This window comes from Anopheles ziemanni, chromosome 3 (genome assembly GCF_943734765.1).
Source record: "Anopheles ziemanni chromosome 3, idAnoZiCoDA_A2_x.2, whole genome shotgun sequence".
Lineage (NCBI taxonomy): Eukaryota > Metazoa > Arthropoda > Insecta > Diptera > Culicidae > Anopheles > Anopheles ziemanni.
In genome coordinates, this window is record NC_080706.1 from 93829439 (window position 1) to 93949871 (window position 120433).

Sequence of the window (120433 nt, forward strand, 5' to 3'; positions counted from 1 at the left end):
AAAACCAAATTTTGACAGTTCGGTGGTTTTGCAAAGCCACCATTGGTGACCAGTGTGAAAAGGCCATTACAGTGTCAATTGGTGAACATGCGGTCAACTGACACATGTCAGTTGACCGGATACGCGATTTTCACAAGGTTTGTATAGATTTACAAGGTTCTTACAATACGTGACGGCCGGCACTCGATCCGGACGTTACAGGTGATAAATTTACGTGTTTCTTTTGTAGTTATGTAGAAACTTGACTTTATTTCTACTTTGCACACGGCACACGGAAGACTTCAGTTTCACAAGGCACACGGTATGTCCGACGTCTATGGCGGATCCACTCGAAGTGACGTTTATTTCTGACATTTCTGACAACTTCTTTTACAAGGTGAGTATAGACAAGGTATGCTTACATTCTAAACTACGCGTCTACAGTTACGGTAATATTTTGTCATTTTATAGCTAGAATATCAATTATAAATTCACTATAGATCAGGGGTTCGCAATGTCCGGCCCACCAACTGATTCCAAAATCTAAAAGTTTCAAAAAGTTTAATGATAAAGATTAAAATATTTTATTCTACCACTTTTTATGTAACTTGAGACCATCAAAATCTTCCTTCTTCATGCGAAGAAAGTTAATTATAGTTTAATTTGCTTGCTCTGCTACAGTATTGTCCAGCAAACGGTTGCCATCTTCTTGCCTCCGCACAATACGCCTGTTGCGTTGTTGCAAGTTTTGGGTACTCAACTCGATGACCCGCGATAGGGTAGTTAGCCACACTTCACTCATCAACAGATTATCCATCTTTTACTTTTTGTGTGAATTGAAATAAGATCTTGTTTGCTTTGAAGGAAGATTTTTGAGTTAACTGAAAAATCAAAAACAAAAACCTCGTTGCGCCGCAAAGTTTTTGAGTTTGAGGCTCGTGTAGCGTGGCTCACAGAATTGGTACCACAAAACGCGGCTACACGAACCGCAAAGATTTTGACGTAAACTTATACGATTTTTGAGTTCGCGGTTGGAGTTTGCGGTTCGTGTAGCGGCCCGGTAGCGGACTAAAGTTCTTACGTTTATAATACCTACTCAAGACTTCAATGACACAAAACAAACTTTGGTTGTGTACATTCTTCTCGTCTGAATGTTCAGTGGTTGATATGAAGGTGTTCTTCAAACTATAACAAAGTTTGTGTGTTTTATAATATTTAATATTAATATTTAACCCGGTTTTCGTCAGCCTCGGTTTTCGTCGTTTGACAAATCGTTCGAAGCTGGTTTATAGTAGCGTGCTTTGTTCTTTACTCATATGATTCAATGCATTTTGTATGGCAGAAGATCCGAACATGGACTTATAAACAAGTGGTACAGGTTTTCTGCTTCAGACTACTTTGCTCAATCAAAAATATCTTCCAAATGAAGCACTGGATGTATTATTGTAAACCTACACGGCATGGAAACCCAGGAAGTAAAACGGAGTTCAAAACGATTGATGGCCATTGATTTGATGGCAAAACACACAAACTTTATTATAGTTTCAAGAACACCTTCATATCAACCTCTAAAAATTCAGACGAGAATAATGATCACATCCAACGTTTGTTTTGTGTCATTTAAGTCTTGTGTAGCTATTATAAACGTAACAACTGTAGTCCGCTAGCCTCGGTTTTCGTCGCTGTCAAAGTCCCGTTTGGCCCCGCTAGGCTGCTCGAAATATCGTTCTCAAAACGTCCTCCGCGCGAACAAACGTCCTCCTTTTTTGTATGGGGATGAAACAAAAGGAGGACGTTTTTCGAGCAATCGCCCTGCTCGTCCTACTCACCATACAAAACTGCTTGATGTTTGTGTCACGGAGGACGTTTTTTGGGGCGATTTGCTCGAAATTGCCTAGCGGGGCGACGAACACCGGGGCCAGCCTGTACCAGAGTTCAATGACAAAAGTAGAACCTACCATGCCTTTCTTGATACGGTTATGGAATCAAAAACTTTCAAAGAAACATATTCAATTCCAGCCTCATTCATTCATACACGCAATCGAATGGAATACGAAACTCCCTCGATGTAGAGGGTTCGCTAATTGCGTTCGTAAGTTGCGCTAGTTTTAGTTGTTTTACTCTTGGGCATTTCGCCTATTTTACAGTACCAATGTGTTGTTTTATTGAAATGTAAGATTTAAAACCATTTGTTTGATCCTCCTTCTTTGTCAATAGTCAAATTTGAACGATTTTTCACGCAAAACGGAAAACGATAGCAACTTTCTGTTGAAAACCAAATAAAGAGAAGCATTAATTTTAAATTTAGAACAAATTTGGAAACTGTATCATTTAAATTTAATCTGCCGGTGTCAAACATTAAACCAACTACGTTTGATCATATGCAAGTTACACGGCAGACGACGGTGAACACGTGGCAGGGCAACGTGACCACGCCAGCCAGCGACCGCTGTCCACCGTGGGAATCGACGACGGAGCAGACCACGCGCAGCAGGCTGAGAACCGGACACCGCACGATGGAGCGAAGCCAGGATAAAAATCAAAAATTCATTTTTGGATTTCAGAAAAATGAAACATGTTTTCTTAAACTACAAGATGAAACTAAGAAATGACCCAAAAACTAGAGCCTCTGTTCTTCCAGGGGCTGAGAAACAGCCCGTCAAAGCCAAGATTTGTGAAAATATTGCGTGAAAAATTGAAAAAAATCCATCAACTTTGAAGGTCTGTAACTCCTATAATAATGGCCGGAATCGAATTTCAAGCACAGTTTTGGAAAGGTATATTATCATAGTTCATTGAAAGTAAAGTAAGCATCAAACCGTAAGCATCAATCACACTGCGTGTAGATTATAAATTCATCTTCTTTGTGTGATTCACTAAGTGTCGTATTATTGTGCTCGTGGGGCATTGACGGATCTAGTGGACATAGCATTTAGAATCAACCGCTTCATGGTTCGGGAGAAAATACTGCAACAGACAGTGATGTACTAGTGTTGTGTAGGCACCTTGGGCGCGCGCGTAACGCTTCCACTCAACCCTGTCCTTGTTGACTGGGTTTTCGATGTGGAGAGTCCTTGCCGTGCAGCGCTCGCGAAGATCGGCCCCGAGCGCTCTCGCTTCCCAACCTCGCACGGGCACGGACGTACGGCGGCGCTGGCCGCAATACACCGGATACATACACACGCGCGTTATAATTTTAACTTGTAACTTTGTACGTAATTAGTAATAAAGTTTTAATCATTTTATGTAAACCAACAAACCATAACAGTGGCGACGAGGAAAAAGAGACCAAAGATTTTTGTGTGTGAAAGTGAATAAGTGCGTGTGTAAAAATTCCGCCGAAGAGCAAAAGACGCCGTGAAGATTCAAGTCCGGCAGACTTGGACATGGAGGATGAGAATCGCCGTTTATCGCAGCCCGCCGAGGTTCCAGCATTTTTGCAAACGGCAAACGGCACGCCGCTTTGGCCAAACGCCCCAACGACGGAGCAGCCACCGAGTGTCCAAGCGACGCTAAGCCAGCATCCACCATCGCTCCCGCAGGCGTCGCTAAGCCAGCATCCGCCATCGCTCCCGCAGGCGTCACCAGGCTGCAATCCGCCATCGCTGTCGACCGCGTGCCCACATGGAGACCCTCCGATGATAGAAATCGTGAAAATTTTGCAACAGCAAATGCAGCAGCAGCAGCAGCTCATAACAAAATTAATGATGAGCCAACAGCATCCAGCCCCCTACTCGCAAATGCCACCACAGCCGCAGGAGCAGCACCAGCCGATGGCCTATAGTCCGGAACAAATAATCGACTCGTTGGCTGGGAATATCACCGAGTTTCGCTTCGAGGCCGACGCCGGGGTAACGTTTGAACAATGGTACTCACGATACGAAGACCTTTTCACCAAGGACGCTGCCAGGATCGACGATGCAGCAAAGGTCAGATTGCTCATGCGCAAGCTGGGGACAATAGAACACGATCGGTATGTAAGTTTTATCCTTCCCCGTTATCCCCGGGATTTTACGCTGGCGGCTACAGTAGAGAAGCTAAAATCAATTTTCGGGAGGGCAGAATCCCTTTTGAGCAAGCGCTACAAGTGTATGCAGCTTTTGAAATCTCACACAGAGGATTTTTTGGCGTACGCTTGCCGGGTCAACCGAGTGTGCGTGGACTTCAAACTCAATCAGATGAGCGAAGAACAACTTAAATGTCTAGTTTTTGTTTGCGGACTCAAGGAGGAAACGGACAAAGATTTCCGATTAAAGTTACTTACTCGCATAGAAGAGAGAGAAGATGTAACGCTTGAGCAACTATCCGCGGAGTGCAATCGTATTGCAAATTTAAAACTAGACAATGCATTGATCGTCGGGGAAGCAGGAGAACGTGTGCTCGCCTTACAAAATGACGGTCGGCATCATGAGCAGAAGATGCGCGGGAGAGGGCCACATCCCCGCTGGGGCAGACGCGATGATCGGTCAACAAACAATATTAAGCCACCAAGCGCATGTTGGCGCTGCGGTGGTCGGCATTGGGTGAAAGATTGTCCGCAGGCTACGCATAAATGCCAAAAATGCGGTAAGATCGGGCATTGTGAGGAACGCTGCCGCTCACAAAAGTACCGCGTACGTCGAAAGCAATACCGACCACAACTTTTGACTAAAACCGTTAGCGTGTGCAGCGTGCAAACCAATCGAAAATTTGTCGAGGTTATTATTAACGGAAGAAGCATACAGTTACAATTGGATACGGCATCGGATATTACCGTCATCGGCCATACTGCATGGGCAACTTTAGGAAAACCGCCATTGATAAGACCTACAGTGTGTGCAAAAACAGCATCAAACGAGCAACTCGAATTATTGGGCGAATTCAAAGCGGACGTCACAATATGCAACACTACGAAGCCAGCGATCATCCGCGTGGCCCAGGTCGGTCTACTTTTATTGGGAGCGGATTTAGTAGACTTGTTTGCACTTGGCTCCGTTCCTATGGATACATTTTGCGCTAAAATTTCGTCCAATACGCATACTTTGAAAAAGTCGCGACTTATCAGCAAGCACGCGAAGCCGGAGCCTGAGTACATGATTGCGAGTATAAAGCTCGAGGAAGCCATTAGTTCCGTAGTCGTACATTCATTAAACGCCTTCCCAATCAATTTTAGAGAAGTCACAACGGCTACGGGAAACGATACCCTGTTGCGTGAGGTTTATCGCTACATCACGAATGGCTGGCCAAATAATATCACATATGGCGCAGATTTGGCTCGATTCTACAACAGGAAGGAAGCACTTACAACCGTGGATGGCTGCATCCTTTTTGGGGAGAGGGTGGTGATCCCTACATCGCTACAGAAAAGATGCCTTACTCAACTACATCGAGGACATCCGGGCATCCAGAGGATGAAGGCAATCGCACGCAGCTTTGTATACTGGCCATCATTGGACGGGGACATTGCCGATCGCGTCGCTGCATGCGAGGCGTGCCAAGACGCAGCTAAATCTCCACCGGTAGAGACATCATCGCGTTGGCCCAAACCATCTGGACCTTGGGACAGGGTTCACATCGATTACGCGGGACCAGTCGATGGAGCATATTTCCTGGTCGTAATCGATGCATTCTCCAAGTGGCCCGAAATCATAAAAACTGGAAGCATCACAGCGTCGTCAACGATAAGTATTTTGCGAGGAATATTTTCAAGATTCGGACCACCGGTTACACTGGTCAGCGACAATGGCACGCAGTTTGTTAGCGGAGCTTTCAAGGAGTTCTGTAGCAGCAACGGTATAAAACATATCACAACCGCGCCATTCCACCCACAATCGAATGGCCAAGCCGAGCGGTTTGTGGATACTCTAAAGCGTGCCTTAAAGAAGATTCGAGTAGGAGCCACATCACTCGAAGAGGCTTTGGATCTATTCCTTCATACTTACAGATCCACACCGAATGCAGTCCTGGAACAGCGCACTCCAGCGGAGGTAATGTTGGGCCGGGAGATCAGGACCATTCATCATTTGCTGCGCCCTTCAGCATCATCAGAGTCTACGGCAGAGAACGGTTCTGTTAAATGGCATCCGGGCGATCCAGTTTATGCCAAGGTGTACCGGAGGAACTCTTGGAGTTGGATCGCTGGGAGAATCGTCCGCAGCATCGGACGTGTTATGTTCGAGGTCATCACCGAAAACCAGAGGAAGCTCCGTCGGCACGTGGATCAACTCCGTCGACGCACTACGGCTTCTTCGGATCATGCGGAGCAGGATTGGGATCAACTTCCACTTCACGTATTGCTGGACGCGTGGAACTTGCCCGGGATACGACAGACATCCCACCAACCTGGAGCATCGGAGCCCTCGGCTTCATCCCCACCGGAGGTCGAATCATCAGCATCGCTAGCAGCGCCACCGCAGCAAGAGACGCGACGTCCGCCTCCTGTCACAGCGAACGACAACTACCAGCAGCCGCTACTACCACGACGTTCTTCTAGGAATAGAAGACTGCCTCGTAGGTTCACCGCGTATCGGCTGACTTAAAAGGGGGAGGTGTTGTGTAGGCACCTTGGGCGCGCGCGTAACGCTTCCACTCAACCCTGTCCTTGTTGACTGGGTTTTCGATGTGGAGAGTCCTTGCCGTGCAGCGCTCGCGAAGATCGGCCCCGAGCGCTCTCGCTTCCCAACCTCGCACGGGCACGGACGTACGGCGGCGCTGGCCGCAATACACCGGATACATACACACGCGCGTTATAATTTTAACTTGTAACTTTGTACGTAATTAGTAATAAAGTTTTAATCATTTTATGTAAACCAACAAACCATAACAACTAGTATCGGCATTAACGCCTATCCGTCTTTCGTTCATCAGTGCCCAAAAGTGTTAGGTTTAGCAGGCCAATTGTGATCGAATTTGCGAAAAAGTAAAAAAAAAAGTTATACAAACAGTAGACGAAATCAAAAGCCAAATAACCAGGTTAGTTCCTTATACAATTCAGCTAAATGAAACAAGTAATGTGGCGGTAAACTATTCATTTTACACGAGTTTAATTGATGGAAAAATTTTGGTATAATTAACCGACACTCTGTCTATGCAAACATGTTGTATATGTTGTGCAAAACCAACAGAAATGAACAGTGTAGAGCACTTAGAAAATGGATTTATTCCAAATCCTGAGAATTTATCTTATAGAATATCTCCACTGCACTGTTGGATGAGATTTTTCCATTGCTTGCTTCACATTTCGTACAGAATTGAATTTAAAAAATGGAAGGTTACTAAAAATTATAAAAACTTGTACAAAGATCGAAAAAAAAATTGTATTGGAAAAGATATACGTGGGGGGACCCAAAAGTAACGGGAATCGGGTTGTAGGGAGAAGAGGGGGAAAAGGGGATCGGGTTCATTTTTTTTTTTTAAAGCTTAACATGTTCTCGATCAGTATGCAAAGTTTAATTTCTGTGAGTGCATCCGCTAGTCTTTGAGAATTTTTTCAGTGTAACGGTTTTAGTGTTTTCGGCGATTTTGTGAGATGGCCAAGAGAAACTGAGGTCAACCTCGTTCTGGGCTTCCCACAGCTTCAAAAGCGGACGAAAATGTTTCAAAAATCAACAATCTTGTTCAGCATTTTTGCTTTTTCAAGTTAATATAAAAAAAAAGATTTAAAAATAATGCACCCATAGAAAAGTCCAAAAATATGTGTTTTTTGCAGCGCCACCTGGTGGGATTGTCCAGAAACATCATAATTTCGTGTAATATAATAGTATTACACGATATTACAATGAAAAAATTGCAAAACATTTGATTCCGAATTTTATCCCGGCAATTTGCTCTTTTCGCTCCATAGTGCACCGACCAGACGCTGACGCAGCGGACCTTCGTGCGCGACCGCACCACGGAATAGTTTTAAGCATAATTGTAACTTCAGTTCATTTCCAACCACCGACCAAAGATTATTTAAATCCAAACTACGACAAGCGGTAAAAACCCTGGTAGTTTATTTTGCTTTTGAAGCTTAGCTTATTTAGGGTCCTTACCTCCCATAGAACGCCATATCGTGTATAGAGAAGTGTATAGTATTCAGTGCCTTTCGGAATTAAGCAACTTTATCAGAAAACATCATAAAGAGTACCATTTAGTGGTTTGGACATACCTGGCCACAGTAAATCATGCGCAAAGAGCATCGGAGGAGTTGAACGGGTCAAATATAATTGATATACCCCACACTGCTAACCTTCCTTATGCCTCTCAACTCTAACCAATCAAAAAAACATTTACAATACATAAGGTAGGACCTATTCCAACATTTTAAAGTCCAAACCGAGTAGCGTTTGGTCATGAATGCCTCACAACAACTGAAAAACATCCTTACATGACTGTTTAAGTCGGTTATGGCTAAAGTTTCGGCCTAGGACAGTAAGGTCGGAATATTTTTTGAAAGTATTGAAAAGATATAACTTCACAATAAAATTTACTTCATTCAATTAGCTTGGTTCACTTTTTTTCTTATCGCCAATGAAAATTTGTCTATTTTTTTTAATGCAAACGTTAAAAGCTTGCTTGCAACATGGATGCAATGAATCATCAATTTGCCGGCCACAATTGAAGTATTTTCGAGATAACCACAGCAAATAAAATGCAAGTAATTGACTCAAAGTTAGATAAGAGTGTTATCAGCATTCAATCCATATTTAAGCGACAAGAAGCCTTGGGAATCATAAGTCTTGGGCCGGCACGGTGTACAGTAGTATCGTGAACATAAAAGTAAAATATCTGAATATTAAAAAATTATGCGAATCCGCATGGAAAAGACTAAAGTAAAATCATTGTGCGTATGCGGTACACGTTGCTGGTGACAGCAAAAAGGGAAGCCTTATCTGCTGTGGAAGTCGGATGCGCAGTTGTGCAGTTTCCACTCGTCTTGTGTTTGATGAATGTAATCAGTTGTATTTCGTTACATTTCCTGCGAAAAGTTTTTGAAAGGGTTTCCATAGTGTTTTCAAAGTGTTCTTACCACGTGACACAAAAGGCAAAACGAAAAGAGTGACGAAATTCGTGTTCAAGTGAACTCAGTGGAGTGCGTGAAACCACACCCTATGTGCCAATATTAAGTGATAACAAGATAACACTGCGGCTGGATAAGCTCCTGATCCAACTCAGGAACACTGCATAACAGATAACACTGCAGTTGGATTAGCTCCTGAATCCTGAGCCGGACGTATGTAAAGCCAGGTTGGGTACCTTGAACAAATCCGTAGCAAGGCGTTTTGGGCAGTCGACGTGTGGATTTTGAAGGAACTCAACGCTTCATCTTTAGCAAAAGAGTCACCAAATCACATCGTTTCTGCGAGGAAAACAGTATTTTCAACAAGGAAACGGAGTGTGCCTTGGTACGAACCATCCTCATCCAGAAGAAGTGCACCAATCGGGATTCTTTTCCATTCAAGTTGGCTCGGTGAGTTGTTGTTCAGTCATCTCAAAAGAAAAATACCTGAATATTACAAAATTATACGAATCCGCACGGAAAAGACTAAAGTAAAATCTTCAACATCAGCTTAAACACCTTCAGGCGTAAGCGTTTTACGTTTACGCGTTTGCGGTACACGTTGCTGGTGGCCGCAAAAAGGGGAGTCATACATCCTGTGGAAGCTGGATGCGCAATTGTACATTTTCCACTCGTGATTGTGAATGTAATCAGTTGTATTTCGTTACATTTCCTGCGAAAAGCTGTTGAAAGGAATTCCATAGTGTTTTCAAAGTGTTCTTACCACGTGACAAAAAAAAGCAAAACGAAAAGAGGGACGAAATTCGTGTTCAAGTGAACTCAGTGAAGTGCGTGAAACCACACCCTATGTGCCAATATTAAGTGATAACAAGATAACACTGTAGTTGAATTAGCTCCTGAATCCTGAGCCGGACGTATGTAAAGCCAGGTTGGGTACCTTGAACAAATCCGTAGCAAGGCGTTTTGGGCAGTCGACGTGTGGACCTTGAAGCAACCCAACGCTTCATTTTTAGCAAAAGAGTCACCAAATCACACCGTTTCTGCGAGGGAAACACTATTTTCAACAAGGAAACTTTCGACCCGGAGTGTGTCCTGGTACGAACCGTCGTCATCCAGAAGAAGTGCGCCAATCGGGATTCTTTTCCATTCGAGTTGGCTCGGTGAGTTGTTGTTCAGTCATCTCAAAAGAAAAAAAACCTGAATATTACAAAATTATACGAATCCGCCCGGAAAAGACTAAAGTAAAATCTTCAACATCAGCTTAAACACCTTCAGGCGTAAGCGTTTTACGTTTACGCGTTTGCGGTACACGTTGCTGGTGGCCGCAAAAAGGGGAGTCATACATCCTGTGGAAGCTGGATGCGCAATTGTACATTTTCTACTCGTGATTGTGAATGTAATCAATTGTATTTCGTTACATTTCCTGCGAAAAGCTGTTGAAAGGAATTCCATAGTGTTTTCAAAGTGTTCTTACCACGTGACACAAAAGGCAAAACGAAAAGAGTGACGAAATTCGTGTTCAAGTGAACTCAGTGAAGTGCGTGAAACCACACCCTATGTGCCAATATTAAGTGATAACAAGATAACACTGCGGCTGGATAAGCTCCTGAATCCTGAGCCGGACGTATGTAAAGCCAGGTTGGGTATCTTGAACAGATCCGTAGCAAGGCATTTTGGGCAGTCGACGTGTGGACCTTGAAGCAACCCAACGCTTGATTTTTAGCAAAAGAGCCACAAGATCACACCGTTTCTGCGAGGGAAACAGTATTTTCAACAAGGAAACTTTCGACCCGGAGTGTGTCCTGGTACGAACCGTCGTCATCCAGAAGAAGTGCGCCAATCGGGATTCTTTTCCATTCGAGTTGGCTCGGTGAGTTGTTGTTGAGTGAACTCAAAAGTAAAATACCCGAATAATACAACATTATACGAATCCACATGGAAAAGACTAAAGTAAAATAGAAGTTAAATACGCTATTGTACAGATTCCATTCGTCTTGTGTTTGATGAACTGATTTGGTCTTATTTGCTGCGAAAAGTGTTTCAAGTGCTTCCTTGCCGATTTCAAAGTGTTCTTACTGCGATCGTGACGAAAGGAGAATAACCGAAAAGTATGACGAAATCCATGTTCGACCACACCCAATGGCGTACGTGACTTTGAAAGCCACTCCAAGGTAGTCCGCAAGTGATATCGTTATGCGCATGTAGAAATCGAAATCAACAGGAAACTGTTATCTTTAAACAATTGATAACAAAGTGTTACAGCTACTCAAAGTGTCCTATCAATAATCAGATTGACGTTTTGATGGATCCGGCAAGCAAGAGATAAAAATTGGAAATTGCACATCGCAATCTCAGAACAGAACGGTGCTTCTTAGCCTACATGATTTGTAACGCCCTGTTGGGTATATTTCCGAATCTGACGTAATTTGTCGATGAATCAAAGATCCAGTGACGAAAGCAGGAACGTTGAGTGCAGACAGTTCTAAAGGAGAAGATCCCGGGACACACCACTTCCCCACAACTTGCTCAGGATCGATCAGGAAGATCGTGAGCATCGTATTGATTTTAAAGTTAAATGTAAGTAAAGCAAATGGAAACTCAATATGATCTGTGCAGATACTTTTCAGAAAGAATTATTCTATTTTTAGAAATTTTATTTCAAAACATGAGATAGTTAAAATATTGAGGCCGATAGTTAAAATATTAGCGCAACGAAAGTTAGAGACAGGAAAACTCGCTCTACTTTGTCCTTACGCTGGTCGGTTTTAATTGTGTTGAGATACCAAATATTTTCTAAGTGGCTTGAGGACGGCTAGTCTCTTGTGCCACATTTGAATTTAATCATCGTTCCAATTAGATCTTCGTCTTCATAATCCCTATGGCATCCGGAAATTCCCAATCTTCTTTGTTTGGGGGCATCGTATTGCTTGGTAGGTTATAGATGGCGCAGAAGAATCGTCTCATTCAAATCTTTAGAATACTTTCTTCGACCTCAAAAATAGTTCATTTAAATTTGAAAGAATCGCGGAAAATCCGTTCACGGATGCACGAGACCCGCAAGGCGATTTCGAGCAAATAGTCAAAAAAAACGTCCTACGTGAAACAAACATCGAGAAGTTTTGTATGGTAAGTAGAACGAAGTAGAACGACTGCTCGAAAACGGCCTAGATTTGTTTCACCCCCATACAAAAAAGTGGGTCGTTTGTTCGCGCCTAGGACGTTTTTAAGGACGATATTTCGAACCTATCGGGGAGTTCAGTACACTTGAGCTTTACGTTAACGATAGTCAACTCGATTAAGTTTATTAGTTTTGAATTGAAACAACAGTAGGTAGAATTAGTTTCAGCATGACCGTTCGCACTCTCATCACAAACGGTTGAATGTTAGTGCCGAAAAGGCAATGCTTTTTCTTGGCTGGCGTTTGTGCCACTGTTTCTCGGGTCGGGTTGGTCGGATACTTTCTGGGCCTCATCTTTTCTTTTCCCTTAAAAAGCTTATATTATTTTTAAATTTAAAAGCTTATTTTATTCTACATGATATCCAGTATGAATTATAAAATATAATAGTAGACGCTAATCTAAGTTTCTTAAACATCTCTTTACAAAATAGAAAAACAATAAGGTGCAGCTGTTCAACGTAACGAGAGATGACAAGTTTCGAAAAAAATAACCGTTACAAGGAAGATATGGAATCAGTCTCGGGACAAAACGAATCCTTGTCGGAAACAAGGATAATTGACGCTGCTACGACAACAGCATCGGATCGCGGAAGTATAAATCTAGAAAATCAGGAAGAAGAGGTCAATTCGGATAAAGTAAAGGATCCATCCCAGCAAATCTCCATAGTCCTCGCTTCGCCAACAATTGGTGGTGCCAGCATTTCTGGAACGCTCGATAAGAGCAATTCTATCAACACACATGAAGGAAAGGATAAAGCACCAAGTAACTCCGATGCTTCTGAAAAAAAAAAACATGAAGGAATGATAAACAATCTTATTGGTGCATCCTATCAGCAAATGCTGTCCATACCGGTCGTATGTCGAGTTGCTACACTGATTCGAGAAGAAAAGCTGTTAAGCTTCACAATAACCAACGAGGATGACGTTGGCGGTTTGTTTGATGACATCGTATTTCAATCCGACAAAGGAGACCTTTTCATTCAAGCTAAGGTCAAGCAAAATGATAGCTACACCATCACATGGGACAACCTTCAATCAGATGCAAGTAAGCAGTTTGCGATTAGTAAGTACTTGAACTCATTTTTACAGAAGGAATGGGATAAGAGGAAAGAGCCGCTCGTACTTGCGCTTTGTTCTAACATCGGGCTACACAAAGATGTTAAAATGTCAGTTACACAATACACTTTTGCCGAAAGCTCAGAAGTCCTTGATTCTATTCTCAAGTCCTTCACCAATGATGCCTATAAAATTGATTTAAACATCTTGAAAGCCGAAACCAAAACTAAATTACTGGACTACTTAAAACAAAATTCCGAATTAGGTATCCTCGCAAAGTTGATTGCACAGCACATTTGCCAGGAAACCCATGTCGATTTTCGCAACGATAAAACAAAATACCGATCTATCATAGAAAAAAAGATTGCCGGAGAGGAAAAAGGCCCCGAAAGGTATAACGTAACGACAGAGTTTTTTCATAAAAATGTGGAATTTAAAAGACTTTTTGAACTCGAATATAAGCTACAACTCATTTGGGATGATATAAAAAAGAAAGGCATTAAACTTGAAAAGGCAAAACCAACAGAGTCTCGGAGCATAGAAGACGAGAACAATCCAAAACAAATATGCAATTCGGATTCAGCTGATCTTGCAAAACAGTTAGAACAAGAACAACTCATTCAGGACAGAGAGGACGAGAACAATCCAAAAGAAATATGCATTTCGGATTCAGCTGATCTTGCAAAACAGTTAGCCCAACATATTTACCACGAGAAAGAACTTGATTTTCAGATTGCTGTATTAAAAAAATACCGATATGTCATAGATAACAAGATTGCCACAAAGAAAAGTAAAGGCCCCAAATGTTACGAAGTAAATGCAGAGTTTTTCAATGGAAAAAATGAATTTAAAAGACTTTTTGAACACGAGTACAAACTGCAACAACAAGAACAACTCATTCAGGATGATATAAAAAAGAAAGGCATTAAGCTTGAAAAGGCAAAACCAACAGAGTCTCAGAGCAGAGAGGACGAGAACAATCCAAAAGAAATATGCAATTCGGATTCAACTGATCTTGCAAAACAGTTAGAACAAGAACAACTCATTCAGGACAGAGAGGAGGAGAACAATCCAAAAGAGAAATGCAATTCGGATTCAGCTGATCTTGCAAAACAGTTAGAACAAGAACAACTCATTCAGGACAGAGAGGACGAGAACAATCCAAAAGAAATATGCAATTCGGATTCAGCTGATCTTGCAACACAGCTAGCTCAACATATTTACTACGAAAAAAATATTGATTTTCGGATTATTGTATTAAAAAAATACCGTTATGTCATAGAAAAGTTTATTGACATAGACAATAAAAGTCCCAAAGGTGGTTACGTAGTCGATGTGAAAAATTTCAACAAAGTAGATTGTAAGGATTTCAAAATGTTGTTTGATATTGAGTATCAAAAACTGCTTAATACTCTAGAGATTTGGGAAGATGTTCAAAAGAAAGGCATACGTCTCAAGAAAGAAAATGAAAGAAAAAAAAGTGGCAAAAAAGAATTACCAAAACAAGAAGAAAACTCTCAAATCCAACCATCACAACAAGTGAAAGACAATCTAATCGAATTACCAAAACAAATAGAACATGATCAAATCGAGAAGTTTTTTAAATCATTTATAATAGTTTGCAGTACAAAACACGAGGAAGACCAAGTCGTTGCCAGTATTCGTGAAAGCAAAGTGTTACCTGAAGACTTAAAAGATCCACTCTCTTTGACGTTTATTTTTAACAAACTTGGGATGTGGATATTGGAAAAGATGAAAGACAAAAGCAAGAAGCCTATAAAAAGACAGGATGTAGATGAATTGTTCAAGTATATTGAATTATTGTCTCAGTTCTCGCAATGGAAAGGCACGTCAAACACTAATTGTAAAAAATTGGTTAATTTGGGGCTTCAATGCAAACCGGAAGTATTGAAAGAATTGGCATTATACATAAACCCGATGCTTGCAAAAGTAACAGATAATAAAAATGATAAATTCAAAGTGGATATTCAGTGCAACTACCCCTCATGGGTTGTACTTCAAATTATACAGTCTATAGATTCCAAACCGGATTATTTATTTTTTGAAGACACACAGTTTGAACCACAGCAAGAACATATAATGAATACCTTTGATACAATGACAAGTCCACTTATTTTGGTGATTGTATGCAAAAGTTTGCCAAATATTAAAGGGTATATAGAAGGGCGGGTTAAGAACATGTCAACAAAAACCACCAAAAAGATTATACTTATCGACCAAACCTTTAATACTTCAAAGCCTGAAAGAGATCTTTTTGTCCGAGATCTGACTGAAGAATGCAAAACACAAATAATCAATCAAAGAAAGATCATAAATTTCTTTGGAACCGAAATTTCAACCAGCGAGCTTATTACCGCTGAAGATAAACTTAATTTTGTTGTCGATATCGTACACCCCTCCAGTAAACCACGAATGCAATGTAACAAACTGAAGAAAAGCTTTGGAAAAATTGAAGACGTGTTCGTTCATAGAAAATGGGAGCGATGTGATAAAAAAGAATCATGGGAAACTTCGAGTTGGTGGTTTTGGTATGATAGAAAAGAAGATATAACTCTTGCCAAGCTATTTCCTGCCAGTGTAACTGAGAATGAAATCAGTTACATAAATTTTTTGGTTACTAACAACGTAAATTTTAACAATATACCATTTGATGAAAACAGTGAATACATACATCCACCCGGTGCTTACGGAAACACTCCGGACCAAATAGAGTCCAATAAAACCGATCGCAAAGTGCATGTTATTTTCAACGAAGCCGGATCGGGGAAATCATTCTACCTGAATTGGTTAGCTACGTATCTACAGAATCGGAGTCAGCCTTTATGGATTATTAAATTCAATCTAAACGAATATTGTAACGAATTCGATCAATTGCAAAAAAGGGTTAAATGTGAAACTATAGATGAACTGATCACGATCAAATTTCTTTTTCAGCTTGTCTACTTAGCTTGGCTTGTCGATAACATGTTTCTAACAGATTCAAATGAGAAATCCAATAACGCTCAGGCAATTGCGGAGGCACTTATTTTTACAGACAGTCGTTTGGAGCTGGATAACAAAATGAAACCCGTATCTTCTGAGGAAATGATACTGGTTAGAACATTTGTACATAAATTCAATAGCAAACAAATCGTTATTTTGATGGATGGGTTTGACGAAATCGCGCCAGATTATAAGACGGTAGTGCTTAAATTATTATCCACGCTTAAAACCTGTGATGGGATTTGCAAGCTGTACCTATCTAGTCGTCCGTATGGTTTAAGAAACGAAATAGAAACCACATTGCAAGATTGCACATGCTACCGTTTAGTGGAATTCGACCATGGAGATCAATATTCTTTTATTGGTCGATATCTTTTTAAGCACTTTGACGAATACAAATCATCAGACGATACAAAACAAGCAAGGACATGTGGTGTTATTTTTACCATTTTAAAAGAGATCATGAGAGACCTTATGCAAATACCACTGTTTTTATCGATGGGAATAAACCTGTTGATGCCTATTGTAAAAACGTATATAAATGTTGAAAAGGAAATAATATCCAAACAAATTATAGAAGATTGTGATAACATTTTTGAACCTCTTAGCATGGTGGAAAGTTTTGTTAAAAAGAAGCTTGAGATCGTGAACATTGAGAAAATCGGTTCAACTATTGCTAGTTCTAAAACGCCCAACGCAAAGAAACATGCAGAACAATATCTAAAAGAGGTAAATGAAATCCACTCACTCTTGGCTTTGTACACAATTATGGACAAAACTGTTGTAAAGAAATTACTGACGTTTGAAACGCGAAACACTGCACTCCAGTACATGGAAAATGTTAAGAATGGCTCGGAAAAATCAGGTCTTATTGATGGAGTTGTAGTTAACACACCGATCTTCAATCATAGGTTGGTGGCCGAGTATTTTGTTTCTCTATGGTTTTATTCGAATCAAAATCTTGCCGGTGTTAAAGCCTTCCTGAAGCGTGAAATTTATGAGTCCAACCGCAGAATAGATGTAAGGCAATTTTTAGACAGAATGATTTGTAGGAAAAGTTTACTTCATATGGCAGTCCTTGATGGTTCAAAAGATAAAATAGAGGAAATACTAAATAAAAACAAAGCCTTCATTACTGCAAGGGACGAATGGGGAAGAACTCCGTTGCAATTGTCATATTTACATACTGGAAATGGCGAAAAAATTATTGAATTCTTATTGCATCGGGTTGATGAAAATAGCGTGAATATACAAGACACGTATTTCGGATGGTTTCCATTGGATTATGCATATCGCGCTGGCATCGTATATTATTATAGCGACAGAATCGGACATTGGACGTTTCAAAATAACTATGACAGCCCAAATTTGCACTGCGTAGTGGCATTATTAAACAAAGGAGCTTTCATCAATACTCCTGAAATGTTATCTAGATTTTCTACAAAAGAACGTTTCAACGTCGTAGACATGTTGATTGTTGAACTCTCCACAGAAAGAAAATACACATCGAACTTTAAAACGTTTTTCACGAAATTAGTAAAGAGATTAGGATCAAAAAAAAAACTTTCTTTAGACATAATGATTGGACGTGAGAGTTGGAAGGGGATGTTCTCTTCAAAACTATACCAACCAATAAGAAAAATAAATGATATGGAAAAAACCAGTAGAATACCAATTTTAGAGTTTTGCGTCATGATTGATTCTGTAATGTTCAAAATTATCATTGAAAATTCAAATGATTTTAAAATCGAGCAACCTAATGGATACCACTTTAAGTTAGCGTTAAAATATCGTTCGGTTAATGTTCTTCAATATATGATTACAGATCATCGACCGTATTTGAAATTGATACAAGACGATTTTGAACGGGAGTTGTGGGAATTGCTGGCATACTTGCAAAATGATGAACAAAAGTTCAAATCTCTTTTCCACGAATATTGCGCTAGGCATAACATCACTTGCAACGAAGACACGCCACATCAATCTTTAAAATGGATTAGAGAATTTTCACCGCAACACGATCTTATGGAAAATTTTCCCACAAAGTTTGAAATAAGAGGCGATACCGGTATTGATAGTGGGACAGAGTTTTTGGTTGCACGAGCATTGCACCTTGATAATGCATCCGCAGTCGAATATTTACTGCACAAATCGAAAACAACTCTAGACAATCGTTTTATTAGGCAAATTTGCCAAAACTGTAAAATTAAGTGGTGTTGTCTAAGCTCCTACCAATATCTCCTCGATAACTGCATAGATCTTACTGGCACTGATGAACAAGGTAGAAATTTGTTACAATTTGCGGTATGTTACGGTGATTCAAATTTGGTAAAATGTCTCATGAAACATCACAGTTTCCAACCGACGGAAAAAAATGCGAAGGAAAACGATTGGAACGCTTTCTTCTACTGCGCATCAAGATGCAGAAGTGGTGATATCAACAAATGGGATGTTGATTATGATAACAACAAAAACATTTTCGCTCATATGTTAGAGAAAGATCATGAGGATTGTTTTAGTCAACTGGATACGAAAGGAAAGAGTATTATTTATTATGCAGCTAAGAACAACAGGAGTATTTCTCTTTACATCATTAAAAAAAAATATCAGAGGCAGTTGGAAGATTTGAACTCAGATCAGATCGTTGATTTGATAAAATTACTCAAAGCATCAGGCTTCAATACAATGGACAAGTTAGAATATCTACCAAAAAAATTTTTTAAGGTAGAAACGACGTGTCAATTGATTTGTGACACTCTGAAATCAATCGGGGAGCTTCGATACCACGATGAAAAGGGTAGGAATCTTTTGAACATTGCCATTATGAAAGGTTGGTTTGTTTTGGGGAAATGTCTAATTGAACATTATGATTTTGATGCAAAGAAAATCAATGAAAAAGACAACAATTGGAACACATTCTTCTATTGTGCGTTAGCGCACAAAAAGCTTAATTTTGATGAACGTGAGTACATCACACATTTCTTCTGGTACTTGATGAACAAGAACCCTATCGATTGCTTCGAACAACGTGATTCACACCTGAAAACATTGTTTTATTACTTAAATGACTTTGACGAAAACCTTGCAAAACAGATGTTGGAACTGGAGTATGATAAACTAAAGCATTTGTCAATTGAAAAGCGAGTTCCGGCTTTATTTGGCATGCTACAAAACGCAGAGATCTTTTCTATGGAAAAAAAACTGAAATATTTAGAAGAACATCATTTAATTGACGAAGAGTCGGTAAATACCATTTGCGATTACTTGAAAACAACTGGAAAACTAGACTACAGACACGAACAAATGGGCTGGAATCTTCTGCATATCACTTGCATGAAGGGTTGGTTGATTTTGGCGAAATGTCTCATTGAACATTATAATTTTGATGCAAAAGAAATCAATGAAAAAGAAAACAACTGGAACACATTCTTCTACTGCGTGTGCAACAGTGAGAAAGCTTCAAACAAACTGGACATATTCACTCATTTGATGGAGAAAGACCCTTTCGACTGCTTCGGTCAACTGGATTCGTGGGGAAAGAGCGTCTTTTGGTATGCGACGGATAATAATAATGAAATTGCTAATGATATTTTCAAGCGAGAGTGTAAGTTGCAGGAAAAGCTTCCTATTGAAAAGCGAATTTCTGTATTGATTGACAAATTACTACATTCTCGCTCCAATTGGTACGACACGTTTTGTAAATATGAGAAAAATCATTTGGATGATAAAAAGTCGGTTAAGCTCATTTGCGATTACTTGAAATCAACTGGTGCACTGGACTACAAAGACATTAAAACGGGTCGGAATCTTCTGCATATCGCTTGCGAGGAGGGTTGGTCGGCTTTGGCGAAATGTCTCATTGATCATAATGGTTTTGATGCGAAGAAAATCAATGAAAAAGAAGACAACTGGAATGCTTTTTTCTACTGCGTGTGCAACAGTGAAAAAGCTTCAAACAAAATGGATATATTCACTCATTTGATGGAGAAAGATCCTTTCGACTGCTTCGGCCAACTGGATTCGAAGGAAAAGAGCGTGTTTTGGTATGCGACGGGTAATAATGAAGAAATTGCTAATGATATTTTCAAACGACAGTGTAAATTGCAGGAACAGCTTCCTATCAAAGAGCGAATTCCTGTGTTGATGGACAAGTTAAAAGATTACCGCCTCAATAGCTACGACAAGGTTGTTCAATTTGAGCAAAATCATTTGGTTGATAAAAAATCAATTAACATCATTTGCGATTATTTGAAATCAACTGGGGAACTGAACTACAGAGACTTACACAGAGGCTCAAGTCTTCTGCATATCGCTTGCATGGAGGGTTGGTCGGCTTTGGCGAAATGTCTCGTTGATGATTATGGTTTTGATGCAAATGAAACCAATGAAAAAGAAGACAACTGGAATGCTTTTTTCTACTGCGTGTGCAACAGTGAAAAAGCTTCTAACAAAATGGATATATTCACTCATTTGATGGAGAAAGAGCATTTCGACTGCTTCGGCCAACTGGATTCGAAGGAAAAGAGCGTGTTTTGGTATGCGACGGGTAATAATGAAGAAATTGCTAATGATATTTTCAAACGAGAGTGTAAATTGCAGAAACAGCTTCCTATCAAAGAGCGAATTCCTGTGTTGATGGATAAATTACGAAATTCTGGCCTCAATAGCTACTGCAAGATTCTTCAATTTGAGCAAAATCATTTGGTTGAAGAGAAATCGGTTGAGATCATTTGCGATTACTTGCAAACCACCGGAGAACTTGACTGGAAAAGCAATGGAACGGGTCAGGATCTTCTGCATATCGCTTGCATGAAGGGTTGGTTGACTTTGGTGAAATGTCTCATTGAACATAATGGTTTTGATGCAAAGGCAATCAATGAAAAAGAAAACAACTGGAACGCTTATTTCTACTGCGTTAGCAACAGTGGAAATGCTTCAAACAAACTGGAAATATTCACCCATTTGATGGAGAAAGAGCATTTCGACTGCTTCGGTGAACTGGATTCGGAGGGAAAGAGCGTCTTTTGGTATGCGAGGAAAAATAATGAAAAAATTAGTAAGGATATTTTCAAACGAGAGTGTAAGTTGCAGGAACAGCTTCCTATCGAAGAGCGAATCCTTTTGTTGATGGACAAATTAAAAGATTCCCGCCTCGATAACTACGGCAAGATTCTTCAATTTAAGCGAAATCATTTGGTTGATGAAAAATCGATTAACATCATTTGCGATTACTTGAAATCAACTGGAGAGCTGAACTGGAAAAGCTATCTATGTAGCAGGAATCTTCTGCATATCGCTTGCATGGAGGGTTGGTTGACTTTGGCGAAATGTCTCATTGAACATTATAATTTTGATGCGAAGGAAACCAATGAAAACGAAGACAACTGGAACGCTTTTTTCTACTGCGTTAGCAACAGTGAAAATGCTTTAAGTAAACGGGAAATATTCACTCATTTGATAGAGAAAGAGCATTTCGACTGCTTCGGTCAACTGGATTCGAAGGGAAAAAGCGTCTTTTGGTATGCGACGGATAATAATAATGAAATTGCTAATGATATTTTCAAGCGAGAGTGTAAGTTGCAGGAAAAGCTTCCTATCGAAGAGCGAATCCCTGTATTGATTGACAAATTACTACATTCTCGCTCCAATTGCTACGACACGTTTTGTAAATGTCATTTGGATGATGAAAAGTTCGTCAACATTATTTGTGATAACTTGAAGATAATTGTCGACCTGAACTACAGAGACTTCAAAACGGGTAGAAATCTTCTACATATTGCTTGCACGGAGGGTTGGTTAACTTTGGTGAAATATCTTATTGAACATTATGGTTTTGATGCAACAGAAATCAATGAACTAGACAATAAGTGGAACGCTTTCTTCTACTGCGTGTGCAACAGTAAAAATGCTGCAAACAAACTGGAAATATTCACCCATTTGATGGAGAAAGATCCTGTCGACTGCTTCGATCAACTGGATTCAAAAGAAAAGAGCGTCTTTTGGTATGCGACGCAAAATAATAAAGAAATTGGAAAGGTTATTTTCGAACGAGAGTGTAAGTTGCAGGAAAAGCTTCCTATCGAAGAGCGAATCCCTTTGTTGATTAACAAGATAAGCAGTTCTTGCCTCAATAGCTACGACAAGGTTCTTCAATTTGAGGAAAATAATTTGGTTGGCGAAAACTCGGTAAAGATCATTTGCGATTATTTGCAAACAACTAGAGAACTGAACTACAGAGAAGAAGAAAAGGATAAAAATCTTCTGCATATCGCTTGCGAGGAGGGTTGGTCGGCTTTGGCGAAATGTCTCATTGATGGTTATGGTTTTAATGCGAAGGAAGCCAATAAAAACGAAGATAACTGGAACGCTTTCTTCTACTGCGTGTGCAACAGTGGAAATGCTTCAAACAAACGGGAAATATTCACTCATTTGATAGAGAAAGAGCATTTCGACTGCTTCGGTCAACTGGATTCGAAGGGAAAAAGCGTCTTTTGGTATGCGACGGATAATAATAATGAAATTGCTAATGATATTTTCAAACGAGAGTGTAAGTTGCAGGAACAGCTTCCTATCGAAGAACGAATCCTTGTGTTAATGGACAAGTTAACAAATTCTCGCCTCAGTAGCTACGACATGATTCTTCAATTTGAGCAAAATAATTTGGTTGATGAAAAGTCGGTAAAAATCATCTGCGATTATTTGAAAACGGAACTCGACTACATACAGTCGGGCAGGAATCTTCTGCATATCGCTTGCGAGGAGGGTTGGTTGATTTTGGCGAAATGTCTCATTGATCATAATGGTTTTGATGCGAAGAAAATCAATGAAGAAAAAGACAACTGGAACGCTTATTTCTACTGCGTTAGCAACAGTGGAAATGCTGCAAACAAACTGGAAATATTCACCCATTTGATGGAGAAAGAGCATTTCGACTGCTTCGGTGAACTGGATTCGGCGGGAAAGAGCGTCTTTTGGTATGCGAGGAAAAATAATAAAGAAATTAGTAAGGATGTTTTCAAACGAGAGTGTAAGTTGCAGGAAAAGCTTCCTATCAAAGAGCGAATCCCTGTGTTGATGGACAAGTTAAAAAGTGGAGACCTCAATGGCTACGGCAAGATTCTTCAATTTGAGGAAAACCAATTGGTTAAAGAAGAGTCGGTTAAGTTCATTTGCGATCGCTTGAAAACAACTGGAGAACTGGACTGGAAATGCAATGAAATGGGTCGGAATCTTCTGCATATCGCTTGCTCGCAGGGTTGGTTAACTTTGGCGAAATGTCTCGTTGAACATTATGGTTTTGATGCGAAGGAAATCAATGAAAAAGGCAATAACTGGAACGCTTTCTTCTACTGCGTGTGCAACAGTGAAAATGCGTTAAACAAACAGGAAATTTTTACTTATTTGATGGAGAAAGATCCTTTCGACTGCTTCGGTAAACTGGATTCGAAGGGAAAGAGCGTCTTTTGGTATGCGACGGATAATAATGCAGAAATTTGTAAGGATATTTTAAAACGAGAGTGTAAATTGCAGGAACATCTTCCTATCGAAGAGCGAATCCCTGTGTTGATGGACAAGTTAACTAATTCTCGCCTCAATAGCCCAGACAAGAATCTTAAATTTGAGCAAAATTATTTGTTTGAAGAGAAGCCAGTGAAGATCATTTGTGATTACTTGAAAACAACCAGAGAACTGAGCTGCAGAGACGTTATAACGGGCACGAATCTTCTGCATATCGCTTGTAGGGAGGGTTGGTTAACTTTGGCGAAATGTCTCGTTGAACATTATGGGTTTGATGCGAAGAAAATCAATGAAAAAGAAAACAACTATAACGCTTTCTTCTACTGCGTGTGTAACAGTGAAAATGCTTCAAACAAACTGGAAATATTCACTTATTTGATGGAGAGAGACCCTTTCGATTGTTTCGGTCAAATGGATTCCGAAAATCGTAATTTGTTTCATTATGCGTTGTTGAAGAATGTTCTCATTGCAGACTTTATTATACGAAAAGAGATGCCTGCAAATAATTCTGTTTCGGTTAAAGAATGGGCTTCGACGTTTTCAAAACGCTTGAGTGAATCAAACCTAACGAGGACGGATATTGATAGATTTTTAGCAGATTGGTTGCAATATTCCACTTTGGACGAAAAACATAAAATTTATGTAGAAATTAAATCGAATTTGAAAAGGATGAAGCCCAATCGATGGGTATTATTGTCCGGATGCTTGTTAATTGTAGCCGTGTGGCGAATATTTTTCTATAGAAAATAGCGCGCTGCCACCAGGGGAAGTTTCTGTCATTAGTGACAGCATGATTTCGCCCGGTAACATAATCCTAACGAATTTGGTTAATCAGTTTGCGGCCTCTAAGTCAGATGTCTTCAATTTGATCGATTTGTTAGTTTTAAAATAAAAATAAAATTTGTTAAAATATTAAATAATTCAACCGCCCCAATAAAACCTAAAAAACCTAAGAAATTTATTGAACAATAAACTCGTATTTATGTACTACCTCAAATAAACAACATGCTTGATAGTACTTAATTAAAATATCCGAAAAATATGGTATACATGCTGACCCTACGAACTTCGCATCGTCCAATATTAATAATTCTAAAATTCCAATGAACGATTCACGGCTTCGTTTTCATTTTCAATACGATTAACCCTTTCACGACCAAGGGAAACATTTTTCCCATCTACAAAACTCGTTACTGTTTGTTCAACTATTATCAAAACGATGTTTTTGAAACGAAACATCAAAGAAAACATTATGTCAAAGGCCTCAAATGTCTTTCTGGACGAATAAACAAAAAAGAACTATCAAAATTAATTGCTCCAAAACCAAACCATTTGTGCGTGCAACCAACAACAAAAACTTAATATTTGTCAAGTTGATGAATTCACTATTTTTCTTATAGAAATGTCTGAACCCTTTTTTTTAGCATTTTGATTATGTAATTTGTAGTGGAAAGCAAATAAAATAAATTCCGATATCATAACTATACTGGTCATTTATGGTTAAAAAAAAAAATATTTCCCATGAAATTATAAAAAACCTACACATACTGCTAGGGTTTTCTGGTGATATTCTCTTATTATACACCCCAAATAGCCAAAATATTGTGTTGTTTTGCCAATTTTAGTCTTGAATAGCTTACGGTCCTGAAAGGGTTAATTAATTTATATGAGCGCAATGGTCCAGTTGGAGTCATAAGCATCAAGCAATAATCTCGGAATAGAATCGCTGCTGCAAGTTGAAATCTTGTTTCTTGTGTGTGTGTTTTTTTTTTTTTTTTGCTTGCTGTACTCTTGACTCAAGAGTTCTTGGTGAATTCCTTAACCATTCTTCAAATAAACAGAACATTGAAATAAAAAACAAAAACTGTGGAATGCACAACAATGTATCGGCTCATTTGATACTTATCTCATCTCTTTCAATGCCAAAACCCGCCATATCCCTTTCGGCGATGTACTTGCAAACTTGTTTGATGGATTTCCCTTAACTTAAATACTCAACATTCATATGTGTTTAGCATGCCTTACACAATATAAGACAATATGATCTGAAGTTGGTGTTTTCGAAAATAAAGCACATGGAGAACTTTATGTAAATTCATTGGACAAAACATACTAACGAAGTAAATTGATTGTAAAGTCCGCAGGCTCAATGAACCAATGGATCAAAAATGTTCGCTATTTGATCTGACGGAATCAAACCTTCCATAGACAAAATTGTTCGAGCAACAAAGCTCTTTTCTGTCACTCAACAAAATACATTCAAGGCCTATCAAAACCAAATATACATGATCTAAATCGATTATCTGTGAATTCGGACTCGTGATTTGTCACAATTTTAATCGCTATGGGTGTTGCTGCACCAACGGTGTGTTCGAGGACAAACCACAATAAAAACGGCCAAATTTGAACTCAAACGGCTCTCATAAAACACAAAAAACTCAAGAAACGTTGTACCGCGGCTCCAAAAGAAAGATTAAAATGTCGCAAATCAACGAAAGAAAAAACTCACCACAAATTGTATCATTTCAGTATCCGGTTTGACCGTTGATCCAAATGAAGAAACTTTCCGAAAAAGACACGACGTACCGGAAACGAAATGCCAGATCGAAGATAACGAAGTAGATCTCGCATTTGTTTAGGAAGGATCGGCCACTATTCGTAAATGAACACAAAAAATGTAATTTTCGTTAACGATCGTGCTCGTGATTCTAAATAATCATAGAAAACGGACAAAGCGCATATTTAGATAGAATCAAAAAACTCCGCATCATAAACATAGTTAGGATGTTCAAGAAAATACGGATCAGCAATAATAATCATAAAAGCATAAAAGCATACGAGTAGTTGCACATATCCGAAACATATGTCATTGTAAAAGCACAAATACAGTGACGATATTCTGCTATATAAACGGCTAGATAAATTTTATAGAATAAATCAGTGCTAAATTGAAATTCAAACGATTCGTATGTTATTTTGACTGCGACACTCCCTGGTATTCTACCACCCAATCCGAAAGATCGAAACGATCAGTTCTCCCCATCTATTGCATAGGCCTACGTGATACGCATGAGGCATCTCTCCTGGTGGTAATAAACATCCAGAGATTACTTCGACAATTTTGACCCGCAAATATCAGTACCCCTAAGCTAGGAGGTCTACCTTCGCAGTGCCTGTTTGCTAGAGCGCGCGCCACGTTGGTCCAATTCCGCATCCCGGCTTTACTGGCGGCTTTGTCTACGCCATGCTTCTACCTCAATTTAGGCCTACCACGCCTCCTCTGTCCTCGGGGACAGCCTAAAAGGACTTTACGGGCGGGGTCGTCCGGTACCATTCGCATGACATGACCAGCTCAGTGTACCAGGTGAATAATACAGGTCGTAAAGACACCGAACTCAAAGAATCTGATCGAAGATCGTTAACTCGCGTGTATTTAATTAGTTGTCTTTCGTTACATTTGTTACGAAAAGTGTTTGAAAGGGTTTCCATACTATTTTCAAAGTGGTCTTACTACGTGACATTGAACGCAAACCGAAAAGAGTGATTAAACTCGCGATCGAATTTCACACTCAGTGTATTGCGTGAAGTCACACTCAAAGGGGGTTTGCCAGTCTAAATTGGTAACAAGAAAAAACATTACGTCAGTGGCGTGATTTTTATCAGCAACTTAAACCTAAATTTCATAACCTCAGAAACTGTAATTTGAAGTTATATTAAAAGTAAAGAGCTAAAGTTGCTTAAAAGTAGCAGTAATCAGACTGGTGTTTTTGGTGGATATAGTGAATGAACAATCAGAAGGATTTGTAAATGCTAAGGATCATCATCGTTCATCCCATCAGGCCTACCCTTTCCTTTCCACTTGGACCGTCGTGGTGAACAGTTGTATTGTGAAAATAAAAGTAAAATTTCTGAAAATTTCATAATTATACGAATCCGCATGGAAAAGACTAAAGTAAAATCTTCAACATTAGTTTAAACACCTACAGGTGAAAGTGTTTTGCGTTTGCGCGTTTGCGGTGGTACACGTGGAGCTAAAGTAGAGCCAAACGTTCTCTAGAAACTAAATGCCGCGAAAAAAAAAGTGCTTCCTTACCGCTTTCAAAGTGTTTTTACTGCGATCGTGAAGCAGGGAACATAACGAGAAGTATGACGAAATTCATGTTCGACCACACCCAATGGCGTTTGTGACTTGAAAACCAGTTCTTGTAGTAGTTTACAAGGATATCGATTAAAACCATTTACGACCGAATTCGATTTGAAAACAAAGTGCTACAGCTACTAAAAGGGTTCTAGTAATTATCAGACTGGTGCTTTTGTGGATCCGGCAAGGAAAACGTAAGAAGTGCAAAGAAAGTGCAAAGAAGTGCAAACCTTCACGATTATTCAGCGTCCGTACCGTGGGCATCGCTTTCCAAGTTCTGTCTAATTAACCACTCGAACTCGTATTAAGTTAAACGAAGTGTGAAAATAGTTAAATTTACGTTACTGGAGCGGCACAAGACCGGACACCGATCGAGGCATTTCTCTCGTTGAAACAACGACGCAGCACAACTTGATCTCAGGAAGATCGTGACCATCGTCGATTGTTTCAACTGCAATGTAAGTATACTTTGTGAGACAAAGAAAACTCAAATACTTAATTTATTATTTAATTATTTAATTTTTAGTAATTTTATTTGCATACCATGTTATTCCAAAATATTGCCTACCGCATACACTGGGACCAACGGAAATCCGAGCACTTGAAAAAAAGGGCAGTCGTCCGACTTTGCGGACAATTTTACAGTACTTAGTAGTTGATAACAATGATTTTTTTTTGTTTATTCGTTGTACACGGAACGGAGAGTTGGATTTACAGTAATTTCATGAGATAAAGTATACCAAAAAAACTAGTTTTTTCAAGTATCAGGATTTCCGTTGGTCCCAGTGTAGACAAACAGCTTTGTGACGAAAGTTGGAGACAGCAAAATTCGCTCTACTGGGCCATTTGTTGCTTGTGTTGCTTCAAGGTACAAAGTTTTCGTTTTTTTACCTCTCTAATGCTTCGGTATCCGTTGGAAAAGCCTACCCCGTGTATCCAGAATACCCTCCCAACGAGAAATTTTGGCGTTATTTTGGGGTAAAAGAATTCTCTTGAGAACTGATCGCTCTTCTTTTGAGAATTCTTTTAGCCCTGCTTTTGCAGCAGATTTCCTATGCAATCTTGGATGTAAAACGACTTCTGAAAAGAAGGGTAAAACAATTCTCTTAATACTTGTGGGACACCGCAAATGAGAACAGTTTTGACAACGTGACTGTGCAACGTGTTTATAACACCTATTTCTGACTATACGCGCAAAAACCGTATACCCATTCGTAGTAGATTATATGAGCTGGGTTCAGGATATCTTTTCTTTCACAACATAATTATTTTCATGCAGGAAAATATTTTTGATTGTTTTATTATTTTGATACATCGATAATATTATGTACATATCGTCCGGTTCGGAAGGCAATCAGGGGAAATGTTCAGAAATCGTCCGACGCCTCCTCTGGTTCGTGCTGGCAAACAGCGACCACGGATCGTAGCAGGCTCCTTCGATGTACGATGTGCAGCACCACTCGCTCATGGCCAGCGAAAACACTCAGAACGCGTTGCAGTTATTTTTACGCCGCTTCTTCTTCCTTGTCGAGATATGAAATGTGTGAAAAGCGCGGACAAATCATCATCAGTAAGAACTCTCTGCTGTGGGTTCTTACACACGTACTTTCTATCTGGCGCGAATTAACCCGGTCCCGGTTAACCACCCTGAGTCGGTCGATCCATGCGCCGCTATCCCGCCACCGATGCTATGTGACTTCCGGTAACAACCGATGATGTCCAACCGCCACCGATAACTGTGCCACTGCGTTTCATTCTAACAAGTCGGTCCATTAGGTACACTACACGGTTATAACAAAACACAAACAACAAATGGGATGGAAAAACACAGCTTGCTAGTTGGCCAAACTTGCACCTTCACAGTAAACAAACAAAGGTTTGACAGCAGCTCTCGAAACACTAGTGCCCACCAAAAAAACATCTTTGGTAGGTCTGCGATCTACGAGGTGTAGATGTCACCAAAGCCTACCAAAAATAAACCTTTGTTAGGTTATGAGGTATACGTGGGGGGACCCAAAAGTAACGGGAATCGGGTTGTAGGGAGAAGAGGGGAAAAAGGGCATCGGGTACAATATTTTTTTTAAAAAGCTTAACATGTTCTTGATCAGTATGCAAAGTTTAGTTTCTGTAAGTGCATCCGCTAGTCTTTGAGAATTTTTTCAGTGTAACGGTTTTAGTGTTTTCGGCGATTTTGTGAGATGGGCAAGTGAAACTGAGGTCAACCTCGTTCTGGGCTCCCCACAGCTTCAAAAACGGACGAAAATGTTTCAAAAATCAACAATCCTGTTCAGCATTTGTTTATCCAGGATGGAGGATAAACTAAAAAATCCACCAGGCAGATTTGAAGATGTTTAGGGGAAACAGCTGGAAGAAAACGACGGATCCGTGGCGAGACTGGTTCTTCCACGGAATTGAGCCCACGACAACGCACCTGCCCACAAAGCGCTGTCCGTGAGGCAGTTTTTGACCGAAAATGGCATGATACCGATTTTTCCATCCTGGAAGAACACATTCTGAACAAGGTTGTTGATTTTTGAAACATTTTCGTCCGCTTTTGAAGCTGTGGGGAGCCCAGAACGAGGTTGACCTCAGTTTCACTTGCCCATCTCACAAAATCGCCGAAAACACTAAAACCGTTACACTGAAAAAAATCTCAAAGACTAGCGGATGCACTTACAGAAACTAAACTTTGCATACTGATCAAGAACATGTTAAGCTTTTTAAAAAAAATATTGTACCCGATGCCCTTTTTCCCCTCTTCTCCCTACAACCCGATTCCCGTTACTTTTGGGTCCCCCCACGTACATGTCAAAAAAGCTAACCAAAAATACATTTGGCAAGGCATGTACGCTTTTGGTAGGAATGTGCAGCACGATTCACCTTGGGTTATCAATTTGCCGGCAACAACTGAAGTATTTTCGAGATAACTACAGCAAATAAAACGCAAGTAATCGACTCAAAGTTCAATAAAAGTGCTATCAGCATTCAATTCATATTTAAGCAACAAGAAATCAAGCCTTGGGAATCATAAGACTTGTGCCAGCACGGTGTACAGTTGTATCGTGAACGTAAAAGTAAAATTTCGGAAAACTACAAAATTCTACAAATCCGCATGGTAAAAACTGAAGTAAAATCTTCAACATTAGCTTAAACATCTCCAGGCGTAAGCGTTTAACGTTTGCACGTTTGCAGCACACGTTGCTGGTGGCCGCAAAAAGGGGAGCCATACATCCTGTGGAAATTGGATACGCAAATGTACAGTTTCCACTCGTCTTGTGTAAGGTGAATGTAATTACTTGTATTTCGTTTCCTGCGAAGAGTTTTTGAAACGGTTTCCATAGTATTTTCAAAGTGTTCTTACCACGTGACACAGAAGGGAAAACGAAAAGAGTGACGAAACTCGTGTTCGACTGAACTCAGTGGAATGCGTGAAGCCACACCCTATGTGCCAGTATATAGCGATAACAAGATAATGTACGATCATTTACGACACTCTTTTATTGCGACTGGATTAGGCCTGAGCCGGACGTAGTGCCACGTTGGCTATCTGGAGCAGATCTGTAGCAAGGCGTATTGGGCAGTCGACGTGTAGACCTTGAAGCACCGATGATGCCTCAGTTTGAGCTGGGATTCTTTACAATTAAATAAGCACGGCAAGTAGTTGCTCAGAGAACCTGAAAGTGAATTATCTTAATATTACAAAATTATGCGAATCCGCATGGAAAAGACTAAAGTAAAATCTTCAACATCCGCCTAAACACCTTCAGGCGTAAGTGTTTTGCACGGTACACGTGGAGCATAAAGTGGAGCCAAACGTCCTCTAGAAGTTAAATGCGCAATTGTACAGATTCTCTCGTGCTTGTGTTTCGTGAATTGATTTGGTTTTATTTGATGCGAAAAGTCTTTTAAAGTGCTTCCTTACCGATTCTTATTCCAATCGTGAAGCAGGGAGAATAAACGAAAAGCATGACCAAATTCATGTTCGACCACACCCAAAGGCGTACGTGACTTTGAAAGCCACTCCCTATGGTAGTCCGCAAGTGATATCGAGAAAATCCTTATGCGCATGTAGAAATCGAAATCAACCGGAAACTGTTATCTTTGAACCATTGATAACAAAGTGTAACAGCTACTCCAAGTGCCCTATCAATAATCAGACCGGGGTTTTGATGGATCCGGCAAGGAAGAGATAAGAAGTGCACAGAACGAACGGTGCTTCTCAGCTTATGTGATTTGTAACGTACTGTTGGCTATATTTCCGAATCTTAAGTAAATTTGCGATGAATCGACGATCCAGTGGCGTAAGCAGCAACATTAAGTGCAGATATTTCTAAAGGGCAACTCAATCCCCCACAATTTGCTATCAGGAAGATCGTGACCATCATAAATTGTTTAAATTTTCAATGTAAGTAAAGCTAATGTAAACTCAGTATGATCTACAGTACCAGGCATTCAAAGTCGGACACTTGAAAATTGATCAATCTTTTCACTTTGAGTTAGTTGATCTTCTTCTTCGAAGCAGCTAGCGACACGAAACTGCACAGGGGACTTCTCCATCCTTTGTTCTTTGCGAATATGCAAAAAAAAAGAATCAAAAAAACTCCAATTTCGCAAATAATGGAACACGAATGAAAAAAGTCTTGTTTTCCAGCCAGGCAGTAAAATTTTCCAAATAGCAACTTAAGAACACTTCAACTTAACTGATTTGATACTACTACTTTTATTCATAAAATGTAAAACCCACGGACAGTTTCGGAAGCTCGAAGGAAATGAACATACTTTACTGTCAATTTTACTTTCTACAATAGTGAGTCATTGCACGCTGCGAGTGAATTTAATTTTAATCCACAGCAAAATGCATGTCCAAGGAAGTCTAATTAAAATTGTGTTTTTAATTTCATTTTAGAAACCACAAACGCGTTTTTATTTTCTTTACTAAATGTCAAGTATAATGGGAAAAAGGAAAAGCAGCTCTGATGATCTAGCACCATCAACGTCCAAAACACCAAAATTAGATAGTTCGAATGAAGGAGTTACGGAAGAGACACCCGAGTCCGGTCAATACAATAACGATGAACCACGGCAGGCAAATGTGTCGCAATTTAACCAAGGTAAAGAGGCATCTTCTGATGATGTATCGAATACAGGAACGACTGGTAAAGGTCATGGATTGAAAAACACACTTCACGGCGTGACATACCAGCTAAAACTACTGATACTGATACTGCTCCAAGCTGCTAAGGAGATGAAAGACAACAAGGAATTTAAATGCTTCATTGGCACTGAGGATCCAGAATGTGGAAAGTTTGATGACATAATTTTCCGTTTTAAAAATGGCGATCGATGGTTTCTTCTATGCATCCAAGCTAAGCACAAAGAAGATGATACCAGATCTATCACATGGAACGACCTTATATCGAGTTCAAATAATAACCCATTATCGATTAGTAAGTACTTCAATTCTTACCTACAACAAAAAACGGACGAAACGGAAAAAACGAATTCGCCAGCACCTACGCTTGTCCTTTGTACCAACATTGCTCTGGAGCCAACATTGGTAAAAGATGTAATGGTAGACAAAAAACACTTCTTTGAGATTAGTGGAATTAGCTCCCTTTTTAACTTATTAAAAAGTGAAACCTATAAATTTGACCTCAATAAGATTAAGGAAAAAAACAACGGGAAGCTACTCAACATTTTATCAGAAAATTCCGATTCTAATCAGTTGCCGAAGCTATTAGCAGAACTTATTTTCAACCGAGAAACTGTTGATTTTCGTAAACCTCTGTTTAAAAGAAATAGTAGTTTGGTACTAAATGAAATTTCAACAAACGTTTTTTTATCGAAAAAAAAAGATATCATTTTCTACAAGGTCAATGAAGATTTTTTCAATTGTCGTGACAATGAAGAGTTCAAAAAAAAATTCGAAACAGAGTATAAAAAACTCAAAGAAAAAACCGAAAAGTCAACCAAAAAAAAATCAAACAATCAAGATATTTGGCCAGATATTCGATCCAAAGGCATAAGAGTAAATAAGAAACATGAAACCAACATTTTTCTTGCACCAAAAAAGACAGAACAATCGCAAATAGAGAACTTTTTCAATTCATTCATAATTGCTGCAGATTCATTCAAAGAGTCAGAATTATCTGGATTAATTGTGGAGGAGCTAAAGAATTCCGGTTATTTACCACCGGGTACACAAGAGACTATTGCATCTGAATTAGCGCGTGACCAACTCTCGAACTGCATATTGGAATGGATGAAACATAAAGTGAGCCAACCTTTAAATGAACAAGATATTAAAGAGTTTTTTAATTGTTTTGCGACATCATTGAAGTTTTTGCACTTTGAGGGCATGTCGAAGGGTAATTGTGGAGAGATACAAAATAAAAATCTTGAATGCAAGACAGAAGTATTGAATCAAAGAAGCTTGTACAAAACACTAGATCAATGACTCTCTGAACCTGACAATGATGGGCATAAAGTGGATATTTGGAAAAGCAACGAGCCTTCGTGGGTTGTATATCCCAGGTGACAAAATTGACGGTTATTTTTGAAAAATGCAGTGAAATTGCCCTAAATCCCACCGATGTTTGAATGTATGGGTGCGGAATTTCGTATCGCCGTGTACATACACGGAGTGATGAATGTTTTCTTCTTGAACATTTTTCTAAGCTGGCTGTGCATCAGTTTTGAGCTGTCATTGGTGTTTTCATTTGGTAATGCGACTGTGCATCGTGCGGACTTGTTCAGCGTAAATAAAAGATGATAATCTTTATTAATCACACATGTTTTCACGAAATAACAAGAAAAGCGGTAAGTGAAGCCTTTTTCCGGAAACATATTTAGCATCATCATCAACGTCGGTCGAATGTAGGTGTTCAATGAAAAAACGTCAACAAACCAGAGGTTTGTATCAAAACTTGTTGACACGGCGGGAGTGAATAAATCACAACCGTTGAAGGAAGTTTTGTTTAAAATGTTCCATCTCTTGAACTTCATATTCGATATAGGGTTTTTTTGAGAAGTAGAACTTCGCACAACGAACTTGGTGGCTTCGGGAATTCTCTACAAACTCGCAACAATCAAGGAGAATGTGCTGATGAACGATGTGATCGCCATCGTCAGTTCGCTGCTGGAATAGTGCAACCAGCGGATATTCGACGAAAAGGTGCCGATAGCTTTCGAATTGCTGATCGAAGCGATTCAAAACGAGATGTCCCTGGGTAACATAAAGCTACTGCATAAGCTGCTGCGGAATCGGGTATTTAACTTCCATATCTGGGTGAAATTCTGGGCACATACAATACATCAGTACGATTATCAAGGACGGTCGGAAGTACTGTCGGCGTCACGTCAGTAGATGTTGAACGTGGTACAGGAGAATTTCGCGATAGGTACGACACTTCGGCCGCAGGATACCAAAATGGTACTGGAGTCACTGTTAACAAACGTGAAGTGTTACATCCGAAAAGAGCTTAACATTGAAAAGGTTCGTAGGATTTAGGGGACAAGCTTATTCATTTTCCTATTTTTCTCGTTTTGGATTTCATTCGGGCTCACCCGTACCACCACAACAAAGCACGAGGCTACGGTTGATGACACTTTGGCGCCGAGGAAGCTGATCAAGTTCATTACCGATATGCTAAACACGAAGCGAAATTTGAGCAAAAAAATGTTGTCCCGCGATTCTACGATCCATCACTTGAGTGCCACAACCTTTAATCGGGGTTGTTTTCCTTCACGCTGCCGTTCGAGCTGGAGCCGCACGTTATTTTGGGTTTGCGGGATCTCGACCTTGGGTCCGACACCGAGATGGGATACGCCGGGGCACTCTGTTTGATTTATCACACCAATCTGGCCAAACTGTCACTGAAGCTTGAAAATGCGCGACGGTTGATGACCAACACTTTTACCAAACCGAAAGCTCCGCAGATGATCGCGAAACAGATTGGCTGGCAGGAGTCGATTGCTCGATTGTTGAACAAAAAGCGGATGGAAAACCGCGTCCACGGAGGCGCGAGGGAGCAAAAGCAGGGTAATATTTTGATCGACATGGATGAGGTGGTCAAACGTGAAAGTGAATTGTCGGCGATCAATGGTGCTGGCGACGATCTGATGCGTACACGTACACGACGGTGGCGGTAAACATGGACCAAAATCGTTCATGTCTGAGGAGGCAATGGTGATCGAGGAGCAGGAGGATACGGTGTAAGATGCGGTGGTGAAGAATATCACCTCTTCGATCACTTCCGTCTACTTGGTGACATATAGGACGCCATCGGTTCGCTAACGCTCTGTTACGAGGATGCGGCCAGTCGTAAGAAAAACTCGTCGCTCAGCAGCAGCAGCGAGGAGAATGTTTCCTCTCAATAATCGGGTAGGTCGGTGATGAAAGATGTTACTTTCACAAAGCGTAGTGAACAGTTGGATAGCAGCGCTGGAAACAGTGTCGAGTCGCCGGGTGTGAAGTACGCTGAAGAAAATGACGCAGATAACCTCTTGTGCCTTGTAACGAGCAGTCTGTGGCTAGGTCAGACTGCATTAGCTTAACCATTCTCGCATCGTAGTTTGCGCTTGCATTCTCGAGATGGGTATTCAGGCTGCTCTGATCGATCTTACTTGTCATGCGGCACCGATAGAACGTAGCCCAATTGCCCTCTGGCATACGATCCAGTGGAAAAAGTGTTCTATGAAGCTACACGACGGAGTGATTTCGCTGCACTGTCATGGTACTCCTGCAGAGCATCAGCAATGACTGGACTGAAATGTCTCACCTGCGTCTCGGTCTGCGAATAACATATTTCCACATCTCTCTCGATTCAGCCGTTTGCACTGTACCAAAAACAACATTGTGGTTCGAAGATAAACAGGAATGCGACTCTAATTTTCTCGATCAGAAGGCGGATTAAACAGCGAGTGGATCAACAGTATGTAAGCCAACAACACGTTTACCCAGGGCCAAGCAAGATTGTGATGAGGCAGTTTATCGATTATGGTAAGTTTATTGATTTATTTGCGTTATCGCTTCAGCACTCGATAATTTTTATTTGGAAAGTGTTATTTGCAACCGTCCAGCAGGTTTCAACAACAAAGGCCGGAAGGTTTCTGCATTGCTCGTATTGACCGTTCTGCATTGCTCGTATTGAACTTTATGCAATGATGATGCAGACGCTCTGTTCGCCGCAAGATGCAGCTGACCCTGTAATACAGGACGAGCAGCAAGCTAGGAAGCAGGTTTACTCCATGGCAGCTCGATACATTCAGTGTTTGCGATTTTGTTGCATTCGAGTTCGTCGGGGAAGATTATCCTGTTTGCAAGCAAGGTAAATGTAAACAGGTAATTTTTTGTATATTTGTACTTTTCTATATTTACCTTTTCGTCTTTTTCGTTTCATGACTACGAATTGCAACTAGACGGTTTTTGGAACACGCGAAGAAACTATTCCAGAAAAACTGCTGAGATTGTTAAAATAAATCCTCTGTTTGAATTCGAATTTATATTTTGTTTTGATTTGATGGCTTTGAGCTGTCAGTTCCGGAGTTGGGATGGAAGGGTTCAATTTATAATAGTAAGGATCGGATCAGTGCACCCATGGTGGGTTCATTTTTCACGCACACACTTGCAATTTTGGCTTAATAAGACTGCTATTAATCTTCTATGCAGCCCCTTTCTAAGCCTGGCGAAAATTATCTAAATCGTGTTTTCTGTCACTTGGGATCATACTTTAGAATTAGCCAAGTCTAAATTTACCTCGAGCACCGAAAATCTGCCCATGAGCGCCGGGACTCACCACCTCGACGGCGTGGGCTTGAATCTCAACCTAGACCGGAATCTGACCTATTTATTTTTTAAAGACGAAGAATTTGGTAACTTTAAAGTTGATATAATGAAAGTCTTCATTGGAGTGACTTTTGACCTTATTTTGGTGGTTGAATGTAAAGAGAACTCCAATAATGCTCAATATTTAGAACTGTGGGCTGAAGTAATGTTAGGACAAAAACATCAATCTTTCAAAAAGATTATTCTTGTTGGAAAAACGTCCTGTACTTTGAATATTGACAGGGATCTTCTTTTCCAAGATCTGACAGACGATTGCAGGAATAAAGTAATCGATCAACCCATCCGGTTCTTTGGAACCGAAACGTCAATCAGTAAGCTTTTTCATGATGAAGACAAACTTAATTTTGTTTTAGATGTCCTACAAGTTCCCAGTGAGACAGGAATAAAATGTAATAAGTTGAAGGAAAGCTATGAGAAAATTGATGGCTTGTTCATTCATAGAAAATGGGAGCGATGTGATAAAAACGAATTACGGCAAACTTCGAGTTGGAGCTTTTGGTCTGCTAGAGAAGCAGGTACGACTCTTACGAAACTATTTCCTGGCATTGAAGCTGAGAATGAAATCAGTTACGAAACATTTTTGGATTATAACAACAAAAACATTGACAGCATTCTATCGCATAGAAATTGGAAATACACACATCCACCCGGTGTTGATGGAAACACTCAGGACCAAGTACAGTCCAATAAAACCGATCTTAAAGTGAATGTAATTTTCAACGAAGCCGGATCGGGGAAATCATTCTACCTCACTTGGTTAGCGTCACATCTGCAGGATGAGCATCGTTTTCAGTGGATTATTAAATTCAATCTAAACGAATATTGCATGGTATTCGATCAAAGAAGAGAGAAAAGAAATGAATGTGAAACTAAGGGAGAAATGATCACGATCCGATTTCTTTTCCAGCTTGTCTACTTAGCTTCTCTCGTCGATAATATATTTCTAATGGATTCAAATGAGAAATTCAATAATGCTCAGACAACTGCGGAAGCACTTGTTTTTTCGAACGGTTGTTTGAAGCTGGATAAAAACAAAATAAAAACCGTTTCTTCTGAGGAATTAATACTGCTTCGAATATTTGAACATAAATTCAACTGCAAACAAATAGTTATTTTGATGGATGGATTTGACGAAATCGCGCCACATTACAAGACGGTGGTGCTTAACTTATTATCCACGCTTAAAACGTTCGATGGAATTTGCAAGGTGTATCTTTCTAGTCGTCCGTATGGTTTGAGAAACGAAGTAGAAACCGCATTGGAAGATTGTGCATGCTACCGTTTAGTGGAATTTAACAAAGTAGATCAACATTCCTTTGTTTGGCGATACCTTTTAAAGGACTTACCCGCAGAATATAAATCATCAGGCGATACAAAACTTGCAAAGACATGTCGTGTTGTTTTTGCAATTTTAACAAACATCCTTGGAGACCTTATGGAAATCCCTCTGTTTTTATCGATGGGAATGGACCTGATGATGCCTATGGTAAAAAAGTATATAAATGTAATAGAAGAAACAATTTCCAAACAAATTATAATAGATTGTGAGAATAGTTTTGAACCCCTTGGCATGGTTGAATGTTTTGTTGAAAAGAAGCTTAAGATCGTGAACATTGAGAAAACTGGTTCAACTGTTGCTAGTTCAAAAACGGTCAAGGCAATGAATGATGCAGAACAATATCAAAAAAAGGTCAAAGAAGTCCACTCACTCTTGGCTTTGTACACAATTATGTACAAAAATGATATAGAGAAATTATTGACGAATGAAACCCAAAACACCGCACTCCAGTACATGGAAAATGTTAAGAATGCTTCAGAAAAATTTGGTCTTATTGAAGGAGTTGTATATCACTCACCGATCTTCAATCACTGGTTGTTTGCAGAGTATTTTTCTGCTCTGTGGTTTTTTTCGAATCAAAATGTTAACGGCGTTAAAGACTTCCTGAAACGTGAAATTTATGAAAACAACCGCAGAATAGAAATAAGACAATTTTTAGACAGAATGATTTGTAGGAAAAGTTCACTTCATATGGCAGTTCTTGATGATTCGAAGGGTAAAATAGATAGCATCCTAACTGATACCCCAAACTTCATTACTGCAAGGGACGATTGGGGAAGAACTCCATTGCAATTGTCATTTTTACTTCCTTTATCTGAAGACCATAGACAAATTATTGATTTCTTATTGAATTGGGTCGATGAAAATAGCGCGAATATACAAGATACATATTTCGAATGGTCTCATTTGGATTACGCGTATTGCGCTGAATTGCGTGTCGAACACGTTACAGCTCCACGTTGGGAATACGTACTGACATTATTAAACAAAGGAGCTTCCATCGATACTCCAAAAATGTTATCTAGATTTTCTACCATAGATCATTTAAAGGTGATCGAAGAAGTGTTGAGCATTGAATACTTCACCGAAAGAAACTACACACCGAACTTTGAAACGTTTTTCACGAAATTAGCAAAGAATTTAGGATCAGACAAAGTACTTAATTTAAAGATACCGTTTTCTTTGCCATATCAAGACATGGCAAAGGATGGGAAAATGGCTACAAAGCTATTTACAAAACTAAACCAACACATTAGCAACAATACCGAAAACTTTTCCGATAGTATACCAATTTTGGAGTTTTGCATCATTTTTGATTCTGTAATGTTCAAAATTATCATTGAAAATTCAAGTGATTTGAAACTCAAACAACCTAATGAATATCATTTCAAGTTAGCATTAAAATATCTTTCGATTAATGTTCTTCAATATTTGATCACAAATCATGGACAGTATTTAAAATTGATAAAAGACAATTTTGAACGGGAATTGTGGGAATTGCTTGCATACTTGCAAAACGATGAACAGGAGTTCAAATCTCTTTTCCACGAATATTGCACTAGGCATACCATCATTTGCCACGAAGACACTCCACGTCAATCTAAGGAATGGAAGAGAGGATTTTCATCGCAACTCGATTTAATGGAAAGTTTCCCCTCAAAGTTTGAAATAAGAGACGATTCCGGTATTGACAGTGGTACGGAGTTTTTGATTGCACGAGCATTGCAGCTTGATAATGCATCCGCTGTCGAATATTTATTGCACAAATCAAAAACAAATCTAGACAATCGTTTCATTAGGCAAACTTACTTAAACTGCAAAATTAAGTGGTATTGCCTAAGTTCCTATCATTTTCTTCTCGATAACTGCCAAGATCGTACTGGCACTGATGAAAAAGGTAGAAATTTGTTACATTTTGCGGCAGGTTACGGTGATTCAAATTTGGTAAAATGTCTCATGGAACATTACGGTTTCCAACCGAAGGAAATAAATACCTGGGAAAACAATTGGAACGCTTTCTTCTACTGCGCATCAAGATGGAAAAGGTATTATATCAACCTATGGGGTGATGATGATAATGGTGAAAATGACAACCAAAATATCTTTGTTCTTATGCTAGAGAGAGATCCTGTGGATTGTTTTAGTCAACTGGATGCGAAAGGAAAGAGTGTTTTTTATTATGCAGCTAAGAACAACAGGAAAATTTCTAATTACATCATTCAAAGACAATTTGAGAGGCAGTTGAAGGATTGGACCTCAGATCAGATATCTGATTTGATTAAATTACTCACAGCATCAGGCTTTAATGCAAAGGACATTTTAGAATATCTTCAATACACACATTTAGCTGATGAAACGAAATGTAAATTGATTTGTGACACTCTGGAATCTATCGAGGAACTTCGAAACCACGATGAAAATGGTAGGAATCTTTTACATATTGCCATTATGGAAGGTTGGAGTGATTTGGTGGAATGTCTCATTGAACATTATCGTTTTGATGGCAAAGAAATCAATGAAAAAGAAAACAATTGGAACACATTCTTCTACTGCGTGTGCAACAGTAAAAATACTACAAGAAAACTGATAATATTCACTTATTTGATGGAGAAAGACCCTTTCGACTGCTTCGGTCAACTGGATTCGAAGGGAAAGAGCGTCTTTTGGTATGCGACGGATAACAGTAAAGTAATTGGTGATGATATTTTCAAACGAGAGTGTAAATTGCAGAAACATCTTCCTATCGATGAGCGAATCCCTGTGTTGATGGACAAGTTGAAAAATTCTCCCCTCAATACCTACGATAAGATTCTTCAATTTGAGAGAAATTTTTTGGTTGATGAAAAGTCGGTCAAGATAATTTGCGATAACTTGAAAACAAATGGAGAACTGGACTACAGAGACTACGAAACGGGTCGGGATCTTCTGCATATCGCTTGCAGGGAGGGTTGGTTAGCTTTGGCAAAATGTCTCATTGAACATTACGGTTTTGATGCGAAGGAAATTAATGAAAAAGAGGATAACTGGAACGCATTCTTCTACTGCGTGTGGAACATTGAACATGCTGCTAAAAAACTGGAAATATTCACTTACTAGCTTGACGCCCCGGCGTTGCGCGGTGAAGAAGGAATTGAGAAAAGAATTATGGTTTTAACTAATACTTGAAAGATATGTTTGAATTTAATAGTTACAATAACGACATATTTAAAAATTTTGATATTTCATCAATTTCCCCGCGATGTATAAACCTTAGTGTAACTATGGTAGATACACCTTGACATTTGTTTACATGCTTGTTTTGTTTGTGTTAGTAAAACTGAGTTTAAATTGTAAAATTTAGATGATTTTATCAAAAAATAGTGATCAAACAAACCTTCAACAACATCTGCAGTACTTAAACTTAATGTGTGAAAAGTTTCAGAAGCGACGGTTCTATATTGGTCGAGTTTTAGGTGTACATAGAAATCCATACATAAAAAAAAGCTAAAATATGTAGTAGATTTGATGGAGAAAGACCCTTTCGACTGCTTCGGTCAATTGGATTCGAAGGGAAAGAGCGTCTTTTGGTATGCGACGTATAACAATCATGAAATCGGTGTAGATATTTTCAAACAAGAGTGTAAATTGCACGAACATCTTCCTATCGAAGAACGAATCCCTGTGTTGATGGACAAGTTAAAAGATGCTAACCTCAATAGCTACGGTAAGATTCTTCAATTTGAGCAAAATCATTTGGTTGATGAAAAGTCTGTTAAGATCATTTGCGATTACTTGAAGACAGTTGGAGAACTGGACTACAAAGACTACGAAACGGGTCGGGATCTTCTGCATAACGCTTGCATGAACGGTTGGTTAATATTCGCGAAATGTCTCATTGAACATTATGGTTTTGATGCAAAGGAAACCAATGTGAAAGGAGACAACTGGAACGCATTCTTCTACTGCGTTGGCGACAGGAAAAATGCTTCAAACAAGCTGAAAATATTCACTTACTAGCTTGACGCCCCGGCGTTGCGCGGTGAAAAAGGAATTGAGAAAAGAATTATGGTATTAACTAATACTTGAAAGATATGTTTGAATTTAATAGTTACAATAACGACATATTTAAAATTTTTAATATTTCATCAATTTCCCCGCGATGTATAAACCTTAGTGTAACTATGGTACATACACCTTGACATTTGTTTACATGCTTGTTTTGTTTGTGTTAGTAAAACTGAGTTTAAATTGTAAAATTTAGATGATTTTATCAAAAAATAGTGATCAAACAAACCTTCAACAACATCTACAGTACTTAAACTTAATGTGTGAAAAGTTTCAGAAGCGACGGTTCTGTATTGGTCGAGTTTTTAGTGTACACAGAACTCCATACATAAAAAAAAGCTAAAATATGTAGTAGATTTGATGGAGAAAGACCCTTTCGACTGCTTCGGTCAACTGGATGCGCAGAGAAAGAGCGTCTTTTGGTATGCGGGGTATAATAATGAAGAAATTGCTGTGGATATTTTCAAACGAGAGTGTAAATTGCATGAACATCTTGCTATCGAAGAACGAATCCCTGTGTTGATGGACAAGTTAAAAGATGCTGACCTCACTAGCTACGGTAAGATTCTTAAATTGGAGCAAAATCATTTGGTTGATGAAAAGTCAGTTAAGATCATTTGCGATTACTTAAAAACAACTGGAGAACTAGACTACAGAAACAAACAAAGGAGCTCAAATCTTCTGCATCACGCTTGCATGGAGGGTTGGTTGACATTCGCGAAATGTATCATTGAACATTATGGTTTTGATGCAAAGGAAACCAATGTAAAATGGAAAAACTGGAACGCATTCTTCTACTGCTTGTTCGGCAGGGGAAGTGCTTCAAACAAGCTGAAAATATTCACTTATTTGATGGAGAAAGATCCTTTCGATTGCTTCGGTCAACTGGATTCGGAGGGAAAGAGCGTCTTTTGGTATGCGACGAATAATAATGATGAAATCGGTAAGAATATTTTCAAACGAGAGTGGGAATTGCAGGAACATCTTACTATCGAAGAGCGAATCCTTGTGTTGATGGACAAGTTAAAAAATTCTCGCCTCGATAGCTACGATAAGATTCTTATATTTGAACAAAATCATTTGGTTGATGAAAAGTCTGTTAAGATCATTTGCGATTACTTGAAAACAACTGGAGAACTGGACTACAGAGAAAAAGATACGGGCCAAGATCTTCTTCATTTCTCTTGCATGGAAGGTTTATTCACTTTGGCGAAATGTCTCATTGAACATTATGGTTTTGATGCAAAGGAAATCAATGTAAAAGGAGGCAACTGGAATGCTTTCTTTTACTGTGTTGACGACAGTGAAAATGCTGCAAACAAGCTGAAAATATTCACTTATTTAATTGAGAAAGACGCTTTCGACTGCTTTGGTCAACTAGATTCCAAAAATCATAATGTGTTTTATTATGCGTTGTTGAATAATGTTCTCGTTGCAGAGTATATTATACGAAAAGAGTTGACTGCAAGTAATTCTGTTTCGGTTAAAGAATGGGCTTCGATGTTTTCAAAACGCTTGAATGAATCAAACCTAACGAGGACGACTATTGATAGATTTTTAACAGATTGGATGCAATATTCTACTTTGGACGCAAAACATGAAATTTACGTCGAAATTGAATCTAATTTGGAAATAATGAATTGACTCAGAAATAACAATACGCCGAATTAAATATAATCAATTTGCTAGTTGTAAAATAGAAGTCAGGTAAATTTGATAACATATTAAATGATACAACTGTGTTAAAAAACTGATCATTTTCAAACTTGTACAAAAGCAATGTGATTGTAAGGACAAGACATTTATCGAGCAATAAACTCGCATTTATGTACTACCTCAAATAATCAATATGCTTTATAGTATTCAATCAAAATATATCCGAAAGGTGCGTAACTGGATTTGTGGTGAGTTATTTCGTTCACAGGAGTTTAGTAAACCTCTTCAAGACTCAAAATTTCGCTAAACACCCAAATGAAGCCCCCCCAGCCGAAATCGCTGTCGTGGCTACACAATTTGTGAGCGGATGTACCTAAAAGGTATAAAATGGGTGAAACAAATGCCGTTGTGTGAACCGTTTGAATTGAATGTCTCGTTAAGGCAGCGCTCTGTCAGCTATCGAACAAGACAAACACGACAAACACGACAAAAAAAAAACGATCAAACCCATGCAATCATATGGAGGTGCTCTGTCAACCTGCATCAAACATGTCAGACAAAGGCAGCGCTCTGTCAGCTATCGAACAAGACAAACACGACAAACACGACAAAAAAAAAACGATCAAACCCAAGCAATCGTATGGAGGTGCTCTGTCAACCTGCATCAAACATGTCAGACAAACACGACACAGAACAAAACAGTTTGATTTTGTCGTGCAGGGCTGTATCCCACGGTGAAACTGTATATACACTGGGCCCAAAGTTAATCCGGACGCTCAAAAAATGAGCATGCGTCCGACTTTGTGGTCGATTTTAGAGTACTTAGAATTGATAACAATGATTTTTGTTCATTGCATCTTCTTGGTGCACCTTCCTACGAAGTACTTGCAAAAAGAACGGTGAAAAAAATCGTACCCAAGCGGCGCAATAAACAATAGAGTGGAAAAAGTCAGAATTTTGACGGCCAATCGCAAAGTCGGACAGTTATATTTAATCCTATTTTTGTTAGCTAAAGTGGTGTGTAAGTTAGTTTCGACACTTGATATTTATTATTATCGATGCAGACGACTCTTGGGCATCGTTAGAAGCACTCGGATGATTCGATTTATTATATTATTGAAGTTTATATTGAAATATACGTCACACTACTTGGTTGGAACGAAACATCATCATTTATCCATCATAACGATTGAAAAAGATTTCAAAACATATGAAATTAGACTTACATTAGCAAACTAACAGATTCAGACAACATTAAAAAGTATAAAACTTCAAAAAGTATTGTAAAATCACCAAAGAACTGCTCTTTGCAGCACACAATTCGGGAAAGGGGAGGAAGAACCAATCGATTCAACCCTTTTACTACTGCCGTAGATCGAAAAGAAACTTTACTAAAAGTGTTTGTTAAGTGCTCTAACTATTTGGAACTATTTACACTGGGATGGGCTGCATGCCAGAACCCCGGGAAATAAATCATTAATATCGGAGAAAAATTTAAAACTACGATTCTGTTGCTAGAACTGATGTCGATAAATAAAATGATTTTAGGAACAAATTATATCATTCTACATCGAAAAGATAGTTAAAGTTAAACAATCATGATATTTTGTGCAAGTCCTGTTTACAGTTGACACAAAAATTCGCAATTTTTTCTCAGATAGGTGGCGATACATATGGCGCGTTCGAGGGAAAGGGTTTAACCAAAACTGTCCGAGTTGTTGAAGGTTCCTTAATAATAAGAGAGTGCATGTAGGCTAAAGGAGCTGCCAAATTACATAATATTAGGGGAGTAGATGAGAATTAGTAGACGGGCAATAGTAAATGGGTTACATTAAATGGTTTATACCTTCCCTTTCCCGAAATGTGTGCTGCAAAAAGCAGTTCTTTGGTGATTTTACGATACTTTTCGAAGTTTTATACTTTTTTATGATGTCTGAAATTGTTAGTTTGCTAATGTAAGTCTAATTTCATATGTTTTAAAAACTTTTTCAATCGTTATGATGGATAAATGATGATGTTTCGTTCCAACCAAGTAGTGTGACGTATATTTCAATATAAACTTCAATAATATAATAAATCGAATCAACCGAGTGCTTCTAACGATGCCCAAGAGTCGCCTGCATCGATAATAACAAATATCAAGTGTCGAAACTAACTTACACACCACTTTAGCTAACAAAAATAGGATTAAATATAACTGTCCGACTTTGCGATTGGCCGTCAAAATTCTGACTTTTTCCACTCTATTGTTTATTGCGCCGCTTGGGTACGATTTTTTTCACCGTTCTTTTTGCAAGTACTTCGTAGTAAGGTGTACCAAGAAGATGCAATGAACAAAAATCATTGTTATCAATTCTAAGTACTCTAAAATCGACCACAAAGTCGGACGCATGCTCAGTTTTTGAGCGTCCGGATTAACTTTGGGCCCAGTGTACCTTGTTTATTCTGCTACCTTGCTGCTGGGATGAGTGACAGTTCTTCACGACAATTCGCAGAGCACCCTTCGAACATTGTCGTGTTTGTCGTGTTTGGCAGCGCTCTGTGAACAGTCCAACAAACACGACAAACACGACAATGTTCGAAGGGTGCTCTGCGAGTTGTCGTGAAGAACTGTCACTCATCCCAGCAGCAAGGTAGCAGAATAAACAAGGTATATACAATTTCACCGTGGGATACAGCCCTGCACGACAAAATCAAACTGTTTTGTTCTGTGTCGTGTTTGTCTGACATGTTCGATGCAGGTTGACAGAGCACCTCCATACGATTGCTTGGGTTTGATCGTTTTTTTTTGTCGTGTTTGTCGTGTTTGTCTTGTTCGATAGCTGACAGAGCGCTGCCTTTGTTGGACTGTTCACAGAGCGCTGCCTAAATTAAAAATTATGGTTATACTGGAAAGGATGTACAACATGAACTCCCTCATGCATTACTTGCATGAGTTTATGAAAATTAGGCTACGCAATCAACCTAGAGGTGCGGTATAAGCCTGTGTGCTATCCATCTTGGTTAGTTTAACAGATTAGCTCAAACCATTAAAGCTTCTAACGGAAATTCAACGGTTAAAATATTCCAAATGAATTTATGTGCCACCTATTGCATAACTTTCAGGCGAAAACGTGGAAAAAACGGCAACGATGCGGCGAATGGGGATTTTACCAAAAAAGCCTGTCATTGGAGGGTTCTATTGCTTAAATTGTCAGAGACACCTTAAAGTTATTAACAAATTAACTATTTCGGTCAGTATTTTAAGTTATGCCCAAGGTTTTTTGAAGCTAGTTGATGCTTAGCGCGTTGCAGTTTCGTGCTTGTGGAATCCTCAAATCCGAATCCCATTCCATCAAACATCGCGAGACGATGTAAACCAATCAATGCCGGACAGGAAATCGTTGATCCTTATCTGAATCTCCATAAAATCACAACTGATAATCCGCTTTTTCCGTAATCAAAGCATGCCACAGATTTCCGAAGTAAGCTTCAACGCTGTAAGTAGTTCTGTTGATCATAAAAATCTACTAACGTAAGTATCGCGCACAGTTATTTTTATATGTAACACTGTCTATAGAAGATTATCAATGTAGAGTGATAGTTTTATTCAAAATCCGGTAAAAATGTAAATCAAGTTCTGGTCTGAATAATTGTCACTCCGTGGGCTAAATGTAATGATAGAACACCTCGGATAATCGACGTTCTACTGCAATTCTTTGTCCACGGTTCCATGCATATAGGTTCCATGAAATTTTCTAGAGAATAAGTTAGAAATCGTGCGAAAAAATCAAATTAAAATAGATTTGGTTCAAGTCAAAACCGAATAAAATCCGAGTCTTAAACAAATCTAATCTGATTCGAATCCCACGGATTAGATATCAAAGAAAGAATCAACTATTTAGAAGCCGTCAAATGGGATCCAAATCTTTAGAGTCAAAAGGGATTTTGGATTGATCCGATCCGTCAAGTTAGAGTTCGAATCGTTGGAATCCGTATAGGGATCGAATCTTCGAATCTTCCGAATACCAATTCTGGCTAGTGTAGCTCAGTTCATGGTTTAACTTCAACGGCGCAGGTTTAGCGGAACGGTTGTCGCTCGTAGCGAGCTGGTCAATCTTTGAAATTGTGCCGGCTAGAGACATCGTAGATTCTTATATAAATACAAGTAAGTCACTGGTGTTTTCGTCTTCAATGGTCATTTTAAATGTCCACGACTAATTACCGTTGCGCTGAGTTGTTTCATGGTGGAAAGTGAATCGTTAAATAGTAATAGCCGTGACATCCACATTCGTTCTTAGTTTGCTGACCGGCAAAAAGCGTACAAGAATAAATAAACAAAAGTTTTACATTGTTTTGCTGTGCAGTGTTCCTTGCGTGATGCATCTAATACTTGTGTTAACAACTAATCGCCGCTCTCGGTGACGTGTTCGAACCGAATTTGAATACAAAAGTAGCATTTCCCTCGTATGCGGCGTGGAATCCGATCCAAAGGAAGCTGCTATTCTTGCACGTGATTTATGGTCATTCCGCGGTGCCGGGAACTTCGTCGTGCACGATCGAACATTTGTCGTGGTTGAACAACGCGTGTGTTTTGTTCTGTGAATAACGAAAAGAACTTATTTTGACATTGGAAATAAATTCTAACGAAAACGGTTAATTCTTTCATTCATCACTTGAAAAAAATTTTAACAACAATTTTAAATATTGGTTTAGGAAATATCAGTTTACAGTGAAAAATGTGTGCATAGTGTGTTGAAAGTACGGTTTCACTATTATGAATAGAGACGTTGCAGTATCAAGTGAGTAATAGAGACAAAATCAAATTGAAACCGAAGTGATTTAAAGTGCTATTCCTAACTCCAATCGTCCGAGACGTTACTGTTCCTTCGACTACAGCTGAGGCGTGTAGTTCTTATCTTTTTACTCGAGTAAAAAATAACGAACGAAGCATAAAACCTCCAGCGAGCGGAAGACTACGCTTTCGATGCTGTTTTGGGAAATGAAGTATCGCGACGAGAGAGATCGGTAAGACATCCTTGAGTTTTCCGTGGACCATCTATGCGTAACAAAAATAGATAAACACGATAGGAAAGTATGCCGTTTCAAGAAGTATCTGGAGAAGCTCTTGAACTGGGGAAAGTGATAGCACGAGGTATCGTCCTTCTGCGGGGGTGTTGTGAGTGACGGATGTTCCTGGATGCCGGATGTACATTTTTTAAAGGACTTTGCTTATGAGTTGGTTATAGGCATACGCGTTTACGAAAGGCTCTATGAACCATAAACTAATGAGAACTGGAGCATATGCTGCGTGTCGAGAAGATTTAAACGTCTGGTTTTTGGGTTTGTATCAAAACGGAAATGGAATATTTATGCACCACACTTTTCTTCACGTTATTCCTTCTTGTTATCATATTTATTATTAAACTAAAATGTGGACAATTTCCCTCGACTCTCATCTAGGCAAGAATTAACTATGCAAGCCACAAATATCAGTTTTTTTCCTGTAGTTTAACCATTTATAAATATGCTTTGCTTGATATTACGTCGACAATCTGACGATTAATTTTTAGGAAGGTTAGGAAGTTTTACAACAAACTGAATGGGAGGAAAATTAAAGAGGACAAGTATTTAGCATAAAGGACTTTAATGTGATGATAGATTAAGGAAGTGAGATTGGTTTTTATTTGCCCCTGTGGTTCACCGTCCCTCATACACTCTCTCCGAACAGGGTAGATGTTTTCGCTAAAGGAGTCGAGATAAGAGACTTTCTAGGTTTAAGAACCATAAACAGCGAAGCACACCCTAGGGAGGGTAGGGCTCCTGCAAGAAGTCCCTTTTACTGTCGGGCGCAAAACTCTCGAGAAAAGCCAACGGGAACCCACATCTGTGGTTCATTAATAAAATCTGTACAAATACTTTCCCTAGCGCCACTAAATAACCCCGCTGTGATTCTTTCGTTCTTGAATGTTTATCCCATTTCCAATCGGGTTTACAATTGGCTTCTCCCTTGTGTGATCAGTTCTTGAACATGCGGATGTTAACGATAGGAGTTCCACATCTTTCCCTGAAAATATCCCTTTACGGTAGGTGTGAAGTATTTACCGTTTGTAACCATAAAAATTGCTTCAACTCTTGAACAAGCAGTCAACGCTTGATCCATAAATAACCTCATCCTGTTTACAACAATGAAGTGACGAACATTGAAACTTTGCTTGTTATGTTTCAAATAAATGGGTTTTAGAAAAAAAACAACCCTTAAGAAACCATTTATACCTTCCAGTTTTAGGGCGAAAAAAACAATGAAAATAATCAGTTATCGTCCGCACAGTTGCCCGAATTTGAAGCACTTAATTCTCCATTGAAATGCTGATTGGACAACTGACAAAGAGCACAGAACCCAAAAGCCACTCGAACATAAAGCATGTCTCGTGCATACTGAAAAGATCATCCGACTCAGCGCATATGGAATGTATTGGATTACACCCGTCGAAAATAAAAACCGACGATCCCTAGACCTCTCGATGGGTTTTTTTTTCTCCAAACTTCCATCTGTTCCTATGACCATAGACGATCGTTTTCCAACGTGCTGCAACCCTCGAAATGGTTGAGTATTTGTCTTTTCTCGCTGTATCCGCAAAACCATCTTTTTGGGCGGGATTTTTTCTCTCTACGCGATCCCTTTTTGTCCCTATTTTTTTGGCAAAGATTGATGACCGCGACAAGTTAGAATTACAATTGAGTTGAAGTGCAGTGTTGACTTGCGGAGGATTTGTCGTTTTTGTTCTTGTCATCTGTAATACGAAATTTGGAATCGATTTTTAAATACATTTAAATACACATCCGTTGTGCTAATTATTTATTAAACACTGTTAGAGAAAAGGCCCGGGTCTAGGCGTTTTGACAATTGTGAAGTAGGAACAAATGTTACAGTAACTTCTAAGGGCATTCTTTTTTCTTATCTACATTTTTAGCACTCCCAGGAGTCAGAACTTCATGTGTTCTCCGTAGTTCAACATGTTGGAATAAACTCATCCCCTCCACGGGGCTTTTGGAACTGCATGTACGTCGTCGCGAAAATAATTCTGTGACCTCGTTAGTCCCACATGATTAAGTAAAACGTGCTTCTTCAGTAGTTCCCGAACCAGCCGGCGTCGTCGCCTGACAATCGGTGTCCAATTTCACCCACATCAGCATAGCCCTAAAAAGAACGACGGTGGTGATCCTCTGACAGATTTGAGCCCTTGGTTTCGGATTCTAGATTCGCTGACGGACTGTTGCGAAAGTGCAATCCAACAGAAACACAACAAAGTGCAGTGTCGGTGCTTCGGTGAGGTGGTTCAGCGAGTGAGTAGGCCCCAACTTCGCCGAGTTGTAGAGTGATTCATCCACATCCCCCTTCCACGATCGGTACCTTCCTGTGGCATATCGAGGACAACCATACGTTGCTCCATACAGATTGTCCCCCTAGTACAGAAGCTCTACCAGACGGAGGAGGGTGTTGTTAGTTTGTTTGTGCTTGGTTTTGTTTCCCTGTTTGCTAGTGTGTGTATGTGATCGTGTGTGGTTTTTTTTTTGCATGCATGCTACTGTAGAAGAGTGAATGCTAGTGTCGCCGTCTGCATCATGTCAACATAAGTTTTCGCGAAGGTGCTACTCCTGTGTCTGGATCCATCAGCTTCCGACTTCAGCTGAGTTTCCCGAAAATTATCACACCAAAGGGCGGAAGCTGTCATCCGAGGTTGCTCTCTGCACCGGGACGTCTCGACGGTTTTTGACGCGTTTTTTGTTTGGCGGCTTGTTTGAGTATTTCTCCGGAAAACAAACACAACAAGAGTTCTGAATCCAACTGCCGCACGATGGTACTCTGTGACAGTGATTTAGGTGAGTAAATGTTACGTTCTTTATTTTTATTTAAAGGTCTACCTTTTTTTAAATTATTTTATTACCGTCTGAGGTCGATGTTTCAGTTATGTTTGGTTTTCCATTTTTCCAAGGATTGACTACACGTTTGGGCACGACGGTCGGGATCTGACACCGTATGGGCATTGGGGAATAAATGGGCTTCATTGTTGATCTTCTTACGCCTTCCAAAGGGCCATTTTGAAGACATTTTATTTCTGCCCCTCAAAGGCTGCACTGAGTAGACGCTCATATTTCCCGCACGCCTTCCCGAATATTGGTGATGGCCACACATCACATCCGCCATAAGCAATAGATCAAACTTTTTTAGGAATGGTATACCCAAGCGAACAGAGTTTTGAATGATGTAAGTTTTCTGTCATTTGACTTGCACCCAAACGGTCTTCGACTGATCGCCCGAAGAGATCTCATTCCCCCTCCGCCCCCTTTGCTCACATCGGATTGGCATTGCATTGGACGGTTTTAACGGTTCAAACGGTCTGTGGTTTTAGTGGATTTAAACCCATTGGCGTCGGACGTGGAATGAATGGCCGAGATTTTATGACCATCGTAAATCACAGTAATTTCTCGCATTGCTCGCCATGTGCCCTGGTTTAAATATCTGGTGAGATGGTTAGATGTTAAACGTGCCCCCTTAATGTTCCACAGCGCCACAGTGCATCCATTCATAAGTTGTGTTCTTGTGGGAAAGAGATTTCCAGAATGTTTCTAACAGCATTGACATGGGCATTAGAGCATTTACTCGATTAAAAATGTAGTTGTTTTTCTCTAAAATTTATAATTTTATTGCATCACTTACGGTCATTCGCAGGAAAGTTTAACAATCTTCAAAGTGATCGTGACCGATTGGCACGAACTGTTGATTTTCACACATAATAAATCACTGAAAAGAGTGTTAACGAAGGACGACGGTTGCGGGATGCGAAGCTTGGGGCGATGTGATCTATTTATCATCAGCTGAAAATTCGAATAGAAAAACCCTTGTTGCATTCGGCGGTTTTTTTATCGATTGCACGATCAAACTCTTCTGCTGCTACCTCAGGCGAGCCGGCGTCCGTGAGATTGACTGATCCTCTCACCGGAGATGCCCACCGGCAACGCGACGTGACCGATTGACACATCGACTGAACTGTCGGCACATCTTCACAGTGAGCAGGGCGAACGCCTTGGTGACCTTTGGCAGCAATTGACGAAGAATTCCGTCGGACTTCTTCTCCTTCGACCGAGAGTCAATCACGTTGGTCCGTTTCACACCTTTCCCGACTACTTGTGGCAAGCATCTTTAGTGGAACTTTAACAAGCCGTTGCCATGGTAACCCCCCACGTTCGAAGATACTCGACACCTAGACGATCCGATAATTCCGTTTCTCACCAATTTCCCATAGAGGGATGGAAAAAGAGTTCAAGAAACATGGTGGTCGAGTGACCAAGTCTTAACACCTTGGTCGATCGATGGAGCAGCCTAGTTGGACGGAAAATACTTCGTTTATATCAAGGCGACTAGCTTTGGATGCATTTCAGAAGAAATTGGTTCGTCTCATTCCAAAGAATTGCATTGCTTGGAATTGGTTACCATCGCGTCTGTTATTTTATTTGTCTGTTTGGGTTCAAACCACAACATTTAGGTTCCTCTACAACAGTCCTACATTTAAATGAACGCTGTAGAAGTTGCAGTATATAATTATGTATTTTTATTATGAATGCGTTAAACAAAAATGGTTTTGGTTGAAAAGTTAGCGAAACTTTCGTTGAATAACTTGTCGAATCAGGTTGGGTTGTTTTAAATTAATTTGATATGCCTGATACTATCTCCGATGAACAGACTTACATCATCCAGCACACACACACACATACAACATTCCGTAATCGATGATAAACGTCACGATTCGGTGGACATTTTATACACGTTTACTTTCGTACGGCAGTGATGAAATGCATACGAAATGTACGTACACCTGTTTTGGTGATCCACTTTAGGGACGACCCAATATAAATTGTTCACCAGCATTCAAGATGCCTCCAGACGCAGCTATTTCGAATGCAGCCCTCATTAGCCGCCTGCGGAGGTGTTGCTGGGCCACACCAACCGTGTTTTTCTTTTCCCCCGCCGAAGTGAGACATAACCATGCATGCCCATTTGACACATTATCACAGCTTCTGAGTTGACTGAGAGCGCTACCATATCCATGTGTCATACACGGTCCACAGGGGGAGAGAAAGCCTCCGTCATCAGCGTCCGAGGACGGGCTACCGACGGTGCATGGGGAACAGTAGTCTAATTAACGGCACGTTGCATCATTACCGTAATCATCTGCGGCGCTCGGAACGGTCCATTCCCAACTTGGGAGGCGTTTTTCCATAATTTAAATTACCGAGCTCGACGAAGGATAGCACACTTTTCAGGCGGCTGCCAATGTCCTCTCGTCGTAGTAGACGCCCTAGCTGACCCACCCGCAGGTGCCTCGGTGTGTTGCCGTGGTTTACTACCCACCACCGACTGATTACCGCACATTGTTTATTTATCTGCGTGCATGTTATGTCTTTCGGACGTGGCTGGACCTCCGTTTTCAAGGGCAAGATAAAGATGAAAAACAATAGACACCTATTTTGGGCACGCTCGTTAATAGGAACGCTCGAAGGGCTCCTTCGAAGGTGATTCCGGCGCGTCGACAATCTTAATCCCATCGATGCAATAGAGCGTTCGTTAGCTTGCTTAGCCAGTCGATGTTGCATCCACCCAGAAAGATATTATAGTCCAGCCTAACCTGCACGAGGTCTGAGCATGACAATACCCACGCCAAACTCTTGATGAGCTCCAGCAGCGGACCAAACCAAAGTCGCACCTAGACACGGTAGACGAGACGTTGATGATCACGAGCTTCCACCGAGCAGCTCTTTTTATGGTCTGAAAAGTTACCGATCCGCATCGAGTACGGGTGGAAAATACCTCCCCCCAACCCCCGTATATCTCTCTCCTCTTCCGCAAAGGAACTGGGGAAGCGTGGACGAATTATTCCTTCACTCGTTTTCAGCATTATAATTAGCAAGTATAATTTTCCTCCGGCTCTTAGAATTTTTAGATTTACGGTCGTGCTGCACCACAGGAGTTGCTGATGGGCTTTGCGTCGTCATACACGGGAGTCAACACGGACGCACTTGTTTGTTCGCTTCGTGTGGCCAGCGTATTGCCCCGCTTCGGTCATAGTGCGTTCGTTCGTTGGTTCATCCCCATTTCTTCCCTTACCCTTGCAACCATCGCTATCGCTTTCCAGACCATTACAGAACAGGTGAATCACGAAAGCGGGTCGTCTGGTCTCCGTACTTTCCGTTTCGGAAAATGGTTACGGCGACGCTGGAGTAGGTTCCACTATTTGGTTGTTTGTGGTATGCCTAGAACGGAATGTTAGATCGACGGGGAACCTTCGGTGGTCGGTGTGGAATTCGGTACCCACCGCGAGATACCATCGGGAATCCGAGCCCACGACTTTAGCTGCATAATTCTTCTCCACCGGGAAGGAACCTCTCCGGGGATCCCGGACATTACCTCTGAAGCTTATTTACATTAACCGAAAAGGAATGCCAAAGTAAAGAACTCACGTCTCCGATGCAACCGGTGACCAGTGGATTAAGCAATCGATGGCCTAAAACAAGTTTTCGTGTTCTGTTCCTAATGATTTATTCTATGCCGGTAGATCATAGCTGTCGATCATAAAGCGTTTGAAGCGCGCCCGTCCGCCTTTTTCCTTTCCTTCTCGATCGGTGAAGTTTTCTCAAAGTCAAGTGAATACTGAATTTTAATGCTTAATCCAAGCAGGACGGAACGAACACCACCGGTAAGCCACCGGATGATGTTTATGGCCAAGGAGAGACTGCAAAAGGGAACAGACTTCAGGGCAAGCGTTTTATTACATTCAGTTTTAATTCATAAGCCTTTGGGAAATCGGTATGGTTCACTAATGATGGGATGTTTGAGGGTATTTTATAGTATTTGGCCTCAATTAAGTCATTCACAAGTAACAGAATATGGGAAGGATATAGGAGCAAGTTTTGTAAAGGTGGTGAGTGGATTTCTTGCTCTCTTTCTCTCATACTCTTCTACCCTGAGCCCAGGTGGTTTTGGGTTCAGCGACAGGGTCCGTCAAGCGTGAAAAGGCAGTAACATCCGTTCTGCGTCCACCGGGTCACGTACGAGAGCCCCTGTCATCGATCATTGAAAACCCCGGCAGGCTTCCCGGGGGCTTGGTACGGGCTACATCCGTTCGATGGTAAACCAAAATTGGAAAATAGAAACGGCGCAGTAATATCCACCCGCGAGCTGGACAGCAGGAGCCCATCGGAAGAGAAAAGAGAAACAGAAAACATTAAACAAATTTGAACATCACCAGGAAGAACTAACAAATACGCGCACGGGGAATGGGACGCGAAAACCGGAAAGTGTTGAAAGGGTCGGCGGTGATAAACGGAACGTCACCGGACAATTGAAAGGGTGTTTCCTTAATTTGTTCCGCTGCTAAATTCCATTCCGCAAGAATTTGAATCGGAAGGAAGCGAAAGCGACGACGTGTCAATGATAGTGACATATGGGAAAACACTCACTTGTGCTGGAGAAATGGTTAAATGATTGGCAAAAGAAATTTCTGAAGGTGAAGAGAAAGCCAAAAAGGATCGTAACATTTTATGTATAGATAGTTCTGAAGGTTTTTTTTTAATAATCGGTAGTCTGTCTATGGTTTTGACAATGATTAACATCCAACTCTCCAGGAATTGTTTGGGAGAAAGTTAGTTTTTGCCCTTAAATTCTCTCAATCTTCCAGCAAAATTTATTTCTCGAGGCATTTCATGCTCGCACGAAGCGTGGATTTTATTTTCACGACCTACAGCGAGGAGCTATTTTCACGTCATTCCCCGCGGACGTTAGTTGTCTCTGGAACGTCTTGGCTGACGGGCGAAGAAAGGAAAACAATAACACCGTTATTACTGTCAATCATTTGGATAGCATGAAACAGAACCCGAAAAGAGGGATCGCCCGCTGCGGGGAAGCCAATTTAACTACAGTTTATGGTAAACTGGACATGCGGCGGACGAGATATAAGAGAGAAAGGTGGGGAATGCATTCGGATGCATATTGCCGCGTGGTGTGGCACGCAGATGCACGCGAAAAGTTGAATAATTCACCGGCCCGGGATCGGGCCTCGAACTGATTATAGGTCGGCACGAACAGCAGGAGCAGGTCTTGCCGACCGATGGAGCGGCTGGTCCATCTCTAGCGGGGATAATTTAGTTCGGGAAATTTGATGAGTCCACCTCCCCGTGGACGACAGAAGGTTCACGAAAAGACGAGCCACCAAGCGGCGCTCCGATGCATTCGCTATCGCCGGCGGAAGCGAATTAAAAAAGACAGGAAGGCATAATCTTCCATAATGTGCACCACACGCCCTCCTTCCCCGTACGATCGGATCTCCGTCGACCTCCGTTAACGGGTTCGCGTGTGTCTTCAGCGCGCACGTGGTTGCCAATTTTTTCTGTCGTTGTCTTCTTCCTCGATGGCAACGCAAGTATGGAAAGTGTGTGAGTTGGCAAAACCGGTTGGCCGGCTTTCTGCCCGCATACATTCCGTCAGATCATCACAGAAACCTTATTCGCTGTAAAAGATGGTCGCTCTTGCTGGGTTCGAGCGAGTACTAAATTTGGCGCCGGTGAGTCATGACATCTTGGGTTGGCTGGGTTTCAGGAACTACCTTTGTTTGGACGGTTTCTGTTGACAGTTGTCATTAACCGCATGCCCCCAATGTGCTAAATTTGTGTCTTTAGACAAGTTGGTGAACCAGAAAACATTTTGCATTTCTTTTCAAAATTTTTGTAAATTCATGCATTGAAGTGTTGAGGATAGCCGTAGGTGGGTTTTATTTGTGCAAAACATCAGATTTTGGCCTACTTTAATAATTTTATTTTGCTCATTTTAATCATTCGTAGAATTGTTATATTTATTTCACACAACACTTCAAGGAGAGCTTCTGACATCATCAAAGCCACTAATGGCCAGCTTCTTGTAAGAACTTCTTCCTGAACACTCTCACCGAACCAAAATTAACAAATGAATCAATACTTCGAGAGCCCCCGCTAAAGATTGTGGATCGTCTCGGTTCAGAGCTATCCATTCTGTTCCCTGGGAGTGGTTGGTAGTGGAAAATCCAAAGAGATGTTTGAAGGTATAAACTCCGGAAAAAACGCAACTCACAGCCTTGGGGGCTTTTGGTTGTAAATTAAGCGGCCCCAAACCCATCGTAAAACTGATTGCCACCCGGCAGAAGGGGTTGCTTTGCATGGATGAGCAGGATGATCGACTCGGCAAAAGAAAACCAAGGGAGAAGTGGTGTGCAGCGTTCCTGAACGCCAAGGAACGCGCGTGCGCGCGATCCTGCAAAGCCGAGGCGCCGAACCTGGAACCCAAGAGTCATTGGTGCGCGTTCCGGAAACGCACTGACTGTGACAGCCGCTTTATGGTGGTGGCTGGTGATCGGTCGATTGTTTCACGGCAAGCGTTGTTGCTGCGTCATTCGGAACTTTCGATCGAAACGAGCCTCCGAAATGAGGCCGAGCGCGCGGTACTCGGTGCGGTACGGGAATTTTAATTCCCTCCCGACGAGCGAGAAGGGGGGCCTACATCCGATAGGTTTATTGTTTCGGTGATGAGGAACACTGTACCAGTGACGCCATCAAATGGTGCTTTGTGTCGGAACCATACTTTATTTATTCTATGCGTTCGGTGTTACCTTTACTTTCTATCGATTTTGATGCGTTTTGGTCTCGTTTGGGTGGACATTCCTAAAACTGAAGAGAAATGTAAGCGATTTTAATGAATCACCAATAAACTATACACTTAAGAGTGATAAGATTACAAAATAAGTTTAGAATGAACACGGACTGAACATTCTCCGGATTCATTCGAAACAAAATCAAGTAAATCTGTTTTAAACATAAAGACCCTTAGTCTTATGCTGCATACGCTGTAAATGATTAGTATACGATTTTTTTACGACAAACAAATACAACCACGTGAAAAACGTACACATCCAGTTCATCTACCAAATCAAAAGAGTGATAAAATGTTCGTGATGTTCGCTTAAAATGCAACGCTTCCGTGCGCGAGAAAAATGCCTGCACAGAAAAATAGGAGAGCAAATTAACGCATCATGCGTGTGCTTGTATTTTAGCTGCATTCAAAACATCCCCCTTGAATGAAGTCAGTGTTGCGTATGGATGAATGCAGCAATGGCTTCGGACCGCGCCCTTCTACCCCCAGAGTAGTGCTTTACGCACCACCATGGGGGGTCGCTTTTTGTAACAATGTGAAGGAAGTGAGTGGGAAATCCGGAGGGAAAATGAGCTGTCCCTTCAGGGGGCCTTTTTTGCCATTCGATTCCTAGCAAAGAATTGGGAAAATACTCCAACTCCTGCGGTGTAATACCGATAGTTAACCCGGTACGATCTTTTGTAATACGAACTAATCGTTCCCATTCGTACAACACGTATTGCTTTCAACAATCTACATTTTTCTATTTGTTTAAAATGGCAATTTTAAATGAAAATTGAATGCCTTCCTTCAGCCAGAGAAAAAACCCAACTCCGGACCATGGTTAATTGATATTAATTTTATGCAGCTTCGGCTCGGGAATGCAAAGCGTTTCGGTCGGGTTTTATTTTTCCATTTGTGTCACACAAAATGAGACCCTTGTTTCCCATAAAAGGTCCCCTCCCCAACGATCGGTTGCGAGCCGGGGTTTTTGGAAAAGCGACTGTTTTCCGGAACGCTACGGGAGGGTTGTTTCTTTGGGTTTTTTGTTGTTTGCATAGCAAGAGGATTATTTTGTTCTCTCCTGCGAGGGAAACATTGCTATCCGTTGGGTGGTGTTTTGTTTTTTTCGGGAGGGGGTAAAAGTCAGCTCGCAGCCTGGGAATGTTGGGTTTCCCTGGCGGAAGTGCACACTTATGTCGATGTTTGGGTAATGAAAAATGTTCGCATAAATAACATTCCTTCATACGTTATTTTTGTTTAAATTGTGTTTTCGTATCATTATTATTTGTATTGCTTTATAGCAGAAAATGGTACAAATTGTTTCCTTCGTGGTTTTACAACTTTATAGTTTTCGTCTTTCCTTTGATTAGACAAATAAAAAGCATTTCCCTAGTGCGTTTTGTTATCTCGCTACATTAAATTAATCCAACACAGCGTCTCTGCAACCCCAATTCAAGACAATTTGCACTTATTGACGTAGCAGGGCATCTAATGCACACCGCGAGATGTAAAGTGCAACAACCCCGCCCGAAGCTGCAGCATATGCAGCAATCAGCTACAATTGGATGTCTTCATCGTCATCGTCCTCCTCATCAAGTGGACAAGAAACATTCCTCCAGACGCACTGCTGATTAGTCGTGGGAGACAACGAAACACTACCACCCAACGGACACACACATACATTGGTGACTTCTGATTGCAATCAGCTGCGCGCAGCATCGCCCAAACGGCAGCCGATGCATTACGACGACCCTTTCGAGAGGGTAATGCGTACGCAAAGGAATAACTGTGAAGTTCCAACAAGGGGGCCCGCGGGGCGCTGAGAAAATGCATGCAACTGTAAGTAATTATGCTTCTCGCCCGCTGCGCCATAAGAAACGGGGCCGGATCAGAACAAACGCCTTCGGGGACCGTAAAAGATTCCAATCGAACTGGTAAACAGAATGAGCCTGAAAGATGTGCAACAAAAGTGCACCGCACGCACACCGACGAGAGGAAACATGAAATGCATCTCCATATTTAACACCTTTTTTACCCCTTGCCACTTTCTGCCTTTCCGTCAAATGCTTACGCTTCAGCTAATGTTGGATTTTATGCTTTGTTTATTTGTTTGCTTTTCGCATCCCCCTTCCCATTGTTCACCACTGGCTTGTTCATTATATCTTTTCGTTGCCATTTTCCAACACTCGACGACATGATGTGCATCCCGAGCCGGTCGGTATGCGTTGCGCGTGTTCGAAGATTTACTCTCTTCTCCATTCGTAGAGCGATGTTGCACATTTATGCGCGCCCCATGTATGGGGATGCGCACCCTTGGCGAAGAGCGAAGGGGCTGCTGCATTTGGCGCGAGGGAAGCAAGCGGGTTGGGACCTCCCGTGGAAAAACGTGGAAAAGTGTTAATTGCTTAATTATTATCGCTAGGTAATTGAATGCGTTTCGTAAACAAAAAGCATCCCCAATTATGTGTGTGTGTGCGTGTGGGCTTCAGTATGTGTGAACTGAGCATTAGAAACGGTTAGTTATTACAAAAATCTTCATCGGAAGCTGTTTTTGCCCAAAATGTTCTAGAAAATTGTCACGAAAAAAGAAAAAAATAAACTTAATCCTAATAGCCATTTTGCAATTTTTTTGACACATGTTGTGTTCTCGATTCTTTTTCCAGTTTCATTTTGTGTTTGCAGCTACCTTCTTTTCCATATTTGGAAGCGCACGCATTCATGTTTTTTTCTCTTCTATTTCTTATCTCGTTTTCGTTACTAACTGACACTGATTGGATCATTTTGTGTTCATCGCATGCTGCGTTAGTTTTTATTTCTAAATTTCATATCAAACGTACGACAGTGTGACGTTTTCCATTTTCGAGTTTTTCGCCTCGTATAATTGCACCCGCAAGCGCACTTTAATCAACGTTAAGTGAGAAGGGCATGAAGTGCATTTTTGGCATAATGACGGGCAGCATCTAATTAGATTCGGGGAGGGCCCGGAGGTGAATATCTGCATTTGGTAGCATGTTTGGCTTGCTGCACCGGTTACGGTAGTTCATTATTGCGCATGCTACGGTGCCGGTAAGGCATAATTACCAAGATAATCTAACGGTAAACGGTGTTTATCAGGGTAATTGGACAATTTGTTAGCTAGAATGAGATCTCAATTTTCAATCAAAGCGAGGGTCGGGTTTCTTATGGTGTGTTTAAAATCACAGCCAATTGAAAATAAGGGTATTTATTATAGGTTTATGCTACGATTTGATTTGTTATATTAACATATTTTTCATCATTTTAAACCCCAAAATTTGGCTCAAATAAAAAAATTCTTCCTCTGAAAATTTGGTGGAAAACTGATCCACGTGAAAACAACGCTGACCCCATTTGAGTGGACACCACGCCGTCCCCTTTTTTCTGTCAGACGGATCGGAAAAGATCAATTTCTCGCGCGCATTTCGGTGTAAGTGGGGTGTTTTTCTTTCCCCATCGAGCGCTTTCCAGCGTGTCATGTTCGCTGGAAAGAATCATCATCCAAATATTTACCCATTCTTCTCGAGAGAGGGTGGCCTGTGCCCGATCGATCGGATGCATTGCTTCATCCATTGCAGATGCCGTTGAAAATGCTCCCCCCAAGTGGGACCAGATCAAAGTGATCGATTTTCCGATGGGAAAGGAAAACAAAAAAAAACACCACCCCAAAACGGGTCGATAACAATGGGAGCCAGCCTGTGGATGCAACGGGAAATTTCATTTTAGAAATGTGAACACTTCTCCCACCACAGTGGAACTATCGCCGTGCAGAGGTTTTTCCTTCCCCGAGAAAAAATTTAATTGGTCCAACTCGAAAAATTCAAGAAGCCATTGAACATGTGCTGCTCGCCGTTAAGTGGAGCCAGAATCACGCACGCCGGTTAGGAACGTTCTGAAGAGGGAACGAGAGAAGTGGACTCCGGGTGAGTTTTGGAAAGTGATTTCGGCGAGGTCAAGCGTCCAGGGTTCTACCGATACCGTTTTCATTGGCCTTCTCCAATTACCTCGTACGTCAATGCTTCGAACCCGAAATGCATCCACCATGGGATCGGGTTCGTTTGCCCCGCGGAACATTTACGTTGTGTTGTACATATAACGTTTTTTCTCCTTCGCACATTGCTTTTATCCGAAAATTGCCGATTAATATTGATTGGAAAATTACCGAGAAACAACGGATCGGTGTACCTTTGAAGCAGGAGAGATCATTCGATCGCGCCTAAAGTATAGTAGGCTTGGGAAAAATTCTTAGAAAAACTAGAGGAAAACATTTCACTGATGAGCGAGAAGATTCTTACTGGTGTTTGATGTATTTGCATTTTTGACGTACTTTTTCAACCTTAAGGCGTTTTGCATACCATTTTTGTTTACTTAGATTGGTTCGCTTAAGCTGGCCGATTACACGGGTTGGCCTTAAAGACTTTAAACAATCGAGAATAGGCCAGACGATCCGGAGAGACAATTCAACGGACGGAGCTAGTTAGACCTCACAATGTCACAGCCACACGCATGTCAGGGTCTCTGAAGGGAAGGTGCATACACATAAACGCCCCATTCAACAATAGAACACAGGCTGAACAGGGTGAGTAAGAGGGTGGAAGATTTGAAACCGAAGGTAGAAGGGCATCGGCGGGTGGCCTCCTTGGGCAGCAAGATGGATCCGGTGGGGTTGACATGTCTACGTCGACGTTGGCACGTCTCGTGACACATTCCACAAAACCTCCAACCCTTCCGGAAAGGTGTAGGAAAGCGATTTGTTTGGTTTGGTTGGAGTACGGGGTGAACCTTTTGTGTCACATGAGACGATATGGTGCTTCTCCCTCTCTCTCGTCTGGTCGAATGATCTTGATCGTGTGTGAGTCAACGTTTAACCATGTGCACTTTGTACGATCTAAAAGCTTACGGTTTCGGTTTCCCCTGGAGTAGGACTTAAAATATGCATGTTTGGGCGTTAGTCCAAAAGGGTCTCACACGTGCATACTTGCTGCAGAAGGTATTCGTTACATTTCCACGACAAGTGATCTAACCTCCCTGTGGTCTGCTGCACTCGACCTCTTCTCCCGAACCAGCGTTTGGTCCATTGTGCCATTGTCGTAATGGGAGTTCCGGACCCGACCCCAACGCGCTTCGAAAGGATGGTGCGGAAATGATTTATTCTCTTTCCTCCATCCAAAGTCTCCATCTTCCTAACAAAACCTACCACCGGGGGGCGGCAACTTCTTTGGCTTTTGGCGTGACTGACTGAGATTTAATTTCGCTGTCTGATTATGTCGTCCGACGGAGCCCGAACTCCCAGCGACCTATTGTCATTCGGGCAGACGTGCTTCGGTGACTCGCCGAAAGTGATTGTTGCGATGGTTTGCCCTCTGCCGCCATCGGGAACCCCCCGCGCCGAGGTTGATGGAACTTGCGACACTCAATCTACCTCCCGTTGCATTTTGTTTGCCTTCTTTGCGCAGGAAACCACACGGAAATTCGACTCAAGACCAACTCCAACATCACCTCCCGAATGGGAGAATGTTCACAGCGAATATGGCACCGACCAACTCAACTGCACATGGGGTGGAGGAGGGTGGAAAGCAAAGTTCCATGTCCCCTCCCGATGGTCCGCGCCATTCCAGTAACCTTCACGGTGGACGGAAATTCAGTGCAATTTAAGTCAAACTTTGCGCACGGGGCTTCCAATTCGCCAAGGCTCATTGGGTCTCGATACGGCGAATGGAGGAATGGTCATCTGCATACATTTCATGGTCCACTGGGCAGCTTGTTGGTGAGCGATGGGGTAGGATCAATCGGTCGTCCGGTCGTGTGGCTCCTTAAGTGTTTCGTACGCTCACGCAGTACGGTAATGTCTTCAGTCACCTGCAACGAATTGACGCGAATTTAGAAGGCATAAATGATTCTATTAGAGTGTGTTTTAAAAATATCCACTTCAAACGAGGCATGGCGCGGTAAACATTTCAAATTGATTTAAATGAATGTTTTTGTGGGTCTTCGTGGAGTTGGTTCTTGAGCTTTGGACGTCATAAGAGACATTCGCCAAATCGATGTGTACAACTTCTGGTAAACTATGAATTATTCAATAACCTCAAAAAAAGGCGAATTCAATAAAACCATAACGTCAGAACATGATATGACTGAAACAGAGCTGTTAAAATGCTAACATCCTTCCTATCTAGAGATCTTAACGAACCAAAGGTTCGGGTCTACTGCCTCAATTGATTACGTCTTTCCCGGTACGCACGCAAAGTGCCTCGATTCCATTCACCTCAAATATGCCACATGGCTGTTGGCAAGCACTATAATATTCCTTCCATTTCAATCAGTTGCTACATCTAATGCCTATGAGCTGCGGGTATCAGCGGAAAGAGTCGGCCTTCTCTGAGTGTAGGTGGATGAACTGATCGTGGGTGCCTCGAAGGGCGTAACCGGACAAGACGGTACCGCCATTCCCTGTCCTAGAGTTTGTGGTGTTGTCCGATTTGATTTGACACGAGCATAAACTAGACAAACTATATCCGAATCGCCTGTTCGGCCTGTCATTGCCTATTAACATTCCGTGTCTCGTTGGGAATCGGGTTGTTCGCTGTTTGTTTGTTTATTGGAGTTCCCTTTTTCTGAACCGAAGCTTAGCCATGCCCTTGCGGTGTCTACCCTTTACCCGAAGTACCGAGATCAATGTAGTGTGATAGGTATTTTCACTGGTGTGATTAAGCTCCACACGGCCCCAAAGTGCAGTACAGGCCAACCGGTTTTGGAGCCTAATTTTACACCCTCGGCCGGGGTAGGTATTTCGTCGTGATGCCGTGGGTGCGCATGAGTTGTTCGGTGAGAAGTATCGTGCACGCGTTCTCCCCCCGCCCGAAATTGCATAAGCCCACACTCCCGGGGGTCTCCCTCTGAAAGGGCGCCGTCCTAAGGGAAAAAGGTCGATGATTAATCCATTTCGAACACTTACACTTCCTTCTGTCCCTAGCGGTTCGTGCGGCCTTTTGCGGTGCCTTGAAGCCATACCAAATGGATACCTTAAGGTGTCCAAATGGTTAAAGGGTGTACCACTAGGGTAACTCCAGCGCCATAGGCCAATCCCTTCGAGCGATGGAGATCCCTTTCCGCCGTGGCCAAGCAACCGATCTCGACCCACGGCAGAAAGTCTCTCAAAACGCTCTCATCCTGTCGGCTTCAAATGGCCAAGGGTTACACTGTTCCACCGGTATATATGTACGTATATCCTCCACCCAAGCAGTACGCAAGACCCACACCCGTTGGCAAATTCGACCGGCAAAAGGGGTCCGTAATTAAAGCCAACCCATTCCATAGGAAAGTAGGAGACAGATGTGTCTTTGCACGCGTGCCCTGCGTAATTGCTACCGCGTACCGCCTTTCGCAAGAGGACGCAAGAGGAAAATGTCCGCCAGTCGGTGGAGTCGCGAAAGAAACTTGTGGGGTGGATGCAGTTGAGCGACATATTTCTTCTATCGGTCAGGAAATGCCGGACAGAAATGTTTCTACCAAGTAGGGCTAATTGGCCGTTGTTAGAATTCTCCACTCAAAAGTCGGCTTCCCTAATACCACCACGGAGTGCGTACGACCGGGGGAAAGTCATGGTAGCCGCACAAAAAAAGGCCATTAAGTAAACCGCTCCACTATCTATCGCCTCAATCAAGCGGCGTGATTTATCCGTTCATATCGGATCTATTCGCTTAAGATGTCTGAACCATCGAGAGAGAGGGGGGGCGAAAAGATTCTGGCTAAGCTCATGCTCGACGGACTATGACGACTGGTTGGATTTGGACATTACGAAGGGGCAAACTTCGGGGAACATTAAACAGACACCGAAACAACGAAACGTTTAGATAACGGATAGAGAGAGAAGCGGTTCGTTCGAGCTTATCGAGTGGCGTTTTGAGTGTGACAGTTTTTCCTAAAACAGCCCTTTCTAAATCCCCCCAGCCCCTGGAAAGGAGGTTCCAGGAGAGTTTCGAAACACTTTGGGCTACCTACGAATGGCCAACCTTTGGATTGCGTGCGCTCCATCTTGGGCGGGTAGTTAAACCAAGCGAACGGAAGAAAAAAGAATCTGTCTTCTTGTCCGTCGGTCTCTTTGCCTTGCATAGAATGGAACATTCCTGTCCTATGAAACATGCTCTCGGGGCCCCCCCTTTTGTAGTGGGGAACAGGCAATGTCTCGCCAGAATAGAAAATGCCAGACACGCGCCACCACACATACACGACGCTGCCCGTCGTGGATCTGTATGCTAAAAGTATTGCTATATTTATTGAAAAGGGTTTTGTTGCCGCGAAAGGTGGCTGGAAGTATGCGGCATGCGTTCGCGTAAGGAAACGGAACCGGGTCGACGACCCCCGGGGGCCGGTAGCACGAGCCCCTGTACGCCGATCGTGACCATCCGGCAGAATGTGAGAAGTACAGCGAGGTTGTTTGGATACGACCTCACATGTGTCGGGGATGGTGGAATGGGGGGGTTTGGTGTGAAATTGCAGATGTAAATAAAATGTCATCCTCCGGTGTCGATCTGAAGGAGCTGGAGAGCTCTGTGAGTTGCACTTTCACGACCCAGGTTTTGCTGATGCATTGCAGTAAGTAATACGCATTCTGGGCGAGAATCGCTACTTCATTCCGGACGTCTGATCTGATCCGGCCAACAGCTGAACTCCCGGCAGACCACAGACCCTCCGTGAAGTAATGGACCGATGGCAAGCCTAGGGCGCAGTGCAAATATTTGCGATCGCTTTGCAATGATTGACCGCGCGCCGAACGAGGAACGAGATGAATCGATGATGTCGTAACCTCCTCCAACAAGAAGGAAACAAATCTTGTCTTGCCAAAGCCCGACGACGGCATCCACAGCTGACAAGTTATGGAATCGAAGTGTGGAACCTGACAGTACACAGCACTCGCCCAATGATCCCGCCTGCCGGAGGGCCTCACCCTGGATGGGTCTCGGGATCCATCCCGGCGTTCGTCAGCATTTATTATTAATAATACACATCGTCATCGTCAGCTCCCGAGCGTGCCGCGGGCGTGCGGAATGACTTGTTTTTGTCGTCGCCGCAGCCATATTTCTCCGCCATTACCATTAGCCAACTGCGAGAATCGGTATCAGCGGAAAGTGTCTTTTCTGTGCGCTCGTCCGCCTTCGCCGGGGAGGTTTTAACGGTCGCTGAGATCATCATCGCGGGAACCGAAATCGCACTCGAAGAGCAAAGCCACTAGCAAAGCAAATAAAATTAAATCTCAATCCAGTACAATGTGTTGTTTGTGGGAAGAAGTGGAGGATGTATTATGCAACAACTCGAAGGATGGCACAAATGGAACATACATCCTTAGGGCTATAAGTAAACATGACGTGAGTAAGGCATGCGATTTCGTAGACTGTGTGTGACAGATTCCTAAACTATTGTTTTGAACCCTCTGTTTTCATTTATGCATGTCAAAACACACTTCGGATATTAATGCAGAACTTTTGGTAGTTTAGGTTTTTAATGTTTCTTCCATAAAACATCATTAACTAAACCATATTATCCCTTATTCTCTTTCCTTCAGGTATGTACAGAAGCGCAGACGAAATGAATGACAGTTTCTTCCCCCTAGCTTAGCGCATGTTTACCCACGGAGATTGGTATGATGTAAATATTTTGATTAATGAACTATGGAACGCCCGTTTCCCTTTTCACCACTTTCTTCGCGACGCACCCATTTTCGAGCCCTTTATCGTTAAAATATGTAATGACCCTCTTTTTAGAAATTAAAATTCTTTATTATCTACCCTTGTTTGCGATGGTATTAATATTTTCATGGTACTGGTGGTTTATCAGTAACACTGCTGGTGGTTCCATTTCGCCAAAGGGAACGGATATGGAACCGGATATTGTGCATGCGTTTTGTGGGTCAACAAAAGTTATAAACCCTTGGATCTTTTCACTTCAACTGAATGTTTACATCCCTTCTTATTGCTGAATGGACGGAATGGATGCGGCTTGATTAAGTTGTTTTTCTACCCAATCACTAGCAGCAGCGATCCATTTCACTGTCAGTTAGACGTTTTCCTACACGAGTTCCCGGAAGTGCGGAACTGTCAATCGATAGGTCCGGAGGGGCGTTAATTGGACGTATGCACGCGCGTGGCATCATTTACACCGCCACCAGCTGGACGGCGAAAGCAATGAGGCCGATAGAACAGTCCAATATTGGAGGGAAATTACCTTCCAGTGTTGGAAAAACGATAGATAACGCAGGGAACAGCTCATGTCTAACCGACCCGGGGCGGGGGGACAAACAACCAGTACGGTTTCGAATTTCATTTTCCGATTACAGGGAGCCTAACAGTTTGGTCAGACTGCACACATCGGGGTGGAGGAGAACTCCAAACATCCAATCGAAGGCATAGACGGCACTCGTCATGAACCATGAATGGTGTTATTGAACCCGCGATCTTAGGAAGAGCGGCCTACCCAGTGGCCTGGGAAAAAAACTCCCTCATCCCCCTTTGGGGGAGCTGATAAGATATGTTTTGAAACCGCCAGTATATCGATCGTATCTGACTCCCAGTGTATTTTTTATATATTTTCCCCAGCGAGTAACATAAAAATGAGGCTTTATGGAACCAGGCGACAAACGTCAGTCCGTAACGTTTTGGTAGATGGCGACAGTGGGATTAAACGTGGGGCGTCAAGTTACGCACTCGCTTGGAAGGCGATTAACCATATTCCTTGAACTCCCTGTTTTCAATGGCGTGCCCTCCCCCCTGTGATCCGCGCGAGATAGGTCAAAATGTTCACCCCACAATCGGACACTTTAAAAACACTTTTTACCCCCGGACAGTATCGGTTCGAAAACCCATGTATTTCCCCAAAGACATGGGTCTAGGCAGTCTAAAGGTTTTTTTTCTCTCAAAGGGGAAGTGTTATTATTATTATGGAGAGTACTGCTTACGCCTCAGCAGTCGCCATCAACATGAATCAATTTTTAACATTCAACAGACGCTTCGCTTGCGCAACAAAACCCGTCGCCCGTTGCGTTGTGCCAGAAAATGGGCCCGAGAGCAGCTCCAATATTTACATTCTTTGGCTCGGCGTTTGGGTGCGCTTATCAGTGTTTGGTGGGTATTTTTTTTACGATGAGATCAGTGTCGGAAAATAGAACTTGGTGCAGCCGAGGATCGAATGCCTCGTAAGGGAGTTCGTTAGAGGGAACAAATCGAACGTGACTAATGATGGCGTTGCAATCATTTGCATGTGTTCGGTAAATTGTAACACTTTTTTTCGCTTTTCGAACAATGTTTTCGTTTGTGCGCTTGATTTAAGGCTTCGGGTTTTTGATAACCCACTCTTAATTGGATTCGAAAAAAGTAAAAGTAATTAAACGGCTTGCAAGCAGGGTGGACATAAATACACAAAGAATAATTTGAATAAGAAACATCTGCAATACTTTCTCCATTTCTTCTCTCCAAGCTAACATAAATAAAGGTATGTTTCTCCACTTTGGTAAAATGAATCGATTATGCTGGTTGGCTTTTTAATGCAACACTTCTTCTATCAGTTTTGCCTCGATGCGGGTCCCCAGTCTTTCTACAAGTTCTTGCAAAGTGCGACCCACTTCTACAGCGCTATCGTGTGGCTCTACTGTTTATGCTAATTTGTTGTGGAAAAAAGGAAAAGGGAAATGGGTATCCACGATTCCCGATTCCCGAAGTGCAGGGCGTGAGAAAGCTCCGAACAGACAGGTAACTATATATATATATAGATAACCCAACCGGTGATGGTTACAACCGCAGCCATACTCTAAGGGGTTTCTTTTGTAACGTTTTGTGTCTGACCCTCATAAAGAATACATCTAAAATGGACCTTTCCTAGACCTGCGGTCCGGTTCGAACCCACGGGAAATGCACCTTGCTACTCATAGCAACAGGTTTTTTTCTGTGGTTTTGTGAACGAACTCGAGCAAATGTGTGCTCCGTTTTATCGCGTCATATTTTACCTGGATCAGTCGGAGTTTTTCCCGCCTTTCTGCTTTCCCCGTATAACCATTTTTTTCCACTTCACTTTATCACCGGTTAGAAAACAACACATCTGCTTGGCCGTGATGTAATTTTCATAAAATCCGATAACGATTATGACAAAGGATGGAGAGTGTTACAAAATCGATCCGCGTACCATCGATTGATTAGCTTTATCCGATTCAAATTCGTAACGGTCTTCAGGCGGCCCTTTTGGATACTGTTCGGTGGTTGGTGAAATTAATTTCCAGAGGCATGATTTATGTAAATTCTATTAATTCTTATTGCCTATCAAATTTGTATGCGACTTCCATCGCAGTTTTACAACCTAGTATAAATCATTGGTATTGTGGCCAGTAGAGTTCTAACGCCGACTGGAAGACTTTACGATTTAAGGTCGACTGTGCGTTGGAAACTCTGCCTTTTCTTCCTTTCCGTTTTAGAGCACCGAGTTTTCGTTTCGCCCCGTTCTTGTATCCCAAAAAGAAGCAATTAGAAATCCAACGAATCGAATGCATTTTTCCACAGTGAGCCGATGACACGTACACGTTTGCCCGCCCGTTGTGAGCAATTAAATCACGTCTCCTTTTTTCCCCCTACTATTTCCAAAGACCACGCTCAACACGGAAGCCCTCCGACACGTCGCTAGACTCAACAAACACGAACATCAAGTTCCCATTTTGTGTGGTACTTCCAGATTTTATTTTATGCTGCCCTACGATCAGGTTCCTTTAATTCGATGTTGATGGCTCAGGTGAACGACGGGGACCGTTCTTGCGTCCCAGGAACCCAATTGGTATACCCAAAATAATGGTTACGTGGCGAACGGCCATCGAAAACGGAACAGAACAGAGAAATAGAGCCCTAGATCACCGGGGACCACAATCACCGTAATCTAATCGGCCCCGTAAAGACGCGTTTGTCGCTTTGTCCTGCGGGTTCTTCGGCTTGCATCCGGGTCTCTTTGCCTGATCCCACGGTGGTACCCGGTGCTAGGCGTTCCCTTTTCCTCCATTTTCTCGCCACAAAAGGATAATAGAATTAATTATTGGTCCTTGATTGCGTCTTCGGAGTCTTTCTTCTTTCCTGCATCTTAAGCGGTGGTTTTGGGATTGCACCCGAAAAAACCCATCATTCAAGCGATCGGGAGTTGATCGAGTACGGGATAGGGATAGTAGTTCCGTGTAGATGAGAGACCATGCAGCCGATTTAGTTGCAGTAGCGATTCGGCATCGGTTTCGGTCGAGATCAAAGTAGACCGATCCTGAAGAGAGCGGTACTCTCAGGTATCTTTGATCGATATTCATGATTCAATTAATGCACCCTTTTCCGAAGATGGTCGAATCAAAGCTCCTTACGCCTGGGACTTGTTTGATCCAATGTGTTTGTGTGCTCTTGAAAGTGTCGAGATGTCTCACTTAAGACACAATCCTTCTCATTACACCGTGAGATATGCATGTCAATACCAAACATGGTGCAAGACTATAAAAGAGACTATTTTACCACCGATGTTCTGTGTCAAAGTTAGACCAAATTCACTGATGCTTGGCTACCTTAATTGAGTTTTATTGCACCTGCTCTTGTTAACATTGGTCTACCTGTTTTGAAGGCAACGATCAAAAGACTTCCATCGTCAGAGTCTTTAGACCATATTGCTCCCAGATGTGCTCGCTGGTGCGCATAACATCACTTTAATTGCATTCCACCGGCACGCTGTGTATGACCACACTGGTTATGGCATAATTAATCAGCTTGCCCGACGAGTGTAGCCTAACAAGCACTTTACATGACCGGATGTTTGACCATCTCCTGAACTCTCCTCCGGCTGCCCGTAACAAGAGATCGTACTGTGTCGGTATGTCGTAATAGTTTGCCATCGCTTAGAGCCACCGAGGCCAGTAGTGAGTATAAAACATCAGGGTCAGTTGGGTCTGTTTTTGGCGTGCACCTGAAACAGATCCATAACCGATGCGACGGTGGACGTTCACAGATCGGCGAGTCCTGCTTGCGGTCGGGGTAGAAAAGCGCACGGGACTACTTAATTCCCATCGAACCGGAACACTGCAATCACTGACACACGTCATGATGCGTTGGCAAGATCGGGGCCCCAAACTCCACGCCAATCTGAGCATCACCATCTTATAGCGCGAACGAACGATCGGGCTATTAGAAGCGGTGAAATGTTTATACATTTTGGGGTCCGCGGTCGGATATCGTTTCGCGGGGGGGAGGGAGTTACGTAAGAAACGATGTACGAAAATAAAAGCTCAACTGCTGCTCACCTGCTGTGAAGATGAGTTTCAGTATCTTTTCGCGGCGTCGACGGCTTCTGCTGGGTGATTTTAGGCTCGCGCAAAACGATGCAATGTCTTGCAACCGGAAATTATAGCGCAACCAAGCGCCTAGACGCCGCACGGCGTGGGCAATATAAAGGAAGGCCGGAGGCTTTTCTTTAATACCTTCCCATCGGTCTTCTTCTGTCGTCTTGGCGGGCGAGTGGGTGATAGGAAACTGTGAGCGGTTCGATGCGACCGGACCGGTGTCGGTCAGTGTCAGCTGTAATTGGGGGGTGTGTGTAAATCCGTTTTGGCGGATGGCATTGCGTGTACCTGTGCCGTATCATCTGCAGGGGGAGTCTTAGTTAGCGACACCGGTCGGTCGGTCGGTCAGTCGGTCAATCGGAGATGTCATATTTTGGAGTCATTCGCCAGAGGTCAGTGGGTTAGGAGCGTTGTGTACTCTGCGTCCGCGTTCAGGTTGTGCTACCATCGCCCGTCATAACGAAAGTGTTGGAGCTCTCGAGAAGTGCCCTCGGTGCAGTGGTGAACAGGGTGAAAAACTGCCGTCGAAAAAGCCGAAGAAAAGTCCCGCAGGGTACGTAATGGAGGTCTTTTATTTTAACACCCGGCGAGTGCTCTGAAGAGGCACGAGGGCACTTTTTGCTCCCGTTCGTAAAGCAGTGAGTAACGCCACCTGCTTACAGAAACCTACTTAGGGTGGGTGCTATAAACATAAACAAGTATATAAAAATGTAAGAAAAAAAAGAAACTAAAATGATGTTAAGACTCTTGTGCGGCTGAGACAACGGAAAACACAAGTAAAACATAACAACAGAAAACATATGAAATAAAAAGGGTCTAGTCTTGCCTTTTAAAAAATGAGAGGGTGATGGTTGAGAGATAAATTGTTGAGTAAAATAACAATACGCCGTGAAGGTCGTGTGAATAGGAAGCCGAGTTAGGTAAAGTGCACGTGGTTCGAGTGGAAAATGTGATTGTTCGGGTTTTTTTCTCGATCCTATGCTGTTGATCATCCTTCAGTCGGTACAGTGTACCTTCAGTGACGGTGCTCTCTTCCATTGGGTTAAGTTGCCGTTAAGAGAATTGATCCTTTATTTTGATAATTGAACACTTTGCAAGGTTTTTGGAATCTTTTTCGTTTCCACTTTTGACATTCCAAAGTTGGATAATTTGTAGGAAAATCACATATTCCAACATGTTTGTAAAATTAACTCCAATGTCATCGATCTCGTTTACAATGCATTCGCCTCATTTAAATCTTATGTCACCATTCCAATACTGGCCTCAAAATCGCATCGATTGGCATTCTTCTCTTGTGCGGGAATGCGAAAAAGTGTGAGTATCGGGAAAAACCTCCATTTTGCCGTATAATACACGGCATCAAACCGAATCACGTATCGAATTAACTTGACCAGCAGGATCTCCTCCCGACTCGAGTGATACGATTTCGCAAGATAACCTCACAATCGACGGGAGTTGAGCAAATGCGGACGAATGGAATGTTGTGGCCTGTGGTAATTCCTCATTACTTCGGTCGTTCGAAAGCAGGGCAGGAATGGTCGTTTTTTGTTGAAATTACCATACGGTGCGACCATCGTACATCGTCCCCTCCTCGCTGGTGCAACGTCCCACTGGCTGCCCTGTGATCACTGTGGTCCACCGAAATTACCGATCGATTGTTTATGTTATGCGCAACGAACTGCCCTTCGTTCGCTGTTTCCTTTCCTTTCTCGTTTGGGGTTGGAACGTTGGCGTTCATCTCAATTGTGCGTTGTTTTGCGTGTGGTTTTTCTGTATCGTATATCTTCCATTTTTTTGCTGTCATTATGTCTGACCTGTCTTTTTATCCAGGGAAAAAGAAAACGGTTTTTTTGTTGTGAATTTTCCCGCCACACCCTCTACAACACCACGGATAGGTAGAGGTCTTGTAACATACCGACTGTGGCCATGAAGGTAGCATGTGGATCGCGCAACTTGTTTGTGCTTGTAGACAGAGTCGTCTGTGCGCTATCCTGTTGGTTTCGTGTTTATTTTGGCTACCAACCAAGTAGTGCCAATGCCAGCCAGAAGCGTCATGTTTATACGAATGATACATTGGGCAAGCATTGGAACATAAACCCCTGCACTCGTTGGTGGAAGCCTTGACATTATTTTCATTTGACTTGGTTCCTCAATTAAATGTTCCTTCTATACTCTTGTTATGCGGAAAATATCCATCAAATACCCACCCTTAACGGTTCATGAAAACTGTTCCCTTTGGTGCCTCGAGTTGTTTATATCTCTAACATAACACTGCGGTTGTAACTTGCGATGCTGTCACCAATCGCTCATCGACTCCAAGACAGTTGAGCTCAACTGCAAAAGTCGCTTGCCATCGCTTACCAGACACGTCAGGCACGGTCCAGTTCCTGGCGAAACTAGCTATCCGTTGAAGAAGCAAAACAGAAAACAACAGTCAGGGCCCCCCGCAGTCCTTAAGATGGGCGGCGATCAAATTACGCCGGTTTGTCATAAGCGGCCCCGGTCCACGAACATTTAAAACAACGCAAAAGAGCCAAGAGGCAAAACAAAAAACAACCGCCACCACTTCAAGGATCACAGAAAACCAACCCCGACCGGCCGAGGGTCGCTTTCGGCGGCAATAACATTAATAAGATTGATTGCATTACAATTAATGGTTGATCGGCCCTTCGGCGTCGTACGTTGGAACGCAACTGGAGTCACTTTGTGGTTATTTCGAGCTGTCAAGGGGAATGTGTCGTAAAGCGAGACGTTCGCAAAAATTCGCACAAAATTTTCCCGATCGGTCGCGATAATAAACGGAGTCCGGAGTTGTCAAGCCGTAGCCGATCATTACCTGCGGTTGAGGTTCCTCGAGTATCGCGGACGACCCAGTGATCGAATTTTACGTAAAATTGGCAAAAAAGGCCTCGGTCTCCAGTGCATTCCTTGCGAATAGTCAATCGACGACTGTTGGCTGGACAAAAAACCAGTGGCGTTCAATTTGACCGGACCAAATGATACCTCATTGCTACCAAGGTTCTGTTGGGCTACATCCTGAGGCTACATCGATTATAGGCGATAGAATTCTGCGCCAAACGAAGACGACTCCAAGCAGCAGCACCCTCGGAGCGCTTCTGTGCGCCTAGCCTTGTGCTAGCTAATTCCAAATTCGATTTGCGTAATACCTTGCCGTCAACGGGCAATGATGGTCAGTAGTGTGTCCATCCGATGATTAGTGGCGACACCGCGAGCGAGCGATCAATCGGCCGAAAGAGCGCTCTTTGGTTGGTTGATCCCGCGGACCAAAAAAAACGACCAACCTATAAGCCCCTATGGCATCATCTAACGTTTCGTCGAGAAGTAGGTTCCAACGACGCAAAACCCTGTTTCTTCCACTCTCCTGATACATATTCATGAGCTTGCCTTGCCGCTGCAGTTGGGCCAGCGATCTTCGCCGTCTTTCTTCGGGTCTGCCACGATGATGCCTCAGGTGAAAGATCTGGGTAGACGTTTCGCAGTTCGATCGCGTTTGATTTGGTTCCATCGGCTTTAGCGTCAACACACGACGACACGCTCTCGCAGCATGTGGTCCACTGTTCGGTCGAGAGGGGCCGCAATAACCGGGCGATCACCGAAGGTTGATCCCTTGGCGTAGGCGTAGGAGAACCTAGGCGGAAGATCTTTAGGCAACCCCGACCCGATTCCCGATTCAGTTTGTCTTGCGGGCGAAAAACGTGGTGCTTGATCCGGCGATTTCGATCTGCAGGAACCCCCCATTGAGCTGAGAGTTCTCGCCTCTGAAGGCAGCGTGCGAAAAGCAGCGTTCTCTGTCCCATCAATTGCCGGTTAGCCAGCAAACGTGATAGTTTAAAGGTGTGATTAGTGTGCTTTCTCGTGGGATTTCGTTTCTTCCAAACGACCTTTTGGAGACCATCTGGTTCCTCTGGTCAGAGTGAGGTAATCCTTTGATAGGCATCGACGGTAACCAGCGGACGGCTTTGTTTTCTCCACGATTCGTGGGTCTGATAAACGAAAAACGATCATTCCACAATCAGGTTTCCACTATCATCGTAGCCCCAATGGCTCTGGGGTGGTGAAGTGTTTCTTGGATGTTCACTGGCATTTCGTTCTTGCAGTCTTTCTTTTAGTCCGCATTCTTTGGTCATTAAATTTTTGACAGAGTTTTGAGTGGCCACACGTTTAGAAGCCGCGGTGTTTCGGTAGCCAAATGTCAAGGTTAAAAGTGTCGTCTGTCGTTGACAACGATCGATGGTTACAATGTTTGCTAATTTGCGGCCTACCTCGGGATGCCTACCACCGAGATATATGGACGAAGGGGTTGGTTTTCTTCTCCCAGGACACTGTGCATGGCTTTGTTTGTCCCTCGCAAACACTTTTACTGTCGATGCGCCGCGGAGGGCTCAACAAGCGGGAACCTGTTTGCGTTTTCAATGTAGCTTCTCGGAGTGTTTGGATTTTTGGTACCTCGGCCGAAGATATACGGACCCTCCACACGCAAGGATTGTTAGCTGACATTTAAAAATTATTTGTTTCTTGATTAAGCATTGCCCAAGAATCGGCTGGCGCGATATGAAAACCATAAAATTTAATGTTTTCAACGAACGACTTGGTTAATTGGATTTGATTGCGGTGAAACGCCACCTTTTAAAGCGCTGCTGCTGCTGCTGTTCGCTTGTTAATTTCGTCGTTGTTGTTCCCTTAACTCAAATCAAATATCAAAGCCACTTAGCATTTTAAACGTTTAGTTTATCATGTTTTAAGCCGTCTGCTTTGATTGATTGTCTGTAATCTAAATGGTTATAGGCTGCGAACAGATTCTCAAAACATATCTAATTAGAATGACAAAAAGAGACCATCCTGAAGCCATCAAACGTTAGTACTCATTCGAAAGGGGGCTAACCAACAGACCGTAACCAAAACACAGGTTATTGCAAACGTGATCGCTCCCTTCGTGCCAATTCCCACCGGCAATAAGTGCACATCCCACACCAAATCGACCACAAACCGCAACAAGTTTGTTTGCAACAATCGATCCGAAACTGGGTGGTTAAACGTAATAAATTTTAATCAGATACTGTACTCCCCAAACCCCGGCACAACTGTCGTCGTCGGTGTAAGTCTTTCGCATTACTCTGTTTTTCCTGTGGCTTAGGTTTTCCACAACAATAAAATGACCCTTCCTTCCTTCCGATTCTTCGCAAAAGGGCCTTTTTTTGGCAAACGTTGAAACTAATTGTTCTAGAGCCAAAAACCTCCTCACCATTTCCAATGCAACGACGCTGGAGGCAATTGCGATTGATATGGAGGGAGACACGATTTGGAATCGCCGCTTATCCGAAGCGGAAAGTCGCCCGAACAACTTCGTCAACAAAGTGCAATTGCAACAGGGTGTGTAACGAAAATAAAAATTTAATTGCAAATGTCCTTAGTTCCCCTTGTTGTATTTGTGAGCGTCGGGGAAATAAGGCTGATAGTCCTTTTTGGCGTTAACTGTAACCGCTCCGATTTGAGGGCTTGTTGTTCGTCGCGTTTAATTTCCGATCTCCCAAAGTGCAGAGCTCGCCGTAAGTGAAATACAATCAAACAGAGAATCGACAACATCGCTATATCGCAGGGATGGACTGGTTGGTGGACAGCTGCAGCTACGAGTTTGTTGTTTGTCTGCGACTTTAGCGACCATTTACGGGGTTCCCGATTTAGCGGAAGCGGATCGTTCCCTCCCTAAGCTTCCCGTCACAATTGAAGGTCACGGACGGAGTGGAAAGGAATAAAAATAAGCAGTATTAGCTCGCGGGGTTGAAAACAGGCAAAGGGCTCTTCCTAAGGGATTACGGATGCGCTTGCGTGTTCGCTGGCGTTCGATACGCATCCATATCCCATCCCGCATCCTGCGATCCTTGCCAGCTGTTTTGTTGTTTCAACATTACACCACCACCAACAGCACGCCCCGGAGCTGTACCACTCATCTTCCTCCGGATCTGGCGGTTATGACGCGTTCGGTTTCGTTACCCGAAAGCGAACCCCAATTTCTGACGCGGATGCTTCCGCCTCGGTCGGGTACTCGAGGGAAATTCTGTGACCCGGATTCTGCCCATCATTCAGTAAGCAGCGATCGAAAGTACGAAAGACACGGGAAGCTGGCCTCGAATTTAGGCTAATAAGATACAGTTCCGACCGTACGGCGACCCGTTGTCCCCCGGGTGGGAAGGTAATTGGTAACTTAACGCTTAATTGTGACCGTTTGTAGCGTTCGGGAAGAGTATGCAATTTTTTATTGGGGTTTTTTTTGTCGCGATGTTTGCTAAATTAAAGTAAAATCAAATAAGAGACGATAAAGAGACACCCGAAAACGGACGCATCAAAAACTAGGACGTTGGCGAGAAACTAACGAACTTGAAAGAAAGGTTCCATTGTGTGAAGAGAGATGAACTTCACCACAAGACAGAAGAGACCGGTTTCGGTCTTTTTAGTCTGGATAGTAGATTACCAGAACTCCGTCTGCGGACGGTGTCAGCTGTTTGGTCCCGTCCGGTTCATGGTTGAACTATGGCGCCGTCCCTCGGTTCCACTTTTGGCACTTACTTACCGGTGTAGAACAGCTGGTACCGAAACGATACCGGTACTGTAGCCGACACCTGGAAGTGAGGATCGCGAAATTAAAACCGTCCCACTTTGGGTCATTAACAGAATGCGACGTGGATGAGTCAGACACAAACACAGTCAGAACATTGTCGACTCAAAATGCAGGAAGAGGGTTTTTCGGAAGATGGAAGGCACCATTTTATGACGTTCCTACGCGCCGTGCCTATTGTTCGGGTTGTATTCATTCCCGGCCGGTTTGACGGTCGGTTTGTCAAAAGGTGGCAACAGAAAGGTGCCGGAATAACATTATGCTAGATTTTTATCGCGCGCCCACCACGGTGTTTAGTCATCAGAGGTCGAGGCCTACTAAGCTGTGCGAAAATCGGTATAGTTTCAGATGACAGCTATTATTCTGGCCAGTGACAAGTTCATTGTAACTCACAGCTCGTAATGGGGTTTGTACCCAAAAAGATTTTGTGGCCGGTCGAACGGCTTTAAATGATGCGAAAGAAATCGTACTAAGAGAGGATTGGTGAGCTTTATTTCTCAGCGTGGATGAATTAGTTGTAATAGTATGGAACATCCTCTTATAAATGCCACGAAATCCGTTAGTAGAACTATTGTAGATCGGTGTTCAGCCAGCCGTTCATTATGCCGGGAGATACCAGATTCAAGATTTGAACTCATGACTTGTACACCTGGGCCATGGGCATAAAATCCCTTCAAGTTATGCATTAAGTCCCCAATCAATGTCAGTTTTAAAATAATCCCCAATATCCAACGTTCTTCAGCATCAAACCGGATTCAAATGCACTCAGAATTAAAGATGGACTCAAAATTTACTCAATCAAACACACGCCAAATTATCTACTTAAAGTTGTCCATGGTCTGAGGATCCCCATCCGCAAGAAATGCTCACGTTGCACTTGCAAATCATCGTGCCAATTGTTGGCGGTCGGTGCTGTGTTGTGGCAAAAATAATACACATTTATGAGCCTCTTGTGCTACACTTCGCGCTGACGATGCGGTTTTTATCGGAAACGAAACGCTTGACGCCTTTAGGGACCAATATCATTCCGCCTGAGGATCGCTTCTTGCAACTGCCGAGACACCGTCCCGTTGGTTTGCTGCACTCGATGAGAGGGTACTCGACTGCGGCACCATTAACCTCGCGTCGTGCCAGTGATCATTGGTAATTTTATGCAAATTGCACGAACCTCGCGTTCCGTCGCCAGATTACTCGAAGACGACGAAAAGGGGGAGACGATCATCGGGCCACAAAAGAAAACCCCTGCAATCCCGCAACACAAATGCACACATTCTGATTGATTTGTGAATTGTCGGTGGCTTTCCGCCCGCTGTACGTGTGCATTAATGTGTACGTTTGTTTGTTTGCTTATTTATTTGCCCATTGTTGTCCATTGTTGCCCGCGACCACTCTCGCGAGCATCCGAGATCAGCCGGGATGGCACACACGCAGGAGACGCAAAAGTGCATTCTTCACCGTAGGCCCTTCCAAGTTTGGATCTTCGGCTGCTGGAGAAGAAGTGGGCTTCCTTCGGAGTCCGGGGCGTGTGCTCTCGAGCTCAATGTCAGTCTGCCCATAATGGGCCGCGAACGTAGACAACGTGTCTACGATGGTGTTCTGGCACGATCTGAGGTTTTTTTTTGCTCCCCCCCCTCCAAGGTGGTTTATCTCCCTACAACAAGTCCTCACCCCGGTGCGTGCCTCGCGAGGTCACCGGTGAGAAGACGAGGTGTTTCTGTTCTACATCGGAATGGCACAAAAGCAAGCAAGCCTCCCGTTGCTCTTTGATGTTTATTTTTCAAAAAAAGGTTTTTGCCCGTGCTGGGTTTCACTTTGTGATGGTAATTAATGTGACTAATCATACACCTCCTCCTCGGCGGTGGCGGTGGTTGGGCTCGCGTTTGCGCCAAGGTGGAATCGGAGTTGGAAACGTGCCCCATGCTCAAGTTGTTGCTCGATACTGCTACGCTTCTTTGTCGTTTGGGGTGTGGGATGTGTGGGAAACAATCGCTCAAAATGACCGTAGTTGGCATCGGCTCTGGGAGGACTAGGTGTGGCGATTCCGTACACGCCTGATGCTCTCGAGTCATCCGAAGAGGCTATCATCACAAGCGGCACCTCTCCGTTGTTGGAACGTATATTTGTGAAATGTAAACCGACATCTTTGGCGGGGATTTCAGTTGCAAAATTACACCCTTTGCAGGATGTACGATCTCTCTCGATCCCTCCTTGGCATATGCATCGGCAGCGGAGTTATTGATTACCGAACTCGCCGCGCTGAAGGCGTGTGTCAGAGGCTGCGTAGGAACATCGTCAAGGCACCTGCTAATGCTGGGCTTACGCTCAAGCAACAACAAAAAAATCGTCAATTAAAACCACCTTCTGCGGCCCATGAGTATCTCTAGGGTTCCGTAGATATTTAACCCTTCATGCAATGTTGCCAAACTAAAACAGAATTCACTTTTTATTAACACTCTAACGTCCGGATACACGCATAGATGTAATGACTCCGTATCAGTTTGCATCCGATCACATCATTTTGGTGTGCTGTCAACGCTGTCACCTGACACGCTCCATAGACTACTAGATATAAACAAATGTCAAATGGAAAATAAACAAATTTCATTAAATTCGAATAAAGATTGATAAAGAATGATTAAACTTAGGATAGGAGGTTTAGACTTTAAATAAAAGTGTACCTTGAAGGGTTGCATGTAATCTTGCACAAGTGTTTTAGAAGGGTTTCCCGTCAGCTAGGAAGGTACTCCACATCATTCTACAGCGAATGCTACCGACCATTTTCGGTGGAGTAAAAAAACTGTCCACCAACGCATTGCAACCTTTGTTGCATGCCATACCGCTGACGACCATTGCGACAGTATCTCCTGGAATGCCCATTTCCACAGGGAGGCCTTGTGCGCTACTGCTCCGACGAGCCCTTCCACCTTCCACCTTCGGCCCAACCAAGTACCAAGTGCTGGAGTCGTATTTGTTTAATGAAGTGAATCTAATTAAATAGTTAGCTACGTTAGTTCAGCCGTTTGCTTCGCCCTCATACAACGACAAATGCGACGACTAGCGTATCCATTATTCAGCGTTAGGGATCGCGGCTAATAAAGCAACAAATCATTTATCGTTTCATCGCCCTTTTGAATCGGCAGCCAAGAGAAGACGCACAACCACACGGCACCACCCGACGATGCACTTGCACCGAACGAAAGATTCCCCCCCGAGATGCATAATTCCCCAGAGCTCGTTTTATGTATGGGTTCCGTTGTTTTCGCTTTCGATTCGATTTGCGCCCGCCCGAGAAGTTAAAGGTTCTCATGAATTGAAGCACATAAAATCAGTCTCATTCGCGACGCCGAAGGGGCATGGCCGCGTACCGACGGTAGATCTGGCTTGTCGGTTTAATGTCCGATCGTTTTCTGGTGCAGGACAGACGCGAAGTGTTTTCGATAAATAAACTGTTGAACGAGTAAGAGAGAAAGACAAGACACGGCGGGACAGTCGGCGGGGAACAGTAGTTTGTGTTTGGTGCGTTGGGGTTTGGGACCCGGCGGGTGGGTTGTCCAGCTTCAATTAATTTCAATAATAACTCTCTTTCATCGCCGTTTGTCTTTACAGATTCCGCGGGCATCTTGCAGAAGTGGAGCAAGCTACGGCGTCGCTGCGCCTCGTTCAAGTCAGTCTCTGGCCCGGCGTCGCTCGATTCGGACACTAACTTCATCTTGGCCGAGCATCCGGGTCACTATCAGATCATCAGCACGGCCACCGGCTCACCGGTGCAACCGCGTGCCACTCACGTACACCTTCCCCCGGCGGGCCATCCCGGAAACAACAACAATCCGTCACAACCGTCGACGAAACTGCACCACCATCATCATCCGCTGCAGCACGGCCATCACCACAGCCAACACCATCAACACCACCACCACCACCATCGTCATCAGCATCCGGCCCATCGTCATCTTCATCCGCATCATCCGCACCTCCACCATCAGCATCACCATCATCCGCTGCATCACCATCCGCTCGTGGACTACCCGCTGCCCGGGAGTCATCTCCTGCAGGACTCACCCGCACCAGGGTACGATCCGAAAAACTGGGAGCTCCGTCACTCCAGCTCCTCCTCAGCGTCAGCGTCTTCCTCCTCCACCATCGGGGCACCGCCACCGTTAGCTCCGTTACCTCCGGATTACTGGCAGCACTACACGCCACACGAACCGAGCGATGTCAAACTGTGGCGCCTAGGTGCACACCAAACGTACGCCCATCGGATCCACGTCAATCCACCGCAGCGACGTAGTGCGCACAGCATCGACTGGGAGTACAGCGTCCATCGGTACGAGAGTATGTGCGAGCAGCTGCCACCGCCTCGAATTTTCCGCACCGAAAAACTCCAATACTACGACGAGCTGGCGGAGGTGAAGGTGAAACCGACGGCGGTTCCGACGGCGGTGGGCAATGGGGGTCATCCACAACCACCGTGCGCTACCGATGGCACCCCACCGGGTGTCAAGGTGGCAAAGGAGATCAAGCTACCTAGCTTGAAGACGTTCAAGTCGGCCTCGATGCGTCTTCCCGGGCAAAAGTCATCGATACACGAGGTGCAACAGTTGTTGCGCAGCAAGTTCAACCGGATACACGCCGGTTTGCGTAAGCGGCGAGCGCTTTCGGTGCAGGAGGTGTTCCAGCTTCCGGCCCCGGGAGGACCGGCGCAGGCTACCCCTACGAAGCCGACATTCTACGTGCCCTCGCCACTGGTTAGCGAACGAACGCCACATCGAAACCATCACTCGGTGCCTCGGTTTAGCGAAGAGGATGAGGGAAATGGTCGCGTTGGATCACCGTACGACGGGGACGAGGATGAAGCTGACCACGCACTGCCACACGAAGAGGATCTCCCGGGTGAAGACGATGGTCCGGTTAGCTTGCCGTACATTAGCGAAACGATGCTGGTCACTGAACCGGTCACGGCGGGCAAAGTAAACCTACGTCGGGCCGATCACTGCCCAAGTCCGCGCAAGGAGCGTACGAAAACCTGGTACCGCAGCATCGACTTCAACGGCGCGCTGCAGAAGCTGGACGTGCAACGAAACTCCCCGGACACACCAAAGAAGCCGCCCGAACCGGAACCGGCGACGACGCCCTCGAAGCCGACGAAACAACCGGACGGTGGTGGAGTGCTGAAGCCGAACTTTTCCATCGGCGGACGGGTCAGTTTGCGCGAGCGCGTGGAAAACATGAACCTCAGCCGGCTGCGTCCGTCGAAGGGCGGGGATCGGGGTAGCCCGACACCGAGCACACCGGTGGCGGTGGTGAAGAAGGTTTCCGACGGCCGCAAGATACGTCCCCGTAGCCACTCGCCGCTGAAGAACATCAAGATTAACCTGATGCCGGTGAAAAAAGGCGCCGCCGCCACGAACTCCCAAGCGAACGACAAACCGACGAAACGGGAATCGATCGGTCTGTTCGGGCGCATCAATCGTATGATGCATCAGCATGGGCTCGTCGGTGGGTCTGGGGAGAAGGTCGGCGGCACCACCACCGACAGTAGTAGTAGCAGCCCACGGAAGACAAGCAACGGTAAATCACCGGCAACGGGCACACCCAAAAATGGCACCGAGGAAGTTACCGGCACCCCGTCGACAGCGGTTAAGGGCATCGGCACCGGCGTTGGCGTCAGTACCATCGGTGGGAACGTAAGCAAGCAGTCGACGATACAGAAGCTGACGCAGCTCAGCAGCTGCAATCGGCGGGAGCAGCAGTTGCAACAGTCCAAGACGGAAACCGCCCCGGAACGTGACCGGAAATCCAAACAGGTGAGTCAGTCAGTGCCCTCCGGAGTTTGTTTACCATCCATCCAAATGAAGTGATAGTGTACAGCAGTTCGTGTGAGGAAATTCTGATTGGCTTCTACCTCCTCGAGAGGGCAAAATTATTCTTTCCCTTTTCCAAGAATACAATGTCATACTTTTGGAATGTCCTAAGACTAGCGAGAGACCGTTCGTCAAGAGACACAAAATGACTCACTTCCAAAACAGTTCCCCCTACATGAAGAAGCTGTGTCTGTCACAACAGCAAAAACTTGGGGAATGAAAATGTTGGTCAAAAATGTAGTTCAAGCCAAAGACAAGATCTTCAGATTGATCTTAAAAAGGAGGTTGTCACAGCCGGCACTAACGAATGTTGACGACATCATAACATCGAGGCAACAGTCGAGGTAACACGACGAGCCAAAGCCAGTAATCATCTTCCCTGACCTCTCGGCTCGGAAGCGGTCAGCTGATGGTGGTTGTAAGTGTTGAAGTAAGACAAATGATGTAGCACTTTTAATTGTGTCCACTTTCCGGGGTAGAGTTTTTCCCGCCTTCCGGTGGCAGCACCGTATGGATGGTTCCCACCGGAATGCCGCCTTCCAATCGGTTCCGCTTCGTGTTTTCATTTCATTTCGCTGCGTCGCTTGCTTTCAACACAACTCCCCCACCTCTTTTGGGGGAGAGGGCGTTGATTGCATTATATGATTGTAAACATTATTATGATGAGCCACCCGCCGAGCTCCACTCCTAAGGGCTCTAACTCCAACAGCCTAGAACAATGGCTTCGAACGAACGGGTTGTGGTGGCGATCGAGCTCGTTTGAAACGGAAAATCTTTCCCCCCGAGAAAGAGGGAAAAGTGATTAGTTTCACGCCCACATCGGCCTCACTTTCCCGCACGTCGGTCAAGTTCTCGACCACGCCGATATTCACCTTGTTTGAGACCGGTTGACTGTTGAGGCGTCCGTCTCGATCGTTCGTTGTTACGCCCGGACTTAAGTCGGAACTGATCAAAGACAACGATCAAGACCTTGGCCTCCCCCCAACCGTCTTGCTATGAAAAGTTACCCCGTTTCCGTAGGGCAACACGTGATCCGAGTAATTATGAGACGGCGAGAGGTGAGAGATCATCCCGTACGCATGACGCAACGGTATTCGGGGACGGGAAGGAAGACCGTTTGCTTCCCCTGTTAATTTTGGGGAGAGATAAATTAAAAATGTTAATTCATTTCGAGAAGGTTTTCGTCGTTTCCACTTGCCTACGTCTTACTTGTCTTTCCCCGTTCTGACTTTCCTCTCCAGGTAAGTGCATGCGTGACCTGTCTCGCGAGCCGTTTTTTCCCCATGGGTTGCCATCCGTGGCAGCGTGGCGTCGGCTCATAATTTTACAAAACAATTCTTTTACGCCGACGACAGACAGGTTTCGCGGTACGGAATTTATTGCCCTTTCGCGTTTCGTGACTTCGTTCCGCGCTCGGAACTGACCTGCTGGCTGGAGTCTAAGGCTTCAAATCTGGTCTCTGCCGGTCCACAAAAGACAACCCTTAAATGGACGTAGGCAAATGTGAAACGCGAACGATTATGCTGCCATAAGCGGCGGTACAAGTCGTACGTCATGTTGATCCTCAGAACCAGTGCTACTACTACACCACCGAGTGTGTCCGAGTGTCCGGGTAAGAACAGAGGGAAGCCACCTGTGTGTACACACTCGGTGCCCTTTCTCGCCGGTGAGCGATTGCTCAATCCGTTCCGACCTCGGATTGCACGCCGAGCGACCGGATTGTTCCGATTCCACCGGAAGGTCTAATTAATCATACCTCTGTGTCGAATACCGACAGCGTCTTCGTGTGGTCGTCGGCGGGCATGTTTTTCTGCCTTCTTGTTTGTTGTCGATGGACTCTTTACAACCTGCCGCACAATTAGCGGTGACGGCAGGTTTTAGGAATGGCACTCAAGAATCCTAGGACCAAGCTGTTGATTGTCGAAGGCCAACTTCAGCCAGCTTGTGGACCGGCGTTGTGTTATGATACCCGCCGAGGGCTTCGTAATCAGATGTAGGTCTAAAAAAGAAAACCACGCTCGGTCGAGTTGAATGAATGCAAGTTGTCACCAACCGTCACCAACTGGGCCACGGAGTGAGATCCAGATTTTGCTCGAATTAGTGTTCCCCGGCTTGAATCTTGATTAATCGTTCCAAGGCTATTTCCGAGACACGATCGTCGACCGATACGGTTCCTCCACCCGGTCGGATGATTTATTTTATGTATCCCCTAGTGCAGCACAATCTTTCGCGGTGATCACATGAGAGGGCCACTAATTCCGATCGGGGACAAATAACGCTTCTCCACCACTTCCAGAATGCTTCGCGTTTCGTCGTTTCTTCCCGATCCGGTCAACGGTATCGAAACGGAAACGGAAAGCAAAGAGAAGAAACTAAACAGTAATAAGTTCCGGAACTGTCGGCCCGCACAGAAAAGCACCCGGCCGTCCGAACCCTCCTGTGGGGTTTCGCGGTGGTCCAGTTTTAAACGAAAGTACTGGACAACTGCCAGGCACAGTTATTCTGCCGTAATCCTGGGGCAGAAGTCCCACAAGGAAGGTACAGGAAGGTGTTTATCTAAGAGCTGCCCGAGAAACCGTCCGCTAAGGTGTTGCTCGCAAACAAGTTTACCTCATCTAGGTTACTCCGATGTACTCCAGTGTTGCCCCTGCACCCCGAAACTAACCCCTGGGTCTGTTCCGGCCGCTCGGGTTGGGAAGCTAATTTTTCGTTATTATTAAAACAAATGAACTCATTCCCATGCTCGTTGTGGTGTTGGACATGGTTTTCTGGTGCTTTTCGTGCAGATGGTGAGGGGGGAAAACGGACTTTGTGGCCCACTTTTTGTGTTCCGTTTTAGACTTGATCGGATCGTGTTATAGGGTCAAACGAGAGTGAAAAAGAAGTTTCTGGGAAAGCTATGGCTAAGTTAATTATTTGAATATTTGGGTAGGAGAACTATATTGACTTTTATAAAATATGATCTAAAGATGTCAGAAACTACGACTAGCTACATCTTCCACTGTGTCCGATACCATATACGGCACATGTTTACCAGGAACGGTACGTAAAACTCGGAAGTCTAGCACACAAGAAGCAACCCACGGAATCATCTCACGGATCTTATCTTTATGAGTTCTGTAACACTCATATCCACCGAGCGCCATCTTGCACTGCAGATTTCTGCCGGACAGTAATTTATCCTACAAACAGTGACATTGCCCATTGCCTTATTTCCATCAAACCAGCGTAGACTTCCACCTGAGATTGAGATCAATCCCACGTCGAATGTCGTGTCGCCTGGTGTCGTAAAACCCAAATTTGTCAACTGCATCTGCTGCGTCCAAATTCGGGGAGATGGCTTCGGCGAAACGGATCGTAAAGATGCTTGTTTAAAACAGTTTAAGATCAAATCGTAAGGAAGTTTGCAATGCGTTCGAAGATCCGTTTGGTGGAGTTTCATTGCCAGGTTCTAAAGCTCTGAAGTCACCAACCAGGGGAGTGAAGTCATTCCAGAGGACCGTTTTGTCTTTGAGTGATTTTATTGTGTCCATAAAGTGATGGCTGATTAGATCACCGGAGTCTGCTTCAAACCTGGTATTACTACGTCAACATTATAGCGAACCACTGAAGCCAACTCTCACAATCAAAGATGCAAAGTCCACTAATGTTTTTAAAACGGAAGTTGCCTCCATTTACATTTGTTTTACCGGAAGTTCCGTGGCCCGGTGGAACGTGCCATATCAAACGCAATGCTACTACGGAAGGGTCAACCGAAAAACTACAAAGTCCGGAGTTCCTGCTCCGAATGGGGGACTGTCTTCCTACAAATTTCCGTTTACCTTAAAACATCACATCATTAATTGATATGTATTTTTAATTTGCTTTTCTCCCGTTTTGCATCCGAACCTACCACACGGGGTCCGCATTTCGGGCCATCTCACCGCTTTGTCACCGGAATTGACATTCGGAACTTGGGAAACCTTCTCCCAAGATATTATGTTTCACTGGAGTTTAGCCCTGGAGGACCACAGGATGTGATAGTTTATGGGCTTTTTGTTGTGCTTTGCTGGAATGCATAATTTTCCCTGCGGTGATTTAATTGGGTTCGAACTCGTCGTGGACCACACCGGGACATGGTTAGGCTTTCAGCACCTTTCGGTGACCATTCCGGTTCTTCGGAGGGGGACACACGCGCCGGCAGATTCAAACCGGAGATAGCACGTTACGGGACCGAAGAGATGGGATGAACAACCACATCTGAATATCTTCCGGGATACCTGAGCTGGGGAAATATTTTCCAACCTAAAACTCCATTAGTAAAGGGTCAAAGAGTTGTACCCGTTCGTGCTGAGACGAAAATCAATTCATTAAAGGTCCGCCGGAAGTGGGGTTCGTGCGAGGTGCAACAAGTGAACGACCAATGGGATGAGATCTACGGAACCGTCACTTTCTCATGGACCTTCCTGGTGCTCCACGGAGTGAAATTACTGAGGGCGCCAGTATGTTTTCCACCGTCGGAGGATGCATCGAACTTCCAACTGGTGGATGTAACTCGTGTCTCTCCAATATACTCACCCAGTTTCGTGCGCCCCGCCGAGCAATGCGCTAATAATAAAGTTATGCTTTTTGAACGTCGTTATTTCGGAGCATCCTTCCGGTGGCCGGCGAAGTTCCCCGAACACCGGTGGCCGTATGTGAAATCGATATTTCGTGTTTTCCATCGCGCACGCGTTATCGCTTCGCCTCTTGCCGCTGCTTCCTGCATCTTTCGTGGTGCATTCGTAACGCGATTGATGAAATATGATCACCAACTCGTTCCGTTTTGTCTTCTTTCCTTTCGGTGACCGTTTCTCTTCTGTCTTTCCTTTAGCTCCACGCTCCATCATGTTGCGAGCGAAATCGGCAAAATTAATGTATCGGTTAGCGAAATCCTACCCTCCAAAGAAGGCCGTGACGGGGTAGGTTGCGCCTACTTGTGAGCGTTGTTCGAACGAACGTGGTATTTTTTTTCGTCATGCTAGGAAAAAGACAAGTATGCTGTACATCTCCACAGCAACCGCATGATGTTTTAATTATCTTTCACGAACCGTAGTCATGTGGATTTTGCTTTGCATCTTCCGTTGAACGAGCGTGGCGCAACTGGAATTTCGCTTCCGATGAGGCAATCATTTATGAAATAGTTTGATGTGGTGCGATGAGAGAAAAATACCCTTTAAAACATCGAAAATTATACCAAACTTTTTTTCTTTTAATGACAATATTATTTTGTTCATTTTATTTCAATTCCACAATAGCATTTTATTATTTATTTTGCTATTAAAATCAATTTACGTAACTTATCTGTTACGGTGTTGTGGATGTAGAAATTCAAATACAGATAAGGCAAACCCATCAAGATTGCCAATGCTTCCATGATTATCACCAACAGAAACCGCATTAAAAATAATCAGAAAAAAGACCAGCAACATTACCGCATTTTTGTTACTTAGTTTTGTGTATGTACGACTTTTCCGCGTATTGAAAATTAATTAATCCGGTGTGACTGATCACTTCGAATAATTGCCCTTCCGGAAACCTTTGGACGTCGGCATAAAATTATTCATGCCATTTTCAAATGTGTACTCTCAATCAAAAGCCTCGATCTTCTTGATCGCTCGCTCATGAAATCGCCGCCAAAGCACACTGGTTCCTCGGTTCACCATTTATGCTGATGACTGCGCGAGCACCTATCTACGGCACAAATCGGCGGAAAGCCGCACCGAATCATGCCACTTCTCTTGTATGGGAATCTGTAAGCTGTCAAAACTACACACTAGAATACAGGAAGTGAATCGGTGATCGCTATCCCAATTATTCCGATCACATTCCCACCGTGTGGAAATGATCAAGCAGAAGAAAAGATCGGAAGACACCCGGGGACCATCATTGAGGGAATTGGCCAAACCTGACGTACCTCCCTTGCGCCCCTAGTGGCTGCCGGTTTATTTTTCTGCAACTATCATCGTCTATTTTTATGCTCCAACGACCTTGAAAGAGCGCTGGGCTCGTCCATTAGCCACTTGTGCTCGGCATGTGCGTGGCCGGCAGGGCACGAGTAAACGAGCTCCTTAAGCTTGTCCCGCACAAGGCAGAGCATCGTCGTCGTTCCCAGCCGACCGGTTTTTGTTTTGGCGGAGTCGCGAAATCGTAATCTGGAGTGCGGGGATTGCGTGCCGAAAGCAAAAGCAAACCCCTTGGACATAATGAAACAAATGCGGGGTGGGGGAAAAGACACCGGGAAGCTCAGGCCAAAACATTCAGTAGTCGAACGGCGACGAGTTGTATGTCTGAAATAAAAGCAATCGCCGACATGAGCTACTGGGCCTGGACGACTCGGTTTCTTGCAGTAATGGGTGATCCTCCAAAAAGAACTTTTCGAGGCAACGAAGCAGCTCTCCTTATTTGCCGCCGAGCCGAACGAGCACCATCGCCATGTAGGACATAGTGCAAATCATCCACCGCTCAGCACCTCGCCGAAGGGGTTCCTCTTCAACGTCACCGTGACTCGCGTGTTGTACTTCGGAACCGCGCGAATAAAAACCGGAGCAAATTTACCCCCTTCACTTGATCCTCCCCACAGAGCTCCGGTCGAGGGCGGATGAATAAAATGTGTTTTTCCTCCTACTTTTTTCTCTACAACACCTTCTGCTGGCGTTTCCTTCTGATCGACATTAAACAGAACCGCCATCGAACCTCGGGAAAGGGTTCACGTACCAGGTTCCTCGGAGGAGATGACTCTACCCACACACGCAATTTGTGGAGTCGACGGCAAACGTTGTTGCTCCGGGGTTTCAAGTTGCGTGAGTTCCCGCTCAGCCATGCATGGATGATCGCGGGACCAGCGATAGACGGGGTATTCTTTTAGGTTAATCGATTCGCGTCGTTCACGGGGAACTGCGTACAGAGCAAAAAAAGAGGTAAAAAAGTGCATAATTATGTCCCAATTACTTCCCGATTGATCGACAGTTTTTTTTTCTGTCATGGTTTAAACTGTTTGAAACCAATTTTCTCTTGAGGTCTATATCTCTAGGAGTTGGGGAGTTCATAAAACTAGATTTATAAAACTAGAGTTTGTTTGGTTATCAGATTTGAAAACTCTTAACTCTTACATCTTAAATTGAAAAAGAAGAAGAATAGGGTTAGAACTATTTAAGTACCACAAGTTAAAACGATGTCCTTAACCCATCAACTCTCCGCTCACCCGCGTCGTAAACCAATTTTCATAAATGCCCAAAAATGCAGCAGGCAACAACAACGGCTCACAATGAATGGCGCGCGAGTTCTCGCGTTTACGACTTTCACCACGCGACGAGGAGCGGAGGTGAACTTCACTGCCATGGTCGAGAGGAAATTATGACTTTGTGGATTTCGGTGCACTATTATGGCACATTCCGGTGTGAACGAAACGCGAAGCATTAAAAAAAACCCCAACCGTCGGAAGACCTATTGCACAACCCAACGGAAGGCAGCTGTCCGACACGGTTTATGTCGGCTTTTGCACGCCATCAAAGTTCACCAACTACGGAACCCACGGAAACACACACCTGGTTCGGTGTGCGAGGGTTCGGAAGTGGGAAAACAAACAGGCTAGATGGCTCAACAAGCAAACTCCCCGAAAGGAGCGATGGGTCTAACATAGGCCCTATGGAAATGATACAAAAATAGAAACCATTGAGGTTTTTTTTCTAGATGGTAACGATCGGAAAAAGATCGTTGACCAAATGTCATCGAACACATAGGAAGTGTGAGAGAAGAGGGTGCCCACGAGGCAAGAGTCGACGGTATCTCGCTATAAAGCTGTCAAACCACGTTTAAACTGTCACCTTTTCCCGATCAAAGCCTCACGTCTCTCCGCCGCGATCGAAGTTCGAGGAATCACCCAAATCGAATGTCCAACTCCATGGCTTCGTTGGAAACCGAAAAAAGTGGATCAATTCTGAAAGACAGAAACATCATCCGGCATCACCACGTGGGCCGCAAAGTGTAGATTATGTTCGAAGGCAATCGATCGTGCGGATCGATCCGTAGTTACAAGTCCATCCAGGGGTGTGTGGTTACCCGATGTAAATTTAAACGATGAAACATGAGAGCGTACACGCGAGTGGGCAGCAGCGTGCCAAACACGTGACGGACCTACGTACCGCCGATATTGAATGTTACTAAAATGAACCATAATCTCGTGCGATCAAACTGATCGATCGCTGTGTAATTATGTTCTCCACTCACGTGGCGTGGGCTCCCAATGGTGGAACGACCAAGAATGGTCAACGATTTTGTCGCTTTGTGAACAACCGGTAGCAACTGAGGAAGGGCTGATTCCACCTTGGGAAGGTGTTATTTTTCGTCGCTTAGGATTTACAACATAATTAAACATCATTTTGTGTTTTTTTTACTTTTTAGTGGACCTCTCTAACAGTTACCGGGCATGATTGTAGATTAATTAACATTTTACTTTGACCCTACAAGAGAACAAACACTCCCGCAGTTTATGGAGAAAGCTTTATGGCGGTTTTAATGCTCATCTTTAATTTCGGTTAAAGTGATAAATCCGTTAAGCAATCCGTGACCTTTCTCTACCGGAAAGAAGCCATCTTCCCTCACGTCGCAGAACAAAGCCAGCGTTTCTGGCGACTCGGAAGCTAAATGCCACCAGGTAAAAGCACCCAGAAAGAATGGCACATTTCACCCAAGCAATGGCCACGACGAAAGGTGCGCCCACCAGTTAATTTGGAAGCGGGAAGAAATGGAACCGGAATTAAGCCGCTGGCGGATTGCTGTTTTTGCGCGCGCGCATTACATCCCGGCCCGGCGATTTCGTATCGTTCACCATTTTATGTGCCATTGTTTTACGACCGGCGATCATCAGCCAACGGTGAAGAAAGGGATGAGCGCTCCAGCGTTTTTGGCAGGAACTGCCGGACACTTGCAGGTCGTGGGGTAACCGGGGTGGCATCACTTAATCTGCCTTTCGGTTCCGGTTAGGGTGGAAATTTTCGGACTGACCTGCGACTCCAGGGGATGGATAGTTTTATGGTATCATCAAGGTAGTAGCTGACTACAGCTGCAAGAATCGCTTTATGATAGACTGGCACACTGAACGCCACTGAAGCCCATTTGCTATATCTGATGATACGCCACGCTGAGCAATTGGGAGAACGAATTGCACAATTTTTAGCCGCAGTGTTTATCTTCATGTTGACCTACTTTGGGGGTTTCCGTGCCTGGAAAATATATTTGGGAAGATCCCAGCTTTTGAAAGTCTAAACAGGAAGAAGAATGGACTATAATTTACCTAGAAGGTGATGATGAAGATTCGTGCATCTACTAGACGGTTTCATTGTGCAGAATCCTTTTGGACTATGATTTCTTTGTTTTTTGCACAATGGCATTCTTATTTATGCATTCATTTAATTTTATAACTCAATATTCACCCTGCTTTGTTTTATTGTAGTTTCCATATACACTCCTTCAAACAATTTCCTTTATGAAGGTAGTCTTCAGCGTATAAAACTCCATTCAAATAAACTGACAAGCCCACAAAGAGACCAAATATCGGCTTCATAGGATGTGTCCCTCCCAAAACACGCACATCAATCCCTCCAAATAACTTAATTTTCCCCCGAAACCGAGCCATCATCGTGAAGACAAGATAAACGACCGTGAGCTATCTTCCTTCGGCGGGCGGAAGAAATATGGCTTTCGTTAAAATAAACATCCACAAATCGGTTTCCATCATCAAAGCAAAAAGAAAACGCGCACGAACTCGGGGGAATCTTCCGAAGAAATCGATGAGTTTTATGTGCGTTAATATTTACACCAGCCTGTTGTGGGCTTCTCGTTTGCTATGCAAGGTTATTTCCCGCATTTGGCATTTATCGGCCGCGACCAAAAAGGGCGTGTGGCGTTTAGGTGGTGTACGAAACAACTACCATGCTTCTCGTATGCTTCCCTCCTACGCGAACCGATCGACCTTATCGGCAGGTGATTCAACAAATCGTTGCACCATATGACGACCACGATTTATCACATCGTGTATGATTCTATGACGAGGGCGAGCAAGACCATGTCTCACAACCCACGCATTTCCCGGAGCTACTCTCAAGTCGCAGCATTATCTGAACAGTCCTTCACGCCGCGATGCAGCGACGTTGTTTGTTGACCCAATCACCTAGGGCTAGGGCTCTAGCTCTCACCTCCAGCTGTCAGTCAGCTCGTTGCGGTAAGCCATCGTATCTACAAATCCCCGGGGCCGAAGGGCTCAACACCCACTAGACCTCATTACCCCTTCGAAAGCAGCAGCGCGTTCTGTCTGTTGATTTAGGAAAACGATGTTAGCCCATCTCTTTGAACGGTCTTCTAGTTCTAGATCAGCACCACATTCATGGTGTACGCACTATGGTCTCTCCACCGTAGCTGTTTACTGCTACGCTGTTCATGACCTTCATCGCAGCAACCTCGTGAATTGTTCCGAAACCAGGGAGTGCTGCGATGCATTATTTTTGTTTCATACAATGGATGGTGAATGGGACACCGTAAAATGAGTTGACGAGGTCGACGTCTCTAATCCCGGATCTGCTCGGGTTAATATGGCCACATGAGGCATCTGGTGGAGTTCTTCCATGGAACAGTGAGCAGCAGCAAACAAACTCTTCCGCCGGCGATCCCGAGAATATTCCTCTGAAAGTTGTGTTTTATTAGGTTGTTTTTCTTTCCCCTCCGACGAAGGTTGTTGAAATTTCCGCTTCTCGCCAGAACTGGAGGAATACAACAAACGGTACGATGCTCAAGTAACGCACAGTTCAAATACTCCCGTTTCCGCGAATATACGAGGCAACCGGGACGAGGTTCACGAAAGTCAAGTGCTCCGCTTCATAACAAACGGCCAGAGGAACAGCGAAGTCCACGCATCCAAGTGCGGTTGGTATCGGACCCGATTGGCATCTGTGCATTGAACCGTTGGCCTTTGCCGGCCGGCCGAGGAACGTGCTTAGAAATTGTAATTGATAGAAATTGGAAAAAGATTTATTGCAGTCCGCTACTTTGACCCTCTCACACGCCAGGGTTGATGGTTGCTGTCTGCTGGTTGTTTCTAGTTCTTCCGGGCTATACTACTTGGTATCATATTAGGAATACGCGAATGCCACTGATCAACGGCCTCCGGCTACTGCGGAAGCCGCATTTGCCGATCCGTATCGGGATATGCGCCGAAGGATCCGTTAGGCATGGAGTGCCTCTAAGCGAGATATGAGTTTCGGTGCCGCCAGTAATTTCTTTTTGATGAGCTTGTTCTACCGAGTTCTTTGGGTCAGCAGCCAGATACCGAAACGGTTCGGTGTTCTACCGCTCCGTTACACACCAAAGATTCTGTTTCTTTTTTGTATCTGCATATCTTCCGTCACCTCATTAGTGGTTTCTGTTTTTTACAGTTCCATTCTTGCACTTTATTTGTTTTTTCACTGATGATACTTTTTGCTATTTCAAATAAACTTATTTTCAAGCTTTGGCTAAGAAGTGAAATCCGCAGACAAGGGTTCCGCGTGTTTGCCGATTAATTCTTTTTCCCTTTTCGCGAGCTCCACCGAATACCTTTTCGGTCGATTGTAAGGTATTTTTTCGGCCATTTTTTCGGATTTGTAAGAGCTTTCTAACGAAAAATCGTTTCAACCCTTTCTCCGGCCACGCAGAAAGAGGAGAGGGAAAATAAACCATCGATGCGATCATCCGACTCATCTAAATTAGCCAATTCAATTAAGCGCAAACACAAATACCGGCTGCGGAACGAAGAGATTCACAACCAAAAAAAAACAACATAACAACAAACAAACGCCCACCCAAAAAGCACTTTGGGAAGATGAAGCTGGACTGACTGAGGCTCTGAGGCCCCCGGGGAGGCAACTCGGTGTGCATCCAAGCAGTTCCATTGTGGCCGCGCACTGTGGAACGATCGACTGCTTTCGACTAGAAGCACTTGCAACCGCGTCTGGTCCACGGTGTGGCCACGGCGAAACGAATCGATACGGTTTCACTCGATTTCTCATCGCTCAACAGGATGCGATTTTTCTATGCCATTTGCCTCTCTGTCGTCATTCGTGGGCGGAATTCTTCCACTGCCGAGCGCGGAAAAACGACGGCAGAAGAAATGTTGGTTTTAAAATTGCGATCACCGGGTCACCGGGAAGGAAAAGTCGTGCAAAAACAATATGCAGGTTGTTTGGAGTGGGTCATTCCTTCTTGATTCGAATTACTTAAACGATCATGTTGAAGAACCTAGTTAGAACATGTACAAACATGCTATTGTACCAACGGTATTCTCTCAGAACGTAACAGAACAGCTGGTTCCATCTTAGGCTAAAATCCATTAGGACCCTTCCAGTATGTCCACAGTCCAAACTAAAAGGTATGACGCATCATAGCACCACATCAGTATGCCTAGCAGGCCATCCATTCATATAGCTACAGGTCCCGGTTCGAGAACCCAAAAGACTAACGGAACGCCTAATAGTTCTCCGCCATTGTAGCGTGTTCTTGGCTCGGACCGGGGAATCCATTTTGGGAAAAAGGCTGTCCCCGCCGTTCCGCGTAGCTAAGTTGTGCAATTTAAAGCCTTCGAGCATCCAAAGTGCCACCTCACTCATAATGCTCATGGTGGAGTTAAAATTTAGCAGCCATCGGGTACGCAACAGAACCGGGCCCTTGCACAGCGAGAATTCAAACGTTAGAAAGGCCGAAGGAAATTTATGGGCTATCTAATTTTGTGTCATATAATGTTCTCCCCCCATTTACGCTCTCCCGCACTTCGCCACGCTTGTGGGGCGTAGGAATTTTCTACCTTTCCAATTGGCCTCTCGCCTTAAATAGTCCAATAAAACCGTTCCGCGTGACGTTTTATTGAAAGACTGGGCGGTCCAAAAAACAATAGTCCAGCTTTTGTGTCCCACAGTGAGTCGATCAAAAAAGTCTTTTTCGATCGATCGCTGCCGATCATTGTCGCTTGGCTGTTATGCATTTTACGACCCGGTCCGCGGCTATAGCGTGATCGATTCTTTGAAGATAATAGCGGGAAATATTTATCCCGCCGTCCAAAATCATTCGTTCCCGCGGGGTGGCGAATGAACAGGAATTGCCAAATGTGCGAAGTGAGGGAGCGATGTAATGTAGAGCTCACACGTGGCTTATTTTTTTTTCTCAGCAATGTTAACTGCTGTGGAGGAGTTAGTGAGTTGGATTTTAATCCCAATTAATAGGGTCAACCCCGCAAGTTGGTGACTTCATTCACCACCACTGTTCAACGCATCCAGTCTCCAGCAAACGCGCATGTAGGTCAGCGATCATCTTCTACGACGCTTGAATGATCTTCAACCTCATCTGAAATAAAAATGGATGAGATGTGGCATGAATAATTAAATTGGAAATTGACTGCGAACATAACGATCGTGAAATGGAATCGATTCCCGCGTACGATCGCCTTTGTGGGACCGAGTTGGATGGGGGAAATGATTTTGAATTAAACAGCTATCCATTTTTAAAGCATCCCCTCTGTATCTAATGAATCTTAACAGATGTTTTTCTATTGAAGGGAAAAAATAAAAACATATATCAATTAAAAGTAAAAGCCGTTTGCAAGAAAGTTTAAAAAAGATGTCATCTTTCTAAACGGATACTTTCTTTTTTTTCCCCACAGATTTCCGATTCATCCTTGAGCAATGGACATACCAAATCGAACGGCAGTATCACCTTTGCGGACACCAGCGGCAAATTGTGCTTGATAAACCCGCCCGAGGAGGACGAGGCAGAAGATGACGAGGACAGCATCGAGGAGAGTAAATTCTGCACCCTTCCCCGCCACGGACCGAACGCATTTACCATCCGACAGGTAAGAAAAGAGCGCCAAACGAACGTTCGCTGGATGGATCTGTGTCTTACGTTTTCCCATTGTTTCATTTTAGGCTCGCTTTTCGAAAGGAAACGGAGCAAAAGTGCTCGGATTTTCCATTGTCGGCGGTAAGGATTCGCCCAGGGGCTCGATGGGTATCTACGTGAAGACGATCTACCCGAATGGGCAGGCGGCCGAGAAGGGGTCACTGCATGCCGGTGACGAGATACTGTCGGTCAACGGGACAGCATTCCAGGGCCTCTCGCACCAGGAGGCGATCAACGTGTTCAAGGGGATCAAGGCGGGCGAGGTGGTGATTCTGATCGGGCGGCGCAACAATCGTCGCAAGCTGGAAACGCCCTCACCGACCGATTCCGGCAATGGCACCGCGCCATCGTCCTCTCCGACCAACACTATCACGTGCAATGATGATTGACCTTTCACCGGGCAGGAAAACCCCAGTCCACATATTGAACATATGAGAACGCAGTGTGCTACCAAGGAAAAAATAAATAGATGTAAGGAACCAAACAGCAATCTTAGGACCACACACGTTAAGTAGGATTTTGGGACACTAATCCCCTAACATTGCTTAGAGTAGAGGCAGCTTCGCTATTTCGTCAGTACTTCAGAGCTTGCACATGTTAATGTACATAAAAGAAAGTGCTCTTTAACGAAATATTTAATATTTTACCATATACCAAAGGGATCAATATCAAAAATGTATAAAAAAAAGCGCGAAACAGAGAATGACCGAAAAAGGGGCCTGCTGAGAAAACGGATTATATTCATCGTCGAACCAACCAAACGTGTATAAAATCAGTCATTCTAAAGATATCTTTTCTAATCATGTATCATTCTTTAATGTTTGTATTCGAAAGGAAAAATATATATATTTACATTAATTATGCTCACGATTTGTTTGACTTTGTTTCTATCGTACGGTTTACAATTGTTTCTGTCTGATTGTTTCTTCGACGGCATCAAGGCACTCGGAAAGTGGGAATACTTCCTTGCTGAGCGTCTTGCTCAAGTCAGGGAGGTTTTCAGTTTTCTTAATGTATACCATATAGTGCAGTATCTAGAATGAATAAACGAAAGCTTCGTTAGAAAATGAGTAACATGTAAACCCGCATTGTTAGTCACCTACCGATTGTAGTTGTTTCATCGATTTTATGAAATCGTTACTTATGAGCGGCTCCTGTTTTACCGCCCCTTTCCCCTGGCTATCCAACTGCAACTTGCAATCATCCAGCAGAGCTTGAACGTTTCGACAATTCTTCTCGATGCTGGCCCATTCGTTAAGAAAACGTTGACGGTTCTGGGCCAAATCAATCCGCTCGATGTTCCGATTTTCAATCATTGTTAGCGAACCGATCGTTTCGCGAAACCGACTGACCAACGCCTCGACATCCACGGGTGGATGCTTGGTGTGTATCATTGACTTGGTGCTAATGCTGGTCAAATCCGAACTGGAACCGGTCATCATCGTCCCGTTCGCCAACAGGTTGGTTTCGTTCAGTATTCTTGACTGCTGCAGTGGTATTCCTGTGGTTTTCTTGAACGACCCCTGCCGTTGTGGCGCTTTGCTAGCGGAAGCTGTATGAGACCGGATCGTGTCGAACAGTGTGTCGATATCTTCCACACACGGGCGCTCCAGAGAATCGGAATCATTTGCAGATTTGTTTGAGCAAACCTCTTCTTCCTTTGTCAGTGCCAACAACTCACCGGGAAGATCGGTACTGCCGGTGTTCGTGTGAAATTTCGAGATGAACTTTGCCTTGTTCAAGATGCTATTTATCTGATCCAAATTTTTGTACACATTTCTAGCTATGCTATCAAATTCCTGGGGATTCATATCAAAAATTCGCAGACCCGACGCACAAAACAACCGAAAAATCGCTGAATCTAAACAATTGTTATGAAAACAAAGATAGCCGTTTGCGTTTTCGAATTGAATTCGAGTGATGCTAAAATGTCAAATGAGCTGTGCGTGAAAAAAGCTCCGGTTTTAGTTTTTCGAACAACAGATTTTTTTCAAGTTTTTAATTTTGATTTAGTAAAATTAAAGAAGGGTAATATTAATGCAAGTGTTAATAAACTTGTCTCACATATTTTAAAGCAAAAATAGAAACATAACTAAATGTTTAGTACAATACTGAAACGCCCAACGATGTTCTAAATAATGGCTGCCAGTTCCAAACGTCAAACTGACGAAACCGTCTGGCAGCCATGTTCAACGTTTTGTTTACGTGAATTTTAGCTTCATTTTGCGTTATTTATCGATAGTTTAATGAATGAAAATTTTGTTAAACTTTCACTCGACCCCAATATCTATCGTGTAGTGGCAAAGTTGTAGCAAAGTGTAAAAGTTCCGTGCTCCAAATCGAATGCTGAAAATTTACCCCACCCCTTGAGGCAATACGTGGGAGTGAAAGGCGTACTTCGTAAAAGCGACACCCCTTTTTGTTTGATTCTGCACTTGGAGGGATTCTGCATTCCGAAGGATCCAAACATCCAACAATGGGTAGGTATGAAGGATAAGTGCGTTTATTTACATTTTGGCACAGCGAACGACGCCTTATCGATGCCGTAGATAAGGCAGTTTCGTGAAATTGCTGGTGAAAGATAAGATAGCTCAAGATAGCCCACAAAGAATTGAGCCATAACCAACACAGGTGTAAGTTGTAACAGCGCCCCAAGGTGGGGCTCTAGTTCAGTATCTTTCGTTGTTTCCGATAGGAAAGTTAGCATCGTGTATGAGCAGAAAATATTCTGCGGTGGACAGATTTAATAACTGCATTTTATTGCGCAACTTTAATTCATTTAGTTTAGAGTGCAGTAGCTCGTTTAATTCAACTGTTTGTGTTGTCCTGGGTGGATCGAACACCCCACTTGTTGACCGTTGTGGCATACGGCCGAAGCAAAAGCCCCGTAGCGCTTATTCATTCATTCGCTACACATCGCATCGTTGCTGGATGGGATACGGCGGCGGGTATTTTAATGGTTACGTTAGTTTCCCATTCAACGGCGAACGGGTTTGTCCATGTACAGCTACGCTGATCGTCGCGTAGCGTGTGTCGTGTGTCTTCTCGGCTCAGTGAAGTTATGTCCGTGACCGGGACCACCGGATTGCGAGTTTTTGTTGTGCGAGTGTAATGGACGTAATTAACGTCGGCCTGTTTAGCAATTAGCCTGTTGCCCTCTAGACTGATGACCGCCCGGTTGCAGTTGTCCATTGGAATACAGTGAAATATTCGGTCAACAAATAAAACCACCCATCTGCCGTTTTGGTGAAATACAAAGCGATCTAGGTGGCCACGTAACAGACTCGTTATTGACCTTCCGCGAGGCACGGGTCGATAAGTAGGTCGCAGTAGGCGAAGAAGAAAGATATGAATAGTTTACCGTTCGAACCGATTTCATTTTGAGCGATTCTGCTCTACCTTTTTCATCCTCCCGCGATCCCATACTGATCATAAAGGAACCGTTCACCTTCCCGTCTATGTTCCGTGACGATTCGTGATCTCAACATCGTAACCGCGCACGTGTACCGCGGAACACCACGGCTGACTCATCGTCATCAACACTAGTACAAACGATAAGTGGCCGGTTATCATCGTCGACACCGTCGTCAGGTAGACGAAGGAAACGAGATCACCCGGCGGTAGGACAGCACGCTTCCGACAGAAGAGAGGACAGGCAGCTAGAAGCATTAGCACCGCCGGTGCATACAACCATGGCCAACCGCAATCGGACACCGACCGGTCAGATACGTGACGATTTTCTACTGGAGACCAACTTCGATGACGACGGTGCCCTCACACGGGCCTACAACACACTCCCACAGCAGCAGCAAGCGGCCAGCAGTAATGGGTTACAGCGGCGTAGCGTTCCTTATCGCTCGAACGTATCGATCGATCGCTACTCGGACACGACCCTGCACGGCAAACCGTCACGGAGAGGTACTCGTTAGGGGCCCGGGGGAATAGGTTCGGCACGCACAACCGACCATGCACCGCGCAAATTGTGTCTTGTTTTTGCCGTAGTAACACCGGCAAGCGCCAATTTACATTGCCCCATGATTCACGCACCACCCTTCATTTCTCTGTCATCTGTGTCCGTGTGTCACCTGTGTGCCGCCACAACATTGGGGACGTCACGGTCGGTTAAGCCACTTTCTGGGAAAAATCTCTCCTATCGCAGGGCTCATTAGTGGCTTCCGGACCGTTTCGAATAGTTTTATGTATTGTATAGTTTGAGAGAAAAAAGCATCTTCGATGAAAAAACCTTTGATTATTGTTTCTACTATACCATTTACACAACATTATCCCTTTAAGGGTTACAGACTCCATATGTATCGGCTTTATGCTATATCGTATTGAATTTTGATCGTCATCCAACATTACATTAACATTAACCATATCCGGTTTCAACCCGTTACCGTCCACCATACTTTCACACGTGTCTGCTTTTTCATGCTAATCATCCCATCACGAGGGATTCGACATTCGTTTCACCAAATTTTCACTATCTTTTCTCTGATCATTTGTATGTTAATGTTTCCAAACCAGAAAAAAACATCAGATGAATCGGTTTATGGTAAAAATACGAAAACTTTCATTATTGTTTTTCACAAACTTGCGAACCCAAACCCATCACATCATTATTGATGTGATAAGATGCTTATCACGTGCTTGTTGGGTTGTTCAATTTTGTTTATGTTACACATTCATTATGTCCTCTTAACCTTCGTGTATTTGCCGCAGTAGTTCATGGGATTACAATTCGCATCGTTATGTAAATCCGTTTGAAACTGTTTTTGCAAACGTGTTCCTGTTCTTTGTTACGTGCTTCTAACAAAACCTTTCGGTATGCCTACAATATGGTTAACTGTCGTTCAAGCCGGGTTCTTTCAAAAAAAACATTCGGAAGCCTTAAAAAAGCTACATTTGCTCAACGAATTAACGGACCCTTGCTAATGAGACCGTATCACATAAATGTTTGCCGTTTCCCAATGGCGCCAACGGGTTGTGTGCTAGAACATCGTCAATCATCGTCACAAAGATCTATAAAATAACAGATGATCCACAATCCACGTTTTAAAATGTGTATGTTCTTCCATGTTAGTCCATAAAAATGCTTTTTTTTGTTTCTTGTCCTTGTGTTCTTTCGTCTGGCTTATTTACTTAAGCACCTACAACGGTCTCGACTTCAAAATATTTATTTTAACTTTAACTAACTCCTTATTATACTTTCTTTTTCACAACAATTTCAGGAGGTTGCTGTAAATCGTGCATCACGAGGATACCGTACGCGACGCTGATCGCGACGGTCATGTGCCTTATCGGAGTGGCCGTGTTTTGCGGCACGATGTTCCGTGGCACCTCGTTGGCCATCATTATGCTCGACCAGGTGTTCCATCTGCGTCTGCCCTGGATCGAAGCCGTCCAGATCATCTTCGTCGTGATCGGTGCCTCGATGGCAGCCCTCGGGTTGATGATACTGTTCGTCGGCTTCCTTGCCACCGGTGCCACCCGGCATAAGGTGTACCGGGCTTGGGGTTCACGTGTCGGTGGACGCATTTCGTGCGCCGTCTTCATGGCCATCTCGTACGTGCTCAACATTGCCTGGATACTGATCCTGTGCTTCCTCGCGATCGTGACGTTCGTTTTCACCGTGTTTTGGAACATGTGCGCCAACCCGAACGTCCAGACGCATCGAGATTGCATCGATTTAACGCAATTCTGTAAGTGTCCTTTTGTTTTTATACGTAAATCCTTTGGCAAATAAAATAACCATTTCCAATCTCTTTTAGACTTTATGTTCCCGGATGGTGTCAGGCAGGAGGACATGAAGATCTGCGAGCCGGCTAAGGTGAAAGCGTTCTGCAAGGACGGTGTGGAAAAGTGCGAAATCATGTTTATCCTCGCGACCGTCTCCTGTTTGCTCATCATACTCAGCTTCGTGCACTATCTGATGTGTCTGGCGGCCAACTACGCCCACATCCGGGACCACGAGAAGTTCCAGGAGCTGCAGGAGATCCAAAATCTGACCGAGATGGAGTACAGTGCCGCGTCGAAGGATCGGTTCTAGGATACGGCCCAGGAGATCTACATTGAGCACAGCACCTGAGGGTGGATCCGGCCTCCCGGCAAGGCGGCCACATCATCCGCTTTACGAGCAGCTTACGTTTAAATTTGCTCCACCACTGTGAGCATCCTTACTACCCCTTTATTTTCTTTGTCACGAAATTTACAGTACAGTAGTTAGGAACACGTTCTACATGCGTTCGATCGCGCCTCGGTTGAGTTTAAACAATCAGCAATACAGCGATGTTGACAAACGTACACTTAGGTGTAGGGAGTTACCTTCTAGTTTCATCATCCTTCCAAAGGAAACCAGAATAACTTATTTCAACCAACCGGTTGTGGTTGTGTTTCGCACCACGTTACGTTATGCTCCATTCCGTCCAAACGCAGCTCCGAGCTGCGTCATGTCGAATGTACGTGCACTCTTACGCCGCTTTCTTTACTTAGAGCCTTCAGCCCTTTCGGTTCTTCTTTTGCAGCCAATTTAAACACAAGCTCACGTAGTATGTTTGCCCAGTATAGATACTCCTGGAACCCAATAGAACGACCCTATATAGCATTTACCTTAACGACACAACGATAAACGACTCAAACAAACGAACGAAACATTACTATCGCACGGTGGAGACAACTCGCGATCGTTGTTTTTTCTTGAAGGTGGAGAAACAAATCAATAAGTCTGACGAGATAACAATAAGCATCAAACATGTTTTTTGCACAAAACCAACCGGAAGCGGATAAGAAAAAATAGTGTTTCTAGACGATGCACAAACGGAAGTGTTGGGCAGGGAAAATGAATTGTAATTATTGTTGGATTCAATGCAACTGCAGAAAGAGGTAGCAAAATTAGCAAGGTAAAAGCTCATTCAAACATATCGATTCAGGAAACAAAACCACACACTTTTTTGTGTTCGTGGTACAATTTGGTAATAGAACAACTGCGCACTTGTAGATTAACCCGGACCTTCATCTTGACAATGGAAATAGTACTTTTACAGAAGCTCATGACAAAAGATATAGAATCTTAGTAGAAAACCCGCAAAAGAAATCCCAGCATTCATACCTCTAAAGCGATAGTACATTCCAGTGTGATAATGTAAGGAAAAAGAAGCTGAAATAGTATAACAGAACAGAAGCAGAAGCAGAAACGCACAAAAGAAAACTATAAAAGAACGATAGAGCGTGTAACTTGCATCGAAAATGTTGAAGGAGTATATTTTTATATGACACCATGAGCACGTTGGAATATGAAACTGTGCATGTATTTTTCATAGTTTGTTCTTGTGTAAGCTTGAACCAATATGTAGGGCCAGGACTGCGATCTCCTCAAGTTATATTAATGATCATAAGGAATATTGCCGGACGGAAAGCCAACCGTTTTCAAACGTGGCGCACAAAATCGTGGTTTCATGTGAGCCTCCGTGGCAAAAGTAATATTTAAAAATTAAAAACGAATTGAAAGACAGAGCATCGTTGAAGGAAAATCACACCCAAGCAGAAAGGCGCACGGTATCGCCTACAGAAAATAAAAGGACGGTGTTTCCCGTTCTTGTGATTCACTTTTTGTAGCTTTTTACACACCGCTTGTCCTACGTTGGACATTTTCCGTTGCTAAAGCTCAGTATTGTCTGCGGACCTATTTATACATTACAAAAAAAAACGCGCGTATATAACTACATGTAACAGAATATTTACAAACACTATTCACAGCTAGTTAAACTATTACACATTCCTGATGGCGTATGATGCGAGAAGACGTGCTCGATTATCGCAAGTGCCGATGATCGTGTTTTGTGCCGAAAACTATGCCCAAACAATCACTTTTTTCCTTCATTGAATAAGTGTGTTCAGTATAAATAATCGTCGTTCGTATTCCATTTCCTCGTTGATGTCTCTCATTCTCTACTCAACCTATTCAACTGATGTTGCATCTTCATTACATTAAAAATTCCCTCAATCCCTTTTCTACCTATGCTACGGACATCACTTGATTCGTTTTTATAATAAAACAGAATTTAAAAAATTCATATTAAAAAAAATTACATCCTTTCGACTGTAGTGCATAGGAATAAAATGTTCAACAAGTAGTTCAGTTAGTTAGTTTTAGTATTGCACCGGCAATTTAATTTAGCAAAACATAATGTTGGTGGACGAAAGTTTTTTTTTCTTATAAAAAGATGTTTGAAACAATCAATTATGCCACAAAAAAGAAGATCCTTCGGAACAATCGCAAAACGGTTTCCAGTTTCGGGAAACGATGAACACGATGTTCTTTCTTTTTCTTTGCTATATTGTTTACATTTACTCTTGTAATATCGAATAATAAAACGTATTATACATAAAAACATTAACTTGTTCAACACTACGGAGAATTTTCCAAACAATCAATACTATTTTTCAACAAAGTTACTTTGTGGAAGTGTTTAATCGCTATTTCCTGCTATACACTATCCAGTAGCTTCAAGCAATTTTGCATTCCTAACAATCCCATGGTAGGATAGAAGAACTATCCAACGATTTTTAACACAATTGCGAATAATTTCTTTTTACCATAAAATACTACCTAAAATGCATTGATCAAAATCGTGGGATAGGTCATTGAATCCGTATTTTGATCGGTAATCAAATTAATTATCTAAAATCCTAGGAAGTTAGAGAAATCTTACTTCCTTCTAATATGTTTCTTTTGAATAGACATTTCATTTGACTGGTTAAACTTAAAATTTAGACTGGAGATTAGAAAATTATTAACAAACTGGCTGTTTAACCACCATTTCAACTTGTGACACTTGGTGTTTGGTCCTTTGTTGAAGAAACCTTGGTCATAAGGTAAATATTTTAGGATATTATGAATAGAAAGACCGAAACGACGCAATCTGTCAGTTTTCTCGTCGCTGTTCTATACAAAAAGTAATCAACGATTCTGGAAATCTGCAAAAAATGGTTAGCTGTGTCGTTTCGTTTCCACGCATCGTCTCGACACGTAGGTTGCGTCGTTTTGGATCGTTGAGACGGTCAGCCAGTCTTAGTTTTTTGTGTTGATTACCTTTTGTATGAGACAGCGACTAGAAAACTGACAGTTGGGGTCGTTTCGGTCCTTCCAATCATAATAACCTCAATTTTGTACTGCAAACGACAGCTTCCGTTGTCTCTGTCTTTCAGTCGCGTTTGAACCTGCGTTCGAAGCGGACGTTCTCGGAGTTCGACGTACGACGAGTTGCCGTGTCCGCGGGTGTGCAGCTTTGCTTTCTCCACACAGAAAAGGTGAACCTGGCAGGCGAAAGGCATCGCGCCGGGATCTATTGTGTGTGCCCCGGTCCAGTTGCGTTCGTCGATAATTTTCCGTTCCTCATCTCGTCGTCACGAGTTTCGCGAAATTCCCGGATGCTGTGAATCCCCGTGGACAAGCTGTTTGATATAAAAATTTGAAAACAAAGCAGCACAGTGCATCCGGAGGCTAGTGCTTCACCGTACATAAAATTTTCACCACACCGAATCTCCTCTGCTGTTGTGCCGCCCGTGCGCATGTGTCTACGTGTCGATGGAGGTGTGCAGGAAGCGTCCATCGGCTCCCCGATTTTAATGTAGGTGTGCGTTTGTGCGTGCGACGGGCTTCAAGAAGGCTGATGCTGCTGCCATCTTCTGCTAGCTGAAGGAAAATTGTTTCCTGTACCTCCAGCAACTCGCCGAGCCCATCGCATCTCGCCTGAAGGAAGTGAAGTTCGCGTGTTTTCTCGTGGTCTCCAAATACCAAAGCCTTGCGTTAGTTCACCACTACTCGAGAGTGCGGAAAATCAACAAGCATAGCAAGGAAAAGCTGGAAAACTCACCACCCACTTTCGTCCCCCCCGTGTTGTATCCTGACGGAAGTGGCTGGATGCTGTGCCAGTGGAAAATTACCTTTTTGGTGGAAATATCCAACCACAACGCGCATCCTGATTTACGCAAAAGTGATGAAAGCAAAGCGTGCGGCTGCAAAGTGTTGTGAAAGCCAGCGAGCCGTGATTTTGCCGTGACCTACTGCAAAATAATGAAATATGCTCCTCGATGCTGCATTTGTTACCCCCGCCTGGTGCCCATCTGCAGACCGGCCTCTCAAGCGCTTCCTGGGCGTTGTTGTGTGTCCGTACTGTGCCCGACCATAATCGATTAACCTACCCCGCCGGTATTGCAGAGTGTGAAAAAAACAAGGTGCATAGTTGAGAAGAAATAAGAGAATAAGAAATGTGCACAAATTGCATATGCATTATGGTGCAGCAGTGTTGTTCCTGCTGCAGGCTGCTGTCAGCGCCGAGATTGCAGTAGGCGAATGCAGTTTTTCGCCTCGCGGATCGGAAAGTTTAGAAGAATGAAACGAGCAGGCAGGTGGGGAGCGTTTGCGTGAGTGAAAGGTAAAGTAATCCGGTTCATGAGAAGCTAATGTTGTCAACGGACAGTCATTAGAAAAGGTGTGTGTGTGTGGATTGGGTGGTGCAAGGAAGGCGGAATAGTGTATTTGGAAGTTATTCCCGCTAGAAGGAGGAGGTTTACATCTAGGCTCCAATCAATCAGCTTCCGGAGTGGAGCCGGGTGTGTTTCAGGCGAGCCAGCACCCTGTCCAATCCAAGGTCCCGAAGCCAAGGGAAAACTGGTCCCGGTGAGGTGGTGCAACACGCCCAACAAGAAACGGAAACGGGCTGCTGGACCACATTCCGGTCCCGTGGAGGTGTTGGCCATGCAGTTTTACCACTTCCCAGCATCGTGGTAACCGCAGAGGCCAGAGGAGTGCTACTAGTTCTAGTAGCAACACCACAAGTGGGAACAACAATAAGGTTTCCCTTGTGCAAGCGAATTAATAATCCTCGATCGGTAAGTTGATCCTGCTTGTGCTATTGGTTCGCTAGTGGTTTTGTAGGAAATCAGTTTCTATTCTTTGTATATTGCTTTTTTAGGTGTGGGAGGCCTTGATGGTTGACATGACGATGACGCTTGCTTAGACCTATGCACATTTAGCTTATTTAAGTTCATTCGAATCATGTTTGAACCCAAACATAGATAACCATCTCCATGCATTTGTTAAACGTAGAAGATAAAACATATTTCTATAATTTTCCAAGAGATATGTTGAGAGCTATCCTTCCCTTGTTTCATCAGTTCAAAATGGAAATCATTGTAATTATCAAGAAATAATCTCCACCCCGTTAAGGGTTGAAAACCGGTCGCCGGGAAGCGGGTCGTCGTCGCATGGGACAATTACGCTCCTAACGCGGAAGCGCCGGATCGTCGGATAGTAATTACATGCCCTCGTCGTGTGTCGTGCTGTTTTTCTGGTAGTTTTTTCCTATTTTCTACTACTCCCCGGGAAAAGTGGCACACTGTGTCGTCGGGGTGGTAAAAAGAAACGAAGCTCCCAGCACACACACCGGAGGAATATCGTTACATCTTGCCAAGAGCACAACGATCCCTCCCCATGGGGGATTGTTTTAGATCGGGTGACCTGAAACATGGAAGTGGCACTAAGGAAACGCTCTGCTCCAATTGCGGTACATGTATTCAGTAGGTAAATAGCGTTCATTATCAAACAGAACGTTAGAAAAGGGGATAAGCTGGTTTTTGGGTTTCGTCTGCTCCGAGTCCGATAACGTATCAAGCAATGCGATGAGTGTTTGGACAAGCTGATGACCTGGACATTACGCTATCAGTTCTTTTAAATTAATAAAAAATGGTTCCTCCATATGTTCTATATTGTAAATGAAATACTCCATAGGTATTTTGACACGTTCTTATTCAATTTCCACTTTGCGAATCGAACACGGCAAGTAATCGCAAATGGACTTTGATCCTGTTGAGTTCCTACACATTGAAGCAAAGGCCACGTAGAGGCAGACGGCCTCAAAGAACAACACGACGTCGGAAACATACGAGCACCATGTGGCGTACTGCATTCTGACTCCGTACTTGACATGCATGGTCAGCAGTTGTTACAATTGAAATCGAAAATCGTAAGAGAAACCAACAAAAGCGCAGTGGTATGAGGTGCAATTCAGCATACAACTTCATTTTTAGGTTTGAGAAGACTTGCAAGATTCATAGCCGCATTGTTTGTTTGCAGCTTGCTCCTTAAGCTCGTGCTGGACCAATAAAGAAGTACTTATCACTTGAGATTACTCGCCGTCCACTCCCCCCCCGCGTGGTTGGGGCTGTCGGCTGTCGTGGCACTACACTTGGCACTGTTTTGTCTAGCGGTGGACACAATGCCATCCGTTTCAGCATCGGTAGAATGTAATGAGTGTAATCAGCCGGTAAATTGAACCACATTGTGAGAGATGTCAGCTGGGACGCGTTTTAAGTAACGATCGTGACCGCCATTTTCTCCTAATAAATTGGTTCTAGAGGAATCTTGTTGGGCCTTTGAGCCACGGTTTATCCTATTTAGCTTATTTTATGTTATTACATTTGCATACGGTTATGAATACAGTACAACTATATTTTTTATATTTCATACTATTCTTGAACTAAGTTTCATAATTCTTCTCAGTTTCTGAATCTATGTCTTTCATCGTGAACATTAAAACCATCATAATAATACTTTTGATGGTTAAACAGTAGATGGCAATAGCATAACAATGCCCATCTATTTGATAACGAAGCTACAACAGCTATAAATAAACCAGGGATCGGTACACACCGACCTCCGAGGGAATTTCGGAAAATAGAAAAGTACATTGGGGGTGCCCATGGCGCAGCGGTAGCGCGAGGAAACACCACACCACAGGTGTGGGATCGAATCTCGAGTCTGGCACCCCCCGGTATTACGAACGGCTGACCACCGATCTATAATATACCGACTTTCGGTCACACAAACTCTCTTCGGAGAGAGGCCTTGTCCCACTAGGGGATGTCGTGCCACATAAAAAAAAAAAAAAAAAAAAAAGTACATTAAATTTTAAGAGCTACCGTAATTGTTTTCTTTTAAGTAATTGGTTTTTAACAATATTTTACTGCGGACATTCTTCTGCAAACTCTTTAGAAACCGAATGTTGGCAACCCCTGTCCTAAGCAACCCCTGTTTATCTTAGAATGTTGTATAAATTTATCCTTATTATCTCGTAGATTTAATTTTAACCCTATCACGTTCTTCTTTTGTTGTCACCTTTGCTGAAGTTGGAACGCTCTCTAAGTTGATCTTACGAATCCCCCTGCTGACTGGGGAATGATGGGATCAAATTCTTCCCGCCTCTGCCCACTTCCCTTCGAGTCGGTACTACCGTCCCCGTGCGGATTCCTGGCTGGCAAGAAGAGGAAAAACAAAAGCAATCCTGCATGTCGAAATGCCATCGTTTCCTCCGCAAAGTCCGCCAGTGTGACCGAACCGACACACCAGGCGTCACACTTATCCCAGCGAAGTTGCAGGCGGCTTTGGATGAGACGGTCCGCTTAAAATAGTCTCACCTCGACGCGCCCGGCCATGATGAGTCTAAAATGACCGTTTCCTGTATTACTGCACCGATCGGCGGATTTACGGCGTTTCCTCCCCCCGGCGGCGTTGGAGGAATAAAATATGCAAACCCGTACGGCGGTCTCGGCCCTTTGCAATTCCGCCCGATGGAAGTGATGGTCGTCTGGTCTTTTTTTTATGCTTTCCTCTGGAAAATTAAATGAGACTATCACTCGAGTAAAATTAATGCCCATGAATGATGATGATCTCAATTCTGCTGCCTTCGCGTGCATAGGCTTGACCGTCGTTTCCATGAGTGTGTTCGTTTTGTGGTACGCAATTTTTATGTTCCTTCGATACTTGAAAGTTTTACGATGTTTATTTATTATTGTTTTAATGCTTTTCTCCAACATACGTTATTTTTATTTATAACCGTACCAAGGTTGAAAGTTTACGAATTACTTAAACAAACCATACCGGGTTTTCGACAAGGTCACGCCGCAGCATACCGGCCGGCCGGCTATTTAACGAATACGTTTTCATCACATCTTTTCCGCGCCCAACTTGAATTCGAGCACATGAATAATGCGTCTAATTATGTTGTTTCACTTTTCCACTTCTCGCTGGCTGTGCGCGTTCGGTGTTTCTGCGTTTCTTCCTTTCACTGAAACACTGATCCCCACTTTTGCTATCAAACTTCCGCCGAGGCTTCTCTTGGTATTCCTTTCACCTAGGCCTGGTGCCTTTCGAACGTAGCTGAATCAACGCCAATCTCTCTTGATTGGGATGAGTCTCTGCAGGTTCTTCTTCCGGCTTGTACCGTCACGTTCCGTGTTGATGGTTTCCTTTCTTTGGAGTTTCCTTTCCCGAAAAAAAACAAACACACATTCAGGCGAACGACCAACAAAACAAACCATGGAAGGCATAGAGAAGAGCAAATGCATTTTGGGCCATAAGTTCAATGACGACGGGGAAAAACCAAACAAGTGAAACCAAACAAGTGGGCCCGTTTTTTATGAAAAGATGAAATTGAGAACAAACGAGGATAATTTATTGAGAAATCATAAACCTTTAAGCTTCAAAGTAGTATTTATAATACGAGGGTTGCCTTTTAAGTTTCGGGATTTGGAAAAACTGGTGATGCAATCTGTTAATTAACATTTTTATCTTAAAGTTTGACGTTTTTGAGGTTATACGTACTCAGAACATTTTGACATACGAACGCTATTTGTGTTGTTAAAAAAAAGTTTAAAGTTTCAATATCCGCGAAATTGTAGAATTTGGTCGTGGACATTTTCGTTCGATTATTTTTTGCAACTTTCGACGCTAATTGACACAGCAGTAGTGCATGAATGAACTTAATTCAACTTTTGGTGATGAAGCTCCATCAATGGTCAGTATTTCTCGATGGTTTTGAGAATTAAATCGTGGTCGGAGTTCACTCCAAGATTAATTTCGTGAAGGTCGTCCAAAATCAGTTATCGTTCCGAAAACAATTGATGCTGTGCGTGAACTGATATTGCAAGATCATCATGTGACTTTTTGTGAGATAGAGACAACCTTAGGTATTACTGGGACCAGCATATACTTAATATTGCATGAACATTTTACTGTCAAAAAAATTTGCTGGTGTTGGATTCCACACAATTTGCCAATCTCTCAAAAAAAGACTCGTGTCGATTGGTCGTAAGAAATGCTCGAAAAATACAATTGCGGTGCTTCAAAACTCGTCTTTAATATCGTGACAGGTGGTGAGTCGTGGATTTACGCGAATGAGCCCGTAAATTAACTGCAATCGACTGTATGGGTGTTTCAAGATGAGCCGAATCCAACCAAAGTTGTTCACGCACGAAGCACTTCCAAGCAAATGGTCGCATGTTTTTTCGGAAAAACTGGATATATCGCAACCAAACCTCTAGAACAACGCAGAACAGTCTATTCTGAGTGGTACACAACAATTTGTTTGCCAGTTGTCTTCGAAGAAATCAGGAAATTCAACCGCTTTCTACGGATCACCCGTCACCACGACGATGCGAGCTCTCACACATCGGCTCAAACAACTGCAATTTTGAGTACTCAAAACATCGATTTGATGAGTCATCCGCCATATAGTCGTAGATCTAGTACCAAATGACTTCTTTTAATTCCCGTACGTAAAAAATAAACTGAGATTTCAACGTTTTTCAATACCTGAAGAAGCGAAGATCTCTCAAAAAATACTCGTGTCGATTGAAACTTTAAACATTTTTTTAACAACACAAATAGCGTTCGTATGTCAAAACGTTCTGAGAACGGATAACTTCAAAAACGTCAAACTTTACGATAAAATTGTTAATTAACAGATTGCATCACCAGTTTTTCCAAATCCCGAAACTTAAAAGGCAACCCTCGTATTAGCTAAATTTCGTATCCAAAGCTAAAGTATTTGGGGATTGAAACACTATTGATTGGTGTAGTTTTGTTGTATAAGTACTAAAAACAAGCTACTTAAAAAATATCATATTATTTCATGTTTTAGAAGTCAGCTTACAATATTTGAACACTTTTTGATTAAGCGTAACAAAATGTAAAATCATTAAAAAAAATCGCCGTCAACAAGCTGGGGTTTTCCTTTATTTTGTCTACCCATTTTTAATCTGTGCTTTCCAGTCTGTTGAGGCAAGCTTGAACTAAAAAGCTGAAGAATATTCAAGAATAAATCGAACGGTTACTGTTATCAGCTGAAATAAATAAATACTCTCGGGCATAAAGAAACCTTCCACATCATCCGCTCTCAAATCGGCGTGACATTTACATAGTTCGCCATTCGTGTCACGATCCGGACCCACTCCACCCTTTTCTGTCATCGAGGATCACGTTGGCAACTGACTAAACTCCACCGAAATGGTCGGTGACGAATGATTTGCCACAGAAAAAAAAAACAAACGTGTAATCTGTTTCACCGACCCCCAACATGTCACCTCCCAAAGTAACCCCGATGCCCCTCAAGCGGCGTGATTCGTGTGATGCAAAAATGCTGCTGGCCGTGAGATGTCAATTCGTACCTTTAGCTGGATGCTTCGTTTTTTTTCTCACATTTCCGGAGCACTCATTGCCGGAAGAAAACTTTCGATAGCCGGGGGGAATATGTATCGTGCAATTAGAATCATTCTAATTGGAAAGATCACCAACGATCGGACGACCCCAGGAGGAGGATTCGTCGAAAGGTGTCGCTATATTTTTAGCCCCTACACGATATCATCGCGTACACATACACAAAACTACGCGGTAAAAGGGCGCCAAGTGGACATTGCAAAACCAAAACGAGAAAACGAGAAGAAAACATAAACCACGAGTGTAGGTCCGATCGCCGCCGGGCGCGAGATTAATGGCACAAGTGATGCGCAAGTGAAAGACAAAACTCATAATAATGAAAATCTTAATTGGCACAAACCTTAGGCCGAAGGGGAACTACCGCCAACGTAAGCAAACACGAACGATGGCGACAAGAAAAGGGTTTCTTTTGCAAGAATCGTGCGATCGAAGCAAATAACAGTCGTTTGCAAGTGCGATTTAAAAAAGCAACACTCATCGCACAATTTGAAAAAAGGGTGGCATATTAAGGGGTGAAAGATAGAAGACACAATTGTGACGACAATCGCGCACTTTTGTGAAGCTATTTTGGGATGCCTCTAATGTGTTCCTTCTGGGCACTATTATGCTGGCGATGAAATTTTGTTTGATACTTTCTCAAGGTTGAAGGTGAATGGTTTTTCTTCAGAGATTTTCAACGTTCTACATTGTCCCGACCGACGTACGTTTGTAAGTTACACAGTGAGTTATAAACATGAAGAGAAACATTGCGTGCCGGATTGACCGCAACTGAGTCATTAATGGTAAACACACCATAAAAAAAACCCGTGGCACAGCAAAAGGCCTCACAAGTCGACATTGTTCACTCCAATAACAGAAAAAAAAATCACTGGTATGATTTTTTGTCGTAAAATCCGTCCCATTTGGGGCGCCATCATGGAAATTGAGGTGAAAGTTTCGCAAGGAAAAACTTCCCAAAGCACCAAACAAAGGGCGGGTGGGGTCATGAGTCCGTACAAGTGTATCTTTCGAAGGTTTTAAAAGTAGCAAAAACATAAAATTAATATTTAAAAATATACTTGAAACGTTTGATTCAAAAATTGTTAAGCTTCTTTGTTTTATCTTTCTATAGTTTAGAATTCAGCTGTAAGTTTTTCGAAAATCGTTGTAGTTTTGTAAGTAGTAAACAACACATACATAAGGTTTATGTGTGAATTTTGTAAAGCAAAATCCTGTGATTTGTAAGACAATAGTTTCCGAAAATCGTGAAGGTACTATTGTTGTGGCTAATAAATTTAACTTTTTCATTTCAACGTTCAACTACGATCGTGTTTTATGTGCGAACAACGGTCGGATTTTAACATGATTTCGACAATCACACCGCCTCAACATTGCGATGCTGCCCGGTGGCGAAGTCAACGACATGCCGCAAATAGTTCACTTTCGCTTCGAAGGTACGGTCCGAGTTCGCGAGTCTCAGACCGTCCCCCGGCCAAGCCGGTCTTTCCTTCCCATCGTTGGTCCACACGTTGGTCGGAGCCGCCAGCCAGCCGGTGGCTAACGGTTTCAATGGTCCACTGATTTCCTCACCAAACCGGCCACCGCGACGCAAACCCCCCATCGGACGGACAGGGGAGAAAAATAAGAAACAAATCCCCAAACGTATTGCACAATTCACAACACAAAACCGATCGAGCGTTCCACAAGAGGTTCGCGTTTTTTTTATTTGTGGCCACCTATCTTCACAGCCTTGTCTCCGGAGGCGCATGCAGGCATGCCATCGTTTTTCCTTCAATGGACTATCCATTAATTATCTAGCGGGAGAGAGAAAAAAATCCAACTTTAGGCCACGGTATCGCTTGGTAGCCGTAGTTTTGGTGCTTGGTCGTAATCTATAATTTTACTGTTCCGCGCTGCTTGCGGGGCTGGATGGTAATTTCCGACGTCATGCCATGCTCTACCACTTCCTTACGAGCGGCCGGAAGTACTACACAAAACCCCAAACCGGTAGGCTGTGAAAGTATGGGGCAAAAGGTTCACGAGCCGGCAATCAAGTTACTGTTACGTAAAAGGAGCTCTGTAAAAGCGATGATTTTTTCATGAGGAAAATTGTACGTCTCCCTTGGAGATTGTAAACTGGCGAAAGCAAATCATATCATTTCTTATTTCCTGAAGGGCCCATTTATATTAATTTTATTAAAGTGCATCTCGAAGCAAATATGCTTGACCCCTTGAAATTAGTTATTATTTTCAACACAAACCGTTACGACCAACGAATGACGGATAGATAGGTCACCATGGCTACTGAGTGGTAATAAATTGCACTCGTCGAATTGAAGAACTCTATGTGAAGCTCAATTGATGCCTCCCCGCATCCCAGTAGGTCAGAAAATAGAATCGAAGCATTGATTTTACGTCACAGATCAATATATGTATGTGTTGAAAGAAACAACCCATCATCTGTTGGGTACTTTTCAATCAATCTCTAGACCATTCATTTGTTGTGTTATGAACTAATCAAGGCCCAATAAACCACATACTTTTCTCCGTGCAGCTAATAGTTGCATCAACAGCGTTATCCGGTTTATTGAATTGCGATGTGTAATCCCATGTTTCCCTTCGCGCTCAATATGTTGCTCATTTAGCAAACACCTTTCCATTAATACCTTTACCTCTTGCCCAAACAAACATTCGCAAATAATGTGCAGCACTTCGGCCATCGATTGATTTGTGTTACAGCAAGAAGAAGAAAAAAAGGGTTTGCGCGCACTTGCACCATCGGCGGCGTTTCGCGTTTTAGTTTATTGCCAGCGCCTTCTGTTTCGAATAAATAAATGAAGCGCAAACTCCCCGATGGAGAGCAGCATGTGAGTACGAATGTATGTTGCTAATGGCTCCATTAACGGTCGCCCGAACACGCGGACGAACACGGGTCAGTTAGGTTTTTTTTTTGTTTGCTTTTCTGAGGCGCCGAACTGAAGCTGCGTTACCTTTATTTCTTTGAGTTACGGCTCCAAACGAATCCCATGTGGTTTTGTTATTTGGGATTGGTTCGCGGTTTTTTATTTTCACTATTTACAATGTAGGAAACATTTCGGAAGTGTCTTGCATTCAAAAACGAGGTTTGGTTTTTGAAAATACTTGAAAAAGGAAAGTTATTAGTCATAGTAACGATAATAATTTACTTACACACAATTCATTTCACTTTGAGAGTAAAAGTTATTTCGAACATATTCGAAGTTTCATTAAGTTACGCATTTTGTTGGTATGGATATTTTTTATTTCATCAATTTTTGGAACAGAAACAAATTTAAAATGGCAGCATATTTTCCTTATCTTGTTACAAAACGACCAGTTAGTTGTAGAAGGTAATTGTATAAATATTTTTTACTATTTTACTACTGGCAAACGGTCTGATAACAAAATTCTTAATATGAGCTTCTGTTATTTGAAAGAATGTAGATAATTTTTAAACAGTCGTCAACGGCGCAACAGACAACTGATAAACAACAATCGTGTTGTGGTGTTGTATATATTTCTTATCTTTTAGCCAGCGGAAACGACAGACTGCTTCCGTTTCTATCGGAAAAACAAACGCGTGCTCGATGCACGGACCCGACCCCACATCGAGCATCCTCACGTGCACAGAGATTGGGCGATAAACAAACAAAAAA

At 43.0% G+C, this 120433-nt stretch overlaps 3 protein-coding genes across 3 annotated transcripts; 2 read left to right on the forward strand and 1 right to left on the reverse strand.

Annotated features, from left to right (window-relative positions):
- Positions 1-52473: 52473 nt before the first annotated feature.
- On the forward strand, positions 52474-100614 carry LOC131288597 (uncharacterized). Its single transcript, XM_058317744.1, has 4 exons — positions 52474-52604; positions 84030-86227; positions 99987-100178; positions 100252-100614. Exons 1-4 carry the CDS (start codon positions 52580-52582, stop codon positions 100612-100614), a joined length of 2778 nt encoding a protein of 925 aa, XP_058173727.1. The 5' UTR covers positions 52474-52579.
- A 409-nt stretch (positions 100615-101023) lies between these two features.
- LOC131287928 (uncharacterized) lies at positions 101024-102109 on the reverse strand. The gene is made up of 2 exons (XM_058317022.1): positions 101329-102109; positions 101024-101259 (listed from the first exon to the last, which is right to left on the reverse strand). Exons 1-2 carry the CDS (start codon positions 102034-102036, stop codon positions 101125-101127), a joined length of 843 nt encoding a protein of 280 aa, XP_058173005.1. The 5' UTR covers positions 102037-102109; the 3' UTR covers positions 101024-101124.
- Positions 102110-102404: 295 nt separating this feature from the next.
- Positions 102405-106537, forward strand: LOC131289868 (neuronal membrane glycoprotein M6-a). The gene is made up of 3 exons (XM_058319205.1): positions 102405-102705; positions 105457-105927; positions 105997-106537. The coding sequence occupies exons 1-3, from the start codon at positions 102702-102704 to the stop codon at positions 106272-106274; spliced, it is 753 nt and encodes a 250-aa protein (XP_058175188.1). The 5' UTR covers positions 102405-102701; the 3' UTR covers positions 106275-106537.
- The last annotated feature ends 13896 nt before the right edge of the window (positions 106538-120433 follow it).

Excerpts from the sequence above, each read along its gene's own strand:
- LOC131288597 (XM_058317744.1), top strand. The coding sequence starts at position 52,580 with ATGGTACTCTGTGACAGTGATTTAG. Across the intron at positions 86,228-99,986 it reads GTGACCGGAAATCCAAACAG|ATTTCCGATTCATCCTTGAG; the intron begins GTGAGTCAGTCA and ends TTTTCCCCACAG. Across the intron at positions 100,179-100,251 it reads ACGCATTTACCATCCGACAG|GCTCGCTTTTCGAAAGGAAA; the intron begins GTAAGAAAAGAG and ends GTTTCATTTTAG.
- LOC131287928 (XM_058317022.1), bottom strand. The coding sequence starts at position 102,036 with ATGAATCCCCAGGAATTTGATAGCATAGCTAGAAATGTGTACAAAAAT. Across the intron at positions 101,260-101,328 it reads CGATGAAACAACTACAATCG|ATACTGCACTATATGGTATA; the intron begins GTAGGTGACTAA and ends TATTCATTCTAG.
- LOC131289868 (XM_058319205.1), top strand. Across the intron at positions 105,928-105,996 it reads CATCGATTTAACGCAATTCT|ACTTTATGTTCCCGGATGGT; the intron begins GTAAGTGTCCTT and ends AATCTCTTTTAG.